Genomic DNA, 144,179 nt, shown 5'->3' with positions numbered 1-144,179 from the left:
CACACACACACACATTTTCAAAATGAATCAGGGATTGTCAGCATTCACCCATATTCAAAATTGTCACCCATTCACATCCTCTGTAAGGTATCCATTTAACTGCAAAGTGCATTTTTAAAAATTATGGTTAAGAGTATTTATATACTGCTTTTCAACAAATAGCAGTTCACAAAGGCAGTTTACACAGTTAACATAAATCAATAAATGGTTCTCTATCCCCAAAGGGCTCACAATCTAAAATCACAGTCATTTCAGATACTTGCTGTCTTCGTTCCGTTGCCTGTATCTTGAAAATATGCAAGGTTCCAACAAGTGGATCTGCTATGTAGCCTGTGTGCAGAAGCCTTTGAGGTGAAGGGGGAAAGCCGGCAACTGTCAACTTGGTGATGCATTGGGAATTGTGCCCCATAGGGTAGGCCACACATAGAAAACCCCGTACACCCCAAACTACGTACATTATGGGCACAACAGTGTACTTGAGGTCTTCTACTGTTCCTGTAGTCCTCTGGAAGAGGGACAGTGGGCTTGCTTGCCACCTCCACCATCCGTTTCATAAACAATGAAACAGTTCATTGGTAAGTTCACCGTGTACTTAAGAAACTTTCTATAAGGAGACCCTGATGGGATTTAAAAGAAAAATGTAATTGTCTTCATGTAACACTGTATTGTTCCTTAACCAAATAAGTGTTGGCACCCAGCAGAGATACCCTTACTGGAAACAAACACTGTATATATTTAAAAGCTGACCATGTTTGTTAATTTGAAGAGGAGGGGTGTTGCTCCCCAAAAGGGGGCTTGATTTTTTCCCGTCTTCATTAATTTCTGTATTTTTCCATTAGATTTTTGGCACTGCTGGTGGAAATAGCATTCTCCCTCCCCACCCCCAAATGATACCGACCCTCCTTTGAAAAGAATGAGTTTGTACATTCCCAAGGAAAAACCATGCATCCGTCTTGAAGACAAGGGGAAAAATTGTACCATTTTTCTGCCTCCCTTTGACGTTTTCCATATTACACTGTGATTTGTTTCTCTGCTTAAGAAAAAAAAGCCCCCGCCTCTGCAATTTTTTTTATTTTTTGCAAGAAAAGGCTTGCAGATTACAAGAAATGGTAAAAACAGACCTCTTCCTTAGCAACGCCTTTTTCAGGTGCAAATGGTATTTTGAGCTTTCCAAAGTATAAACCCAGACAGATGAGAAGGCAAAGGTGAGGAAGAAAAAAGTCCCAAGGCATTTTATTTCATTGAGATTGCCAGTCTACATTTTAGCAAGTTCTTTCATTCCGGAACTGAACCACAACAGAACTCTCAGGTTATCCTGATATTTCTCCTGTTAAGGCTGTGTTCACAAGAGACACCTAATATTCCCGAGTTTGCTTTAAATTGAATTTAAAAGATATTCCAATTTAGGTTTGAATTGAAAAACTAATATAGACTAGCATGTGCATTTAGAAATGGGCTATGTCAGAATGCCAGATGCAAGGGAGGGCACCAGGATGAGGTCTCTTGTTATCTGGTGTGCTCCCTGGGGCATTTGGTGGGCCGCTGTGAGATACAGGAAGCTGGACTAGATGGGCCTATGGCCTGATCCAGTGGGGCTGTTCTTATGACTAAAGGAGAATGTTTCTCAATATTATATGCTGCATTACATTTAAAAAGTGGCATCTTCCATAGTAAAAGGGTTCCCCCCTTTTTTCCTTTAAGTCCATGGTTATAATCCACCAGGCAGTTCTCCTTCAAGTCACTGCTTTTTTCAGCTCTCATTCATTTCAGTGGAGCTTGTGCGGGAGAACGTACTAGTTTGCATCCTTTATTGCTGTTAACTATTATGACTGAATTCAATTTAGGCTGATGCTACTTCATTTATGTCAGGCTTGCACATAGTGCTTGCTTTTGTTGGAAAAATGAGCAGAGCTCCCTGACCCAGATCTTACTGTCACTTGTGAATATGTTCTTCCCTCTGTTTGACTAGAATAGATGGAAAGAGTTTAGAAATGTTTTTAAAATGTAGTCTCTCTCTCTCTAGTTAACTCAGATTTCCTGTTTTGATTTCTTTTCTTTGGTCATGTTCTGTATTTTTGCAGTTCTAAAAAGGGACTATTATTTTAAGAAATGCCTTAAATACTGCAATAAGTAAATTCCATGGAATTTTCTAATATGAGTCTGAGGTTGCGTCTGAGATGATCACCTTTGACTAAATGCATCAAGCATTTATTTCAAAAACAGTTCTACCCTTAGAAAGTTGGCCTTCTGGCATTTGAAGTATGGCTGCCATGATTAAAATGAGTTGTGTATAGTTTAATAAGACATGAACATAAGACAACTTTGGGGAGGTAAATGGGTTCTTGTTTATGATATTTTTGCAGGCAAAGTGCTCATATAAAGTGGAATTATATATGTTGCTTGCTTTCTTATGGTTTTCTTTAAAAAAAATGCTTGGAGTCTGTAGAAGTGAGGTTGGTTCCTCGAAGTGTCAACTTGCTGAAAAATTTAATATTGTAAAATGCAATTTTGTTTGTTTTAAACTTCCTGACCTCTTTGAAGGCCAAAGTATCTTAAATCAGCACCTGAGGAAACATCTCAGAACCAATTGATGTGTAAGAGTTGTGTTAATGCAACGGAAGCTTAAGCTGAAATGATAGATTAATTTTTTTTTCCTAAATGCTTGCACTCTGCTCCATTTTTAGGTATTTATTTAAAAAAAAGATTGCATTTAAAAAGCACACCATATTTTAAGAATTTTAAATGGTTAAAAAATGAGTGGGTGTATTTTCTGGGGCAGAATTTCTGGGTGGGGCTTTCTTTCTTTCTTTCTTTCTTTCTTTCTTTCTTTCTTTCTTTCTTTCTTTCTTTCTTTCTTTCTTTCTTTCTTTCTTATGCCTGTTTTGATTGACAAGGCTGTTATGAGCTTGAATGGTTTCTCCCATTTTCTCTCTCTTCTTTAAGTTGCAATGTGGAATCAGAGCGTGCTTGGTAGCCTATTGACCTGGCATGGCTATACACTGACCCCTACTGCCTCCACAGTGACCCTTTGACCTCAAGAGCACTTGAGCTCAGCTTAGTGGGATTCAGATGTGCAAAGGAGGACTAGATGGAGCTTTGGAGAAGAGAGGAAGGAAAAAGGGAGTTTGCAGAGGGAGTGGGTGAGTAGAAACCACAAGAGGAGGGTGAGATTTTCATTAATAAAAATGTGTTTATTGTACAGAAAAAAACCCAGCAGGAGAGACTATTCAAACTTTTGTTTGGGGTCCTGCGATCAACTCTGCACAAATCAGTGAAAGACCACTGTGGAGAAGAAGGGTTCTGTGGACCATGAGAAAATGGATCAAGGCTCCAGAAGGTGCATCCAATGAATGAGCTGAAAGAACTGTACAGTGTTCAGCTCTGAACCTGCTGTTGCTCCGAATAAATTGCTCAGAACTCCTTAGAGGACAGACAACATTGTAAAATCAGTGATTTTCAACCCTTTTCATCTCATGGCGCACTGACTAGGTACGAAAATTTTAAGGGCACACCATCAGTTTTTGGACGATTGATGGCATACCACACTGCCGGTGGGGGCTCACATCCCCCATTGGCTCTACTAATGAATGACCCTCCCCCAAGCTCCCGTGCGGACCGAATGGACCTGTGAACCATTCACAGCACACCAATGTGCCATGGCACACTGGTTAAAAATAGCTGAATTAAATAGAACTCAGAAAGGGTAGAGGCTCCCCTACTACCCACCTGACTGGCCATCTCATTTAGGTTTAGAATAACCCGCTGTTTGTATGAGTCATAGCCATCATTTATTTAAAAAAAAATAAATCATAGTCTATTGTCTACAAAATCATAGTCTATGTCTGCCTGACCTCAAGATAGGATCACTCTGGTAAAAATGTAAAGAATATTACTGACATTTTCATCCTGCCCTTCCTAAAGAATGCAAGCTGGTATATGTTGTTCTCCCCCCCCCCCCCCGCACACACTTTTATCTTCTTAACAACCCTGTGAGGTAGGTTAAGTTGAGAGATGGTGACGGGCCAAAAGGGAACTTCATAGATGAAGCGGAATTTGAATCCTAAGCTAACACTCTAACCACTATACAATACTACCTGTAATAAAGCATGCACAGCAAAAATCAAAAGAGTAACTGACAAGGAACAACCCCTACCTGCCACTTAACAATGCAGCCTGGAGGCTTTTTCTGTAAGCAGATGTGTTCAGGAGGAAAGGCTGTTGTGTCTGTTCCTTGGAAAGCATTGAAATTCTTTACTACCAGCAAATCAACTCATGAATATGAACCTCAGTATTTGTATTTATTTTTTATATATTTGGGCATTTCTAAGCCACCTTTTCACCTTCCAAGAGAATCTCAAGGTGACTCGCATTCTGTTAAAAGCATAAAATATAATCAAAACATTATAAAATAATAAATGATTCATTAAAAACAACAGAGCCTGTTTACGTGGGAGTAACATATGTTTTTTAAATTTTATTTTGAGTATCTATAATCTACTATTCCATTTTTAAACATACTTGCTGTGGCCAGTGGTGTAGCTGGATCATTTGACGCCCATAAATTTTTGTCACCGCATACGACATAATTAAATTTTCAAGTGATATCATGGCTGGAAGTGACATCATCAAGCACATTAAAATAAATAATTATAAATAATTAAATTAAAGAAAAACAAATAATTAAATTAGAGCAAGGTAGCCCTGTTCCACAAAGTGAATTTTCTCCGTAGCCTGCCGTCAATAACACCCCCCCCACACACACAAAAAAATTACTGAGATTTTCAACCCTACCCAGTGCCCAGTTCAATTTAAGTTCTTATCTTTCAAGCATATCACTATCAGGGCCCACCTGGCTTTACAAGTCCAAAATAGAAAAAAATTCACCTTACTAGCTCAAGCCTCTGTTTTATTCTTTTTATGGGGGGGCCCTGCTTTCTGGAGTGTTTATGGAACTCCATGTTCATCCGATTGGGACCATTCTGGGGTCAACACATTCCCCTTTGACTGACCTGACCATGAGCCAAGGCATGTTTGCTTACTCACGAGTAAACGCTTAGTTTCACTTTCCATACGGCTCAACACATTTGTTAGCTTGGAGGGAGGAACTGCCTTCTCAGATGTTTTGGGGGGGCTGCGTTCATCAGATCAGGACCATTCTGGTGTTGTTGGCTTACTCTCTGCCTGCCCTTTCTGATGGACTAAGGCAAGTTTGCCTACTCGCGACTAAATGCGCAATATGGCTCTATTTCACTTTTCATAGGGCTCCATGCATTTTTGGTTTGCTGGCTTTTTGACCATAACTTTTGATAAGATAGAGATATTTCATTCCAGTTTTTTCCATTGCATTCTGCTGCAAATTCCACATCCAATGGTATATAGCATGATGGTATTATTCCTAACTACTGCGATTTTAGTGATTTTGGCCACTTGTGGTGTCACCCCCCAAGACTGGTACCTAGGGTGGACTGCCCCTTGCTAGGTGTGCCACTGGCTGTGACTAACAATACCGATTAAAGCACAGTTTAAAAGAATATACTTAAATCATTATAGCATGTTAGGTTAAACAACTGATGGAATTTTTAAAAAAAATCAGATAAAACAGCAATTTAAGCTGCCATTCCTATGTATACTTGCCTGGGAGTAAGTTCCGTTAAATGTAGTGGGGCTTACTTTTCCGTAGGCATGCCTAGGATTGTCCTGTAATATAATCCCTGGGTAAGAATTGCCATGCAGTCATTTCTGCTACTAAAATGCCTGGGCAAAACAAAAAGGTTTTGTTTACCTGATCACTGAAACCGAATCATGAAGATGTGAGGCAAGCCTTCCTGGAAGAGAGCATTAGGCAAATGGGGAGCCACCACCAAAAAAGTCCTTCCTCACCTCCAAAATGTGGACTGCATGTACACTGTTTAATTTTTCCCCTTAGACAAGCCTTGGAGGAAGCTATCAGCCTTCAAAAAAAATCTACACCACAAATGCGACTGTTTGGAAACCATCTAAAAATTATCAGTCGCTGATATCTCATGTGTAATTATAGCACCATAACACCTGTTTATAAAATTCATGTTGGGATTTCCACATCGCCAGAGCACAGCAAGATCTATGGTGCTGGATCTCTAGGTGATCTGTGGTAGATCAGCAAGGGTTTCTGACTCAGTTTTTTTTAACAATAGCAACAAGGAGAAGGCTTTTTGCCACCACCCCCCTCCCAAATTAAATGAAGAAATGAAGAAAAACCAGGAATGGATTTCTGTGAGAAAGGATTGTGAACTGGAGCCAGGCCTTGGTCTATCATCCCCCCCCCAAAGACTCTACTTTGCTCTGGTCCCTATTCTTGGGTCTTTTCAGTTCCAATAAAACACAGAGAAGTTCTCACAAACTTCTGCAAGTGCCCTGTAACACCGGGAGGTCTCCCCCACCAAGCAAAAGGGGAAAGACTCACCACTGGAATGTCAGTGCCTCATGTTGTGGAATCACCTCCTCTGGAGGATTCTTAAACGATTCAGTTTCCACAGCGCCAGCAGAAACTAGGATGGATAAAACAAGTACAATCAATTCGCGTTAACCGCTGGGGTTAGGTTCCTGGAAAACCCAGTGGGCATCAAATCAGCGAATACGGAATTATTGATCCTATGGGATCTGTAGACTTAGGGTAGCCAACCAGGTCAGAAATACCAGTAGTGGATAGCTTCAGAATGGTGCAGTTAGCCTCCACACGACCACAGATAGATTCCGGATGATTGTGGATAGCCCCCAAATTGTCGTGGATGCAGCAAATAGCTCCAAATGGTCACAGATAGCCTCAAAACGGCCGCTATAGATGCAGCAAATAGTGTCAGGGTGGCCGAGAACAGGCAGTGGATGTATGGCATGATGTGAGTTACACTCTTATTCTTGTGGATAAGTGAATCCGCAGGAACAGAGTGCATGGATAGTGATAGTTGATTGTAAGAATCTTGCCTTCGGGAGCTATAGTCAAAGTAGCAAACAGACACGCAAGGGAAGTTGAGGGGTAAAGAAGAGGTGCAAGAATCAGTTGGAGAAGCCTACAATTATGAGGCATTTTCCTTTCAGGCATTTTCCTCTACTAAACCCACAGAAGGAGCAAGAGAGAGTATAGGGTAAATGACAAGGAGAGACAAGAGAAGAAGGTCACAGTGGAAGAATGCATCTTGGGATTTATGGAGGACAAAGGTTCCCTAGGAGAATCAAAAGAAAGAAGAGAGCTGAGCAGGTAGTGCGTAGTGAAGTGGGCCTAAGCTGGGCAGCAGGACCAAAGTTTGCCTCTGCCATGCACTCATTTGGTGGCCTTAGGCAGGTCACTCAACTTCAGCTGCAAAATGGGGACAACAATTCTTGTGGAACTTACAGGATTGCTACAAGGACTACATCAAGAAAAGACACATGGCGTTTTCTATAACTGCTAAGGCTTCTTAAACCCATTTTTGTCCAGCCCACAGGTGTACATATTTGGTCCCTGTTGCATATATGCAATGTTGGGTGGAAATGGCTTAAGAAAGGGTATGGAGAGAGAGAGAGAGAGAGAGAGAGAGAGATGAGAGAGAGAGAGAGAGAGAGAGAGGCAAGAAGCTGAAGACATCTGAAATGACAGTAGAAGTTTGAGTAGACCATGGGAAGAAAAAGTGATTCGCTAGACAGAAAACGAAAAATGTAGCATGCTTGGGGTGGATGAAAATCACGGGAATCTTAAAGAGTTGGCTCACGCACACATGCCCACATCTGAATATGTGAATGGACTCCATGCAAAGCATTGTGTCAAAGGTTAGATTTGTAGCTTCTTTCTCAACCCTAGTTCTCTTTCCTCACATGTAAGTCCAACTGATTTCACGAGAGATTGTTCCCAAGCAGGCTTACTGAGCATTTCAACCTGCTTAACAGTTGCAGGGTGCTGGTGGGTCGGGGAGTGACTGAGTTCTTAATGCCTCTCTTGCTGCTTCCTCTACCCCAGGGGTGTCCAAAGTTTTTGGCAGGAGGGCCACATCGTCTCTCTGACACTGTGTCGGGGGCCAGGGAAGAAAAAGAATTAATTTGCATTTAAAATTTGAATAAATTTACATGAGTTTACATAAATGAATATATTAAAGATGAACTTATATGAATGAGTGAAGGTCTTGCAATAGCTCAAGACCTATGAAAGACCTTGCACAAAACAAGGCTGGCCTTTCCTTTGCTGCCACTACTGCATCGCAGACATAAAACAACAAGCAGTGGAGGGAGCCCTCATCGCACAGCTCACGCAAGAGGTCAAAAAGTCTCCCTCAAGCTGAGAGCAGTTGTGTCGGGCCAGTGTGGGCTCCAATAAATCTCCAAAGGTCAGAGGCTCATTGGAGACTTGGGGCTCCCTGAGGGCCGCATTGAGAGACCTGGAGGGCCGCAAGTGGCCCCAGGGCTGGGGTTTGGGCACCCCTGCCCTACACTGTAGGGCAGGGGTGCTCACACTTTTTTGGCTCGAGAGCTACTTTGAAACCCAGCAAGGCCCGGAGATCTACCAGAGTTTTTTTTACAATGTTCGTGCCATCATAACATATAACATTTATGTGTACAATGTATGTTGGTGTACCTTGAGCCCCACTGAGTATAACAGGACTTACTCCTGAGTACACATGCCTAGGATTAGGCTGTGAGGCTGCAATCCTAGCCACACTTACCTGGGAGTAAGCCCCATTGAGCACAATGGGCCTAACTCCCAGTGTTTCCTCCCAGAGGCACCTGAAGGGGGGGGGTCGGCACTCCGTGATCTACTCATTTTGCCTCGCGATCTACCGGTAGATCGCGATCCACCTATTGAGCACCCCTGCTGTAGGGTCTACCACAAGGATCATACATAAGATTGCATGTATCTTTCATGTCTGACCAGCAGAGGTCGCCGTCCCACCACAAAAATCTTTGCCTTTCTGACAAACTAGTTAATCCTTAAAAAAAAACAAAAAACCAAGCCTTTAACTTTCCCTTATGGATTTCACTCTTAGATGCATTTGTCACTGTTCCGTCACTAGGTGTTGCTGGTTCCTACCAAGCTGGTTGGTACCTATTACACAGGTGTGCAAAAACAAAACAACACAACCCCCCCCCCCCCACACACACACCCTCTTTTTAGTTGCCAAGGATGTCTGAATGAATTTAGGATATTTTTGGAATGCTGAATCCAAAAATGGCATCATTTTTGCCCAGTTGGTTCTTTTTTGGGGAGTACAGCATAGCTATCGTATATGCCCTGCACATGCCCGATCTTGTATGATCTTGGAAGCTAAGCAGGGTCAGGCCTGGTTAGTACTTGGATGGGAGACTGCTTAGGAATACCAGCTGCTGTAGGCTTACACCATAGTCTTTCGAGATTGAAGATTGCCAACCAATTCAAACAGCTTCCTTAAGGAAGCCAGCAGGGACAGGATCTCAGCACCCCTTACTTCATCCTTTAGCACTCTGCTCTGATTTTTGATACTTGTGTTTGAGCAGGAAATTAATGACCCCACTCCATCCTCCTCTCATGCACCTTCTCTCCAAGAAGACCATGTGAATAGATGATGGGGCAGCAGCTGGATAGGTAAAAGTCTGGAGAGCTGTTGAGCAGATATGCCTGCCAGTTTGCTGTCTCCCTAGCCAACCACTTAAATCAACCATTTCTGTCGACCACATGAATGGGCTACCCCTAAGTACAAATGCCACTCTGAGTTGCAGCTCTGCACAAATGCTCTAGGCAAGATATATAAGAAGACCAACAAAGTTAGAAATTCTAGAACGGTGGAGAAAAATAAGGAGAATATCACCACCTTAGATATTCAATATATGATCAAATTAGGAAAAGATCTGTTGCATCAGACACGTCAATTGGTCAACTGGATTTAAACAGCTACACTTGACCAAGATTATTAATAGCAACCACATTTAAAGTAGTAGTAACATTTATAAACCACTTCCCTTGTTCAAAGTGCTTCAAATACATTGTCTTGTCATAATCTTGGCAACAACCCTGTAAGGTAGGTCACTCTTGTTGTCCTCATATTCCAAGTAAGGGTGCTGGGACTGAGGCGGGAGGCTGGCCTATTGAGGGAGTTCACAGCTAAGACAAGATTCAAAGTGGGAGCTTCTGAGCTACTTCACCACTGCATTCACCCATCTTGTGCTGCAACAAAAGGTCTGCATTTATGTCTCATCATTGGCATCCTTCAGTCTCGGAAGACATGGTATTGCGCTCTGAATGGTGGTTCTGGAACAGAATGTCCTTTCCAGAGCGCGAAGCCTGGGTAAAGTAGATGTGGAGGATAGACTGTTTCCCATGCAGCAAATCCCCCCTCTCCACATCGCTGAAATGGTCCAATGGAAAGGCAGAAGCCAATACGGTTGGTTCCAGCGGCGTCTCAGGAGTTGCCAGAACGTGACTGTGTTCAGCCACGAACTGCCTCAGGGACTCTGGCTCCGGATTTTGCCTCGAGGTTGACTCCTGAAGCCTTTTCCATAACTGGATGTAGCCACAAGGCAGTGGAGGTTTGGGATCAGAGTTTTCCTTCTCTCAGATGAGCTGCCTTCCCAGGCTATCGAGTCCCATCTACCTGGTTGTTGTTTAGTCACCTCTTACGACAAGTACAGCCAAACCGAGGGCCTATTCTTATCCCCCAGCCCCCAGGGAAGAGACTTGCGTGTGAATTGGATTAAAGTGAGGGAGAGGTGCGCATAGACAGCCTCACTCTCTCTTCCCAGATTCCATCTTGCTCCAATGGCAGGACAAAAGTCGAGACGGTTGGAAATGGGCTGGTCGCAGTGGTTGACTGGGGCATTTTTCGTGTCTTGCTGTGCTCTTAGTGTACCATGTCTCTTGCAGAAACCGCCTTCATGACGGTTGGTCCTATTCTAGTAGGTCTCATCCGCTCAATCCGCCGGAGTCTGTTTTCACATGCTCGAGATAGACAAGTCCCAATCTCGCCAAAGGTCAATGACCCGATGGCTACCCTCAACCTGGTTCGGCCAACCTGTCGAAGCTGTTGCCCGGGGTGTGGCCGCTGCGCATGCTACAGCTATTGGGAGCCACAGGTGAGCTGAGTGACAGGTGGGGACCAAAGGTGGACGAGCTGCCCTAAAAGGACACGACATGCCCCTACACCAGAGGTACTACCCCTCCCCATACACCCCATACACCCATTTATGTCTGGTTAATTGTAAAGAAGGTAGGTAGAGTAAAGGTAGAATTTTAGCAATTTTAATGTCTGATGTGACTTTCCGAGTGTTGTTCTTTATACTAGGGTTTTTTTGGTTTTCTAGAGCAGTGGTTCCAAAACTTTAGGAGCCCGTGGACCACTGAGGCAAAAATTGGAATTGTTGTGGACCATGTGCAACCCCCTGCACACAAAAATTGCAATTAGATTTAGTAGTCTGTGGAGAAGCACGCGATGAGACACTGGAAGTGCTGGCTGCGGCTGTGGGCGGTCCATTCTCTGCCCTCTCTGGTGGTCCTTGGGGAAGTGTCTTGCCAAACAATCGTTTCCCCACAGACTACCAGAGAGGGCAGAGAATGGACTACCCACAGCTGCAGCTGACACTTCAGTGCCAGCTGCTGGCTATCCATTCTCCTTCTCTGGTGGTCCATGGTGGACCACCCCCTCAGTGAAAAGCTGGAGGTGATAGAAGACCATCATCTTTTTTTCTGAGACCTTGCGGACCACTTCTCAGGTTCTTGCAGACAATCTGTGGTCCATGGACCACAGGTTGGGAACCACTGTTCTAGAGGTTATGTATGGGTTGTGCCCAATGAAAGTTCGTCATGACTGCATCCCATTGACGTTAATGGAGCTGAAGTTAGTTGTGACTAAGTCCCATTCATTTCAGTGTGACTTAGTCATGATTAAACTTTCTTTGGGTACAACCCTGCATGGCTTGTGGATTTCTGTTTCCTTGGTGATCAAATAAATTATGATGATCACATAAATACATTGGGGGAGGATTGATTTGATTGTGACTGTGAAATTTTAATGTTTGAAAATCCAGTACCATTTTCATCTCTCTCTCTCTCTCTCTCTCTCTCTCTCTCTCTCTCTCTCTCTGTGTGTGTGTGTGTGTGTGTGTGTGTGAGAGAGAGAGAGAGAGAGAGAGAACAAGACTAGAGTTGGAGGACATTAAGGGCCCAAAACCACCTTGGCTGAAACCAAAGTAATAACCACTCATGAAAGTGTTGTTTTTGATTTGTCTTAAGACTCAGAGAGATGCCCACCCCCCACCCCTGCCACTCCTAGGCATTTTCAGGGACTTTCCCCTTCTATATTGCAGCTGCTTGCCCTGTTTGAGATGAATAATGAGAGCACGCTGGAAACTCAAGACTCTTCGGGGAGACAGAAAAACCGATTAGTCAGAAATTAGTCACGCACTCAACAAGTTGAAGCTTTAATGTCCTTGAACCACTGGATTTCTGGTGAGTCATGTGCTGCTGAAGGGAGCAGTGAGTAGGAGGGCCACCGTCTTCTCTCAGGGTTCCTCTGTCTTTGACAGAGATGGTGCACTTGCAATAGATGCAATCAGGAAATCTTTGGAGCATCTGAAAAACCCTGCTGGGTCAAACCACATCTGGTCCAGGATCCAGTTACCCACAATCACCAACCACATGCACCCTGGGTCCATAAGTGGGCCACAAAAGCACATGTCCCCCCATCACTGCTTTCTGTGAAATGCTATTCAGTGTGCCCCACTACCTCTGAACACGGCACTGTATACATTCATGCTGGCAAACAGCCAAAGATGGGCTTATCCTCCACAAATTTATCTAATCCCACCTAGGCAACTCGCTGGCATACCTACGCGTATCGCCATCACACCACAGTTTATTTATAATTATGCACTGTGTAAGAAGCCCTTCCTTTGACCTGAATCGCCCCAGCCAATCAGCTTAATGGAATCATCCCATATCTGCTTTCTCTGCACTTTGCCTAATTTCATAAACCTCTATCATGTCTCCCCTTCCCCACTTACTCATCTGTTTTCGCTCAACTAGAAGGCCCCAAAGAACCTTACCTTACAGGGAAGGTGCATCAATCCTTTTATAATTATGATTGCCCTTTTCTGCCCCAGATAAGTGATGAACAATTTTAATAAAATCAGAAGACGTTCATGGGACACTGCTTTCTTTCCATCCATTGCTTACTTTAGTCAACTGCAACAACTGTCCCCTTATTTCCACTCTCTGCTTCACCTTCTTTATCCAGTTTCTGATCCATAAGGAGACCAATCCTCTCGCCTCATCGATGCCAGGCTTACTCATCCTTGGGTGACCAGCTGCCAATCTTTTGGAACTCCAAGCATACACCACCACTATCATCTGAATGTGTCACAGACTAATGAGGTAGAACTTCCTTTTGCTGAAGCCTGGATTGGCCCATCCACAAGGCCAAGAAACAGTCACCTCAGGCAGCAGACCGGCAGCCCAGGGATGCCCCATCTCTGTCCATTCTATTGCTTTTGCTCCTCTTTCTACTCCCTGGATTGGAAAAGGAAGAGGGGGATGGAGAGGAAGAGGAAATGTGGAAAGGAGGAGAGTGGCGAACACTGGAGCTAGAACATTGGAGAGTGGGAGAAGCAGAGGCTGATACATCATTGGATAAGGGGGGCAGCATTTGACATACTTGATCTGACATCACTAGGTCTTGGATGCCCCAGTAGAAGCCATGCAAATTCTTCCTCAGCCAGGCTTGTTCTTCACATGCTTAATACCTCCATCTTAAATCGTGCTTTCTGCCACTATTGATTAATTTGGGAAGACATTTAATTTCTTTCCATCTACATAAGAACATAAGAACAGCCCCACTGGATCAGGCCATGGGCCCATCTAGTCCAGCTTCCTGTATCTCACAGCGGCCCACCAAATGCCCCAGGGAGCACACCAGATAAGAAGAGACCTCATCCTGGTGCCCTCCCTTGCACCTGGCATTCTGACATAACCCATTTCTAAAATCAGGAGGTTGCGCATACACATCATGGCTTGTACCCCATAATGGATTTTTCCTCCAGAAACTTGTCCAATCCCCTTTTAAAGGCGTCTAGGCTAGACGCCAGCACCACATCCTGTGGCAAGGAGTTCCACAGACCGACCACATGCTGAGTAAAGAAATATTTTCTTTTGTCTGTCCTAACCCGCCCAACACTCAATTTTAGTGGATGTCCCCTGGTTCTGGTATTATGTGAGAGTGTAAAGAGCATGTCCCTATCCACTCTGTCCATCCCCTGCATAATTTTGTATGTCTCAATCATGTCCCCCCTCAAGCGTCTCTTTTCTAGGCTGAAGAGGCCCAAACACTGTAGCCTTTCCTCATAAGGAAGGTGCCCCAGCCCAGTAATCATCTTAGTCGCTCTCTTTTGCACCTTTTCCATTTCCACTACGTCTTTTTTGAGATGCGGCGACCAGAACTGGACACAATACTCCAGGTGTGGCCTTACCATTGATTTGTACAACGGCATTATAATACTAGCCGTTTTGTTCTCAATACCCTTCCTAATGATCCCAAGCATAGAATTGGCCTTCTTCACTGCCGCCGCACATTGGGTCGACACTTTCATCGACCTGTCCACCACCACCCCAAGATCTCTCTCCTAATCTGTCACAGACAGCTCAGAACCCATCAGCCTATATCTAAAGTTTTGATTTTTTGCCCCAATGTGCATGACTTTACACTTACTGACACTGAAGCGCATCTGCCATTTTGCTGCCCATTCTGCCAGTCTGGAGAGATCCTTCTGGAGCTCCTCACAATCACTTCTGGTCTTCACCACTCGGAAAAGTTTGGTGTCGTCTGCAAACTTAGCCACTTCACTGCTCAACCCTGTCTCCAGGTCATTTATGAAGAGGTTGAAAAGCACCGGTCCCAGGACAGATCCTTGGGGCACACCGCTTTTCACCTATCTCCATTGTGAAAATTGCCCTTGACACCCACTCTCTGCTTCCTGGCCTCCAACCAGTTCTCAATCCACGAGAGGACCTGTCCTCTAATTCCCTGACTGTGGAGTTTTTTCAGTAGTCTTTGGTGAGGGACCGTGTTAAACGCCTTCTGAAAGTCCAGATATATAATGTCCACGGGTTCTCCCACATCCACATGCCTGTCGACCTTTTCAAAGAATTCTATAAGGTTCGTGAGGCAAGACTTACCCTTACAGAAGCCATGCTGACTCTCCCTCAGCAAGGCCTGTTCGTCTATGTGTTTTGAGATCCTATCTTTGATGAGGCATTCCACCATCTTACCCGGTATGGATGTTAGGCTGACCGGCCTATAGTTTCCCGGGTCCCCCCTCTTTCCCTTTTTAAAAATAGGCGTGACATTTGCTATCCTCCAATCTTCTGGCACCATGGCCGTTTTGAGGGACAAGTTGCATACCTTAGTCAAGAGGTCTGCAATTTCATTCTTCAATTCCTTAATAACTCTTGGGTGGATGCCATCAGGGCCCGTTGACTTATTGATCTTTAATTTATCATTGAGGTCTGAAACCTCTTTTAACCTCTATCTGACTTAACTCCTCGGTCAGGAGGGGCCGTTCGGGCAGCGGTATCTGCCCGAGGTCTTCTGCCATGAAGACAGATGCAAAGAACTCATTTAATTTCTCTGCCATCTCTAAGTCTCCTTTTATCTCCCCTTTCCCTCCCTCACCATCCAGAGGGCCAACCGCTTCTCTGGCGGGTTTTCTGCTTCTAACATATTTGAAGAAGCTTTTATTATTCCCCTTAATGTTGCTGGCCATGCGTTCCTCATAGTCTCGCTTGGCTTCCAGTATCACCTTCTTACATTTCTTTTGCCACAGTTTATGTTCCTTTTTATTCTCCTCATTAGGGCAAGACTTCCATTTACGGAAGGAAGCTTCCTTGCCCTTCACAGCCTCTCTAACTTGGCTGGTTAGCCATGCGGGCACCCTCCTGGATTTAGTGGAACCCTTCTTTCTTTGCGGTATACACCTCTGCTGGGCCTCTATTACTGTTGTTTTAAGCAGCCTCCATGCACTCCTTTGGTTCATTCCTTTGGTGCTGTCCCCACCCAAAATGGTTCAGGTAACCTGTCCAATATCTTCCACGGCAAAGACTAATCTAAATCATTTATTTTGTGTCTCTGTGGTTTCCCAGTCCTCCTTTAGTCATCCTTGCATCCGTTCTTTGTCGGGTGGTCAAAATGCCTCCCTGCCTGTCTTCCTGCTTCTAATCCAATGCAAAGGAACGTGTGCTGTTTGTCCTTGTATTTCTAACAATACGCTCCTCTCCTTTTTCCCCACTTGCCCTTTTGTCCGCTTACATTAGTTCTGCCCAAGTTTGCGTTCCCTTTTGTTCTCATTCCGGCTAGACAGCCACTTTTTAAAAGAAGCTTTCTGGTTTTTTTTATTGCTTCCTTGACTGCTTGCAAACCTTGCTGGCCTACGCTTGGACGTCTTTGTGCTTTTCCTAGTCTGAGATGTACATTCTGTCCAAGTTGCTATAACATCCAAGCATCCTGGAGAGTTTTGACCCTCTTGACTCTTCCTGTCAACATCCCTTGGACTAATCCCCTCATTTTTAGGAGGTCTTCTCTTTTGAAATCAAATGCAAACCAAAGAGGAACATTGACATATGTGTTGAATCTTGTATAACTAGTTTCCAACCATATGTTCCTCTTTCACCAGGTGTCTGGCTTCACTCACAGTTATGTCTCGGGTCACCTCCTCTCTAGCTGGGTCTGTCACCAACTGTTCCAAGGCACAGTCACTTCTATCTAGCTATGTTATCTCTTTGCATTGACCCAAAGATGCTTTGACCCAATAAGTGTGAGGATAGTTGCTATCACTCATTATTAGAACACCTTTGGGTGCCTCCAAAATTTCTTCCTCCATCTTGAGATCACTCCCAGAGTTTTGGTTGGGGGGGTAGGATGACAATTGCATATCTTCCGTGCTAAACTGCTTCTAGGACTTGGTGTTTCCAGCTGTTGTTGGAGAAGTTTATTATTCTTATCTAGGAATTTCTACTGGACTCAATGTCTTTGTGGACATTCCTAGCAATAGCCCCCTCTTTCTTGTTCTTTCCATTGAGTATCTCTGGGAATAACTGTACCCCACGGATTCTCTCTGTTCCACCAGGTTTCTGATATGCCTACCATATCTATATTCTCATTTAGCACCAAATACTTCAGCTGCCCCATCTTAGCTTGCAGGCTTCTGGCATTAATATAGAACACCTTTATATTGCATTCCTCTCCTTTGTGTGTGTGGTTTAACTTATGGCAGGTCAGTTTCTCGAAACAGATGCCATGTCTTTTTATATGCTTATTGCCAAGTTCTACGCTAACCCCAGTTAGATGGCCTGAATCCTGTACACGAGTACCTTCTAGGAGTGTCCCAAGCTGGATGATCTCCAATTCTTGTTGACTTTCCCCTGTTTAAAGGTTAACCTGCAACCTAATGAAACTGTACATCCAAAGCACAGAATCTGTGAAGCTGCTGCCATACTTAGTCAGAACCTTGATCCCATTATCTCAGTGCTGTTTCTCACTGACTGGCAGCAACTCCCTTGGATTTCAGGCAAGGGTCTTTCCCAACCCAGCTGGAAGATGTCATGAATTGAACCGGGGTCCTAGCTACAATCAAAGCATCTGCAGAACAACAGTGCCTTCCCAAATTAATCAGTAGTGGTGTGTTTCCACTGCTGTTCAAGTGGACTGTCTTTTGGCTTATACCAAAGCACTGTTCCTAATCAAGGCAAACCTTTCCCCCAGGCTCATCCATGCATTGAGATGCCACAGTTTTGCCTCCATTAGAATAGGTAGCTGAGAATGCGACCTTGGAGAGCTTTAGCTTCAACACCCTGCCTAGTAACTAGTTCCCATTATTGTGACAAGTGGAAGAATAGCATTCATTTATATGACAGAAATTTTACAGTGTATATAAAGGGACTATGGGAGGGGGGGGTGTAGGGGTATGTAGGAGTCTGAATCACACTAGCTTGTGGTCAGCAGGCACTACTTCTGTCCCAACAGTCCTGCTTACTGAAATTCATTGCCCCATAGAGCAGTGGACCCTTTTAGGATTTAACTCAAGGATCTCAGTGTTTGTTGCACTGGAGGAAATGTACCCCAAGAGACAGAGCAAGGAAGAGAGAGGAATAATAGTGTGGGGGGGGGGCATGATCAGGAGTGGAACTGGAGGGCTTGGGGGGGGGCTCTGCCCCATCATGACTGTGCTCCTTTTTGCAGCCTCCCTACCCCAAGGCGGTTCTTTAAAACAAAAAGGAGCAAACACACTTAGCCATGTTATGAATTTAGGGCAGTATTTCTCAAACGGTGGGTCGGGACCCACTAGGTGGGTTGTGAGCCCATTTCAGGTGGATCCCCATTCGTACCAATGTGTATTTTATTTTTTAATATATTAGACAACGCTACCATAGTATGTGACTACATTTGGGGAAATGTTACAGGCTAGTACGGTACAGTACAGTACAGTACAGTACAGACATTGAGTACAGTATATGCTTTTAACAAATGATCATCAATGGGAGTTACTCCCAGGTAAGTGTGCCTTTGGGATGTTTGTGAAATTTTTATTTTTAAACATTGTAAACTTTTAATTTTCTTGATTGATTGATTGATTATTTGATTTGTCATAATGGGGTGTTAAAAATTTTTCCTGCTTGATGATGTCACTTCCATCTATGACATTACTTCCAAGTTAATGACATCACTTCTGGTGGGTCCCAGCAGACTATCATTCTAAATGTGGGTCCCAGTGCTAAAACGTTTGAGAACCACTGATTTAGGTTAATGCGTAAGATGGAGCTTGCTTACAAAAATGGGGCACCTGATGTGAACCAGGGTTGATAAGGCCTCCGGGACAATGTTGCCAACAGAGATCTCTTTGGGGGCACATGTACCATGTACATCAAGAGTCCCTGCGACATAGGGTCTTCCCAGTGCATGCATACAGATGGGGCTTTGGGAGATGAACACTTAATGGCAACCCTTATAATCACTTTGCTGAGAGGTCTCTTTGCTAATACTTTGCTTTTCTTCAGTAAGCAGCTCACAACGGAGCCACAGCTTTGCCACATCCGCTCTTCAGCCCCTCTCCCCCCCCTCACAAACCACACATCAGCACAGGATGTTCTTTCTGAGAGTTATAATCTCTGAACACAAACGCATGTGTGTACAGACACAAGTGAATGCACACAGAAACCCTCAGCCACCAACCTCTTCCTGTTGCAGGGTGCTGAGGTCTCACAGGAGCTGAGTAGGTTCTAGGAAATTGCAAAGAAGGCTGGTTTTCACTTTTCTCCCTGGCTTGCGTCAGCAACATTCTCACCTTAGACTCACAGTTCCTATACATCGAACCCACCTGCCCAACTCCATCTAAACTTTATTCATTCCGTTTTTACCCACCCTTCCTCTAAGGATCTCGAAGTGGCCATAACAATGGTCTCCCCCTCTACTTTTATCCTCACAGGAACCCTGTAGGCTGAGAGATAGTGATAGACCCAAAGTTATGCTATCAGCTTCATAGAATTCATAGAAGGTGGGAATTTGAACCTGGGTCTTGAGTTCACTGCTCTGCCCACTGCCCACTATAGGCTCTTGATCTTTCTATCCACATCTGTAAACTAAAAAGATGAAATTTCCCTCCCACCCACCCACCCACCCATTATTGTATCTTCTAACACACACAGCCACGCACACAAGTGACTGCATGAACATGCACAGATGGCATGCATAGGAGTGTGCTGTAAGTCCCCTACATACATACTGGTTCCATTCTGGAGTTCTGTACAGAAGTTGAAACATATGTAGCTTGAGACATCTGGCTCTGGCTGGCCCAGCACTATCATGCCTGCATGAAAGCAGCACTAAAGAACATCTGTACTCAGAGAGCCAGTGTAGCTGTTTTGGACCCAAACGAGATGACCCACCCCAACACACACGATGACTGGAGTGCTTGTTTAGGTCTGCAAGCTTTGCAGGCTAATTGATGTGACTCATCAGCTTTAATGGGTGAGTCATGCATTTGCCTCTTGATTAACTGGCAGGCCTGACAGGAAGAGGGCCTGGTGAGCCTTGAGGTTCTCCAAAGTCTTGCTTTTATGCCCAGAAACTGCTATGTCCTCTTATCTTTGGCCAGATAGGATGGAAAATAAATTACATTTAATTCAAACTATATTCACACTCAAATGTATGCAATGCAGCCCTAGTTACAATTTTCTGAAGAAAAGCAGCTTTACGGGAGGGGATTTTGAACTGAAAAGTGGGAGGTGGGGGGGGCAGAAATGCTGCTTAATCCTTTCCCTACCAGTTGATTTTCCACTTCAGGTCTACCATTCATGCTGGTTTCCTTTTATGGAGTCCAAGTCTGAAGCACACTGACTTGGGGTCAGCAGGCACTACTATGTCTGCAGGGGGGAGAGCAGCTTGGGTGGTGATTTTGTAGGAATTTGGCAACTGAGGCTGTCGCAGCCTAACCTACCTTGCAGGGCTGTTTGCCCTGAGCTCCTTGGAGAACAGGAGGTACACACATTTTAAAATTAGAAAAATAAATAAAATCCATGCATTTGTGTGTAGCACGTAGTTTGCTGCACTAGTAGTTACAGTAGTTCATTTCGCAGAGTAAAGCAACTTCAGCTTTCCTTCCAGCAACAGCAATTTCATCCAGTTTAAACTGAGCAGGGTTCCACTGAAAAGCAACCATGGCTTAAAAAGAATAAGTTCAAGGCCCATCAGTACTGTCTATAATCCTGTCTACAGATATACTAGCAAGGAAGGCCAACTAAAGACAGCAGAACACTCTTCTCAGTAAAAATGCACAGCAGGATTCCATTGAGGAAAGACTTTCAGCATGATCTTGCATGCATTGACTCATAAGAACATAAGAACATAAGAACAGCCCCACTGGATCAGGCCATAGGCCCATCTAGTCCAGCTTCCTGTATCTCACAGCGGCCCACCAAATGCCCCAGGGAGCACACCAGATAACAAGAGACCTCATCCTGGTGCCCTCCCTTGCATCTGGGAAGCAAGTGCACTCAGAAGCAAGTGATGCTAAATTCAGCTGCAATAAATCTCACTGACAGCACAACATATGTGCTTAATCCAGAATAGTCTCACTGTGTCCAGTGAGGCTCACTCTCAGGTAAGCGTTTATAGAATTGCAACCAAGTTTAGTTGGTTTCTAAACAAACATGCATAGGGTTGTGTTAAGAAACTTTTAAGTAATCTACTGTGTGCTAAAAAAAAAAATCAAGAAAACTCAGCATGCTTTCACATCCTGTGTCCTTTGATGCATGTGGTAGAATTCTAGCTGCTTTTAAATCAAGCTGAGGTTTAAAGGAAATCTCTGTGTGTTTTTTTAAATTGCAAAATCTATGTGGCGTAAATTACTTTGGGCTTGTCCAGAGTACGTATTCCATTCACATTGGTCTAGCTGGTGGGGTTTCCCTGTCAACCTGCATGAACAGAGAATGGACTCTGGAAAAATACATCCTTTTCCCCCACCCACACACTTTACAAAAGAAAATAGCACCTGCATGCGTCAATTGACATTATTAACACCACACGTAGTTTGACTCTTCTAAAAAGCACCCAGCGTTCTCCAGGACTCAGTATGAAAATCTGTAATTTAGAAGATCCATCTGGTACAAAATGTAACATCCCAATGTCACACCAGTCTCTATTATGTCTGTAGGTTTCCTATTGTTTTTACCTTATAGCATTGTTACTCTTACCATGAGGGCTAGAAACCTGTTTTGCTTTAAAAAGAAATGAAATGGAAAAAAAAAACCTTAGGTTCTGACAGTGAATGTCAACTCAGAAGCTCCCATTGAGTTAAATGGGGCTTACTCCCATGAAAGTGCATGTCGGTTGCTCATTCTGCACTTAATAATAAATGCTCAAAGTGCTGGACCCAAGGTTCTACACTGCCTATGACTGAATGTCGTCTCCACCCATCTCTAACCGCATGGTAGATTTTTGCGCACCTGCTGTAGCAGGTCCGCATGTGGAAACCTGTTTTTGCATTCAAAGCATTCACCAGATCAGGTCACCAATGACTATGAATCCTGGTACAAGACTCTCTGCTAAGCTAGCTTTGTCTTGGTCTTATTTCCCATTGTCGCGAGTTTTTAAATTGTGTTCTGTGAATTTCAATTGTTTTAATTGTGATTTTATAGTATCTGATGTGGTTTGCACTAGGATTTTAAATGAGAAGCACAATATAAACGAGGATTTAAATTAAAACAAGATTTTACTTTCTCTGATCCAAAGTGACATTGGTCAGCATACATGTCCCATCTAATGTTTGGCACCAGTCTGATGTCAGGTCAGGCATGGGAGATTTGTTCTGACTTCTTATTAGAGCTGAATTTAAAACCACAAAGATACAGAATGCATCTAGGCCTGTTCAGATGCTGTAAGTGGTGATGCAGACTTTAATTTTCTGAGAATCAATGGTGTAGCTAATGAAAGTATAGCCCAGTGCTAAGGGCAAAATAATGCCCCAGAAGTGACATAGCTAAGGCATTTGTTACCTGGGATCAAAGAAGATTTTGTTGCCCCCCCCCCCCATGACAAAATTTAAGTAAAAATATAAAAAGTTTTCTGGTTAATTGACTGTAACTTTTGATAGAATACAGATATTCCAGCGTGGTTTGTTTCATTGCATTTAGCATTAAATTACCTTTCCACTGATGTATAACATGGTGGTATTATTCATACATACCAAGGTTTTCACAATTTTGGCCGCCAGTGTCAGACTCAGCTTGATGCCCCCTAAAGCTTATTGCCTGGTGCAATTGCTACTCCCTGCACCACCTCAGCTATGTCACTGCTGAGAATCTCAGCTATTCACTCAGCCTCTTTCTTTCTTTCTTTCTTTCTTTCTTTCTTTCTTTCTTTCTTTCTTTCTTTCTTTCTTTCTTTCTTTCTTTCTTTCTTTCTTTCTTTCTTTCTTTCTTTCTTTCTTAAGCAAGTTTCTGTTCCCTAGGGCAGTAACAGTATACTTGAACATTTTGGAAATGGAATCTCAAAAGTTGCTGAATTTTTTAAAATTCATTTTGCTGCATAAATGGCTTTGTGAACTTTTTGTGGTTTAAAAAAGTGGTATATAAATAGTCTTTCTATAAATAGAAATTGATCTAAAATATTTTATATAAATAAAAATAAAATCATGATAAGAGTATGGTTTCTGGAGGTCGGATATAGGACTACAGTGACCCTGGCCCTCTCCCCATGATGAGCAAAAACAGGATAAATGATGTAAAATAACCATCATAGCAGAACAAATTACACACAATGAAGGAAACAATGTACATGTGCTGACTGCAAAACCCACGATTTATTAGTGCACAATTGGGAACAGCAATGCAGACCTGTAGTATTATTTTGGCGCGCAGGACATACAGTCCCAAACGTACCCACAGGCCTCTGCTTCTACCAATACACTTTTCTCCTGCTGCCATTGCCTTGGTTTCTCCTGCTTCCCACCACATACTTTCTCCTCTTTGCTCACCACAGGGGTGAGTTATGTAAATTGGAACTTAATCCTTTGAAAGCAAGCTTGCAGTTCAAGTCCAAGTGTCATTCCAGGCAGCCAAGAAGAAAGCAGATCTCCTGAATCCTGTGGCTCTTCCCTTTTGTCCAGTGGTGGGATGCAACTTTCACATACAACATTTGAACTGATTTATATATATATAAAGGAGAGAGAAATTATCGCCGAACACACATGTGCAGCTTTTGAAACTTTGACACAGACTGCCGATGATAAAATTTAAGTCTCCCCCCCTCCCTAAAAGCTATGGGCCAAGGCCGAGTGAATTTCTAGCTATGTGATGAGCATATTGTTTGCCCCTGCAACTTTCAAAGGAACGCAGTAAAAAGGAGACAGAGTCCCAGCAGGCCATTTTTGCCTTCTAGTCCCTTGATGTAACGCTTGAACAGGTGCAACATAAAAGATCCTGAAGTGGTGTGATTATTGGGCCGTTTGGCAAGGAGTTCTGCTCTGATGTGAAAACAGAGGCAGTCTTAAAAAGACAAAAGTGCGGGGCCGGGAAGGAAGGCCAATAGCCTGCAATATGAAGGACTTTCGCAGCTCACCTAATCTCAAGGAGGATGCTATGGCTGAAACTTAGCAACAGTGGGAATGCCCTGAGCTTCTATTGCCACATATCAAGAATAAAATAAGGGGACATTTGCCTGCAGATTCTGTTGTTCTTCTGGCAAATTAAATGGTTCACACATTTAGATTTGTCACTTGCTGCAACACTATTTTAATGTGTGAAGGGGCCATCACCGACATTGCACTGCAGATATAAATTTTACGGCCCAGTTCTATAGGGGCCTTGCACTACCAGAATTAGTGTTTCAGCAGTGCAAGGTCCTTTATGGCTGTCGGAAAACATGACATACCATTCAGTATGGCCGGGCCACCACTGCCACCAGTGGTGGCCTGGAAAGGAGACTTTGCGCCAGTAAGTCCATGGGGGGTTGGAGGGAGGTGGGGAATAGGTGGAATAGGAAGGGGGCAGTATCGGTGCTAGCAGCTGCCAATATCCTGTCCCCCTTAGTGGCCTCGGTTCGCCTTCCCGAGTCCTCTTGGACTTTTGCCAGCTAAATAGCTGGTGCAGCTAAATTGCTGGTCCAAGCAGACCTATGCAGGCAGCAGAGGCTTCCCCCCAAGCAAGGAAACAAATGTTCCCTTACCTGGAGGTGACTTCTGGGGCTGCTCCCCCCCATCCTGAAGGATGCAGCACGCACTCCAGTAGCGCAGCTGCATCAATGCACACGTGTGTGTAAAAGGATTGGGTCGTCAGTTGCTGAAATTTCAGATCAGCCCAAACATAATACCTTTCTATACAGACCTTTCCAGCTACTTGTCCTTAGTGCGCACAACTCCATCACTTACATAGGCTTGCTGTAGGCTTAAGGACAACACTTACTGTAGGCTTGAGGACAGGCGGCTGACTGCGTGAACTGACTCCACTGAAAAGCATTGTGTTTGCGGGGAGGTGAAGTGTTCTATCTGTAGTGTTATATTTGTGGGAGCCCATTCACACATGCACGAGTGATTTCCCCCTCTCGGGTGTATAGTAATCCACAACACAGAAATCAAGGATGTACTGTATGTTCATAGGTGAGCCAGCCTGTAGACACCCTCTTTGGTGGATGACCACCCTGATGCAGTGCTCTATTGCTGCTCTGATGCTTACCTGCATTGACTGCTTGGATCAGAACAGCACTGTGACAGCAAGTGGAGTGAGCAGGCGGATATACCTGTATTCCTCCACTGAGATAGGTGGGTGGGGCTGTGGTCAGGAGGATTTCATGAACACCCCACTCACACCATTAGCAAACCTCTTGGTGTCACCTCTGAGAAGCCTTCATTGCTTCTTTTCCTTCTCCCACTCCCTGAACTGGAAAAGGAAGAAGAAAGTAGAAGAGGAAGTGTGAAGGAGAGGAGAGTGGTGGGCTAGAGACTCTCTAACCCAGCACTCTCCTCTCCTCCATACTTCCTCTTCTACTTTCTTCTTCCTTTTCCAGTTCAGGGAGTGGAAGGAACAGAATTTTGAACATTACCAGGAGAGGAGAGGCTGCTTCAGGCACCAAGAAGTCTTGGGCTGGCCCAGTAAGCAACAGCCTGCATGATCAGATTCATGTAGTTGGCTGGAGAATGTGATAGCTGGGTATTCATGGTATTGGTTGGCAACCTTCAGTCTCGAAAGACTATGGTATAAGCCTACAGCACCTGATATTCCCAGGCGGTCTCCCATCCAAGTACTAACCAGGCCTGACTCTGCTTAGCTTCTGAGATCAGACGAGATCAGGCATATGCAGGGTAACAGATAAGAGGAAAATCAGGCTTAGAAGGGAAAGAACTGAATATCCCAAAAGGAATCCTAATTAATGGATTGCTGAAATTGGCAGTCCAACAGCCGAAGGATAGATAGGTACTTTTTCTGCAGCCAAAGCCGCTCATCCTTGTCCAAACCTTGAACAAATGTCTTTTCAGTTGCGATTTTCTCTCTCTCTCTCTCTCTCACACACACACACACAAATGCATACCCACCTTAACTTCCTCTTTGAAAACCATCTGTTTGAATGCAGTCACCTGAGGAGAGAAGTGGAGTGTTAGGGGATATCTAAACAGACTTCCCCCAATTCAGTCCACTTGTCGCCTTACCTATTCCATTGGCCCTGTCTAACCCACCAAGTAGATGAGTTCAGCCCCAATCCAGCTACATGTATTGCATGCTACTTTGCCTGTTCGAATGAAAATTCAATGCAATAGTGTAAGTATTAGCAGCACAAATCACATGCTTTGGCTGGGGGGGGGGGGAAGGATGGGTGGATATGAGATGAGTGCAATTTGTCACCACCACCATCACGATTCCAGCAGGTGATTGGATCCTATTTATTTATTTATTTGTATCCAATCCAGTTCATTGAACCAATTGCTCCCAGTTAGGGCCTAAGGCCCACCACGCTAGGGTAAAAATAAAAAAAATAAAATTAATATTTTTACTAAATCATTTCAGAGACACTAAAACAAGTGATTTGGTAACTATTTACTATTGAAAGGTAATCTATACATTGTGTTTGTTTACTTGTAGGCTTACATGTATGCAATTTTATATTAAAATGTGCTTAGATCCATTTGGTCCATTAACTCACACGCACTTTTTAAGCACACATTTTGATTGCTTTCCATTCTATCCTAGAGACATAAAGTCTATAATAAATTTTATTTCTAACACCCTAAAGACCTTGGCTGTGAATCTGGGGTCCCGCAAAAAGTGTTTCCAATTGGGCCCGCAGTTCCTAAGGCCGGCCCTGATCCAACCCTTTCCCCAAGGAACTCAAGGCAGCATATATAGTTCTGCTTCCCTTTTGTCCTCACAGTAAGCCTGTTAAGGTAAGTGAAAGTGACTGATCCAAAGTCACCCAGGGAGTTTCTTTCTGGCAGGGTGCAGATTTAAATATGGGTCTTCCCCAGTCCAATTTCAGGTGAGTTGTGTAACACCTAACTTGGCTGCCACTGAAAATACCAAGCAGAAAATACAGGGTACAAAAATGCTAGCCAGGGTGGACTCCCAGTGGGAGAGAAGCATGGTGTTTTGCTCTGAGCAGGTGGGATGATGGGACACTGGAAATGTGGGAGGGCTTTGTGGTTGGAGAAGCAGTCGTGTTCTGCTTTGACTTCCGAGCTGAAATGTCTGAATTCTGAGCTATGCAAATTAACAACACGAGCGCACTGTGTAATGTGACCTTTGGGTGATTGTGGCTTCAGTTTGAAGCCTAAATGTTGATGTCATTTCCAGCCATGACATCACTTCCAGGTTAAGGACATCACTTCCAGTGGGTCCTGACAAATTGTCATTCTAAAAAGTGAGTCCTGGTGCTAAAAAGTTTGAGAACCACTGCTCTCACCTATATCAGGGTATTGCTTCATATTCTCCTCCAGGAATAGGATTCCAGAGATGTTATGAATTAGACTGTGTGTCATTCTGTGTATAAAGCAAGGGGCTCTACCTCTCCTTGTTAAGGGTGATGGAATGAGAACAGCCCATAGGGAACCCACTGACCCATGGAATTAATTGTGGCATTTGCTATCACCAGACGTGGTGATGGCCATTGGCTTAGATGGCTTTAAAAGGTGATTCCAGAAATGTTTGGAAGAATAGAGTATGAATGGAGATTGGCCATGACAGCCTATTGAAGATTCCATGCTCAGCAGGTGAATCTCAATTGCTGGGATGGGGGGGGGGAACACCAGGGGCAATGGTGGCTCCAGAAATAATATTGGTGGGGCAGAGAAGGTGCATTTCTGAGGATGAGCTTTGTCCCATTGGTTTGATTTCTGAAAGGGGAAAAAAATACTACATTTCATGTTACTGTAATGTTCCCATCCCAAACTATTCCTAAAAATACAGCTGTGCTGTATCAGGCCCTTGGTCCATTGGCTCAGTATTGTCAACACTGACCGGTAGTAGCTCTCCAGGGTTTCTGGATTTTCCTCATTTAGGCATTGATTTGATTGATTGATTGATCATAAAGAATACTTTTGAGTACCGGTAAATGAAAAATGCCTTTCCTTCAAGTACCCACAGGGGTCCAGCAAAGGAGGCTAATTGGGAAGTGAGCTACTCGTGGGGGCACTTGCCCCCGCTCTGCCCCCCTATCCAAAGGAGTGTTGTGGCCTTTATGTCCTGCTTGAGGGCATCCTGGAGGATCTGAAGATCTGATTAATGGGATGCTTGGACTTGGAAGACCTGGTCTTGATTCAGCAGGGCTTCTCTTAGGGGGGAACAAAACAGTGATTTAGGAAGTGGGTGGCTGGGGCTGCAGGGAGGAAGCCACCCCGAGATGTTTTTTCAAGAAGAAAAACTTATTTCTTTTAAACTAATTTTAAAATTGTGTGCGTATGTGTGGCCATTATTATTATTCATTTCATCCCATGACTATGACTGAAAATAATTGTGGGGGTGTGTGCCAAAAATTTATGGGCCCCAAGGTGCCAAATGACCTTGGTACGTCAATGCTCAGGAGAAATGAGTGGTGAGTCACATGAATTTGTGCGAAGGAGGTGCCCTTTACATCTTCCAGCCTCCGGCACCCAAATGTCTTGGCCCTGCCCCAAAGACACTTTCAAACAGGAACCCAAAATGACAGCAGGGTAATTCATGCCTTGATGAGCACCCACCAGGACGACCTTTGTGGTTCCTAAGAAATTCCTCTATGGAAATGTTGAGTCTCTCTTTTTTTTGGGGCAAGACAAACACGTTTCAGGATCTCTTTCAGTTCACACGCTCTGCTGGCCGCGTTATTCCCCCCACTGGCCAAAGGGTGGCGCTGGCGGAAGCCTCATCTGTCAAAGCAGGCATGTTACAGATAATAGGATTTAAGGGGGGGGGAGTGGATGGGTGGGAGATATTCATTCCTCTTTCTTTTAGGTCCTTTGCTTGATCGCTCCATATTGAAGAACAACAACAACAACAACAACAAAATGTGGGGAGGCCAGATCTGTTACCCTGGATGAAGAGGGCAGAAGAGAGAGAGGAAAACAAGACCCCCCCCGCCTCCCACAACCCATAACCTTAAATAATTTGGGGGGGGGGGAAGCAGGGGGTAAAAAAAACACACCCTCCCTCCCAAGTGAGGCAGCTGTTGTTGGAGCGCAGACTTTAGAAGCGCATGGATGGAGCCATGATTGCTGGGATTGTGGGCTGAGTGTGCAGCCAGGGCGACGTTGTGTGTGTGGGGGGGGACTGGAAGCTTGAGCTCCGCGCCAGCAGAAGCAGCACCACCAGCGATGCCTCCTCCGATCTCCCTCTGGAGAGAAACAATGTGGCGCTTGAGTGCCTGGGGGAAGCTGCAGAGCCCTCTGCTTTTCTCCCCATCCTAAGGGGGGGGGTTGGTTGGAGGGGGAGGAAAAAGGCGGATCGAGATTCAACCCACGAAGGAGAAGAGGGCGCGAAGTGGATGCGTCTCTCCGGGAGCCACCACAACAACCCAGCACCACAGGAGGCGAGTGGAGGGTCCTCAACCAAGAAGAAACTTATGGAAGAATGAAGGAGATGGTGGGTGGCTGCTGCGTATGTTCTGATGAGCGGGGCTGGGCGGAGAACCCCCTGGTGTACTGTGATGGGCATGGCTGTAACGTGGCCGTGCATCAAGGTAAGGAGAACCCCCCCCCTCGCCCACCCACCCTCTTCCCACCATCCCCTCCCCTCCAGCCAAGCTCTTGCCTGCATCCCAACTCTTGGGGCTGGGCCAGGAGAGAGACGTGGGCATTTGAATGGGGGGGGGGGTAGAGGAAGGTTGCAACAGGACACATTCCTCCCTCTCCTCTTATCCCCCCCCCTCTTCATCACCCTTTGCAAGCTTTTTTGGGGAGGGGGGGCACCTAAAAATAATAATATAAAATAATACAACATAAAGATCTGGTTTCTTAGGGAGGAACAAGAGTGGGAAGAGAGAAGGGGGAAATATGTTGTGAGGATGAGGATGGTGGTGGTGAGGAGGAGGAGGAGGAGGAGGGTTGCATTGTGAAGGATTCCAATTCCTATTGTTCTGGATAACGGTATTCTTGAAGGGGCCTTTCTTGGGGAGGGGGTTGCAGGTTTGCATAGGGTTTTAGGAAGGGGGGGCATCTGGTGGTTGCCTTTAGCTCAGTTTGTACATTGGGAGATAGGGGTTTGTTGTAATGTTGTGTGTGTGTGTGTGTGTGTGTGTTTATGGCTTTGTTTTGTATGCGTCTTGCACTGCACTGGCCTAGGGAAGGGCTGGGGGTGACATCTAGACAGCAGCCCAGACAGGAGGGGGGCGGTGGTGGAGGGCGAGGGGGGGTCCGCTTGTTGTGGCTTTTATTATGATCATCGTCATTTGACGTAGCTCCAGAGAGTGGTATGGCAGTGACCTCTGACTGTCTCCCTCAGCTTCCTTCCGGATTAGCTGGGATGCTATTATTAGCTCTCATATTTTTTTTTTTCTCCCTGGTTTGGGGGGGGGTGGGGTGGGCTGCAGCCTGGAGGTAAACTAAGGGAGAAGAATTGGTAGAGTGCTAATGTGGGACACTCATCACTTCATGTGCAAAAGGGCACCTTTGGGCAAGGAAATAGAGCTGAAGCCTGAATGAGCCCTTAGGCTCTCTCTCTCTCTCTGTGGTTACCTTAGTAGATCATTAACAGTGGAAACAGAAGGACAAGGAGGAGTCAGTCACCTGAGATGTACCCTGCCTCACATATCTAGGGTTATTAATGTAATGTTAACCCTTTCCAGCAGGGCTTGGGTGCCAACATGAGAACTGCCAGCTCTCAAGCACGCCTGGTTGCTAGATCCCATGTGCTACCCTCTCCGCTTCTACTTGCCACTAGTCTGAGATGTTCTGGTTATTTTGTGGTGGGGAAGGGGAAGGCACTCTTTGTCTATGCTCAATGACACTCTCTTCTTTGCACATGAAAACCTACTGGCTTGGACAGCTGCTTGAGGTTTGCGGTCGTCTTGTGTCACTAGTTTGCTATGTTTTGAATTTTATCTCAGCGTGTTCCATATGATGTGGGTATAGGTGGCTTTTAGTGCTGACCGCTATGGATAGCGGGATATTGAAATCTATGTGTTTACCTAGACTGTCAGCCCAATCCTGTGCATGTATACTCAGAAGTAAATCCCATTAGAGTCAATGGCACCTACTCCCATGAAAGTGTGGATAGGATTGGGCTGTGCATCTCTATTGATTATTATTAATAATAATAGTAATAATCTAGGAACTACTTTTCAACCAAAAATAAAAGTTCACAAGGTGTTTCAAATAGCAAAAGACAGAGAAAAAAAAAAGTAACTCTCTGTTGCAAAGAGTCTCCCAGTTGGAAAAAAAAGACACAAGGGAAACACCAGCGAACAGCCACTAGAGAAGATGCCATGCTGCTGAATAGGGACTGTTGCGCTCCCCTTGTTAGATATAAACACCACAGTTGTGCTTCCCTGCACAGTTAGCAAGGATTATATTCATATATAACTCCCAAAGAGGCATTTTTTTGTTAACATTTATCCTGCCCAAACTTACAGATTTGAAATTGCAATTTTACATATTCCCAGGCTGAACCTTGACATTGCAAATTGGTTTCACAGCTCAGTCTTATCTGAAGTGGAGTCCCATACATGGCCTTTGATGCATCCTGAATCGCCAGTGCATTGGAAAAAAAAAATTATGTGGGTATAGGCAAATGAGGGGAAAAAATCATTTTGCAAAGGGGAAACAAAAAAAAAACCATTGAAGGAGTTGGTGGTGGGGCAGAAGAATCCACACCTCCAATAGGTGAACCCCATGCCACTAGTCTCCTTTTCCTCAAAGAAGCTATATATCAATCCCTTTGCTTGGAGGCTCAACCAGCAAGATCCCTGTACGAAGGCTATTTGATCATTTATACAATGCTAGAAGTAATTTCCTATGTGCTGTATAACACCTAAATTTGACGTGCAGTAGCATCCATCCATGGTAATGGTTAAGCAATACATCTCTGTGCATGGAGGAGTCAGAAAGCTGACTTGAGCACTTCCATGGGCATTTTTGTCAGTGGCACCACAATAGGGTGGGACAAGAGACGAAAGGTCGCACTCACTGAAAGGGATGCTGTGCTTGGCAATGTGAGAGGCATTGCCTGGAACAGAACTGGCCAACTGCTGGGCTGTGGGGCTTGATTTGGCATTGAAAGCAATGTTGTCTGGCTCCTGGTGACTCTACCAAGTTGTGACCAAAGTTTGGTGAAAACTCTCTGAAGTGTCTCTATTAAGGACAAAGGGACCCTCTCCACTGCCCCATTATGCTTAAGTTGCAAGAAACTGCAATGATCAAGGTTGTTGTATCTCTCATTGGATTTTGCTTAGGAAGCCCCAGCCATATCTAGGGGTGTGTGTGTTTGTTCCACAGCTGTGTGAAATCTATCTCATTGCTAGAGGGTGGCAACTTTATGATAGAGCCTGATCATCCATGAGGAAGTCACCCTATGTGACAAAATACACTTCAGGTTCCCAGAACGGAGTCATCCAAAAGAGTACAGCAGGTGGTCTTCTGTTTGGCTGTCTGGAGCCTGCTTGTGAGCAGGAATGTTCAGTGTGGTGGAGCCAGAAAATAGCGAGAAAGAATGGGAGCATGTGAAGCTGCTCAGCCCCAAACATCCCTGCTATCTGTCATACTGAGGGACTCTTGGCAAACTGTAGCTAAGATTTTGGAACCTGTCATTTATTTACTGCCAGTGGTGTGCCAGGCAGTGATGCCATTTAGGAAGGACAGTGTGTGCATGTATGTAAACACACACACATGTGTTGCCTTTCTATAGACTACCTGTGATTACTCCTGAGTGCCAAGGTAGACATGATTGGGGGGTGGTAAATATGTTTGCTGATTCATAAAATCTTGCTTTTAACACCAAGAGAGGGGAGCAAGGGAGGGAAGCTGATCCTGTACTAGGCTATTTGCATCCTGGACAATTGTGTCAAATGCGTCCTGGTCATTGGCGTCACTGGACATTTGCATCTTTTTTTTTTTTGCATCTGGTTATTTGCATCCCACTATAACTGGACAACAAACAAACTGTAACTGAGCAACAAACCCCATGTTATATATCCTAAGCCTCTTATCCCAGCCTAACTCCCATCCTACCCTTGCATTTAAAAAAATAAAAAAACTGCATCTAATATATACATATATTGGGACTCAAATGTTTAGGACTCAAAAAGAGCGGATGCAAATGTCCAAGACTGGAATGCATTTCACCAGGACATTTCCTGGTTGTCCAGTTGTCCAGAAAGCAATGGTCCTCTCACTAGCTGAACCCTCTCCTGCCTTACTCCCCCTGCATCCCACTGTCTCTGGTACTTCCGTCTCCCTGCCCCACCCAGTTTACTTCTGATTACTGATCTAGAGTGGGAGAAAAGGGCTTGATGGAGTATCGGGAGGTAAGCCGGGGGACAAAGGTTCACCTCTCCTCAAGCATACACACTTTTTGGGTGTAAAAATAAGGCTTAATGTATACATGCTTTATATATGAATGGAGCTAACATGAGATCAGCAGTTGTGGCTGCCCCTGTGGTGTCTAGCACAGTGTCTAGATGCTCTCCCAAAGCATTTATACAGAAGTGGAACTTATAATAAGGACTTTTCCAGTCAACATGTACATACACCTTTCTTGCAGCCCCTAAAAACCCGAACCTATATCCAGTCAGCTTCACTGGGTGACCCTGATTTATGGTAATGAGAGAAAGAAAGAGCAATAAAATGATACGCATTGCAGCTAGGATATAAGTTATAACCTTTGGATAGTAACCTTTGGGCATCTCAAGAAGTCTTCCTTGTGATACTTGTGGCAACTTTTGGCATCTCCAGTTCCCTGCTTTTAGTGCTAAACTGGAAGCACTCCTTAGAAAGTGATGGGTGCCCATTTTTTCCCAAGAGTATCCCTGTGACATCAGAAAGCTCCACTGCACCCTCCGTTTGCCCAAACTGCCCTGCTGGCAAGCAGGAAGCTGAGGTGGATATTATGGATAAAATGAGGCAAATATTTAGAGATAGAGCATAAATTTTAGGGAGAAAGCAAAATGTTGGTTCTGTCTGTTCACCCCAAATGAGTGCAGTATTCCAATCTTCAGCACGTTTTGGGTGATACACTGATGTGTATAACTCCTTTTTTTTTTAAGTCCTTTGGATAATTGTCAAGTCACAGGGGAAAGGCTAAAAATGAAACATGCTGGTTGGTACTTTCCAGAACTAATCCATAGCAACAGTTCCTCTCTTTAAAAATAAAATTCATCTGATTGTCTTTCCCTTGTGAACCAGGGTACTTAAACGAAAAAAGAAGAACATGTGCAGAAAATAACCAAGACACATGAACAGGAGAGGAACAAAGGGTTAAGGACAGGGAATGATTAAGGGGAGTCATGTAGAAATGGAGGGAGTGTCATGGGAAAACAAGGAACTGTCTCTCTTGGCGCTAAGACATTATCTACTGTTATATAGTGATTGTGCTGGGGAAACAAACATGAGTGTAATCTAACATTTTTAAAGGAGTATCCCTTTCCTCGCTTGCCACAACTGTTATCATTTTCCTGCCCCTCGCTGAGTATGATCTTTTACCCAAATGTCCCAAACTAGGGTATCTAATCATCCCCAATTTCAATACGCACAGGTGTCCTGTTCTTCAGAGTAAGCGTTGTGGTTTTTCACATACCTAGAGGTCTTTCTTGTTTTCTTTCTCAGAAATACTACAATCAAGCTTTCGAGGTTTTGCTCGCTTTGCTGACAGACATTAAAATTGTCCCCCTTACCTTACCCCCCCCGTATTTTCTTTTTTTTTTTGTCTTGCACAAGGTGGTCAGGGACCTGTCTATTTTGTAAATGCCAGATTTGTTTTCTGAGTGCAGAGATAAGCATCTTGATTTCCACTTAACAAGTCTCTAGTCCACAAGACTGAGAAAATACATTAGAAACTGATATTGCTTGGTGAAATTTCAGAAGCTGATTTGTGGCACTGAGAAGGAATTTCACTGGGAAAGTCCTTAAAGAGGCATTTCCATGGGATGGTTAGAGTTGTTCAAAGTCAGAAGCCAGCTCCTTCCTCCCCTCCTCCACCGTACTTATTAGTAGAGGAAATTAGTGCTGTGTCTGCACACAGTGGCTGGGCAAACTTTTAGGGATTTTTGAAGACTTGGTGAAATCCATGCATTCATTGGTCCCGCCCCAAGGCAGATGATTAATTCACAAATGTTCCTTAAATAATCTGCCTTGGAACCAATACATGCATAAGCTAAGACTGCAATCTTATCCACACTTACCTGGGAGTAAGTCCCATTGAACTCCACTTACTTTTGAGTAGACATGCATAGGATTGCACTGCAGATTCCCTCAGAAGAAGATTTTGATGTGCTGAAATAAGTATAAAACCATGTATAATTTAATTAGCTGGTGGAGTATAAAATTTAAGGCGCTGAGCTGTGAATTCAGTTGTTTCTGGCTCAAATAGTTCAGAAAAAGTCCTTTTGTTTGTCATTGCCAGTCAAACTTTTGCTGGCAGTGGAAGCCTCCTGGATGGAGATATAGAGCTGGATATCATTTGTACACTGGTGGCATTGGTGGATGAAGGAAGCCTCCTGGATGGAGATATAGAGCTGGATATCATCTGCACACTGGTGGCACCCAATCCCAAGCTCCCAGATAAGTCTCCCAGCAATTTCATGTAGGCGTTCAGCAGCACTGGGGCCCAAATTGAATGCTGTGGGACACCGAAAGTCAGAGATCATAGTGTTAAGCAGGAATCCCCCAGAATCACCATCTGCAGTCCACCTTAGGAACGACCTGAACCACTGTACACTTTGCACCCAAGCCCCCAACCTGGCAGGTACTCCAGGAAGATTCCACTGTTGATGGTATAGGAGGCCATTGAGGGGTGCAGTAGAACCAACAGGGATGCACTTCCCCTCCTAATTTCCAGTGTAAGTCATTCACTAGGGCAACCAAGGCTGTCTCTATACCAGATCTTGGCCAGAATCCAAACTGAAAAGGATCTAGATCAGAAATCAGTCTCTGATGTCCTGGTACTTTTCTGTACATTTCGATAGCTTTCCTAAAATTTAGGGTTAGAGACTGACCAGTTATTAATGCAAAGTGAGGACCAAGGAGGGCTTCTTCAGGAGAGGGTAGACTACTGCCTTTGAAGACATGATGGAACCACACTCTCCCAAAGAAATGCATTAATCGTCCTTCCTGTCCACTCAGCCAGTCCCTCTTGGGGAGCTTTTATAAGCCAAGACGACCAGGGTCAAGCATGCTTGCTGTCGGCCAAACACTCCCAAGAATCCTATCCACATCCTGAAGATATACCAAATGAAAGGAATCCATAATAGCCGGATAATGAGATGCAGAGGGTGTGTCCTCTGACGCTGACAATGTGAAGTTAGGCAGCCCAATCCCTAAGTTGCCCGGCACCCAGATGAGCAGCAGCACCAAAATGATACCCTATGCATTGCATCCACATAGGATGCATAGGATACCATTGCATCCTATGGGTGCCGTGGTAGCTGCTGGGGTCTCCTCAGGGAAGGGGACATTCATTCCCTTTTCCTGGGTAAGGGCACGGGCCCTGCAATGGGTCTCCTCCAGTCTGTGCCAGCTGAAGAGCTCCAAGTTGGGCTTTTCAGCCTGACGCAGAGCATTGGAACAGGACTATCAGGATTCAGAAATCTTTGTTGGCAGGCCTTTTGCATAGGCTCCCCCAGCACGGCAGAAGGACTAACTTCACTAGTGAGTCCTAGTGAACCCAAAGCGTATTATAGTAATGATTTGTCTATGACAGAGGACAGACATTGTACCAGATTCAGAGGGCTTCCTGAGGAATTTGTTGGGGGTAGATTTTGAGATGCCCATGATTGCCATGGTGACCATGAATTTCTGAGGCTGTAATCCTATGTACACTTCCCATTGGCTGCAGCAGGACTTACTTCTGAGTAAAAAGCATAGGACTGGGCTATGAGTCACTTGCTGAGCAGTTGCCTCAATGTGGACATTGAAATCCCCTAGCACCAAAAGTCTGGGAGAAGTCTAATGTCTCACTGGCTGTCTCACTTAGGCAGGGAGTGAAGTGTATGATACACCAACAATCCTGCCTTGCCCTTTCAGCATCAGGAGCAAGCGCTCCAATCCCGAAAATGGCAACAGGAGACCTGGACAGGGGAATGTTAGCCTGACACACTACCTCAATTCCACCCTCCCACCCCCTTGAACCGAGACTATTACAGCACCTGGAAACCTGGTGGACAAAGCTGAGTGAGATCAAGTCCTGCCACCTTGCCCAACCAGATCTCTGTTATACAAGCCAGATCAGCCCCTTCACCCAGAATTAATTCCTGGAGTAAGCTGGTTTTACTGTTCAGCGTGGCATTTGGCAGCAGCTCTGGCAGGGGCCCCCAGATTAGAGGAAGGACTCCAAACAGGAATATCCTCAGATGTGTACTTTCTCCTGTAATGGCCTGTTCTGTCCCCACTGCCATACCTCCCAAGGCCCATCACCTTCTTTATGGTGGCACCAGGAATCTCTCCTTCTCCTTCCATTCCAGATAAACCCATTCTTCTATAGCAGCGATAACTTAAAAAAGAATAAACGCAATATAAAAATAACCAAGAACTGCCCAAATCAAAAGCTGACTTGAGTGAAAGCCATGCAGAAGTGTGGGGGAATAAGTTTCCCCCACTCTAAGCAACCACCAGTCCCAGAAAGCAGCCTATTCCACTCTGGTATACGTTGTGCTCCAGATTTCCTATTAGTAATCTTCCAGAATTAAAATAGCCTGGAAACCCATCCACCCCACAACAAATGTGCTCTTAATTTGCAGCCCAGCTGATAAACAACAATCCCTGTATATTAACCAGCTAGAGTTTTATTGATGACTGTACTTATGAAATTGATTGAGTAGGCTTAATTTGCTGCCATTGTCCCTGTTTTCCAGAGTCAGCACCCATTTTCTGATACTTAGCCCATCCCTATTTTTACCTTTGGATAGTCCCAGGTTAAAAAATGACTCGCTTGAATTGCTAGGGGTGTTGGTTGTTCTTCAGGGAACTTCATCTCCATCCCCAGGAACTCTTGAAATTGTACCTCTGGGTGGGGGAGGACATCTCTTGCCTTTAGTCTACATGCATGTAAACTGATGCATATGAACACTAAAGCCACAATCCTATCTATGCTGACCTGGGAGTAAGCCCTATTGACTATGATGAGACTTACTTCTAAGTAGACATGCATAGGCTTGTCCTCTGAGTCCCCATCAAGTGCCCAGCCTGCCTTTCACATGCTGCCTTTCACATTATCGTATATGCAATTAGATTTTTCTAGTCCAGTATATCTTAAAAGGACAAATCCCCCTCTTTGCTTTTAAGTTGGTACTGGACAGGCTATGGCACAATGAAAAGAGAGTAGAGCAGAGCCTTCAGCTCTGTCTCGAGATGGTGGTGGGAGGCCTTGGGCAGTGATCTGCGGTCTGAAAATAGGAATGTTGTAAGCACGTCCCTATTTTCAGTGGCGAGATGCTGGAGAGCGTGTTTTCAGTGTTGCTCTTTAACTACAGCAACCGTGAAGTCAGAAGGAGTCAAATGCTCATCCACTGGCAATGTTTCATCTTGTGAAAGGGTCTGCTCCGGAGCCATGGCAAAGGGAGAGTTCCACTGATGTAGTCAAGAGTGCCCTTCGTATTGCTACTCCTCACATTTGATTTATTTATGTATTACACTTATACACTGCTCTTCCTTGAGGAGTTCAGAATAGCTTGCATATGGCTCCCAGATGGTCTTCCTCCAGAAGGGCAGAACCTGCTTAGCTTCATCAGCAACCCTTGTGCGTTCGTGCAAAAGCCCAGTGCTGTGCAATTAGTAGCCTACACTGGGGCAAAGGCCATTGGATGTGATCCTGTGTGCTTTTTGCCCTGAGCAGCACATGGTTGGAACGCATCGTTCGATGGCTATTTCTGTCCTGATTTCAATTAGAGGCTGCCCTGCAATTTCCAAGCTGTCTCTTCATTTTTTTTTTTTTATGCTGCCTGTCTGCTATACGGGACAAAAATGGATCCACATCAAAGCGCCCAGCTTAAGAGGTGTGCGGGGCATTGCGCAGGTGTCCAAAACGCAGAGAAGAGTTCTGTGCAGCTTGGAAGGCTGCCAACCAAAACACTTACCCTGTTTGCTTTGTAAACTGGGACGGAGAGGAAGCAGAATACATTACTACTCCCGGTTAAGGTGGCCTTTCAAAAAGATGGTCAGGTTTGCCTGATGAGACTGTGGTGTTTCTGCACTGGTTTTATCCCGTCTTTCTTCTGTCCTGGAACCCAATGCAGCCTCCCATCTGGGCACTGAACAGAACTAGAACCGCTAGTCTCAGCATGGTTGTTCTAGCACAGCGATTTTCAACATTTTGCATCTCACGGCACATTGAGAAGGCACTAATATTGTCAAAGCTCATAATCAGTCTTTCAACAATCGACAAGGTACATCACACTGCTGACCAGGGGTTCACATCCCCCAGTGGCCCTATTATGACCCTCCTCCAAGCTCCCGTGACATACCTGCAGACCATTTGAAGCTCGCCAATGTGTTGAAAAGACACCAGTAGTTGAAAATCACTGTTCTGGCTTCAGTCCATGTCCAGGAACACTGCAAAAAAAAAAAAAATTATTATTGTTTTAGATAGCATCTCTTTGCTATCTGATGTTAGATTGCATTAGAATGAAACACCTTCTCTTTAAACCCCGGCAACGGGCTGTAGGTTGTGGGAGCCTGAATAATGAGCTGCTCAATTCTCTGGCTTAGTAACCAGAACAACACAGTTGCTCCTACCTTGGTCTCTGTGGGCAGGTGGGTGACACCTGCAAAAGGGAAATGTCACCTGCCTCCTTGAACTGTGTTGGGATGCTCTGCTCATGCATCCCCTGGGCTGAAAAGGACCAACGTTCTTTCTCACGAGAAGCTACCTGCTGCACAGTTGATGCAAGCGAAAGCAATGTGTTTCTGGGGTGGGCTACTGAAGTCTCATCTTCCTAGAAGTGGCAATGCTGCTTAAGCTGGAGTGCCCTTAGAACCTCCTTTGTGCCAAGTCAGGCCTCCAAGGTTTCAGACCAGTGATCTTCCTCGCCTCACTTGGGGATGATGGGGATTGAACCTGGTACCTTTCGTGTGCAAAACCTGCTCTGCCGCTGAGTTGTGGTCAGACTTTTGAAGGTACAGTCCCCCTGTTGTTCCTCCTCCTGCAACAGAACACTTTCTCTAGAACAACAACTCCAGCCAACTGACCTTCAAGTTCTTTTGGGAGGGTGGGAGCCAGACGGCATACAGGGACAAGTGTGTTTTATAGAACCCATGTAGCCATTCCTCAGGAGCACTGAGGTCTCAGGCCAACTTGCTAATTAAACTTTGAGTGACTGTTCTCATAAACAATGGAGTTCTGTGCCAGTCGTGGATACCAGCTGCCAAAGGTACAAACTGCCTTTCTTAAAAAGAAATAAAAGAGTGACTCTTTGACAGCTTTGTTATAATTATGAGAAGGAATACAGAAAGTAACTACACTGGAAGTTGTCATAATAAGCTGAAGTTTTGCTCTCCCCTCTACAGTTTAATCCTGAATATATCCAATACCAGGTCTTTAATTCCTTCCCTTTTGCCTGTGCTACTAAAGTATGAAAGGATGCCCCTGAAAGTCAGGACCCAACTCTGGGTGACTAAGGGTGCAATCTTAAGTGCACCTTGGGCTGGTGCAAGTCCCTTGCAAGGGTCTGGGGTGGGTGGGGAGGAGGCAGGGAGGAGTGGGAGGGAGGCGTTCCAGGATGGGGACAGGGTGGTCCTGGGCGGTCGAGCGGGGAATGGGAGGCAGGGCTGGGACCCAGCAGATATGCCGGATCCTAGCCCTTGTTCCTAAGGTGGCAAGCCACTCCTGAGGTGGCACAAGTCTGAGGAGACCCACTGGAGCTGCGGTGGCTTACCTGGAGGTAAGGGGAAGAGTTTCCCCTTACCTCCGACTGAGCCACTTTGGGCCCCATCTTACGCTGGATACAACGTAGGCCTCCTGGCCTGCCTGTTCCAGTGTAAGAAAGGATTGCGCTGCACAGCTAGTAATAAAAAAGATAGGGCAATAGAGCATTTGCAGAGTGCATTCTCTTGTAACCATATTCAGCTCCTGTCCAGCTTCTTTGCTCTGCCTATTGGTGATTGTTATTTGCTGCTTTATTGTAGCAACTGTTACCCTGTACATGCCCGATCTCGTCTGATCTCGGAAGCTAAGCAGGGCCAGGCTTGGTTAGTACTTGGATGGGAGACTGCCTGGGAATACCTGGTGCTGTAGGCTTATACCATAGTCTTTCGAGACTGAAGGTTGCCAACCATTGCTTATTGCTTTGGTTAGCTGCCTGGAGGCTTGGACAAGAAGGCAGGATATGCATTCTGAAAATAAACAGTAAATGAAGATTAAGCTTCAGATTAGAAAGCATGCTTCTCAGGTAGGCTTGAACCTGGTATCACCCCCCACCCCGCATTAGAATTGAAGGGTGCACACCTCCCCAAGAGTTTAGTTTTTGGCAAGCATGGTTTTAAATGGTAATATAAAGGCTTGGGGACAGGGGTTATTTAAAAAAAATTTAAGCCATCATTTCAATTTTTTTTTAATTGCTCACATTTTTCTTGCTCTGCCTCTGTACATAACTTCCTACTGCTTCTTTGAACATAGCATATTTTATTCTCTTCTCTAGCCTGCTTTTTTCTTTCATCTCTTTCTTTCAACAAGAAGGAATATTAATGTAATGTAATTTGCAATTGACTGGATTATTAGTTCGTCTCTCTCCGCCCCCTATCCCCGCCGCTACAGAGGGATCTAAGACTGGCTGGTTTGCCAGAGCTTTTATATAGTTTTTCTTTTCCATACTCTCCTTGGCTCTTTTGGAGAGGAGACCTGCCCTCTCAGTTTCATTGGATCAGCACATTTTGCTCCTGTTAAGTCATGGGCTGTAGAAGCAGGAAGGAAACCTTGATTTGCATCTGGTCTGGGTTGTTACAGGCTGCAGTCCAATGACATCAGGCCTGCCAAAGTTTTGCAGATCCCAAAGAGAGAGACCATTTTATGTTCCTTTTGCAGACATTGAAGTCCCCCCCCCCTTTTCCCCACAAGTCAACTTGTAGTAAAAGTAAAGATAGGAAAACTAGGATGTGTACCTAAGGAGCATAAGATTTGCTCGCTGAATCAGACCAAAAGTCCATTCAGGCTGCAATCTTATCCATACTTACATGGGAGTAAACCCCATTGAACTGAGTTGGGCTTACTTCTAAGTAGACATGGTAGTATTGTACTGCTAGTCCAATATTCTGGCTTCAGTAGTGACCAGTCAGATGTTTTTGGGAAGCTCACAAATACAGCATGAAGGTGAAGGCATTTCCCTGTTGCTTTGTTCTTAACGTTTGATCTCAGAGGTATACTGCTACTGAACCTGGAGGTTCCATTTCACTATCTGAGAAACAGCAGTAGCATAGGAGGCCATATCTACCTTCCAGATCCACTGGGAGCATCTGTTACAGAAGACCCACCAAAATAAACAGGAGCTACTATGCCCTTGAACAGCTCCTGTTCATGTCACTGAAGCATGTGCTAGAGAAGTTCCTGATACACGGTGGCCCATGTTGCTTAGTGGTGATGATGGGGTGTCATGTGGTTTGTCCTGACAGCCCCCCAATGCCTTCAAGCAGCGGTGTTTGGTCACAAGCTTCAAAACTAAGTACTAAATTGAAATATTATTGTACCTAGTTGCTTCTAACCTAGTCCTGGATCCTTCCGGTTCAGCATGAATAGTATAGAAAACAATTAAGATCAGATTTAGAAACTCTCCCGGAACCAGAGCAGCCAGACTTTTATCCTACGTGGGGCTCCTGCATTGTCAAGTGGGCCTGTAAAGAAATGAATGGAAGATCAGTGATTTCCTCATGGCCAGCAGAAATGCCGGTAAACACGTCCACCCAAGTTCAAGTGTCTGTGGATATTTTAATATCCATGAAATATGAGCACCAGAAATTTACAGTAAGAACAGGTATTTACTTATTCTTAAATAAATATGTTCCTTAAGCCATTTCTGTCCAATGTTGCATGAATGTAACAGAGACAAAATGTGTACATCTGTGGGCTGGGCAAAAATGGGTTAAGTTACTCCTTAACCCCTTTTGAGCACCTTGCCATGCTTACAGTTACAGTATAGTATTTAAATGGGATGTTTTTTTTCCCTCCAGGAACATTAAAGTATAGCAAGGCTGATAGTGATCATGGAAAACCCATTCTGAAGGGGGGATCTTGAGTGGGCAAAGCTGTGCAGGTCAGATGAGTGGAGTTTGGAAGAAAACCAGCCACCTCTGATCCTTTTCTTTACTTCTTCTCAAAAGGGATCACATTTTTCAAATGGGAACTGTTAGATCACATAATTAAAAGCTTGTGTGTGTGTGTGTGTGTGTGTGTGTGTGTGTGTGTGTGTTTTGAAAAATTCTTAGGTGAAGGGGAGTGAGTGCTCTAAGTAGGGTGTTGCACCCACTGTCACCCCATTAGCTATAACTGGAGCAGTTGCTGAGCTCAAATCCAATCTCTTGCAAACTCTGCTTAAGAACCATCAAGCTGAACTATCTGCTTAAGATGAAGGTATTTTAACTGAAGTACAGACCAGATGCAATGTTGGCATTGCATTGCTCTGGAAACCTCTGTGAAGGCAGAATATAATATATGCAGGGGTTTATATTTCACACCTGGGAAGGGGAGAGACTTGCAACAGTGCTCCCACCCAGACCAGGAGAGTTGGCAGCTTTGCAGAATGACAGGCCTGTGCAACATGGTACCCATCAAGCCAAAGGCTACATATTGTGTGGCTTGACATGTTCCTCTCTTTTACAGCATCAGGCAGGCAGTAGCAAAATCCGGAAGTTTCTTGAGGTGACTCATTGTACACCGTTTGTTGTCTGCACTGAGATTGGTGGATTGCAAGTTGCAGACGCTACTGTAGTATGTAGTACTATGATGGAAGTCCAGCTTAACCTCTAAGAGCATGATTAGTGGGGAATTATATTCCAATGTCCAGCCCAGTTTTTTCACTGGAATAAGAGGTCTGACACACATATGTAGAAATACATACCCCCACCCAGCTTCACTAACTGCATTTTGCATTGCCTTCCCACAGCGTGCTATGGAATCGTTCAGGTTCCCACCGGACCGTGGTTCTGTCGAAAATGTGAATCCCAAGAAAGAGCCGCCAGGGTGGTAAGTATGAGCTGAAACCAGGTCCTGAGAATTATCCCACTCTTTCATGTTATCAGTCGTGCTTTTATTTTATTTTATTGAGTGTGAGTTATAAGGGTTAAATATTTATGCAACTAATCTGATTTTTAGAGTTATCATGGTTTGATTTTGTGTAAGTTTGGGCTCTGCTTGATTCTTTAGTTGGCTAATGGCCCAGGTCTATCCAGGATCGGGCTGTCAAGGTGAGGAATTTACGACCATAGAACAGTGGGTCTCACATATTTAGCACCGGGACGCACTTTTTAGAATGAGAATCTGTCAGGACCCACTGGAAGTGATGACATGACCGGAAGTGACATCATCAAGCAGGAAAATGTTTCACAATCCTAGGCTGCAATCCTACCCTCACTTACCCAGGAATATGTCCCATTTACTATCACCGGCAAAAGGACACACCTATATACTCGTCTATAGGTTGAAAAATTTATGCCTGAAAGGAGCCTGAGATCCTGGGTCGACTTATACCCGGATCAATGCAGTGAGTGGGGTAGGGTCCTCTGGGAGCTTTTGGAAAGCTTATGGAAGCTCAGTCTGGTGAAGGGGGGGCATGGAAATGGGCTGAGAAGTAGGAAGCAGGTGGAGAAAAAGGAGAATTTTGACCAGTAATTACGGTATTCAGAGGCAGCCATTTCAGCCTCTTCTCCAGACAGAAAGAGAAGTTAAGGCGCTTCTGGGGCTGCTGCTATGGAAGTGTAGCATATACTCCCACAAAGCCTCCCCACAATTCCCAGAAGCCCCTTTGTCTTCCTTCCAGTTTGGAGAAGGCAAATGCCTCCTTTTCTTTTGCTGCTGCCTCAGAACACTCCTGGCAAGTCATTTGCAAAGAATTTACCCCCGCCCCGCCCCCCAGTTTAGGGATCTGGTTTTTAAGACCACAGGATGTGGTCCTCATTTCCCTCTGAAACAAGGTCCCAGGCTGCAATGCACCAGTACTTAAGAATAACACTATGGAAAGCAGTGGGTCTGCTTCTGAGTAAAGAGGGTTGCAACTGTGTGCAGCTCAGATCTTGTTGCTTGTCTCCCTGCTGTGAACTGAACTGCACACTCCCAATTACATGTTTTATGTTGCATGTTCTATGTAGAGCCTCTGGCTTAACACACCAAGGTACCTTAAAGAAAGATTTGCTTAATGGTTCTACTGGTATGTTGTTTACAGGCACTTACTCTGATACTGTTTACACAAATGTTGTGAAGACTAGAGTTTTAAAAGTTAATATCAAAAATGCATTTTATGATTTTTTTATTGTATTTTTAATAAATTAGAAGCTGTACAGTCTTTAGGTAACAATTAGTGGTAGATTATTTTTCAGGATCTGGTTTCAGGTAAAATCAGAGAAAACTATAGTCAGACACCCCCCCTAAGTTTAACCCCCAACTTATCCAAGTGTCATAGGAAATTCTACGATTTGGGGCTCAAAACCTGCCCTCTGTGATTTATAGGTGAGTATCTGCGGTGCGTATCTCAACTTATAGGCGAGTATCTGTGGTGCATGGAAGTTTGTTAAAAGTACAGGTCTGTAACGTTTCCCCAAATGTAGTCACATCCCATGGTAGCATCAAGTCTAACACATTAAAAAATGAGACATTGAAATGAATGGGGACCCACCTGAAATTTGCTCACGACCCACAGTTTGAGAAACACTGCCATAGAAGAGTCTTCCACTGTCATAAAATGGCTGCTGACAGAGTGCACAGCGCTCCATTGAAAGCCATTTTGGGAGTGCTGCAACAAGAGGCGGCAATGCGGGAGCAAAAATGGGTGGGAAGAGAGGAAGGAGGGGAGGTGGCAGGAGGTGGTGGTCCGACTTCAATGGTGCATGCTGGATCCTATCCCTTCTTTTTTGCAGTCTCCCCACTCTTTTCTTCCCCTTGGGTTTGTGCCAGCTACAGAGCTGATGCAGGCCTGAGGAGACCCATTGAGGAGCAGGAGGCTTACTGAGGAAATAATTCCCCTTTTCCCTCCAAAACTTCCTGATCCACCCCCTGCAATTCGGTGAGCTTGTTTTTGGTGCCACTGCAGTGGTGGGGGAGGGAGAATAGGCTTCGGCTCTAAGCCTTACACTTTAAAAAAAAAATTTTTTTTAAGGAAGCAATTTGATCCCCTTTTCATTTTGAATGTGTAATATTTTCTTCGCAGAATTATTGATACTTGTTATCGTGCATTTTTTTCCTGTATGAAGCACTGTTTATGGCTCATGTTATAAGTGTCTGCTTGAATCATGTCTATATGTTTTTCTCCTCTGTGGGGAGTAGCAGCTTGGGGAGAGATTTGCATGGGGGAATGGACACAGGGCAAAGGGTCGAACTGGCTCTCCCCTTGCACCAGAGACCTGATTGAGATCTCCTGGGTACTTTTTGGACAGGGAAAACACAGGAGCGCTGAATGGGGTTGCACTCCCTCTGAAGGAGCAGGTCCGCAGCTTGGGGGTCCACCTGGACTCGCAGCTGCTCCTGGATTCCCAGGTGGCGGCTGTGGCAAGGGGGGCCTTCGCTCAGCTTCGGCTGGTGCACCAGCTGCGGCCGTACTTGGATCGTGCAGACCTGGCCACGGTGATCCATGCCTCGGTGACATCGAGATTAGATTACTGTAACGCGCTCTATGTGGGGCTGCCCTTGAAGATGGTTCGGAAACTGCAACTAGTGCAGAATGCGGCGGCCCGCGTGGTTACTGGAGGTAGGCGGTTCGACCCTGTCAGTCCGCTTCTCCAGCGGCTGCACTGGCTGCCCATTCGTTTCCGGGCCCAATTCAAGGTGCTGGTATTGACCTTTAAAGCCCTATACTGCTCTGGACCAGGGTATCTTAGAGATCGCCTGCTCCCATACAATCCGGCTCGCCCTCTCAGGTCATCAGAGAAGGCCTTTTTACAAGTGCTGCCGCCTAGGGAGGTACTTGGGGCGGCTGCAAGAAATAGGGCCTTCTCAGTAGTGGCACCAACGCTATGGAACTCCCTTCCCCTTGACTTAAGAATGGCTCCCTCTCTTGAGACCTTTCGGCAAGGCCTTAAGACCCTTCTGTTTAAACAGGCCTTCTGAGTTCTTGGCCTTTTAACATCTTTTTAACATCTTTTAATATTTTTTACAGGCCTGATTCTTTTATGACTTGCTGCTGCTCTATGCTCTTTTTACCTATTTTTACTCTGACTGCTGTTTTTAGTATGTGTTAATATGTTTTTATTTGTTTTTAAATTGTTTTTAATATGTTGTAAGCCGCCTTGAGTCCCTTCGGGGAGAAAGGCAGGGTAGAAATAAAGTTATTGTTATTATTATTATTATTATTGGGTTGCATCCAGAACATAGTGACTGCAGAAGCTATGAAAGCTTCTTGATGGAAACCACCTTCCCCACCTCTCCTCCCTGTTGAAGGCCCTGACCCCCCTCCTATGAAAAAGTGCATCAGCATGATATGAGGCATGGGGACGATTCGGCAGAAAGGGTAAAACTGCGAAGCTGAAAGGTGTGGACCGTGTCCAATTTCTTCTGGTCACTTGGCGGTTCTCTCCCTCCATCCCTGAATGACACATTCCTCTGGTTCCTCAAAGTCCAATGTTGCCCCTCGACTCAGAAGAGTAAGGTTTCTGATGCAGCCCGCAAATCACAGAGCGCGCACTCCTCCCGCTGCCCAATTTTCTTCTTAGGAAGGAGAGATTAGCTCCGTCTGGTGTGTCGCATGACTAAGTAGCGTGACTGAACCATCACCCCCCCCACTGCACATCATTGAAGAAACTTTGCTGGCGAAGAGTTAAATGAGAAGTTGCCCTAGAGGCAGTCTGTTTTGGGGGAGCAGGTTGTGCGGTGTTGGCAAAGCTTGTGCCCGAGTGGCAACATGGCCACCTGAATGGCTGTTTCTCCAGTTGTGGAAGCTGCCTCATTCCACTAACCCAGGAGTGTCCAAACATTTTGGCAGGAGGGCCACATCATCTCTCTGACACTGTGTCAGGGGCTGGGAAAAAAGAATTAATTTACATTTAAAATTTGAATAAATTTACATAAATGAATTTATTAGAGATGGAACTTATATGAATGAATGAAGGTCTTGCAGTAGTTCAAGGCATATAAAAGGCCTTGCACAAAGCAAGGCCAGCCTTTCCTTCACTGACACTGCTGCATCATAGACGTTAAACAGCAAGTAGTGGAGGGAGCCCTTATCCTACAGCTCAGGCGAGAGGTTGAACAGGCGTCTACATGCTGAGAGCAATTGCGTTGGGCCAGCATGGGCTCCAGAAAGTCTCTGGAGGGCCAGAGGCTGATTGGAGACTGGGGTCTCCCCATGGGCCTGATTGGGAGCCCCCGAGGGCCACAAGTGGCCCCCAGGCTGGGGTTTGGGCACCCTTGCATGAACCCAAGGGCTATCTTGCACTTTTTCAGTCTCTGGGAGTTTTTGTTCATTGTGTTCAGTTTATCTCCTAGCAAAAAGATCTTGTGTTCCATTCTGTGAGAATGTGGGTCTGTCTAGGTTAGAAAGGAAGTGTTTCATAGCATCCTCGCAATGTTGGTCCGACTGACGTCGATTTTTGCAGAACGCTGCCAATCTGGTGTGTGGTTGTCTTGGCTGTTTTTTTGCATGCTCTTCATTGCTTTGAACTTGGGGAGAAGGTTTTTTTCTTCGCTTTTCAAACTTTGCCAAGACCTCCATTGACTTCTTATCAAATTCACAGCACTTCTGTTTCAGACAATTGCAAAACTGAGAGCTCTTTCTGATGGAGGGTGTGCCCAGATGTAAATTTGGGCAGGGAGCCCACTGGGGAAATTGCACTCCATGTTTTGTTCAGATGTGAACATGTTCAGTTGTGTTCAGATTTTTGGTCAGATGTGAACATGTTTTGTTCAGATGTGCGAGTGTCTCTCACAGATCACGGGAAATTGATTCTGTGCATTTGCAGCAGAAGCTGGCTGTGTGCTGTGCCGATTGGCTGCAAACCAGGGACGTCAATCATCCCTCTTCCTGCTCTGCTTCTCAAAGCTGTTTTTCAACATTTTCACAATGAGTCTCATTGGGGGCAAAAAGAAAAGGGGGGAGGGGCATGAATGTCCTTTAATTGAATAAATGGACATGAAGTGTGTTAAAAATAAGATAAAGCTGGATAGCACAGTAGGAAGGGAGAGATGGTACTGAATCAGTGTTTGATTTGTGAGCCAGACAAATATTGACAAAGGCAGAGGGAAGCCAGGCTTGATCTATGGGAGAAATACACAGAGTGAATCCTGATTTGCAAGTTCAGTTGTACACGCCCTTATATACACCTTTATAATCTGTCACATAACAAACACTAATCAGTAATTCATCAATAAACCCTCTGAAATTAATCTTCTAGTTTTTGTATTTGGGTTATAAGCTGTCATTCTTATAAGAACATGAGAACAGCCCCGCTGGATCAGGCCATAGGCCCATCTAGTGCAGCTTCCTGTATCTCACAGCAGCCCACTAGGAAGCACACAAGACAGCAAAAGACCAGCATCCTGGTGCCCTCCTAGAGTCTTCTAGGAGTCTTTCATTTGGTTTGACTGCAGAACAAAATCATTACCGCCTTTCCAGCATTCCAGGTCTTTGTCCATGTTTACTTCCATAATATTTTTTTTCCTGTTGCTCTGAGTGGTGCAAAGAGCAGGATAGCCCTTCCAGAACTGGAGCACCTTTTTAAGATGAAGACAGATGTAACATTTTACATGTAATGGAGAGGTTTTGAAAGCACTTTTGCTGCCTTGGAAACAAGTTTATATATTCTGGAACAAGCTCTGCGAAAGATGGTTCTGCAAGTTCTACACACTGGGGAAAAGCCCAGTGTAGTGGGTGTCTATTGGCTAGTGCCTGTGGGACTACCAACATACATACCACCCCCTGCAACTGGTTTTAAAATGTCCTGGGCTTAATTTAATCCAGTGCTTGGCCCCAGAACTCAAGTGTCTAGGTAAAACTTCTGCAGCTGGTTGTCAAATGTTTTTGGGTTTATTTAAAAGTGCACATACATTACAACAAAGCTTTCCAGAAGCACAGAAGAAGGAGCAAGGCTGAGAGCTGATCCACAGAGATTTTCAAGGCATGTAGCTTTTTAAAGGTTCAATCCTATCCAACCTTCCAGCCCTGATGCAGCCATGCCCAACAGAGCGTGTGCTACATCCTGTGGTGGGAGGAGGGCAGTCACTAAGGCCTCCTCAAGGTAAGGGAACATTTGTTTCTTTACCTGGGGGCTGCATTGGCACTGGAATATTGGACAGGACTGGGCCCTGAAGCAATTTGGCTGAAGCATCTGAGGTGACCACTGTTAAAAGTGTTATGATACTTGTAGCCTGATCCAGTGCATGTTTAGTTAGAAGTTGGCCCTAATGCCTTCAATGAGACTTACTCCCAAGTGAGTGTTCTTTGCGTCAGAATATAAAATACATCTGTCTCTTACCAGTTGTAAAAAACAAAATGGCGTACATAGGTTGAATCCTTTCCTGATCATTGATCCTTTCCTGATCATTGCTGCTGGGTACTTCCTAGAGAAAAGCACCAGATTTAAACACACATGCTATTCACACATGCTATTCACACAGAGGTGAAGGCATTCTGTACTCAAGTGCTGGTGCTCAAGTGAAGATTCATAAGTGATTGTCAAACTTCTTTGGAGGTGAGGGTGTTGGCAATGTCAGCTGATCATATGAAAAATGCTGTTTTCACAATGGTCTGAGCACATTTTACTATATGGGGTGGAAATGGAGAGGTGCAGAGCAGTCACCCAGGCAGTGCTAGGCCCACTGCAACCTTAATTCATCCCCACAGAATCTCAAAGCTGCAACAGCTTCATGCTCCATGAACCTCCAAGCACAAGCTGATCATAAGCCCAATCCTAACCAACTTCCCAGAGCTGATGCAGCCATGCTAAAAGGGTGCGTGCTGTATTCTATGGTGGTGGGGCAGTCATGGAGGCCTCCTCAGAGTAAGGGAACTTTTATTCCCAAACCTTGGGGCTGCATTGCAGCCGCATTGGTCTGGGAAAGTTGGCCGTATATCGGCACAAATGAATCTGTGTCCACAACTTTCTTTGCTTACGCATTGACAATAGTTTCTGGGGCCAAGCTCTAGTGAAAACTAAGCACAGAGTTCAATTTGTGCCAAGGCTCAGTCCCACCACTCATTTTCCCGGCCAGAGCTGAGAGCTGTGTAATAAACAGAGGCAGCAGTAATACAGGCCTCTGAGCATGTGCTGAATGCTCAACCCCCATAACCACGGCTGGACCCCAAATTTCTGAGATTAAAATATCTCTGAAATAAAATATGCGCCGGGCTCCTCCTTTTAGGAATGGTGCCGTGCTCATTCTCATTCTCCGTTGCTTTCTCAAAGCCCCTCAGGGATTCTGCGCTCCATTAGATGGAGGAAATGCTAAAGCCCCCTTTGCTTTGTAAAGGAATTGTCTGGCGAGCCCTTTGAGACGGACTGGCTGGAGGGCAACTTGTGGGAATGGCACGGGGAGGGAGGGGAGAGAAATCATGTGAAGGCTTTAACAGTCATGTTAGAGCGAGAGCATGAAAGTCTTCCAGGGGTTGGGTGGGTGGGCTGGTAGAGCTGTTTAACCCTTCCTGTAATGATCAGAGGCTTGCTAATAGTGTGATGGGAGAGCCACTTTGATCCAGGGGGGAAGGAGGGACCTTTTCAAGTGCTAATTTCCTGATGTAAAAGCCACCTGCCACCCCTACCCCCCCATCCCTGCTCCTTTGCTTCTTCTGTCTCTTGGAGTTACAAGCTCATCCTTGCCGAGCTTGGCCTGAATACCTAATCCTCAAGAGGCAGCCCACCAAACCAAGCCTCCGACACCTGCCTCTTTCCCAAACATTGCTGTCGCCCCTTTTTCTGTTACATACAGTAGCTGGCGGTGATCCCAGTGTACCGTAGCAGATTTTTTGGTGATACACATGGGCGGTTTTCATAAGGGCACATTGCAAACGTTAGGGGACAGTGGCCAAAAAAGGGGTGAGTTGGCCTGCCCCACAATTCAGATTGAATGGGTTCATGGAACCAGGACAGTGTAGCGTTTTGGGAGTTCGATGTAGACCCGCAAGATCCACATTCAAATCCCCACCTAGCCATGAAGCTTCCTGAGTGACTTTGGGCCTGTCACTGCCTCTCAGACTGACCCACCTCACAGGGTTGTTGTGAGGACAAAAGGAGGGGAGGAGCCGCGTGCACCACCCTGAGCTGCTCCTTGGAGGAAGGGCGGTATAAAAATGTGGAAGATAAATAGAATTTCTGATCCTCTCCAAGAACTACCCTTTTAGCTAGAAGCCCAACTATCTGCAGCAGCAAGGAGGTATCTGGTTTGAGGGGCAAGAGGGCAACTCTTGAAGGGAAAGGAGTTCAGTGAAAAGCTGCAGCAGAGGCTGCTCAGCAACTAACCCTGCAGGGAGCTTCAGCCTCCACAGTGCATAGTACAGGTGCAGAGTGCCATGTTCTTGGAGATGCAGGGCTTCTCTGTTGATGTTCCTGCTATTACTAATTTATATAGAATGCCTAGATTCTGTAGCTGCCATACTGTGAGTATTTTCCTTAAGCTGCCTGTGTTTTTCATCCTATATCCCCCCCCCAAAGCTTGTAGTAGCTGGTCTCAAATACAAGTGCAATGTGGGTTCTAACCGTGACTCTTTCTCTTGGATTTGCAGAGGTGTGAGCTCTGCCCCCATAAAGATGGAGCGCTGAAGCGGACAGATAATGGAGGTGAGCAGAACTGGAAAAGCAGCCCCATTTGGCAGTCCAGTCAGGCAAGACCTGCACCTCTACGTTTGGGGTGCTTCTGAGGGCCACCTTAGATACCGAGAATCCATGTGCTTCTCCGCTTGCTTTTCTTAGAAAACAAAGCAACGTGGAAGGTCTTCTGAAATGGAACGAAACCACAGCATTGGCAGAGTGGGGGAGGGCAATAGTGGGCTTTAGCACCCTGCCCCCTTCTGCAGTTTTGATCCAAATCACAACCTCCCCTGCGTAATATTTTTATTAGGGGCAAAAGCTTCCATAGCAGATAAAGTGGTACGCCTGTATCTGGACTGTACCATTTCAGTCTGCAGGTGTGTGGGATTACTCATAACAGAACATTCCTCTGCATGATTAATTTTCATGTACACAAAAAATGCGCATAGAAAATGAAATTGTAACTTTAGTCCTCAACGTTTTATTTTCTATGCGCATTTTCTATAGACTTCACCTTGATAGGTGAAGGGCCCAACTCCTTAAAGTACTGGCCCTGGCCATGAAAATAATAGCACAACCCTATCCATGTTTGCTCAGAAGTGCATTCAGTGGGGCTTATTTCAAAGTAAGCATGTACAGGATTGCAGCCTAAAACCAGTTCCTGGCCAGATGACCCAAGACATCAGGCAGCAGTGCCCACTGGCCATAAACATACAAAAAAGGTAGACTGAGACTGAGAAAGGACGACTAAAAACTGGAAGTGTTCAATCTCCTGCTGCGAAATGAGTCATCTTTCCCTTGCAGAAGCTTTTGACTATTAAGGCAGTATGGGCAGTTGGTAATGGGTGCATTCTGGGTTGGGAAACAGGGTTAGAGGACACTAAGCTTGAGAGAATGAGAGGCACAAGACTAGTCTGTTTTCAGTGAGGTAGTAAACTTTGGTCTGTGCTGTGCCTAAAGTCCCTCCACACAGAAACTTAGGAACGTTTTTCCTAGTGGAGGAGCATTCAGTTATGTGAGCCCCCATCCGCAATCCGAAATATACATGTTGATTGCCTCAGGGAGACCTAGATTACAAAAAGGCATGGTCTGACAGGCATGTGTTGCGACTGCGTTCCTAATACTAAGCAAGTCCAGGTCTGGTCAGTGCCTGGATGGGTGACCTCCTGGGAATCCCACATATGCTGCCTTGAATTCCAGCATGGAAGAAAGGGGGGACATTAGTGGAATTTTAAAAAATCTTGCAATCCTGAAGCTAATTATTATTTGTTGACTGGCTTTCAACTTCTCTGTAACTTTATGATTATTGCTTTGTCCGTCACACAGGCTGGGCTCATGTTGTCTGTGCTCTGTACATCCCTGAGGTGCAGTTCGCAAATGTCCTCACCATGGAGCCAATTGTCCTTCAGTACGTGCCCCATGAGCGGTTCAACAAGGTAAAGGAGACCCTGGTACCGTTTGGATTATTGCCATGGCTTCTCTCCTCATTTTCCTGAACTCTCACAGTGGATGCTTTATTCATGTACTTAAATAAGAAGAGCCCTGCTGGATCAGGCCAAAGGCCCATCTAGTCCAGCTTTCTGCATCTCACTGTAGCCCACAGATGCCTCAGGGAGCACACAAAGCAACAAGATACCTGTATCCTGTTGCCTCTCCCTTGCACCTGGCATTCTGAGGTAGCCTACTTGTAAAACCAGGAGATTGCACATACCAATCATGGCCTATGATGGACTTTCCCTCCACAAAACTGTCCAATCTCCTTTTAAAGGTATCTAGGACAGGTGCCATCACCACAGCCTGTGGCAAGAAGTTTCACAGATGAATTACATGCTGGGTAAAGAAATATTTTACAAGCCAATGTCACATACACAAAATTGCCAGGTGCATGTTTTTGTGTTTGCACAAGGGGACTGTCACTGGGCATCACGTATCTAGTACACAAGTTGTGCCTTTTTGTTGCAGACTTGCTATATCTGTGAAGAGCAAGGCCGGGAGAGCAAAGCAGCCTCTGGAGCCTGTATGACTTGCAACCGGCATGGCTGTCGGCAAGCTTTCCATGTCACCTGGTGAGCCCGTAATGCTGTTGCAGTTGTTTCTCTCACAGTCATTTCTTTCCCTCTCCCTCTTTCCAAGTGCACTGCTTTTATGAATTTGGATTCAACACTGTGAGATAAGGCCTGCAACTATTACCCTGCACATGCCCGATCTCATCTGATCTTGGAAGCTTAGCAGGGTCAGGCCTGGTTAGTACTTGGATGGGAGACCGCCTGGAAATACCAGGTGCTGTAGGCTTATACCATACTCTTTCGAGACTGAAGGTTGCCAACCAACCAAGGCCTGCACATTTGAGAGAGTTTTCATGAGGAGCTTCTTAGACTGTACAGTAAATCTTCAATTTAACAGACTCATGGGGAAAGGGGTGTCCATTAATGCCAATAGAGTTGTTTGTTTCTGGTGACTAAGATAGGATTACAGCCTAATGCTACAATCCTATTCGCACTTGCCTGGGAGCAAACCCCATTGATTATAATTGGGATTTACTTCTGAGTAGACATGCCTAGGATTGGGCTCTGTCTCAATGAACACAATGAGCTTACTTCTAAGGTAAATAATAGCATTTTCAAACACTTCTACCAATAGTCAATTACAGGTGGACCTTCTTTTTCCGTGAATTTGGAACCCATGGATTTTACTCAGTGCTGGTTCCAAACCAGTGCTGGAGGGCTTCACCTGACCTCCCAGATGTCACCTGGAGTGCATTCTGTTCACGTCCAAGAGGCTTTCTGAGGCCTGGGGAGGCCACACGCTGCCTCTCTGGAACACAGAAACCCCCAGAGGTGTCGGAAAGGCACTTCCGGTTTTCCGAGTAAACACCTAGTACAGTTTCGTCACCACGATCATTTTAGCCTCTGACTTTAGTCTTTCCTCATTAGACAGGGGTTCCAACCTGCTTAATATTTTTGGTTGCCTTTTCAGTATTCCTTCCAGCTATGTGACATCCTTTTTTGAGGTTGGGTAACTAGAAATATACATAACTATTCCAAAGGTGGGCAGGAGCACCTCAAGCTGTTTTGCTTCATTAGGTGAACTAAAATGTTGCCCATCCCCATCTTTGCATAAGCTGAGCAGCATGTTTAGTGACTGAGAGTTTGTTGCAAAACAAATTTCTCGTTTTCATATATGTCCCTCTTTACTTTGTCCCCCTGCACATGCCCAATCTCGTCTGATCTTGGAAGCTTAGCAGGGTCAGGCCTGGTTAGTACTTGGATGGGAGACCACCTTGGAATACCGGGTGCTGTAGGCTTATACCATAGTCTTTCGAGACTGAAGCTTGCCAACCCACCCACTTTACAACAGCTGTCCTGGGCAGCTGGTCAGATGTTTTTTGGTGGTGTTCTCTGGAATAGTGAGTCACCCCATGAGCTGTTGAGCTGTTTTGTGCATCCCCTTCAAAAGCACAGGAAGTGGCTCTTCCCCTCAAAATATTTGCATCACTGGGACAGGCACCCTAGGAATGTTGACACTCCCAATGGTTTCCTGTTTTGCCTCTATGGTTGAGCCAGCCCCAAACGTGCTGTACCATATATATTTGCATTACGACATTGGCCATTTCTTTTCAGTCCCTTTACTGGTAGTTCCTAACATGGAATTCGCCAATGCTGAAACTGGATATTCAGAAAAGTCTAATTTGCAGTGACAGGAGGGTGCAATTTTGAGAAGAGAAGCTGTGAACAGAGGAAGAATGCTGAGCCCTCCTTGGTGCACCACTTCTCCCTTTCCCCATTTGCTTTTCTTACTGAGGCTAACATATATCTGGGGACTCCACCTGGGAAAAAGCAGCTGGGAAAGGGGAGTAGTAAGAAGTGGAAGGAAAAGTTAAACATCCCTTTGTTGCCTATAGCCTCTTTTCTACAAATTATATTTCTCCCTTTGCTGCTTTTTAGATGTTTGGGAGAGAAGCAGGTTTCCAGGCTAGGGTCTACTGCTGAATAGCTAGCTTGGCCTTAGCAGTCTGCATGCTCGCCTTTATGAGTCATCTCAGTTAGCTGTTGGTTTGGTAAGTGCTACAGGACTGATAGATCTGCCATCATCATGTTGAACAGGGATTTGGTATACGTGATTTCTGTGATTATGTTAGTTTTGTCATTCTGAAAAGCTCACAGAAGGGCAGGTTTAGGAAAAGACTTCAGTGCGTGCTGGGCAGAGATTAACATGGTTGTTTATAGTCCCTGTTAGCCTCTTAACGTCTTTGAGGTCCAGAGTTCTGCTCATGTTCAACTTCTTTCCATATTTCAGTGCACAGATGGCCGGGCTCTTGTGCGAAGAGGAAGTCTTAGAAGTGGACAATGTGAAATACTGTGGCTACTGCAAGTACCATTTCAATAAAATGGTGAGTCACTGTTATCTTGTTATCATTGCATTTATTTTTTAAAGTTTTGGTCCCTCCCTTCCGCCCCCGCAAAAGCCAGATGGGCAGCCTGCAACATTAAAACAATGAATCAGTTTAAAACAATTGCAACTTATAACAATTTAAAACAGCACAGCGGTGAAACACAAACACAATGAACGCTAAAAACAGGAGCAGCAAATTATAAAACAAAAGCCAGCTAGAAGAGATAGGTCCCCACGAATCCTTTAAAGACACAAATGCCTGGACCATTCAGGCCTCCTGGGACAAGGAATTCCACAGTTTGAGCACAGCTGTTGAAAAAGCCTCACTCCCATTAGTTGAGCCTCACTAAAGGGTGAGACATGGAGCAAGATCATTAGAAGATGGCCCAAGTGTGCCAGGAGGTGCTTGGAGGACAGGTGCACAGTTCAGGTGCTAAGATATAACAAAAAAAGGTGTTTGAACTTTATATCAAGGTCAACATAGGAGAGTGACCATACCATGATAAACCACACACTCTACTTGTAAAAGGTTCCAGTTTTAAACCCTGAAATCTCCAGCTGGAAAGAGGTAGGTCAGGAAGAGGCAGTGTTGATCAGAGTAGACTGTGGGCCCAATCCTTTCCAATTTTCCAGTGCCAGTGCAACTGTGCCAATGGGGCATGCACTGCATCTTGTGGTGGGGCAACAGTCACAGAGGCTTCCTTAAGGTATGGGAATATGTGTTACCTTACCTTGGGGTTGCATTGTGTCTGCACAGGTGCTGAAAAATTGAATAGGATTGGGCCCTGTATGGGCTGTTCCTGGACCTCCTGCAGATTCCAAATTCTGTGGAAAATTAAATCCGCAGGGGCAGGCATCCTGGCAACCAGAAATGCCTCTTCAAACCAGCCAGCTGCTGAGGTGCGGGGAGGCTTAGGCATGACCTCCCCTTGCCTCAAAAGACCTCCTGGATACTTCAGAAAGGCACTTCCAGTTTGCCGAAAAACCAGAAGCGCCTTTCCAAAGCATTTGAGAGACCTTCAGAGGTGCAGGGAGGTCTGGTGCAACCTCCCCATTCCTCAGAATACCTCCTGGACGTGAATGGAAGGCACAAACGGGAGGTCCTTGAGGCCCAGATGCAGTCTTGGCACCTGCATTGAGTGAAATTTTGATAAAGAGGGTCCACTGTATTTATTTTGGAACTGTGTATCCCTTCTTCTCATTTTGGAACACCTAAGGCAGTTAATAAGTAAAGCAGTTTCAAACAAATTGGGAAAATACAAACACATAAGGCTATTAACATCAGCAGTAATAGGATACATGGGCATAATAAATTCAAACCACAGTCAGGTCAAAGCCCTCCCCCCCCCCCCAAGAAAAATGTTTTTTTGCTGATATCAGTACAGTGTCAGAGGGGGTGAAGGTGGAACTCCTGGGACAGGAATTTCCCATATAGAAAATGGGTTCTGAGCTGTCTGTGGCAGATCAGGAGAGAGATCTTGGGGTGCTGGTGGACAGCTTGATGAAAGTGCCAAGCCAATTTGCGGCGGTGGTGAAGAAGGTCAATTCTATGCTAGGGATAATAATTTAAAAAGGGATTGAGGATAAAATAGCCAATATTGTAATGCCATTGTACAAATTGATGGTAAGGCCATATCTGGAGTATTGTGTCCGGTTCTGGTCACCGCATCTCAAAAAGGACATAGTGGAATTAGAAAAGGTGCAGAAGATAACAACCACAATGCTTACTGGGTTGGGGCACTTCTCTTATGAGGGAAGGCTACAGTGTTTGGGGCTCTTTGATCTATTCTAGAAAAAAGGTGCCTGAGGGGGAGACATGATTGAGACATACTAAATTTTAGTGGATGTCCCCTGGTTGTGTTGTGTGAGAGGGAAAAGAACATCCCTCTAGCCCCTGCATTATCCATCCCCTGCGTAATTTTGTGTCAGGAGAATTAAAACAGACAAAAGAAAATATTTCTTGACCCAGCATGTAATTAGTCTGTGGAATGCCTTGCCATAGGAGGTGGTGATGGCATCTGGCCCAGATGCCTTTAAAAGGAGATTGGACAGAGAAAAGTCCATCACAGCTGACAAACTGTGATGGGTATGTGCAGCCTCTTGGTTTTAGGAGTAGGCTACCTCAGAATGCAAGGCGCACAGGGGTAGCACCAGGATGATCTTGTTGTCTTGTGTGCTTCCTGAAACTTCTGGTAGGCCACTGTGAGATACAGGAAGCTGGACTAGATGGACCTTTGGCTTGATCCAGTGGAGCTATTCTTATGGAGTCCAGAGCCTGGGTGCTGCAACAGAGAAAGTCTTTTCATGTTTACTTGCCAGCTGCAGGTCTGATGGAGGTGGACTGAGCAAGAAAGTAAATTCACCTGACATAAATGAACAGCCAGGATCATATCTAGATGGACCAATGATTTGACTCAGTCAAAGTGTTGTGTGTTTGGCTGATCACTAACAAAATAGCAACAAAAGTACAGAAGGCCTCTTTTCACAGGTCAAGTGTAACATGACAGATGAATCAAGCTGCAGAGCCAACATGAGACATAGCCAGTGGCATCCGGGGGAAGGCTACAGCTACTGTAATATTCTTATCTTACTACTGACAACAGCTGGCTTTGATTGACCTATAACATTATAAAACCCTAAAGTGCTTGAACTTGAATAGACTGTAGGCAGACAATATTTTAAAAAGAGTTCGGATGTGGCTTGAGACAGGTTTCACTTCCAGGGGCTCAACCTACCCTTTTGTCCCACTGTTGCCTCTGATCAGACAGGTTCTGCAGGGTTTTGAAGCGATGTGAACATCCTACAACACTTGTTTCACCTCTGGCAAAGTGGTACAGTACCATCTTCACCTCTCTCTGACAGTTTGTTCTAACCATAGTTGAAGAACGAGTAACTGGCATTCAATATCAGTTTCATATTCTGGCTTGCTCCTGAACTATGGTCAAGACCAGCCAAAGGCCTCCGAGTGCCTGAGCAGCGCACCAAATGCCCCTTTACCTAGTGATGTGCCACACTCTGCTCCTTGGACTCCCTGGATTGGATAAGGAAGAAGGGGGTGGAGTGTACCCAATGCTTTAGTTCACCACTTTCCATCGCACTTCCACTCAATCCCTTTTCCTTGTATCATCCAGGGAGGGAGGGGTGGTAAGTAGGCAGATGGAGGCAAGTGCTCCCCTCAACCCCCTCAGCTGGATGGGCCAGCCCTATGGTTAGAAGAAGTCAAGATTTGCCATGTTCAAATAACAAGTCAGGGTCTCTTCTGACTCCCATCCCTTCTTCAGCTAAGGCCTGAAACTAGTACAGTATTCAGAGTCGAAGCTCACTCCTAGAACTTCTACGATAATAATAAGAGGACACCTCTGAGCATGTGCAGAGGGACTTTTCCCCTCCCTGCTCATTATCCACAATTCTCAGGATGCTGTTTTCTTCACCCAGGACCAAAAACGGTGTTTGTGTGGTTTTTCTATAACATTGTGCTATACGCACACATCTATTGCAATGGCTATCAAACATTGGCACAGGTCTATTCTGTGGGGCACATAACACCTGGAAGTGGGGCATAACATTCTAAGGAGAGATGGGGCTGTGAGGAAGATAGAACCCTCCTACTCTCACCAATGAAGCCATATGGTTGGGTTGAGTGCCCTCTAGGAAAGATTTTCATTGAGTCCTCATTGGATTTGTGGAAGTGACTGCTCCCCCATTCGCCCCTCACCATATCCTGATTTGTTATGAGCTGAAGATTTGTTCTAATGATCCTTCCCCATATATGGATTTTAAGAAGGCAGCTATATCTATTCTAGTGCCACCATTGGATTTGTTATTATTTATGTACTCTTTTACCATTTTAGTCAGTGGGATTAGTGCTACAGTTCCCAAACTCTCTGGGAGTTTGGGAGCTGCAGTAAGTCTTTGAGGGGAGAAGGGAATGCAGCGACAGGATTCCCAGGTTTGTGCCACTGCCAGGGGTGATATGGGCTTTGTTTTACTTACTGAAAGCAACGGCAGCCTCCCAGGTGTGTGGGGAGCCCTGAGGAAGCCTCCGCAGGGCTCCCCAAGCCTCAGAAAATGTAAAAACAAAAATCACAAGCCACTTCCGTTTTTCGATCACAGAACCAGAAGTGGGTCACAGTAATTATTTTTATATTTTCTGAGGCTTGGGAAGCCCTGTGAGGCTTCTGCAGGGCTCCCCGCACCCCAGGGAGGCTGCTACTGCTTCCAGTAAGTAAAACAAAGCCCCTGTTTCCCCTGGTAGCAGCGTGATCCTGGGGATCACATTGCTGCATTCCCCCCTCCCTGCCCCTTAAAGGGACAAAGACAGAGCTCCTCAAGCTGGGGCATCATGCCACCCCAGTTTGAGAACCTCTGGATTAGTGTGTATTCCACACCCACTGCCCCCGATCCACAGATCTTTGCATGTGCAGCCAGTTTCACGCAGATGACTACATGCAAGAATCTTTGCCCTCTTTGCAGTGCTAGTTTCGTGCTGGGTTGCAGGAGAGGCCAAGAAGGCAGGATGCCTTTGGAAGTGGTGGTGGGGGGATTAAGGTAAAAAACACTGGTGAAAGGGACATGCTACAGATGACAGAGAACAACCTTTGCAATGCTTTGGTCATTTAGTATATCCCGAGAAAGGATGTACTATACCTTCCAAGGATCGTACAAAAATTCACTGCATTCCTATGACCCTTTGGAAGGAATCAGTGCATTTCAATAGCCATTTTCTATTGTACATTTAAATATTCTCTTCAGAAACCCTGGGATGGTGTGTCTCCTTTAGTAGTGCTTCCTAGGCAGACAGCAGTTTCACCTGTGAACAATACCCTCACCTCTACACCAGTGAAGGCTATTTGGAAGTCAGACCTGCTTATCGCTGCTGCCACCTTGAATGACTAATAACTCCAGCCCCCTCCCCAAGTCAAACTGGAGGCCTCCACCCCCTGACTTAATGTTATTCATGGTCTTCTACTTTGTTCATCACCTGAAACAAAGTTTGACCATTCCTAACCAGAGGAATTTCCCTTTTTTTAATAGTAGGAGCACAGTTGTATTCTGATTTTTTTTCTCTTTTTTTTGGACACAGAATTAATAAATGTTTATATAGTAGTTAGCAAATTTGCTTTTGCAATCCCTTATCTTGTTTGTCTTCATGACGGTCCAGTGAGGTAGTAAGCAAGAGGCACTCCCAGGGTACTGCCACGGGAGCCTGGGTTCTGCCTCTGAAGGGCAGGTTTTCACGTCAGGGTGATGAAATTTAAGAAGTGAAAACAAAGATGAGAGTAGATCTGAGCTTGTGCAGTGGGCATTGCTTTCATCGCAGACGTTGGGATTCAGATAAGGGCATCCAGGTCAGCCAGTTCACACACGCTTAGGTTTGAACCCTGACGGAAGTGCGCAGTGGTGAAGCTTCTATTCCTACCAGGGCCAGTCCAAGATAGTTTGGTGCCCTGGGCAGAAAACCCAGATGGAACCCACCGATTAACATGATTAACAAGCCACCGGGAAGTTCTCCTGCACATGCTCCATTGAAATTAGCAGGAGCTGGGAATGAGTTCTGCTGTGCAGTTTCCATTCTCTCAGGAGAAAGACAGTGGATCACATCCCAAAGGCTGGGACTGTCTGTCTCTCTCTCTGCCACCCCAAGTATGAGGAAGTCACCTCATTTTGACTCCCAAAAGCCTTGCTCTGATATCTAGTTGGAAGTGAGGATCAAACTAGACACTATGAAGATTTGTGATCAGGGTCTTCCCCCCTCCCTGTAGTGAGCCCTTGAAATGCATGGTAGCTGATTTTAAGATTAGGAGGATGGCACCTGAAGAGATACTCTTTCCTCTTTTGCCAGTATAAATTCTGCCACCCTTTGAAGACACTATTTGTAGCACAATCCTATATGTATCTACTTAAAAGTAAGGCCCATTAAATTCAATGTGTCTTATTCCATGGGAAGCGTGTACAGCATTGCGGCCATAGTCTCTTGCATGATGAACAAGGAGGTAGAAATAGCTTCTGTACCTTCCTCTTTTCCCCCCTAATAGCAGCAGTGTGTGTGTGTGTGTGTGTGTGTGTGTGTGTGTGTGTGTGTGTGTGTGTGTGTGTGTGTATGCCTTGAGTAAAAGGTTAAATAGTCTCCCTTAGTGCACCACTTCCCCGAAGTTCAAAGCAGCTGTCTGTAGCTGCTAATTCCTTCTCTTTTTCATGCAGGAAGTCCTAATTGTAGTTCTCCTACATCCAGTGGTGTTACTAGGGGTCATGGCACCCGGTATGGGAGGCCAGCACATCACCTCTATGATGGACCTACTCCCATGCAGTGGACAGAGCAACACCGCAGGTGGTGGAAATGGTGATGTACCATCACCCCAACCTGCTCGTCCATTGGCTATAACCTTTGATAGCATGGAGATATTTCAACACGGTCTGTTTCATTGCATTCCGCATGAAATTACACATCGATTGATATATAACATGATGGTATTATTCAAAAATACCAAGATTTTAAAAAATTTGGGTGAGTAGTGGTGTCACACACACACCCGTGCATGTCACCCAGTGTGGCCTGTGCTTCCCACAGCTCCCCTAGCAACACCACTGTCTTCATCATCTCAAGCCAGTGTAGCAAGGCTTTTGAGCTCTTTGAGGCTTTTGAGTTGAATCAGCTCCCCAAACCCCGTATTCAGTCCAGATCTCCTATTCAGGACTGGGGGGGGGGGGTGTGTTAAAATGTTTGTGTCCCTGGGTGCAATATGCCTTAACTATGCCACTGCTGAGCTCTGCCACTGAAAACATTCCAGTGGCTTCAAGAGACCCAGAGATGGGTCTTGCTTGGCAAGAGAACACAGGTGGAGACATCTGAGATGAGGGAGTGTTTCTAAATTTGCTCCAGTCTGTGGTCTAGCCTGACATTCTTTGTATCGCCATAGTTGTAAAGTCAGAATCCTACAGAGGAAACGGTTTTTTCTATCTGCTTTATTTATTTTCTTTCATTCCTTTCCCGTCTCTCCATCCTCCTTCTGTTACCTTCCCCGATTGCCCTCAGAAGACGTCACGCCATTCCGGAGGTGGTTCTTTCATTGCGGGGAGGAGGAGCCGGTCAGTGTCACCTGCCCAAGAAAAGCACGTGTCTCACCATGAGAAACCAAAGAAGGTAAAAAAAATAGATTGATATGGTGTTGGGGGCCATCATTGCTGTTGAGTTATATAACTCTTCTTTCAGTGTTTAGCCTTTCTGACCCCAAAGCAGATCCAATCGTATAGCGGGGCATAACCAGCACCAGTGTGTCTTCTGCACTGGTACACAGAGAAATGAGTACTGGAGACAGAATTTAGCACCCTGACGAGATTTGTTTCTCGCTACAACAGATGGGGTCTAGACATAATAAAAAAATGAAAGAATTTTTTTTTTAAAGGAATGTTGAGTAATGCTACACAAGCAGTAGCTATGTTGAATGGTGACGGCATATCATCTCATCCCCTTGGAAAGGGCGAAGCAGCCCACTGGGTAGGAATGCAGCCCGCCCCAGCCTCCCCCCTCATGGCACCAGCCCCCTCCCTTGCTGCCGCTCCCAAGAATGGGGTGTTTCCTTTCAGACATGTTGGCATCCTTCAGTCTCGGAAGACTATGGTATCGCGCTCTGAATGGTGGCTCTGGAACAGTGTCCTCTCCAGTACGCGAAGCCTGGGTAAAGTAGGTATGGAGGATAGGCTGTTACCCATGCAGCAAATCCCCCCTCTCCACGTCGCTGAAATGGTCCAATGGAAAGGCAGAGGCCAATACGGTTGGTTCCAGCGGCGTCGCAGGAGTTGCCAGAACGTGACTGTGTTCAGCCATGAACTGCCTCAGGGACTCCGGCTCCGGATTTTGCCTCGAGGTTGACTCCTGAAGCCTTTTCCTTAACTGGATGTAGCCACAAGGCAGTGGAGGTTTGGGATCAGAGTTTTCTTTCTCTCAGATGAGCTGCCTTCCCAGGCTGACGAGCCCCATCTACCCGGTGGGTAGATCTCCTTTCAGAAGGCTGTGTGTATGTATCAGCACTGGGTTAAACAATGGTATAGAAGAGTGCTGGCAAAACCGATAGGGGCCCTCCCTTTCTCTGTACCAAGTGCCAGTTTCACTGAGCTTCTCCTGGCTGCAAAACGGCCCCTTTTCTCTCCTTGGACATACGCCAGACCCACAGGTGATGGGGTAGCCTACTGGTAGCCCAACCCTACCCACACTTTCCTGGGAGTAAGCCCCATTGACTTTAATGAGAATTACTTCCGAGTAGACATGCCTAGGATTGGGCTGTGATGGGTCAGTGTACTGGTCAGCAGGTGCTCCACCAGTACACTGCATCGGTGCCTGTGGTGGGGGATAGTATTGGGCAGTTTCTAAAGATAATGCTTAAGCCTTCCCCTTTCTTAGCCATGGTTGAAGATAAACCAACCAGCAAACCCTGTTGGCACTTGGACCACAACACCTGCTGTACAGAAAGAAACATGCAGGAATATACAATGGGCCCCATTCAGTGCCGGTGCCAGGTTGCTAGGGGCCCTGGAACAAAGCCTTGCACTGGGCTCCCCTTGGCACCCCCGTTGTCTCCCTTGTGGCTCATTGGGCTCTGCCACTGTCACAGGTGCCAAAGGGGTCAGGTTGCTCTAGTCAGGTGGGCTCTTTATGGACTTGGGCCCTTGGCCAATGCCTAGTCTTCTCAACCTCTGATGCCGCCCCTCTTTCCACCATAATAGCTTACAGTTCGTCATACACACAGCCTTGTCCTTCAGCTAGAGTTAAGTGCTCAGTTTGAACAAACCTTGGAATATGTCTTTAGAGCAAGAACTGAAACACGAGAGGTAATCATATCAGAAAAGAGCATGTGCAGACATCCCCCTCTGCTGGATCTGGGTTTCAAATGGAAGATTTCCAGGAGGATTTTTTTTTTTTAAATTGGCCTTTCTTGAACCCTAGCATCACACATTTGAGAAATCAACCTGTGGCTGCTGGAATAAAAGCTGAACCAACAACAGTGCCAATTTCAATAGGGCTGGTAGGATATTTCCGTTCCTGTCAAACGTCACAATCCATTTGAGGAGTCCTTTCTAGGTGCCCTAGAACCCAGAGTTCCCCAGAATTCCACTGGGTTCACAACACTAAGAGGTCCTGGTCTGAGTGCAGCCCTTCTTTCCTGCATCTGTGCTGGCTGCTGGCAGTCAGACTATCCAATTTCTTAGTACTGTATACACAGCGGGCTTGGAATACAACCTCGGGTGAGTTGGCTCTGGTATACTCCTAAAAGTAGCTGCTGCCAAGGAAAGCAGTGGAAACAGGAAAAGAGAGGGAGATTGGCAAAAGGTAAATGGTGGTAATGGAACAAAGTATTTTTACATGATGTGGGCCAAAAGGACAGGGGGGAGAGGAAACACAAATGATTGGTGGGTGATTTGCAGAGCAGCTGACACAAGGCAAGCTAGGAAAGAAGATTTCTATATTTATCCAGACTTGGATGAGTAGGAGAGTGGGGAAGAGATGTGAGGTTCTTTGTTTCATTTCAGTGCATTTACTTATGGCAATCTTGGTCCACCAAGGCTCCAGTCCTGTCCGCGCTTTCCTGGGAGTAAACCCCCATTGAACACAGTGGAGCTAGATGCCTAGAACTGTGTTGCAAATGGATGGTTGAGGAAGCTGTTGGTGGAGAGTGATCTAGCTGGGTAGCCTAGGATCTATAATAATAACAATAGCAAAATTGCAAGTTGCAAAACGTACTTGTGGGCATGGGGACTAGCTCCTGCCTCTATCCCTAAAGTAGCCTGAAAAATCCCTGTTTTAGTGTGTGTGCTTTAATCAAAACTCCAAGGATTCTCCTAGCACAAGTGTAGTGCATATGTAACCTAGACCCAGACCAAGACTCCCCCTCCAGCCTCAACCTAATTGAAGACCCTATTGTGGGGAGCAGGGGGTGATGTCTGGAGATGACCCTAAACAGATTATCAGTACTCTGCTCCCCCAAAGCTGCTATAAGCACGGATAAGTGATAAACTGGTAATAGCCTGGAGTGGGCTTTTTGCCTCTCACCCATTCCCTATCACCACTGATAATGTAAGCAAGGCTCCTTTGGTGTCCATGCCTGGAGGTGGAAGCAGGGCCAGCCCAATACCATGTGATCCCTGAGGCAGCATGCCAAATGCTGGTCCCCTTTACTCAATGATATGCTAGATTCTGCTCCTATCATTCTTCCATGTTCTATCTCAGCACTTTCTAATCCTCCACATTTCCTCTTCCTCTCTGCCCCTCTTCCTTTCCCCAGTCGAGGGAGTGGAAGGAGGAGCCGTGCAGGCAAATAGGCAGACAGAGGTGTGTGCCTCCCCACCAATCTGCTGCCTGAGGCAACCTCTTCAGTAGGCCTCATGGATGGGCCAGGTACGGGTGAAAGGCACACAGATACTGCCAGAAACTGTGCAACTGGGGGAGTTCCTGGTCCAATAGGCTCTCAGCAGCAGTACCCACTGAGTCTCCAGGCATTACCTCTATGGAGACAACTCATCCTCTTGCCACTGGATGCAGACCTTCCATACTCCTGCAAAAGACAACCATGACTTGTCCCACCTATTCCTGCCTTCGTTGTCTTCTCTCCCCCACTTGCTGTGGTGAGCAGGACTCTGAATGTGCTGCACAGCAGACAGGGGAAGAGGGGACAGACAGCAGGACCAGGAAAAGAGCAGCTGAAGGAGCCACAATGACCTTGTCTTCTGCATCAGCATGAATGGTATATGCCTGGTGAGCAGGGGGAACCATAGCACTGCCACTGCTGTCAGCCTGCTAGGCCAGATTGGCTGATGTCAGGGGTAATGAATGGTCCTTCTGCAAGGCACCTCTTTGGATGAACTTGCCACAGCTATTTCCACACAGGAACATTTTTTTCCCCCGTGTTATCTTAAGGCAAATTATAATGTTGTTTCTATCACCTTCTCCTATGCTGGGAAACACAATGCTTGTCTGCTAAACTGCATAAAGAAGAGCACATCAAATGACCAAGAGTTGCCTGGGATAGTGTTTTGTTTTTTAATATGTAACATCTGCCACTTCTTTATTTCCTTCCCTTTACAATGTGTCCATGACCTGGGAGGACAGCTGATTGCTATTGTGATCAAACTGCTTCCTCCAAATATTCAGGCAGCAGCTCTCACTCTGGAGGCATTTGCAGAGCTGAGCCAGGCACCCCTGGAATGTCTGAGTGATCATTGCATCCTAGACAACAGTGTCCCAGTTCAATGCGTCCCATTGTATTGGACATTTGCATCCTGGACATTCATGTTCAGATAGATAGATAACATGGGGCTTGTTGCCTAGTTATAGTTTGTTGTTCTGTTACAGTGGGATGCAGATAACCAAACTAGATGTGAATGTCCAGGGATGCCAGCGACCAGGATGCATTTGACCAGGACACAATTTGTCCAGGAGGTTAATACCCTAGTACCAAATGTTGGCTCCCCAGGGAGTTACGTTACCTAGTTTGCCTCTATGCTTGAGTACAGCCCTGCTTCCATACGTCCGCTTGGCCTGGAGAGGTGGCCAACTGCTTGATCTTGTGGCAGTGACTGCCATGGAAGTGGTTCGCTGAGGAGTCTGTGGGCAGAAGCGAGAAGGTCAGGGATTGGTGTACAAATAAGGAGGCCAGGTGCAAAAGAGCTGGCATCAATTTGGTGTCGAAGGCAGAAAATCTAAATTGCATCCCGCTCCCCTCCCATGGAGGTCAAACCCTTATATGAAATAATTGACAATTTGTTGCCTATTTATGGTACCCCAAGCCTGCCATCTTACTCTGCCCTATTGTTGAATTGACCCTAGAAACGTCACAAGACAGGTCCTTTGTGCCTTTAAGAATGATCAGAGGGCCAAACTGGAAGTGAAATGAGAGATCTATCAGCTAGATTCTAGAACTTGTGGAGGGGTCTTTAGCCCTGTCTCCCTGCACCATTTTCCTGATTTAAATCACGCACACCCAAGTTCCTGTTCCCTAGTCTCTTATATCACATTTAGTTTGGCCTAATATGAGGAAAATGCAGCAGGTGCAGGTTTTCTCATGTTTGCTATGCAAATCATATCTGTCAAAATTCCCTCTGGACTTCTACACACAAGTCTTAACAGTATGGGAGCCCCAGCATCTGATGCATCTGTTCATCCTAAAAAAGAAAGGAGTGTATCCTGTACCCCTCTGCCCCAACTTCTCCACCCACTGGAACATATCATGGATCTCCCCCAAATTTCTTCCTCACATATCATAGTTTGCATAATACAGATGATTCTCTGCTTCTTCTCCTGTTTTTGTTTTGTTTTTCTCCTCTTGCCTTTAAATGCGGAGGTTACTCAATCCGGTGCATGTGAGAGCAAAGGACTAGATTTAGAAAAAATGTGGGAGCAGCAGAACGGGAAGATGAGATTGCATGCTGCTGCTGCTGAAACAGTGACTGGTGGCACATATGCTACCACAAAGGGTCAATGTGCATGCTCCATCTCTCCATAACCTAGATGCTGTGGGATGCGTAGCATTAAAGTGGGTCAGGTTCACAAATAGGATTGAAATGTGAGTTAGCTGCCAGTTGAAAGCGCTTTGTATTATTCGTGCATGTTTAAAAAAAAAAGAAAATGTTGAACTCACACTGGAATAATCTTATAATACTTAATTCTAGTGCACAAATCCTAGAAAATAGTGTAACAGCTGAGGCTACAAGGGGAAGTGGAAAACCAGCAGTAGACTTCTCAGTCCTCTCCCCTCGTGCCTGCCACTGGTGTGGCATAGTGGCACCCAGAGGCTGAAGGGCAAATCAGGACATCCCTGGTTTAGATCTTACCACTGTCATGAGATATAGGAACTAGATGGCCCTTGGCCAGCAAAGCTCTTATGTTCTTACTTCAGAGTTATTATAAGGACATTGTCAAGATAACACATGTGCAGTATTATGAACACTTGAAAGTGCTATGACGACGACGACGACGACGATGCAAATGTTCTGCTTCTCATTATGTGTCATCCTCCCCTCCCCATTGTTTTTCTTCATTATCTGTCCCTTTTTCCTGGTGGGGGTGAAAACAACTTTAGAGGCAATGCTCATCAAATGCAGTAGTGCAATGGGAAAGGGTTAAGAAGCACCTCTTCCCATGTGCTGATCTTCCACTGCAAACTGCAGTTTTAACAGGGGTGGCATTAGGGTTCCCCCCCCAAAAAAAATAATCACCTAACTACATGTAACCTAGCTTCTTCCTGTCATTTCAGCCGCCACCCAGTGTAAAAATTCTACCCTCCCCTTGAATAGAACCTTATGCAAATTTGCCTGCTTGATGCTTACTGAACCCTATGCCCATAATGTAGAAACAGGCAGAAGATTTATAGTAATAATACTAATATAGTAATAAGTCACTAGAACTGGCTGCATCAGACCAAGGTCCAGCATTCTGTTTATGAAGTAGTCGCTCAACTGCATCTGTTCACATATAGGGATACAGGGAAAGACTTTCTGCTGTTTTGCTCCCAGCACCTGATATCCAGAGTTATACTGACACTGTATATGAACGTTCCATTTAGTTATCATAGCTAATATCTGTTAACAGGTGTAAATAAGAGGGCACAGTAGGCCTTATGTCATAGTTAAATAATATAGTTAAATATTATGTCATAGCTAAATAATATAGTTAAATAATAATATAGTTAAAGAACATAGTTAAATAATATAACCTGGGTCTTGTAGTCCTTTCCTGCAAATGGAACTTTTTTTACTGATCGTGATTAACATGTTTGACACCTTTCCTTCCTCTCTAAAAAAGGGTGGATGGATCAAGTCCGCGTTCTACCTTGAAATGTAGAATTATGACCTGAATGTGTATACCCAGTCTCATTCTGTTCCAGGGCAATACTGCATTGCTGAACAGATACATAGCTCAAGGGAGCATATGCTGGCATGGAAAGCTAGAGGTTGATGGTTCAAATCCCTATAAGGCAAGAAAAAAATACATTTTTTTAAAAAATGCAAGTTGAAGAGTTGAAGCAAAGCTCATTTGCTTAGTCAACGACCAATTTGATTTTGCCTCTTCAAGGCTTTTATGTCATTTGGTGGCAACAGCAGTGTTTCAATTGTTGAAACCAGCTTCTGTCAGTAAGGCAACACTGAAGCTTTCAAGTCACCTTAACTAGGGGAAGTTGAAAGAAGAAAGAGTGCTGTCTGTAACTTGAAAGCGCCCACAGAAGTCAGGCCAATTTTTTTAAGGGTTTTTTTTTTTGTCTTGTTCTCTCTTTGCATTTCTTGTTTGCCAAGATCAACACTGCAACATCAGAGCCGCCAACATGTTACAGAGGTGGTGCTGTGGTTTCCTTACTGTACACTGAGCACACGGCAGGAAGAGGCTTATTCTTTTGAGATTACACCCTAGTTCTCACAGAGGGGGAAAACCTGTGCTTGGGCTATTTTATTTGAACCTGCAACACACATGGATGAATAACAGAAAAAAGCCCTGGCACAGAAAACTAGCATATTGAGGAAAAGGGCTTGGGACTAGCCTTCTCCCTGATATGCTGATCTTCAGTGTGCATGGATTTTTATTTTTTTATTTTAGGTATGGAGGAGCATTCAGTCATGTGAGACTTCACAGTGTGCTGCTTCATTTAGAACTAAGTGAAGATCACACCCCTTACCCAGTATTTTGTTTTCTCCCACCCAAAGCAGTAGAAAGTCAGCATGGCATAGTGCACTGCTTCCCAACCCATGGTCCAGGGGATCACAGGTGGTTTGCAAGACCTTAAGAAGTGGTCTCCAAGGTCTCAGGGAAAAAAATTGCTTTTGATCACTTCCAGTGTCTCTCTGAGCAAGCAGTCCCCTATGGACCACCAGAGAGGGTAGAGAACGGAACTCCTGCAGCTAGCAGCAAAAGCAGCAAACCACAAATCTTCTCTATCGATAATAAATCTCTAATAAATATTTTGTAATTAAAGACAGTATTATCCACGGGTTTGGTGTCCGTGGATTTCTTCAACTGCGGGCAGTGGCGTCACTAGGGTTCGCGTCACCCGGTGCGGGATGCCAGCGCGTCACCCCCCATGCAGTGGGCGGGGCAACACTCCAGGTGGTGGGCATGGTGATGTACCATCACTCCGCCTCCACTGGTCCTTTGGCTGTACCTTTTGATAGAACAAAGATAGAACACATTCTGCATGAAATTACGCATTGATTGATATTTAACATGACGGTATTATTCTTCCAAATTATGATTTTAGTGATTTTGGTCACTCGTGGCGTCACCCCCCCCCCCAGGGTGTCAACTTACTGACACCGTATTGCAGCAGTTCTCAAACTTTTAGCACTGGGACCCACTTTTTAGAATGACAATTTGTCCAAGTTCCACCAGAAGTGATGTCATGGTGGAAGTGACATCAGCAGGCAAATTAAAATAAATAAGTATAAATAATTAAAGTAAAACAAATAAATAAATAAGCAGAAGCCATCCCTGTTCGACCAAGTGAATTTCCTCTGTAGCCTGCCTGCAATAACACCCCCCTCCAAAACCAGTAAGGTTTTCAGCCCTACCAAGTGCCCAGTTCAATTTAAGAACTTCTGTTTAAATCAGATCACTGTCAGGATCCACCTGGCTTTGCAAGTCTCAAAAAGGTTCATCTTATCAGCTGAAGCCTCTGTTTTGATCCTTTTTAGTGGGGGGGGGGGGGAGACTGCCTTCTGGAGCACTTGTTTAGCTGCAGATGCATAGGATCAGGACCATTCTTGTAGCCTTGCACTCTCCTTTACCTGATCTTCCACACCAGCCAAAGCACGTTTGCTTACTCGCGAGTAAGTGCGACCGTGAGGCTTAGTTTTGCTTTCCATATGGCTCAATATATTCATCTGCTTGGAAGGAGGGACTTCCTTCTCAGGTGTTTTTGGGGGCTCCATTCATTGGATCAGGACCATTCTGGTTTCGTTGGATTCCTCTCAGCCTGCCCTTTTCGATGGACTAAGGCAAGTTCGCCTACACACAAGTAAATGCACGATATGGCTCACTTTAACTTTCCATAGGGCTCCATGCATTTTTTTGTTCTCCTGTTTTTTGGCCATACCTTTTGATAGAAAGGAGATATTTCACTCTGGTTTTTTGCATTGCATTTTGCTCGAAATTCCACATCCAACGGTATATAATATGATGGGGTTACTCCTAACCACCATGATTTTAGCGTGTCACACCCCCCAGTGTGCGTCACCCTGTGCAGCCCGCACCCCCCTAGTGATGCCACTGTCTGCGGGTCTCCAAACCCTTGATGTGGGCCAACCAGAAGCCTCTGGAAGTGAGGGGAGCTGTTGTCCTCTTGCCTCTGGAAGCTCTTCTGAAGCCCACAGAGCCTGTGCGTGTCTGTACACAGCCTCTGCGGGCTTCAGAAGAGGCTCTGGACTGACTGGAGCTCCTGTGGAGTTTGGAAGGGTGAAAACTGCAGGTTTCGAATACTCGCAGCTAACCTTATCCGCGGAAGTTCTGGGAATGGAACCCCCGTGGATAATGAGGGCTGCCTGTATTACAAATTTAAATGTATTTTTTGTGTGCAAGGGTGGGGGATTGCAGGTGGTTCACGACAATTCCAATTTTTGCCTCAGTGGTCCGCAATCTCCTAGAGGTTGGGAATCACTGGTATAGTGGTTCAAAGTAGTGGATGGGCAGCCCAATCCTAAAGACAACGCCGCCAGCAGGTGCAGCAGTGCCAAAGTGGCTACCATGGCCCCACAGCAGCTACTGGAGGTCTTCTTAGGGGAAGGGAACTTTCGTAATGGGGCTTCTCAAGTCTGTGCTGGCTATTTTGCCAGTGCAGAGTTGAGACACTTTGGCTGCAATCCTAACTACACTTTCTTGAGAGTAAGCCCCATTGAACAAAATAGGACTTACTTCTGAGTAGACCTGGTTAGGATTGTACCCTCTGTGTTGTGCCTTCCAGTCCAACACAGAATTCAGGATCCAGTATACAGGAGCAGAGCTCCACCAGTCCCACCCCCTTCCACCCTGGTTCCTCCCTTTGCCCTATTCCACCCACTCCCCACCTCTCCCCACCCAGTACTGCTTACCAAAAGCCAGCGCTGCTAGAGTGCCAGCAGGCCTCTGAGTGATCTTACAGCATTTTTGCAACACCCAACTGGCTCTTACTGCATGTTTGCAACACCATTATGCCAGCTGGCCCTTACGGCATGTTTGCAACACCCAGCGCCAGCAGTACACTTGTTCAGTCTCGAAAGACTATGGTATAAGCCTACAGCACCTGGTATTCCCAGGCGGTCTCCCATCCAAGTACTAACCAGGCCTGATCCTGCTTAGCTTCCAAGATCAGACGAGATTGGGCATGTGCAGGGTAACAGTTGCTGTTGCTGGTACACTTGTACTGCTGGCACTAAAGAACTCACAATTGAGTTCTTAGACTGGATCCGATAGGGCCAGCCTTAGGAGCTGCGGGGCCCAATTGGAAGCATTTTTTGCAGGGTCTCAGGATCACAGCCAAGTTATGTAGAATCTTAGAGATATAAATTTATTATAGACTTTATTTAGACTGGTATCTCTGTGGTAGGGGGAGAGAGAGAGAGAGAGAGACAGAAAGAGAATCTGCACATGCTCAGAGACACTGTAATTCTTCTCATTACAGAGTCCTGGCATTGAACTGTGGCTGAAATTGTGCTGTGTGACCTGCACATGGCACAGCAGTGTTCAGACAGACCCTGTTACATTCCACAGGGAGGCTCTGCTCTAGTAAAGCCCTTGGATGTGCTGGGTTCCTCTGCAGTGAAAGGCAGGCTGCTGGGCCTGGCTTTTTGCAGGCTTATCTCCTTCCCCGCCTGCTTTTTCTGCAGTGCCCAGGCAGTTGTGGCAAAGGATAGGAGGGAGGTGGGTGAGCTGGGGAGGATCTTGTGGGCAAGGCCCTCTCTGGCATGTGGAGGGATCCTATTTCATTCGCCCTGACGTGGGAGATCTACAAGTTAGAGTGTGCAACGTGGGCACCGCCTTCCCCTGCTTGCAAGCTGAGAGCTCCCCTCTCCCCATTCCTTTTTCTCCTCCTCCTCCTCCCCTCCTTTTTTTTCCCCCTTGTTGCCATTAACTGTCTGCTGTGCCTTCTGAAATGCCCCCCACCCTCCCCAGCTGCTTGAAGCGCTCAGCCTTGGGTGGAAAAAAGGCTTTCTTCCTGGTGGTGAACTTTGGGCAAAAGAGATGAACTTGGCAACCCCAGTGCGATTTGCAAAACCAGGCATACCCAGGGAGCTCTCTCTGCAAAGGAGTCTGGAGTGCCGGGAAGGTAGGGGTGGCCTTTTATTTTGAGGAACTAATCATTTCTGTGCCCCCTACTCCTCCCTTACCAAGGACTGTGTGTCCCTAACTCTGTAAGAAGATCAAACTTTAGTCAAGCAGGCAGGACATGTTAACAGTTTTCTTTTCCTGGAGTTAAAACAAACAAACTGTGAGCAAAGGGAGGGTGGGCACTGAGGAGCCAAAAGGGAGAAGGGGTGGGAGATCAGTTGGCATTCCAGAGTTAATGAGTATATTTTCAGTTGGATTCCAAGATACTCCCATTGGCACCCCAGGATGCACGGACAGAGCTGTTATTTTCACCCCTAACCAAGAAATTGCAATACAAGTCGTCTTGTTCTGTATACAATATTGCCCATTCTGCATGCTTTTTTTTTTTTAATGCAACCTACTATTTAATTTAGGCTTAGCTATAGGTGGCAGGAAAGGAGGTTTGGGGTAAGCAGGAGATCTATGAGCAATTTTACAATGGATGCTTTAAAAATAAAACCCCATGTTCCCACGATGATGTCACTGAACATCCCCTCAGGTTCCATGTTCACACACTATTAGTTTTCACCTTCTTAATTATATCAACCACTACGTTCCAGTCTCTCAAGGGCCAAACCCCTGGGGTGGGGGAGAACGTAAAATAGCTCCTTACGTGACATGACAACCAACTTTCAGGCAGGAACACCTTCAACACAGCATCTGTTCACAAGAAAAGGAAAACCACAGTTGTGTCTGTGCTGGAGTTTGTATTTTTGTTTAATCCCAGTTTTTGTTTTTGTTTTTTAAAAAGAGGTAAATGAACAGGGACAAGCAGAAAAAATTTTGTTGAAAATTGAAGCTGCTTATAAAGTTGATGGAAGTTAATCTATGAATTGCAAGTATGCCAAATAAATAGAGCACCATTTATTTATATTAATATTGCAGAAGCAAGCTGAAACTGCAGTACTCTGCACAGTTACTATGGAGTGAGCTCTGTTGGACTCAGTAAGACTTACTTCTGAGTCAATGTGCACTGTATGAGGCTGCTTTTGTATAATTTGGGAATACTGAAACTAGGCTGAGTGTCTCTTTTTTTTGGTAGTATTATAGTTTGAGAGGGTGGCATTGTTTGTTTTCTTTTCAATTTTTCTTGGACTGATTGTTGATTTATGTGAAATTCTCCATGTTCTTTCACTTTCACATGAAAATACGTGAAAGTTGATCTGGTATTTCTTTGCTCATGTCGAATTTGTCAATTGCTCACATGTCAAATTGCTCATGTATGGAAAATAAATGTTTTAAATTAAGTTTTTAAAAAATCAAATTCTGTCTCAGAAGGAAATACAGTACTGTGATTCAGAAAATGGTGCAAAATAATAATTATTTATATGTGCTTGATTCCTGTACTGCTATTCATGAGGAACAGCAAAGAGCTATGATAATCCCTTGTCACTGAGACCCTGGTCAGCCGCTTTTCTGGTTCTTGGCAACAAATTTCACCAACATTGACCCAATACTTTTCCAAGACAGTCTCTGAAGCCCCGAATAAGGCTATGTGGAACCTATGTACAGTATAAAAAAAAATTCTGCAATCTAAATTCTGTGCCAAGAAAAGGTAATTTCTGCAACCTGTATGAATTATGGAGAATGAGCTAGAAACTTGCTTGAAAATAATAAAATAAAAGGTTTCTTAATTTTCTTATGTCACTTGTGAATATTCATTTATTTATTTTAAAGACTTATATCCCGCCTTTCCTATGCCAAAGCAGATGCCCAAAGAGACTAGGGCATACAAGTGTAAAAATGATAGCGTTACCTGCTTTCTATAGCTTAAATACTCAAATCCAGCAAATACATAAGAACAATGCTAGCAGTCAGATGAGCATAAATAGATCTATCCACTTACTTTTATATAGATAGTTCACTTTTTGTCATCTCCCCCATGCATTCAGGGAACATACGGGGGGAAATGGGACTACGCGCTGGTTACACCTCCAGTGTCAGGATGTGCACTGGCCATGATTTTTGAGGTCCACATGTTGGATATTCGTGTGAAGGGGTTGTATGTATCCACAGCTTCTCCTTACCGTCAGGAATCCTGGTCATCATAAAGTTCCCATATGAATGGTTGAACCCTACACACAAACACCCTCTTTACATTAATAACAAGTGGATGTCAGGGCACATGACCTGCATGTATCATTGTGTTATTCCTGTCATGCATCGTCCTGTTTTTCCCGTTATGCATTCCTGAATATGTGAGGGAAAAGCAAGTGAATGACGCCGAAAGGGTATTGGCATCTACGTTCATTTTAAAAATCAATGTGCACACTTTTTCACAAATACCGTGCATATACTGTACGCATACACAAATACTGTACTGTATCTTGTTCAGTACGTGTGTTGAACATAAATGTGTGAATAACTAACAGCCCAGTCCTGAGTTGCTCTGCACGTGAGGCTGCAGCAGCGTCGAAAATGGCTGCCACCGTATCCTGGGAGAAGGGGACTTTTGTCCCCTTCCTCCGGTAAAGCAAGTAGCCCCGCAATGGGTCTACTCGATTCTTCGTCGACCCAAAGGTTGGTGTAGAATCAAAAGCCTCCATATCCGGCAGCCAGCTGGACACAGAGGTTCTGGATCTGGTGGAGCGAGTCAAAACAGAGATTCATTGGAATCGCATGCACAGAAATGCTCTTCCTCATCCCAGCACACTAGAAATGAGAGATCAGAATCAAAACTGCAAGATTTTACTGGCAAATTTCTCCACTTGAGGCCCAACCCTATGGGCTGCAGCACCGGTGCTAACAACATTGGGTGTTGAGCCCAGAGCCAGTTGGTGCTGGAACTTAGTGCCCAAAGATGGTGGAGCTCCCACAGCGAGTATGGCCAGCGGCCGGCATCAGGGCTTTTGGGGGGAGGGTAGGAAGGGGGAAGAGCTGGGAGCGGAAAGGGCAGGGGGAGGGGAGGAATGGATTTGGGAGAGGGGTAGAGATAGCTGCTGTATCCTAACCCCCTCCCAGGCTGGGAAACCTGACCTGGGTCTCCTCTCAATAGTGAGTGCGGATCTGAGGAATTCCATTGGGGCCACCTGTGTGTTACACAGTGTAAGGGAACATTTGTTCCCTTATCCTGAGGAGACCTGGTGCTGCCTTCCTGGCCCCATAGGATACAGTGGTTGCCTTTTTGGCACCGCTGTAGCTCTGGAGCCTAGGGAAGCATAGGCTCCCTAGGCCCTGCTAAAAAAATGGGCCTAGGCTGCCCATTGCTTTAATATATCCCATGTCTTCTAAGGGCCAAACGAAATGTGACATTTAATCCGTCACCATCTCTTTGCTGTTGCAGCCTTAGAAGGACTGTGTGCTTTCTGAACTTCTGCAGACGGCATTGCACAAAGGTGGAATTTTAGTATCAGATGTGGATCATGACACACTAAGAATTTTGGTTTATCTAAAGCAGAGGTCTCTAAACTTTTAGGCCAGAGGGCCACATCAAATATCTAGCATGATGTTGGAGGGCTGGAAAAATAAATAAATGTTAAATATAAAATTTAAATACATACATTAGGAAACCTCAGAAGGCTTTCAGATGGCCCAAAAAGTCATTTCTGGTTTTTCAGGAAAACCAGGAAGTGATATTTTTAGGCCTTCTGAGGGGAGGTGCATGCCCTCCCCAGCCCTCAGAACACCCTCCAGGCATAAGTGGAGCACAGCCCTGGTCACATTCAGTTGAACGAACCAGAGGCTTGCTGTGGGCCCGATAAGAGGTTTGTCACAGGCTGCATCAGGCCCCCGGGCCGGGGTCTGGAAACCCCTGATCTATAGAAAGGAAAGCAAATTTTTAGTTCTTGAGATAATAAAGATAAGTTTGGAAACGTGTGAACAATGTTTGGGTGAGCAGGATTTCCAGTGGGTCAAGGGATTGAGTAGCTACTTGGTCCTCCCCTGAGACAGAATAAGTCATGAGCAAAATAAGCAGATGTGCATAATGTGTAATGCTTTTATTCGGGTTGCAGGATCCTGCTTTTTTGGGCACAGAAACACCTAGAAAATTGGGTCTTGGAATGTAGAGCTTAGAGGCAAAATCCAGGAGACATCTGATGAAACTAGCCCAACACAGGAAGGAATTCCTTGTGGAAGAGGATACAGGAAGAGTCTTACATTGCTTGCATGCTGTAAATGTACCTCTAGCTCATCTTATCTGAAACTGATATGGATTGGGAGTCTCCTGCCAGTCTTATGCATGCCAGATGTTGCTTGCAGCTGGAGAAGGGGAACCCCAGGCAGATGCCTTGGGAGGGAAGGTTAAACTGCTTTGGATAGTGGAGAAAGGAAATGGTTCCTTGTACATAGAATCCTCTTGATCGTCATCCATTCACTTGATGCTTTCTTCTTAGTTTCTTTTCTCACCTGCTGCTGGAAGAGTGAAAACATTTGTCTCTTGTGTTTTTCCTCTTACAGAGTCGAAAGGACAAGGAGAGGCCTAAACAGAAGCACAAGAAACGTTCAGAATCACCCACGAGTCTTACACTGTCCTGCGCCCCCATTATAACTGAGAAGGTAATGAAATGCTTGCAGAGTGTTCAGGTGGAAGGAGATGTTGTATCTCTTTCAGGGTTAGTCAGGGCCTGGGCGGCCAGCCTTCAGCCAACTGGACCAATGGGCCCTGCACCTATGCCAGGGTAATCTAGTCTGGTATGTAATTTTATATTAAAGTGTGGTTTGATGCATTTGGTCCATTAACTCGCACGCACTTTTTAAATGCGCATTCAGATTGCTTTCCATTCTACCGTCGTATTGTATTGACACCTTCAGTCTCGAAAGACTATGGTATCGCGCTCTGAAAGGTGGTTCTGGCACTGCGTCTAGTGTGGCTGAAAAGGCCAATCTGGGAGTGACAATCCCTTCCACACTGGGAGCAAGTGCAGTCCGTCCCTGGTCTGTCTCCCTGGCTATGGGCCTTCCTTCTTTGCCTCTTTGCCTCAGACTGCTGGCCAAGTGTCTCTTCAAACTGGGAAAGGCCATGCTGCACAGCCTGCCTCCAAGCGGGCCGCTCAGAGGCCAGGGTTTCCCACTTGTTGAGGTCCATCCCTAAGGCCTTCAGATCCTTCTTGCAGATGTCCTTGTATCGCAGCTGTGGTCTACCTGTAGGGCGCTTTCCTTGCACGAGTTCTCCATAGAGGAGATCCTTTGGACCATTCTACCATAGAGATATAAAGTCTATAATAACTTTTATTTATGTCTCTTAGGGCACAATCCCATCTTGCATTGGAACAGGCAAGCCAGGAGGCTTGTGATAGGGCTCCACAGTGAGCTCCACAGCGGCTCAGCCGAAGGTAAGGGGAAACTCTTCCCCTTACCCCCAAGTAAGCCACTGCAGCCCCTATGGGCTTCCTTGGACTTGCACCACCTCCTGAGGTGGCAGAAGTCCAAGGAGAGCCGCTCCGTGATGCTCGGGAACGGGGGTTGCGATCTGGCATAACAGCAGGATTCCAGCCCCACCTCCTGCTCCCCACCTGCCCGCTCCCGGAGCTGCCCTGCGCCCACCCTCCCCCCACCCCGGAACACCTCACTCTTGCCTCCTCCCTGCCTCCTCTCCTTCCACTCCAGAGCCTTGCGTCGCCTGAGCTCCACCAATGCAAGGCTTGCCCCACAAGTTGCCATGGAGGCTGGATTCAGTCTCTGTGTGCCAGCGCACCTCTGTGTGCCAGCGCACCTCTGTGTGCCAGCGCACCTCTGTGCGCTGCCTCGGGTTGCTCTAGAGGAGGTGCAAATGTGCTTTATGGCATATTTGCAACCCTCCTAGGCTGGCACAAGGGACTTGCGCTAGCCTACTTAGGATTGCACTGTAAGATTCTACAGACCATGGCTGTGAACCTGGAGCCCTGCAAACAAGATTTCCAGCTGGGTTCCTAAGGCCAGCCCTGACTGTGTGTGTTTTTCACATTTTGTACAAGCACTATGATACCTGTAGAATTCAGCCACCTGCACATCTCCAGATTGTTTCTTCCTTTTAAAAACAGCAGTTTTCCACCCCACATGGCTGTGAAATAAGTTGAAAAAAATCTGGTAAACTTTCAAAAGCTAGAAGGGGGACTGAGCAGAATTTCAGGAGTCGGCTATCTCAATGGAGCGCTCTATAGCTAATTGAAGCGCAATGTACTATGCAAAATAAACAACTATATTTAATGTTCTTAGGCTGCAAACCTATTTACACTTCCCTGGGAGTAAGTCCAATTTAATTTAATGGTGCTTACTTCTAAGGAGACCTGCATAGGATTGAACTCTCAATTTCTCAGCCTGCAGAATTCCCTTTCTCTGGATTCATAGATTGGATTACCTGAGTGCAAAATGAGAATTTTTACACATAGTCCATTTTATTCCCTTGAGAGTGGAAGAAATTGGTCGTGCAAAGGAGAGAAGAAGAAAAGCCTTCCTCCACCCCACCCGCTCCAATTTGTTTCAGTTCCTTCCTAATTGTTCACATTTCCCCACCCTCCTTTCACTCCCCCACCACTGGTGGGCTCTGAGCCTTGGGAATTCCATATTGCAGCTGTCTGCTACTGACGACATAATCGTAAAGCTAAACCCTCGAGTGATTTCAGATGCGTGTCCCAGCTCGTTCTTGGAGCACATGCTTCAATTCAAGCCTCCTGTAACATTAATAACATAATACCAGAGCTTTGCTCTCTCTCTCTCTCCCCCCTTGTAGCCCAGTTGTAAACCAGGTGAGACAAGCAGGCTCTTTTTTCCAGGGCCAAATCTCAGATTACTCATTCACTGCAAGGCTCGCCCATTAGAGTAAGTTGGGAAGTGCAAAGTCTGCAGGAGGACGTCTATTTCCATTTCTTTTTTTTTCAAGCCTCAGGCAGCAGATTTTTACAGACAATACATCTACTTGCTTGAATTTCAGGCAGTTGTGTTTGTGCTGTCGTTCCTTCACTGGCGGCAATTGTTTGCTTCAGTAAAAGAAGGCACCCAGAAGGGTTTTTTGAGTCACGGTGCAATACCATAATGGAGTTTTCCGTTTTAGAGGAGATGAGACAATAGTTTTTGAGAGAGCTGAAAGTGATTTGGGAGGGACACTGCTTTCCATAGTACACACAAACGCGCACACATTTCTTTTGTCCCGCTGTCTTCTCTAATGAACAGGTTTTGCAGGTTTTTGAAAAACTGCAGAAGCACCTGTTCACCAAAAGTGAAAGTGGAATGAATATATGCACCATGAGCAATGATCCCTCTTTCATGCCACCTTCAGTGCTCTAAAAATCTGTTTTCTGTCTCCAGCCTGTTTGATTCAATCACACATACGTTGCATTACATCATGGGTGTATTAGTTTTACAGCACAACCCTATGCGTGACTATTCAGAAATAAGTCCCACTGTGTTGAATGAGTCTAATCCTGAGCTTCCCAGCACCCAGGGTTGCAGCTGTGCCAAAATGGCTGCCACTGCATCCAGCTGGGATGGGAAGCAGTGCCAGAGCTACATGGGGTAAGGGAGCTTACACCCCCTTACCTTGTGTAATGGCCAGGTGGCCCCGATGGGTCTCCTTGGATCTGCGCCCGCTGTTGAGCAGGAGCAGACTCAAGGAGACCCATGTCGGGTCTTCCAGAGGGACATCAGGTTATGGTGGCAGGGCCTGGCACCATCTCCACTCCACTCCCGCCACCCTTCCCCCCCGCCTTCCCCTGCCCGAGAATGCATCCCCCCTGTCCAGTCTTACCTCTCCAGCGCCCAGCCCTCGCCTGGAGTTCTGGACAGTGGTCCTCTGTCTGCTGGCCATTGCTGACTCAGCACGGGTTTGCACTTAGCCTGCTCCGGTACTGAACCAGCAGAGACTGTCGCAGACATGCTTTATAGTGCACACTGGTGCTGGGCCAGCACATGTTGCATAGAATCAGGTCCTTATTCCTATGCAAGTGTTTATAGAATTGTAGCCTTAACTGCTTTTATCATTTTCTTACCTTCGTGTTTCATTCTAGGATACACTTGTTATTACCGGACTTCATAAAACTGGAGATGGCTTTGGTTCAGAAGGGTTAGAAGAGTGGTTCCCAAACTGGGTGCTTAGGTGCTCCAGGGTGCCACCGTGCAGTGGCAGGGATACTGTGTGGCATCTTCTTCCTGGCTCACTGAGCCAAGATCACACAAAATCTCAAAATTTTGGCACCGCCAAAATGTTATTTTGGGAGTAACATGGCACCGCCATGACTGAATGAAGGGAACTGCGGGGTTAAAATGTCACAAAAATGCAATTCCCACGCTGCCTGCTGATTGTTCAATTCCAAGGACTTGCCACTTCCCAAGCCATGGTGGGCTAGATCTTGCCAGCGCATGGAGCTATGCATTTTACAGCATGGCTTGTGGTTTCAGTGATTTGAGGCATCAGCTGGCTGGAAAATCTCACTGAAGGCAAAGAGAGCAGGATAGTCCCCAAATTACCAGCAGTATCTTGAATTCTGGTTTTCATTGATGGTTCATCCCAGGCTTTAACTATATAACTACAAGGCTTAAGAGTGTACAAAACAACGGCTGGAATACTGTATGCAGGACCATGGTAGAGCTTACTTTCACTTCACATCATTGGTTTAACTGTCTTACCTCAAAACCCCCTCTGTTACTCTGGTCTGAATAATTCTTGGGGTAACTGCTTTCTGCCCTGATATCCTATCTAGTTTAATTAAACTAGATTATTGTAATTGGATTTAGCCCTGTCTTAATGTGGATTTATAGTCTTGTATGTTGGCTTAGTTTGATTCTGTGGCCTGACAGTTTATCCAGAAGAGGACTAGTTCCCTAGCTCATCTTTCCCCTCCATCTTAAAGGAGATCTGTTTCATGGAAATGAGTGAAAATGTTCAGTACACATCCGTAATTGAAATTAAGTGAAAACCAATCAATGTTGGGCGAGGGGCTCATCTTCTGTTAATTCAATCCATAGTAGACCCACAATCACCTTGTGGTTCCCAAGTAGATGAAGCGCTGATATTTGAGAAACAGGATGAGTCATGGATAATCTATGGATAGCGTTTAGTGCTCACTTATTTGTGGAAGTTGGTGGGCAGAGTTCACAAGGTCTTGTGGTAATCAGAACCTGTTGGCAGGGCAAACCACTGACTTTTGTAATGTGTGAACAGCACTATAAGCCAAGTGCTTAGAAGCCTTGTGGTATACGTTAAGGATGGCAGCTGGCATCCAAGCAGCTCAGTCTGGCCTTCTGGCATTGGCCATCTTGTTTCTAGCTCAGTTCCCAGTCCCAGCATCCCTTGCTCATTATGAACCATAGCATTCCTTCCCCCCCCCCACAAAGGTAAAGGACTCTCTAGCCCCCTCCTCCACAGAACAAGCAGGAAGAGAGGCAAACCAAAATGCAGACAAGTGAAGTCATGGTGCCCTTCTTCCATGATGCCCTGTCTGCAGCGGTGCCAGGCTGCAGAAGGATGAGACAGCCACTAGCTGCCCTGTGATCTTGCGCAAGTTTTGCATGAGATCTCATGAGAATTGCAAGAGATCACACAGGAATTGTACAAGGTCTTGTGTGATTTTGGGTTTTGAAAGGAATTGGGCTGTAAGTTAAGTCAACCTAGGGCCCAATCCTATGCAGTTTTCCAGGGCCGGTGTAGTGGTGTCAATGGGGCATGTGCTACATCCTTTGGTGGGGAGGCAGTCACTGAGGCCTCCTCAAGGTATGGGAACGTTTGGTCCCTTACCTCAGGGCTGCATTGCGGCTGCACCGGTGCTAGAAATTTGGATAGGATTGGGCCCTAGTCTCCAATCCAAATTTTGAACACACAAGTTCTTTAAAATCCAGCTATGGGGCAGGGGGGAAGCAGACCTGGAGCGATTGGGATGAAACTGAAGTGAAAAGAAGGAAGACAACATTGGAGGAAGGGGGGGGGGAAGAGAAGGCAAAGTGGAAAGAAGCAATGCTGGGGAAGTGGAACTGAGAAGAGGGGAATGGGGAGGAGAGAAAAACATGAAAAAAGAGAGACAGAGAGCAACATTCTGTCCACCTGCCCACTTGCTTTGGAAAGCGAACACTTGTGCACCAGCAAGAGAATAAGAGGCTTCTCCTTCAGTTGCTTCTCTGTAGTTTGTTTGGGAGGAGATGGACAATGACAAGCCTCCACAGCAAGGCCCACCCAGCTGCTGCTGCTGCCCTGTGTTGCTGCTGCCACTGCTACTCAGCTGTGATTTGAGCATGTGCAGAGTTCCCAGTTGTCATGAGTAGGAAGCTGTGGCTGCAGCTGGGTCAGGGCAGTTTCCTTGTTCTGCTAGCATGACGGGGCCAGGAAGAGCAGCGTAAATATGCTGTCCCACAAAATCTGCCACTATGCACAAATGTCTCAACTTGCCCTGGTCAGACCCCAGAATGTATATGTCCGAATGATCTTGGCTTCTGGCCTCCCAAGTGCATAGAAGAACTGACACTAGAGCTGAGGAACAGGAAACAGTGTCTAAAAGGCATTTGATACTTTTAGATAATTAATGTAGTATCCTCCTATGGCTGATTGATCCGCTTACTTCAGTGATGTTGTTTTATTGCCTTTAATTTTGATAAGCTACTTTGAACTGTTCTAGGAAATAGAAAGGCTGGACATAAATGCCGATTTTTTTAGCACTTTGAAAGAGAGATGTAACTCATCTCATGCCCACATCATGTAAACAGGTTTGGCATGATTAACCATGCCTACACCATGGCTTCCTCATGAGGAAGCTGCTTGAACCATTCACTAATGAGGCTATACTATGTCTCCAAAACTAGACATGATAGGGCAAAATGGGTGCCATTTTTGGAATCGGCACGCCAAATTCATATCAAACCACCATAAAGTTTCAGAAAAACTTTTCTGACCCTCAATTTTGTAGGCCTGTGTAATTCTAGGGACAGAAAGGCAGGGATTGGCAAGTCCAGCACAGCTTGACTCAAGTCACAAGTCTCCACCCCCCCGCAACTCGACTCGAAAACAAGTCCTAACAGGCAGACTTTCCGAGTTGCCCAGAATATTTTGTTCCACTCCCCCACCCCCCAGTCCCTGCTGCTGGTACTGCTGCTCACATGTGCAAAACCTGGCTTCCAGATCGATGCAAGTGGTTTTTCAGGCAAGATGAAGGCAGCGCAATCCGTAGCTGTTTTTGGGTGACTCGAATCACCCAGACCCATTGTGGCTCCCGAGTCAAGAGCCCTGGAAAGAAGGAAGGGATGCAACAGAATAGCAAGTTCTAGATTTATGATAGAAAGATGTTAGAAGAATGAAAAAAATATATATTCTTTGGAGAGGAAAGAAAGAAGAGTAGAAAGATTAGCTAAAGAATGTTGTTGTTGGCATCCTTCAGTCTCGAAAGACTATGGTGTCACGCTCTGAATGGTGGTTCTGGAACAGTGTCCTCTCCAGTGCACGAAGCCTGGGTAAAGTAGGTATGGAGGATAGGCTGTTACCCATGCAGCAAATCCCCCCTCTCCACGTCGCTGAAATGGTCCAATGGAAAGGCAGAGGCCAATACGGTTGGTTCCAGCGGCGTCTCAGGAGTTGCCAGAACATGACTGTGTTCAGCCATGAACTGCCTCAGGGACTCCGGCTCCGGATTTTGCCTCGAGGTGGACTCCTGAAACCTTTTCCACAACTGGATGTAGCCAGAAGGCAGTGGAGGTTTGGGATCAGAGTTTTCCTTCTCTCAGATGAGCTGCCTTCCCAGGCTAACGAGTCCCATCTACCCGGTGACTGTTTAGTCGCCTCTTACGACAAGTACAGCCAAACTGAGGGCCTATTCTTATCCCCAGCCCCCAGGGGTAGTAAAGAATGTGAACACTTAAATACCCAACATTTAAAGTTACTACGTTGATAAACAGAACCATTGCAGAGCAGAAGTGCAGATTGTGCTTCTGGCTGTTATGATTAGCAGCTACCCAAAATACTTATAGAAATTATCTAAGAAATTATCGAAGTCCTCAAAACTATTTAGGCTATACCTCTCAGCATCCAGTAGCAATGAGTTCTATAGAGGAAATATAAACTGCTGTAAATGTTGACGATCAGGATCTTGATTTTTAGTATTTGGAGAGTGTCTGACTCTCCCTATTCCCATTCTCTCTCTCTCTCTCTCTCTCTCTCTCTCTCTCTTTCTCTCTCTCCATGCTCCTCATGATCTTATAAATCTCGATTGTGGAGTCAGCTGCAAATCTCCACGAGGTATTTTCCATACCCGCACCACCACTATGGCTCCAAGTAGTCTGGAGGGGGTTAAAATTGCCCATTAAGAAAATTATGCAGAAGCATAAGACAATCTGTTGGGGGGCCCAGAGCTGGAATAGCAAACAGCAAGATATCTCCACAGGTCAGGACAAAGGTGAGACCGCAAAGATGTGTGAGAGGCCCAGGGGTAGAATGTCAAGGGTGGGTGGGGGGTGTTTGAGACAGGTCAGGATTATATGGAATTAGTGAAATTACTCCCTGGGGCCTCTCTCAGGTATTCACAATGTGTTTGAAAATGGTGTACAGCCCATACAACAGTATTTCGCCAGTCTAAAGATTTGTTGTAGGTACTCATAATTTAAAAGAAGTACATGTGTGTATGTGTTATGTACAAACTAGGTTATTTTAATTGTGTTTAGTCCTATTTCTACAGTGCCATCAATATAGCTGGTGCTTTATGGCACAACATGGGAAAAAATAACAGGTCCCTGCCCCAGAAGTGTACAATCTACAATTGTGATTTTTTTTGGGGGGGGGGGGGGAGAAAACAGAGAGAAAGAAGGAAGGGAGGAGAAAAGCAAAAGCACTTACATCTTACTTAGTAGACTTACAGCACAATCCTGTTTTTACTCAGAAGTAAATCTTATTGTGTTCAGTGGAATTAGCTCTCAGGAAAGTGTCTGCAAAACTCAGGAAAGTTTTGATTCAGGGTGAGGACTGAAGGGTTTTATTATAAATAATTATTTCTACAATAATTATTTATAATAAATATGAATTTATGCCAACAGTCTGAGGCTAAGAGGCAAAGAAGGAAGGCCCATAGCCAGGGAGACAGGCCAGGGACAGACTGCACTTGCTCCCAGTGTGGAAGGGATTGTCACTCCCGAATCGGCCTTTTCAGCCACACTAGACGCTGTTCCAGAACCACCTTTCAGAGCGCGATACCATAGTCTTTCGAGACTGAAGGTTGCCAACTATAAAAGTCATATTTATAATAAATATGAATTTATAATGACTATGATATTATAAATATGAATTCTTGTAATTATTTTTATTACTTAGTGTTTCTACCTCTCTGTATCCCTTAGGCATAGTATGGATAACAAACAAATTAAACTAAAAAAAAAAAAGAAAAATACCAATGAAAGCAATGTTTTCATTTCAATCAAGGATTTTTAAGCTTGAAATGTCAAATTCTTCTTTGTGGTCTCTGTGCATTTGCACTGATGTGAACCTCACAGAGCAGCTCTCAGAAATGTCTAGAGCAGTGGTTCTCAAACTGGTGGGTCGTGACCCACCAGCTTGTGTAAAGTTTCCCCTGTTCCTTTAAGGGGCAAGAGAAGGGAGATGCAGCAACTTGATCCCCAGAATTGTGTCACTAAGGGTGGCAAAGAGGGGGCGCTTTTACTCACAGATGGGCAGCATGAGGTTCAGAAGGTGCGGAGAGGCTTGCGCAGCCCTTTTCAGGGCTCCCTGATTCTTAGAATGCTCAAATGGAGCAATTGAAAAGCACTTCTGGTTTCCAGAAGGTTATCTGTGACCTGTGGTCACCTGGCCATCTGTGAGTAAAAGCACCCCCCCCCTTTGTTGCCCTTAACAATGTGATCCTGGGGATTGCGTCACTGCCCTTCGCCCCTCCCCCGCAAAGACTTGCTTAGGGAGTAACTGCCCAATCATAAGGGGCAGCCCAATCCTGAGCTGCCTGGGGAGCCCCCGCTCGGCGGCACCACGAGGGCTGCCGCCGAATCCAGCACCTCCCGCGCTACCGCGGGAGGCACCTCGGGAGTAGGGGACATTCATCCCCTTCCCCTGGGTAAGGGAGGCAGCCCCGCAATGGGGCTCTGATTGTGTCTGGAGGGTGTTTTGAGGGCCAGAGAGGTTGACTAAATGAGCCCGTTTATTATCTAAGTTCCATCTCTAATTTATTTATTTAAATTTTATATTTAAATCTTTTTTCCGGCCCTCCACACCGCGCCAGATATTTGATGTGGCCCTCTGACCAAAAAGTTTGGAGACCCCTGGTCTAGAGCAGTGTTTCTCAAAGTGAGCTGCTAGGAGTCCAGGGGGTCCATGAGCACACTGTAAGTGGCTGCCTTTTAAGAGTGTAAAGGGCTCCCAAGACCAAAAAGATCTAGAGCTATATCCTTAAAAGGCACAGGCACCTGCCCTGCCCTGCCCTGCTCATAGGTCTGGTGCACATGGCTCCATTGGGTATGGCCAGCAGGTTCCCACTTAGTTCCCTCTAACTTTTGCTAGATAAGTAAAATTAAAAATACTAGCAGGCAGAAGGAGGGTGGGTTACGTGAATTCACAGATGACCACTCAAAGAACTTCAGTTACGGGTAGCAACCTGTTCTTCTTTGTGGGCTCTGTGCATTCTCACTAATGGGACATTAGCAAGCTTGCTTAGCGGGGGGAGGGTGCTGTGTTCGTACTGGAAAAGACCCTGAAGGATGGTGCATTCAAATGAGCCATTGGCAGCACAACGTTTCAGGTGACTATTCCAGTTCATGGTGCACATTCCTGATCTCGTCTGATCTTGGAAGCTAAGCAAGGTCTAAGCTAAGCCTGGTTAGTACTTGGATGGGAGACCGCCTGGGAATACCGGGTGCTGTAGGCTTATACCTCGAGGCAAAATCCGGAGCCGGAGTCCCTGAGGCAGTTCATGGCTGAACACAGTCCTGTTCTGGCAACTCCTGCGACGCCGCTGGAACCAACCGTATTGGCCTCTGCCTTTCCGTTGGACCATTTCAGCGACGTGGAGAGGGGGGATTTGCTGCATGGGTAACAGCCTATCCTCCATACCTACTTTACCCAGGCTTCGCGCTCTGGAGAGGACACTGTTCCAGAACCACCATTCAGAGCGTGACACCATAGTCTTCCGAGACTGAAGGATGCCAACAAGGCTTATACCATAGTCTTTCAAGACTGAAGGTTGCCAACCATTTTTGATAAGAACAGCAACCACTTTTCAAAGTCTTATGGACAAGAACTTCACCAAATTTGAAGCCTTTATGGATGCCTTTATTGAAGCTACCGAAGAATAGCATCCCAAACTTGTGGAAAAGAGACTCCACCAAACTTGGGTCTCTCATAACCCCATTGAATGCCAGGTTGAGGATATACCTCTTCAGTATTTGGTGTTTTCATCGTGGCCTTTGGATGTGAACAATAATGTTTGTATCAGTGTTTGGTCTTGGAAGAATTCGGCCTGTCCAGTATGGGACAAAGTACAGGCCCTTTAGGTTTGTCTCTGGCCTAACCACATGTAAGAAAGAAATTCAACTATTATGGGGACTTGTGGGATGCTTCCTGAGAAACTTTGCTTTCATAAGTATTCTGTTGTATTATTGGATGGGGGAAATCAAACTACGAAAGATTAGATGGACAGATTAAGATGGACAGAAGTGAGTGAGTGAGTTTTCAAGGTCTGTGGCCTTTCTTTATAACATGACTGTGGCCGCAATCCGAACCAACTTTCCAGCACTGACATAAGGACAATGCAACTCTGAGGTAAGGGAACAGACTTTGTCTTAACTTGAGGTGGCCTCAGTAACTGCCCCCCAACTGCAGGATGCAGCACACACCCCACTGGCACAACTATGCCAGTGCTGAAATGTTGGTTAGGATTGCGCCCTGTGTCGCACATGTCAGACTTTAACAAACCGTTTGCCATACAAGCTGATGCCTCTAGTGTACGCTTGGGGATTGTCATGTCTCAACAATAATAATGGACACTCCCTAATACTACACCTGAGAGGTAACCTTTCTCTCTAGAAAGAAAGTGCCTATTCAGTCATTGAGAAGAAAGCCCTTTGGGTTATCGGGGGCCCCCAGCATTTCCCATGAATCTCTGAAGTTACACATCATCAGTTGTGCTTCCCCACAGTGGCTTTAGCATATGAAGAACTCAAATGCACACCTTACAAGGTGGTACTCAGCTTTCCAGTATTTTTCCTTTCAAGCGGTCCTGGTGGTTGGGTAACATGCCTTTCTCAAGTCCATTAGCCTCCATTTCCTCTCATTCCCTGCAAAGGATAATGGGGTGGCCATTTTTGAGATAGCATGTTTGGAGGTGGACTTGCAGGAGTGACTGTAGTTGCCTCTTCAAAGCTGAGTGTAGAACTCTTCCCTCCCCCTCCTACCACCCCTCATTCCCCTCCTCTCCAGTGTTCTCCTGGCTCATAGTAGTGCAATTAGATGCTGTCTTTCATCACCCATGGAGTCACTTGGTTCCTGAAGCTGTCTGGAGCTTACATGCTGAGGAGATTATTCTCAAGGTCTCAGTGAAATTTAAAACCTGGCTGCTTAGCGTAGCTTGTAGACAATTAACCCACTGTTTCCTCCACAAAAAGAAAGAAAATCAGAACTTGGTGGTGTGTGGGGAGTGGGGTGAAATGAAAGGGTTTTCACTTGAGACGAGAGCCAAGGCATTTGGGTGCATAAGCAGAAAAATGGCTACCCACCCTCTAGGAGAGTAATGAATGCGGGGCACAGTCCATCAGGACATTCTGCACAAGTCCCATTCAGTTGAATGGAATCTGTGTAAGCGTATCTGAGTTTATTTCAATGGGGCTTGTATAGGGAGAACGTTCTGATAGATTGTGTTTCATTTGAAGCAGTGGGAGGAGGGCCTTCAGCACAAAAATAGCTTGGTTTGGCCCTCTTTATTTGGGCTAGGGAGGTACATAATTTTCCTGGAAAGCAAAGCACCCTGTCTGTGCTTATTAGTGATTACGGGCAAAATATGCAACACCCCACTATTTTGTTCTCAGGTTTTGGCAACATTTTCTGTGTTCAAACAGGAGCCAGTTGGACCATTCTTGGCATGGGTGGTGTGGCGGGTTTGTGAAAACTTGGCATGGGTGCTATAGATTGTGCTTCAGTGCACGTTTGAGAGCGTAGATTGTCACATCCCTGGCCAAACCCACATCTTGAAAATTTGCCAGGATGCTGCAGTTTGCGATCTCATGACATGCGGAGGTTTTCAGAAGAACAGCCCGCCTCCCCTCAGGAACTAGTGTAGATGTAGGATGCTTCTGGGCTCTTTCATCAGCCCATAAAAAATAAATGAGAGAAGTGTTCTCTCTTCAGGATCCAGGCAAGTCTGAATTCAAATGGGTCAGTGTTTTTTTTTTCTGTATCCAAGCTGGAGATTTGTACCCAGTACTGCAAAAAAGCAAGGACAAATGCATAGTAGCCTTTGCTTACAACCCAGTGCCAGTAATGCCGGTCATCTCTTTTTGGTTGTCTGGGAAAGGAGTGCTGGTAACAGAGTTGCTACGGCAGCAGAGTCAGTATTCTCTGCCAATATGCAAATACAGAAGGAGGAAGCCTTTTTAAAAAATAATCCAAGTTTTACTTCTGTAATAAGCCAATCTGGTAGAAGGAAGCAATGAGAGATTTCCTTGCTTGCTTTTTGTAGACTTGTTTCTGTCCTCCTTCATGAATTTCTTATCGTATCTCAAAAAATGAATGGAGTAGAGCTGGAAATGGTATAGACAAGATTGAAGCATCTGGGGCTTTTTAAAAGCTGGTTCTTTAAAAAGCACAATCAAGGAAGGCCCAGGGGCTGGCCCATCCATAAGGCCAGTTAAAGCGGTTGCCTCAGGGAGTAAATTGGGAAGGTGCATTCACCTCTGTCTGCTCATTCAACTCCACTTTCCTCCTCCCACTCCTGGATGGGAAAAGGAAGAGGGGAATGGCATGGAAGAGGAAGTGTGAAGGAGAGGAGAGGGGTAGATCCACCACCTTTCTCTCCTTCTGCTGTGTTCCTTTCTTCCTTTTCAAAGTCAGAGAATGGGAGGTGCAGAGGCTGACACATCACCAGGTAAGGGGAGTAATCTGCATTTGGAACACTGTCATAGATGTCAGTAGGTCTTGGGCCAACCCTGGGAGAAACACTATAGCAGTTTGAAAGATTATGGATAATATGGAGTAGGTGAATACAGAAAAAAATGTTCTCCCCTTCTTATAATGTTAGAACTCGGGCTTCTCTGATGATGCTCAGAACAGTGACAGGTTCCACACTGGAGGTTCTGTCTACAGTGGCTGGTTCCAAACATTGTAAAGAAGATGCACAATGTTTAGCTAATGTATGGAACTCACTATCACATGTGAAGACGATGGCCACGCGCTTTAAAAGATGGCTGAACAAACTCATGGAAGGGAGATCTGTCAGTGGCTATTAGCTGAATGGAACTTCTCAAATATTCCTGAAGTGAACTCAGAATGTTTGAAGACAGGATGCTGCAGAATAGTCTTTAGAGGTGTTACCCAGTTAGCAGTGTTCTCTCTTACCTTCACCCCCAAGCACATGCAGCACTGCCGTGGCTGCGTTGAGACAGCTCCAGAGCACTCAGCAATGACACTGCCGTCTTTGCTGAGCTACAGACCACCGAGAAGGAAGCTGTGCAGCCACATGGCTTAGAGAGAACACCGCCAGTTAGTCTTTTTATTCCCTTTTTTTTATGTCAGGGGTGCCCAAACCCCAGCCTCGGGGCCACTTGCGGCTCTTTAGAACTCCCAATGTGGCCTTCAGGGAGACCCCAGTCTCCAATGAGCCTCTGGCCCTGTGGAGACTTGTTGGAGCCCGCACTGGCCCGATGAAATTGCTCTCAGCGTGAGGGCGAATGTTTGACCTTTCATGTGAGCTGTGGGATGAGGGCTCCCTCCACTGCTTGCTGTTTCATGTCTATGATGCAGTAGCGGCAGCAAAGGAAAGTCCAGCCTTGCTTTGTGCAAGGCCTTTTATAGGCCTCGAGCTATTGCAAGACCTTCATTCATTCATGTAAGTTCATCTTTAATATATTCATTTATGTAAACTTATGTAAATGTATTCAAATTTTAAATGTAAATTACTTCTTTTTTCCCCCCGGCCCCCGTCACAATGTCAGAGAGATTATGTGGCCCTCCTGCCAAAAACTTTGGACACCCCTGTTTTATGTGAAGGCAGAGGCATAACTAGAAGCAAATGCATCCTGCTTGAGCAGCAAATACTACTTTATGACCACAGTCACCTCCCAAGACTGCCTGACTTGGGGAAAAACAAGTGTTGAGCAAAACAAGAGAAGGTCCACCCAATCCTAGCTGTCCTCACCAACTCCATGGCTGAACTATATCAAGGAGGCAAGATAATGAGCCAAGGGACCTCCTGAACTAGCTGCCTCACGCTAAGCCCAGTAAAAGGCAAAGGCAGTACCCATCAGGTGGCCACTAACTAACAAAGAAAGGTCCCTTTGTGAGTTCACTCCACTACAGATCCCTTAGGATGCCTTTGGTGAAAAATCTATAAAAACCTGGGTCCCTAGACCTTCATTGTTGCTTGTTTCTTACTCTCATCTTGTTTTGTTGTCGGTTTATGGTACGTTCAACCTGCTGGTGCTGCCTGAAGCCACCCCTCTTCCATCTGCAGTCCAAGGACTATTGTGCCATTCGGTACCCAGGACTAGCAATCCCCGTTGCCCCTTTTGCTTTCCACCTTTTCTATCTCCTTGAGTACAACCAAAGTTGTGCCGTCTCAAGTCTTTGTGAACTGCCTGTCAATGTGCCCCTTTGGGAAAGCAGCACTGGCTCTCTTGCCCTGCTTCCCTCCTCAACTAAGGCTGCTGCTTCATAGCCTGCTTTCAGCCTTTGTACCTGGCTTCAATCAGGAGATTTGCCCGGTCTTGGCACACTTGCCTCCCCGGCTCTTGCAAGGCCACGCACTCAGCTCATCAGATACAGAAACAGTAAACTTCATCATTGTTCCAACTCCCTGCTATCTTTCTTTGACTGTTTTGTACACAGTCAAATTGTCAACAAAGTCAGCATTTGTGATTTTCATTGTCGGTTTATGGTATGTTCAACCTGCTGGTGCTGGCCCAATGGATCTACTCAGACTCGAACCAGCTGTATAGCTGGTGCAAGTCCAAGTGCTCCATGAAGGTAAATCAGGGCCAGGAAGGGTGATAGGGTTTGGCAGACGCCTGTGCCACGAAACCCATCCCCTTCTCTGCCCAATCTACCCTCCTCTCTGCTCCATCACCTTCCCATTCTGCCCACTACCCCATTCCACCCCTTCCCTGACAACCTCCTGCCCCCTGTGTGGTCTTACTTGCAGTGGAAGGCACCCCTCTCCATTGCTGTGTGGGCTCAGATGCTCACCGCTTCCAGCAGTAGCCAGGCCACACTCTCCAGTATGTCACGCTTACGACAGCCAGAAAATGCATTACGCCACCAGAATGCATGTTCTGGCAGTGTAACTGAAGAACAGGATTGGGTCATTAGTTTTCTTTGGTTCCTCCTTCCTTAGTGTTATTAAAAATCCTCCCAATAAATCTGCATTTGTTACACCTTTCACCCTTGCCTCCCTCGTCCTTCCGTGCCAAAATATGTAGCTGTGCCACTAGCCACTGAACAGGATCTCAACACATGAATTGGTTTTCCCCCTGTGCGTGTGTTATGTGGGTTTAAAAAGCAGGGACTTTTTAGCATTGAGGAACATTAAAAAATGTCCACACTTGCAGCTTGCAGTGGAGCAGTGCATTTCATCCCTCACCTCGTTCTGTTGCATTTATTGACCAGACCTACATTTGTAGCCTTCCATCCGGTTCTGGATGCTGCTTGGATATCCCTGCCCCCAGCCCCAGCTGCAAACTTTCTTATTACTTATTGACAGGCTTTCAGTGCAGTGCCACAGATGGAGACCCTCCAACATCTGGCCTTCCAAATCCAGCTCCCTCCCCCTCTCCCCTCTCATTTGTCTCCCTTGGTTAGCGTTCCCTTCCCAGTCTTCATAATCCAGGTCAGGAGGCTGCGATAGAGGATGAAGTATTTTAATTGGATGCTGTCAGGCTATAGGCGGAGTTCCCACTGGGTTTCCCAGTGTCACTAGAGATTCTGGCTGACCTAAATCCATCTGGATATAAAACAAGTCTGAGAAAGAGATTTAAGAAGGGCTTAATTTCCAAAATGAGAGGTGCTCACAGTTCAAGCGTGCCTGGAAGTCATTCTTCCCTGACTGACATGAAAGCTCTGCCCTGATCTCAAATATGCACAGGCAAGTTGACCTTCTAGCAGCTGTGGGTGAGAGAACTCACCACATATGATCAGAAGTACTCTAATCTGCTATTGTTTCATATAGTTTAGAACGCTGGCCTCATACTGAAAACAATTCTGGAACTGTTCTCTTGCTCTGATTAAGATTCCTTTTCCCTCTTCCATTGGCACGTAAAAGAACATAGGACCTTTTTGGATTAGACCATGAATAATTCTAGTTCAGGTTTTGGTTTCCTGCAGTGTCCAGGCAGATGCCTCTGGGAAGCTCATGAGCAGCGCATGATAGAGACAGACTTCTTCTGTTGTGTGCCCCCAGCATGTGAGAATCAGGAATCCTGCTTTAGAACATGGAGATTATTATAACTAATAATTTACATGATTATAACTAATAGGTTATAGACTATAGGGCCCAATCCTGTGGTTGCCCTGCGCTTCCAGAACTCATGTTCCAGAAACACAGGATGTCGTGAAAACCAGTCCACTGCCATGTGCTGCCGGGCTGCTGTTGCAACTGGACAGTAGCACAGTGTGTGTAGCAGCAGCCCTATGGCCTCTGTCAGTGCCAGCAAAGTGGCAGCAGAGGCATGTTGTGGGTGGGTGGGGGGAAGGCAGGGGAGATTCAGGGGCAGGGACAGGGGAGGTTATGGGGAGCGAGGGAGGGCTGGTTGCTAGCAGCAGTGACTCACAAGGATCCTCTTTTCGTACCCTCTCCACCCATTTTCTCTCCTTGGACCTATGCTAACAAAATGTCTGGAGTAGGTCCAAGGAGACCCATAGGCAATCAGGCATCCTACAAGGGGATAAGTAAAAAAAAACTTTTTTTTAGTTATCCCCTTCTGGCTGCCGAATCTCTCTCTCTCTCTCTCTCTCACACACACACACACACACACACACACACACACACACACACACCCATAGTATGTACCATACTGTTGGGACAGCTGCATACTATAATGTAGCAGTGGATAGAACTGGACAATTCTTCTATAAATTGGTCTACTAATCTCATGTATGTCTCTGGATGTCTCTGTTATCCTTTGCTTTACATGCTCTCATCTGTGGCCAGCTGCCTTTAGAGCTTTCCCAATCAGTTGCTGTTCAGGTTGTGTGCATTTGCAAATCTGTTGAAAAATGTCTTTGCAAGACCTCCTCACACAAGTGCTGCCTTATTTTTATTATTACCCATTTGCTTGCAATGGCCTTGTTTAAGGTTCACAGTGCTTTCCCAGCAAGCCTTGCTCCTTGTGCAACTCCCATACCAATGTACCATACTCTTCAGCTGTAGCACCTCTCTGCAGCCTCATCTCAACCACACCAAAGGTTCATCTAGCCAATACGGCCTGTTTTGATTGGCTGTTTCTCTCCAAGGTCTCCAAGGACAGAGCCTTGCTATTTAAGACCCTTTTAATTAAAGATGCTGTGGGAGGTGATTGAACTAGGAACCTAATGAATAAGAATCTTGCCCCCATCTGAAACTCTGAAAATCCAATTTGAGCTATTTCTAACTTGTTTTAAGGATGGTGGTGTTATGTTTCTTTCTGTCCACTGGTTTTATTGGAAACCACTTTCCATTATCACATGACATGCACCTCAAGCCCACTGTGTTCAGTGGGGCTTATTCTCAGGGAAGCATGCAAGGCACTGCAGTCTATGGGTGGTACAAAACTATTCTAATGGGAATGCTTGTCATTAAAACTGGCTGGGGGAGAATCTGGAGGTCAAGTATATTGAAGGGGACACAGGCAGGGAAGACGGTGGCAGTGTGTCACTAGAAGCAGTGTAGAGGTCCACTAGAGACAACTCTTGAGGCAGGCGACAACACCTGGCTCTGTGCCACATCCTAGTGAACTTGGCGGCTCCACTGTATTCTACGGGAGGAAGTCAGCAGGATGCCTTTGGAAACACCGGTAACTCCATGGATAGGAAGCAAGGCCTGTTCCCACTCCATTGGGTCCCCGGGAGCCGTAGAAATAAATTGTCTCAACAAGTATGGACATCCACCCTGGAGGGTGGAATTTGCTGCTCAAGTCGGCACCGAATTCCTTTACATTTTGCTTGTTTGTTTGTTCCAACAAGTATAGGCACCCCTGGAAGTCATTCCTAACAAGCTGCCGCTCCTCTCTCAGTGGCTTTTTTGTGTATGTGTCTGTGGGCTGTGTCATTGCATCTGCATCTCTTTTGTCCTGTTTAGATGAAGAGAGCTTTCCTCAGGGTTTGATTGTTTATTGTTCTTTTCCCCTCCTCCTTCTATCTGTAGCACTGGTCTAATCCGAGGCAGGATTCTGCCGCCAGTGATTTTCTCTGCTCTCCCCCCACCCCACCCCAGGCTTCCTTGCTTCCCCCAGCCTCACCCATTCCTTGTAGCTATTCATCCCACAAGCCAGAGCACAGGAGGTTTGCTTCTGCTGTGCAGTGTAGCGCTCGTCTCCCAAATACAAGTGGCTGAAGTGTTGGGTGGAGGCTGCAGATCAGGTATACTTTCCAGGTGGCCCTTTGTGGTTCTCTGTCTGTCTGTCTGTCTGTCTGTCTGTCTCTCTCTCTCTCTCTCTCTATATATATATATATCTCTGTATGTGTGTGTTTGCCTAAGCTTTCATGGATTGTTTGTTTGCTATTGACTATTACTGACAGGGGGACTTGGAGGTAGGAACCAGCTTAAGTGGGGAGAAAGAGGTGATGCCCAGAGGGGCACTGGTCCCAGGTTCAGTCTTAGCCAGCTCTAGGTAGGGCTGCGAATAAGATCCCCATCTGAAACACTAGAGAGCTACTGCCTGGTCGATAGTACTGAGCTAAATGGGCCAATGGTTTATTCAAAAGTCAGCTTCCTATTGTCAAAATGTTGAAAATGAAGAGATAATGCTGATATGCCAGGGCTTCTGGTATATCAGCCCTCCCCCCCCCACTGCAGTTTGTTTATTATAGATGTGGCCAAACTTGCTTAATGTGGGACCACATACGGTAAATATCAGATGTTTGAGAGCAACAAGAGAAATATTTGAAAGCCACAATATTTAAGAAGCATTTAAATTCTCAAATATATTTACTCAACGTGAACATGAAACGTATGTTTTAATCCAGTGGGCTGTCAGTATGTGGCCGACAAATAATTATAAAGATTGAAAATTTCTTATTTACATTTTATATTAATTGCCAGAAAAAAAGGGGCTCATTTCTGAGCACATTTCTGAGAGCTGCACATGATATGTCAAAGAGCCATATGTTGCTTGCGAGCTGTGGTTTGGCCACCCCTAGTTTATTACATTGAAATCCTGCCTTCATGGAAGCCAAGGGGGCTTGCATGGGATTCTTGGATGGTCACTCATCCAGGCACTGACCGGATATAGAGTTGTTTGGCATCAGGAAGGTCACTGTGAGTTGTGTAACCTTCAAGCAGTGCCCTGGAATCCATTCTTCCAACTGCCTAGCTATTTGTCCATTGCCCCACTGGCCTGAGGCTGGCTGCTGTGTATGGCTGATGGATGTCACATCCCCCCCCCCTTTTTAATTTCAGTAGTGATGTAGGTGAATGCAGCAGCCACTGTCCTGGAAGACAGTCTGTGAATAAAGGCAAGAAGCAAGCCAGAGCAGGTGGAGAAGGAGGCAGGCCTGAGTGAGAAGTTTCTCCTTTGCAGACAGGAGAACACAAAGGATTATATGGGGCTCCCACTCCCAGCAAATCAGTGCCGGGAGCCTTAAGGGTGTGTAGCCCTTATGGCAGTAGGAAAAGCGTTCCAGGTTCTAAGATTTTTTGTGCAAGGTGAATAGCTGAGATGTCTATATCTAAAGTCAACTCCGTCTCTAGTCCCAGAGGAGCAGGATGGAGGAGAAGGAGGCACCGTCAGAGAACAGTGGCAACAAGTTTGTTTCGTACATTGGTTGCCATTGTTTGAAGTCAAATTGGAAAGTCTGAACTTCTTGTCAGTAATCCTTTGGAACATCTGGCTCCCTCTACTGAACCGCTTGCTTTTTGAAATTTTTAATGAATTTTCCACTCGAGATTAATTTTCTGAGTCCGGTTTTTGCCCCGCATTAATACATAATTATTCACTCTGTCACCTACTGGCCCAGTAGAATAAAAAGGAGGCCTTTGATGTGGTGAATGGGATTTCCTCCCCTCCCTTTCTCCACTCACCTGTGATATTTTGCATGTTGGGAGTGAGCTCCAAAATATATGAGCAAGGAGGGGAGTTGATTGACGGAAGGAAATTCTTTGGGCTTCTCTTTTGAAGGTAAAATTAGTGAGGTCAGTATACTGCCTGAAACCCCTCTGAGACAGAGGGTTCTTTCTGTTTTTGCTACCCCTTTGAAAACACTTCCCTTTAAGCACATAGAGTAGTCCAGCTGCTCTTATATTGCTTCCTCCTATTGCTTGGTATGTGTGCAAACTCAACTGAATTGTCACAGATACCCGAGTTAGCAAATCAGCAGGGCATAACAATCAGTGCCCCAGGAATAGCATGCCCAGAAAAGGCATGGATTTCTCACCTTGGATTTTTGCCCATCTCTCTTCTATGTACTTCTGGCAATCCGGAATACATTTTAGGCTACCAGCTGTGGTACAGTGTTGTCTTGATTGAACATAGCATGGGGAGTAAAGGGAATTTTTATCCGGGTATCAGTCTATTTGCATTGCATGCTGCAGCTTTTGAGGAGAGGGTTTACGGCCCAATCCTAAACCAGCTCCTGCCTGTGGATTTGGCACTCTTCACCCAGCATGTTAATTAGTCTATGGAACTCCTTGCCACAGGAAGTGGTGATGACATCTCACCAAGATGCCTTTGAGAGGGGATTGAACAAATTTCTGGAGGAGAAGTCCATCATGGGTTACAAGACATGATAAGTATGCACAAGCTCCTGATTTTAGAAGCAGGCTACCTCAGAATGCCAGATGCAGGGGAATGCACCAGGACGCAGGTTGTGTCTTGGTGTCTTGTGTGTTCCCTGAAGCATTTGGTGGGCCATTTTGAGATACAGGAAGCTAGACTAGATGGACCTTTGATCTGATCCAGCAGGCTCTTCTTTTATTCTTATGTACGGTTGCAAATGTGCCGTAAAGGACATTGTGACTGTGCGCAGGCCAGTGCTGTTGGTGGAGAGGCTTCCACTGACAGGCCTCTGCCGGCATTGGAGGAGTGCCTGCTGGTGCCTGGGTGGTGGGGAGGTGGGGGGAGGGCAGAACAGGGGCAGGGAGGGGTGTAACTGGGCAGGGGAGGGTAGACTGGGGACAGTTCAGACCCAGGAGGGAGGCAGGGATGGCAGCAGAAACTGCCACCACATCCTATACCACCTCCCGTGCCTCAGAGTGCTACACTGAGCTGGTGCAGATCCAAGTAAATCCATAGGGGCTGCTGGTTCCCAATACAGGGTAAGGAAACCAATGTTCCCTTATCCCGAGAACATCTCTGGTTTCCTCCCTGGCCCCATGGGATATAAAGCAACAGCCATTTCAGCACTGCTGAAGGCCACTTAGGACTGGGCTGTTATTCTCTTCAGCTAATGCTCATCTCAGAGTCGTTGCCTATCCTATTCACAACCACACCCCATTATAGGTAATTGCTGTTATTCTTTGTAGAAGCACCAAGTTTCTAGTCCTCATTTTTAGAGTTCTGCATTTTTTTTTGCCCACCCCGTCAAGTTCTAATGCTGAGTCATGACTCTCAACATTAACTTTAAAATTCTAGTCCTTTCCAATCACTTTGCCCTGACTGTGAATCTTTTAGGACATGGAGTGGGTGTGCAGATCTGCCAGTGATTCACCCAAATAATTCAGCTTCTTAGGCATTCTGTCTTGGCTAACGGCTTCTGTAACTGAAGAATGCAGATCAGTGGCGTCACTAGGGTTCATGTCACCTGGTGCGGGAGGCCAGCGCGTCACCCCCCTGCAGTGGGTGGGGCAACACTCTAGGTGGTGGGCGTGGTGATCTACCATCGCCCCGCCCCCACTGGTTTTTTGGCTGTACCTTTTGATAGAATAAAGATATTTCAACGTAGTTCATTTCATCTCATTCTGCATGAAATTACACATTGATTGATATATAACATGATGGTATTATTCCTCCAAACTCTGATTTTAATGATTTTGGTCACTAGTGGTGTCACCTCCCCCCCCCCAGGGTGTCAACTTACTAACATCTTATTGGAGCAGTTCTCAAACTTTTAGCACTGGGACCCACTTCTTAGAATGACAATCTGTCCAGGACCCATCATAAAGCAAATTAAAATAAATAAATATAAATAAATTAAAGTAAAATCAATAAATAAGGGAAAGCCAACCCTGTTCCACCAAGTGAATTTTCTCTGTAGCCTGCCTGCAATAACACCCCCCCCCCCAAAAGAATCAGTAAGATTTTCACCCCTACCCTGTACCCAGTTCAATTTAAGTTCTTATATTTCAAGCATATCACTATCAGGACCCACCTGGCTTTGCAAGTCTGAGAGCCCAATCCTATGCCTGTCTACTCAAAAGTAAGTTCCATTATAGTCAGTGGGGCTTACTTCCAGGAAAGTGTGGATAGGATTGCAGCCTAAAACAGAAAAAAAATTTCACCTTACCCTGTCAAGCCTGTTTCATTCTTTTTATGGGGGGGCTGCCTTCTGGAGCATTTGCTGAGCTCCAGTTGCATCAAATCAGGACCATTCTGGTGGCTCACATTTCCCTTTGCCTGACCTGCCCAGGTGCCAAGGCATGTTTGCTTACTCGCGTGTAAACGTGACCGTGTGGCTTAGTTTTGCTTTCCATAGGGCTCAATACATTCTCCAGCTTGGAGGGAGGGACCTCCTTCTTGGGTGTTTTTTTGGGGCTACATTCATTGGATCAGGACCATTCTGGTGTTGTTAGATTCCTCTCAGCCTGCCCTTCCAGATGGACTAAGGCATGTTCACATACTCGCGAGTAAATGTGTGATACCCCTTGGTTTCGCTGTCCATTGGGCTCCATACATTTTTTGTTTTCCGGTGTTTTGCCAATAACATTTGATAGAAAGGAGAAATTTCACCCCCGTTTTTTGCATTGCATTCTGCTCAAAATTCCGCATCCAACAGTATATAACATGATGGTATTACTCCTAACCACCACAATTTTGTGCATCACCCTCCCAGTGCACGTCACCCCCCTCTTGTGCATCACCCCCCGCCCGCACTCCCGCACCCCCCTAGTGATGCCACTGATGCAGATTAACAATTTACCAGGGGCCTGACAGGTGACATGCTGTAAAGTTCCAAATAACCAATGAAAAAAAGCAGAAGATATCAACCAATCAGGATCCAGGTAGGACAAAGGGAACTTTTGAATCTCTTATTCTGATGGGGCAGATATCTCTTTATTGGCAAAGAGGTCTACAGGATTTCAAGATTTGAGGCTGAATGGTTCTTGACCGTATTGTGGTCTACAAAATGGCAAAGAACCTGCACATAAATGCTGTGATATGTTCAAGATTATTTTGACACTCTTTCTGTCTCCTTATGTCCCTTGTTCATTTCAGCAGAGTTCCACCAACCATCATGAGAGCAGTAAAGAAACCTCGGAGGTCATCAGGTCAGAAGTGAAAGGCAAGAAGTCTTCAAGCCATGGCGCAAGCCATAAAACCAAGAAGTCAGGAAGTGGCAAAAGCTCAACGGGCTTCAGCTCATCCTCTTCCAGTGGGGCATTCCCACCTACAGGTGAAGAATGGGAAGGAACTGGGAATGTTGCTAGGGTCAGAGTGATGGTGGAACATACTAGGACAATGGATTAATGCCACCACCTCTTTAGAAACTAATTCTGGATTTTTTTTGGTTTTGATCAGTTTGTAGCCCTGAGATCTATAGAGAAAAATGCTGAATTCAGCCTTTAGGACCCTATTAAAAAAGTGTTTTATTTTTCCTTGTTCATCTTGTATAGCTATTCCTGTCACCTTACTTCTATTGCTTCACAAAATCTGTTTCCTGAAGCAGGACTGAATTTCAGACTGAGCTTCTGTTTTGTTTTTAACCAAAAGTGTTTAGTTCTTCGGCTGTTGGCATCCTTCAGTCTTGGAAGACTATGGTGTCACGCCCTGAATGGTGGCTCTGGAACAGAGTGTCCTCTCCAGTGCACGAAGCCTGGGTAAAGTAGGTATGGAGGATAGGCTGTTACCCATGCAGCAAATCCCCCCTCTCCACGTCGCTGAAGTGGTCCAATGGAAAGGCAGAGGCCAATACGGTTGGTTCCAGCAGCGTCTCAGGAGTTGCCAGAACGTGACTGTGTTCAGCCATGAACTGCCTTAGGGACTCTGGCTCCAGATTTTGCCTCGAGGTTGACTCCTGAAGCCTTTTCCCTAACTGGATGTAGCCACAAGGCAGTGGAGGTTTGGGATCAGAGTTTTCTTTCTCTCAGATGAGCTGCCTTCCCAGGCTGACGAGTCCCATCTACCCAGTGGCTGTTTAGTCGCCTCTTACGACAAGTACAGCCAAACTGAGGGCCTATTCTTATCCCCAGCCCCCAGGGGACTCTTCGGCTGTAAAGGGCTAAAAACTATGTAAAGGGCTGAAAACTAAAATCCCTTCAGCTGTAAAAGCAGGCTTCAAAGTAATGGTGAACGTGGAATCTGTGGATTCAGCCCCCTTGGTTTTAGTTATCCATGTTTCCACCTCACAATGCATTCTGGGGTGAAGTTGGGTGAAGGGAGGAGCCTCGCGTGATCAGGAATAGGCTGCGGGCAGCTCAGAAGACTGCCTTCGGACCTCAAAATGCAGCGGTTTTGCTGCACAAAGGTAGGCGTAGCTGCCTACCCTACCTTTTTAAAGGGTGTCCCCAGTATCTGTGGATGCCTAGTATCCACGCAGGAGGGTCCAGAACAAAACCCCCACGGATACGGGAGTATGCCTGTGTAAAGACAATGCCAATTGAAATTTCGGAAGTAGGGGGTGAGTGGTGCTCACCAGTGGTCAGTAAAAGGGTTTCATGCCTCACATGACCCCTTGCCAGGGTTTCATGCCTCCCTTGCCCCACGACCAGCAGAATCAGAATAAGATTATATACAAAGTGAGTCAATATATGCTACTATGCATAATGTATATAGTTCATATCCTTCAACTTTCCCTTTTGTACTTCGTTTGATGCATTCTTTATTTTAGCACAGAAAATGAATAGCCCTGCAGTAGGGGACGTTTGTATTGGTGCTTCTCTATTATACTTCATGTGTGTATATGTTTTACTTTACTCCTCAATGTTGCTCTTCTGATCTTTGCACAGAAAATGGTTGGCAACCTTCAGTCTCGAAAGACTATGGTATAAGCCTACAGCACCCGGTATTCCCAGGTGGTCTCCCATCCAAGTACTAACCAGGCCTGACCCTGCTTAGCTTCCGAGATCAGACGAGATCATAGCATAGTGATTAAGAGCACAAACTGTATGCCAGGAAGTCCTTCATTTGGAACTGCTGTGAACTTACTTTGGTGGCTTTAGGCAAGCTAGTATGCTGTCAGAGTCAACCCCTCTCATGCCAAATGCTGCCCCCTTGCTTGATATATATACTGACAGATTATAAACCACAGGCAAGAGAGCTGCAGTTCTCATAGCACAACATCAGGTGCATTATACATTTTATTTATCTGTCGAGTTTATACACCAGCCTATTACCCTTTATTAAGTAATAACCAGGATGGTTCCCAGTCCAGTCTATCAGTCATCCTGAATCAGCGACAGCTATGGCTCTGGGGCCTTGAATCATGCCTGCACTAGGTTTCAGGATTTCCCTTGATCTCCTTTTAGGTACCTCATGCAGCTCATTGCCCTTCTCCCAGGACTTTGTGACCTTCCCAAAGCTGGAGCAGCAACAGCAGCAGTCGGAGGAAGAAAAATACCGCAAGCCTGTCTCTTCCTCATCTTCCTCCGCCCATTGCTCCCCACTGTACGAAGGGCCAAAAGGAGATGTCTTTGAGCAGAAGGTGGTCTTCTCAGGCTTTGGCTCCATCATGCGCTTCTCCACCTCAGCTGTCAGCCAGCCGAGGGGTCGTGAATCTTCTCCCGTGGACTACAAGGCCTCAAACTCTGTAAGTGCTCCCCCTGGTGGGAGCGGTGGCAGCAGCAGCACTGGTAGCCACAAGCGAATGCCATCCCTGAGCGTGGAGGAGGGGGAGATCTTGAAGGAAAAAAAGCACAAGACCAGTAAGAAAAGCAAGCATGGGCCAGGGAGGCCGAAAGGGAGCAAGAACAAGGAAGTCCCCGGTGCCCAACTTGTCGGCTCTACGGCTACCTCCTCTTCACCCTTCTCTGGGGGGTCCCTGGTCAGCTCTAGCATCGGTGGGTCCTCACGAACCTTCAGCCATGCCACAACACTTCCAAGTCTCAGTATGGAATCCCCACTTCTGGGATCAGGTATGTACGCTGACTGCAACCACAGTGGGAAGCCAGCTTCACAACTACTGATATAATCATTCACCCCAACAAGTTGAATGCTCAGCCAGTGTTCAGTCTTGGATTCAGTCTTGATCCTGCCCTCTTGCATCAAATGCACTAACTTTTTGTTAAGAGGCAAATATGCCTTATTTATATTCATCTTTCACCTTCTCTCCCAGTTAAAAAAATAAAAATAAAACCCCTCTGAGGATTGGTGACAGAAAGATTGCAAGCCAATAGGTGCCCATCACTACCATATTACAGTAAGGGTGCAATCCTAACTGCGCCCACGGCTGGTGCAAGTCTCTTGCACTGACCTGGAGAGTCACAAACGTGTCGTAAAGCACATTTGTGCCTCCTTAAGAGTAAGCCGGCATAGGGATGTGTGTCAGCATGCAGAAGCTGCATCCAGCCTCCGCCACGCCAACGGAAGATAAGTTTGCACCGGCCACGCTCGGCGTGAGTGCCTGGGGAAGGGTGGGAGTAGGCGTTCCGGAGTGGGGGAAGGGCAGGTGGTGGGTGGACCTGTGGGCGGGCAGCAGGAGAGCGGTGGTGTCAGGACCTGGCAGAAATGCCGGATCCTAGCCCCATTTCTGCAGAGTGGCTCCAGGCTGCTCGGTTCTGCTCAGATCTGTGCCAGCTCTTTAGGTAGTGCAGACCCGAGTAGACCCATTGGGGCTGCTGCAGCTCTACCCAGGGTAAGGGGAATTATTTCCCCTGGCCTTGGGCCAAGTCACAACCAACACCAAACTTGAGCTGGATACAGTGCAGGTCGGCCAGCCTGCATATTCCAGCACAAGTTAGGATTGCACTGTAAGTGTCAGTGCAGAGATAGGTTTTTCTGCAGTTCAACTTGAAGCCATGCTCAAAATGTCCAGAACCACTTGTGTGTATTTTTGGAGGGGGGGTTGCTCCAACAATGGAAAATTATGCAACTTGTCCCTCAAAACGGCCACGGTGCCAGAAGATTGGAGGATAGCAAATGTCACGCCTATTTTTAAAAAGGGAAAGAGGGGGGACCCGGGAAACTATAGGCCGGTCAGCCTAACATCCATACCGGGTAAGATGGTGGAATGCTTCATCAAAGATAGGATCTCAAAACACATAGATGAACAGGCCTTGCTGAGGGAGAGTCAGCATGGCTTCTGAAAGGGTAAGTCTTGCCTCACGAACCTTATAGAATTCTTTGGAAAGGTCAACAGGCATGTGGATGTGGGAGAACCCGTGGACGTTATATATCTGGACTTTCAGAAGGCGTTTGACACGGTCCCTCACCAAAGGGTACTGAAAAAACTCCACAGTCAGGGAATTAGAGGACAGGTCCTCTCATGGATTGAGAACTGGTTGGAAGCCAGGAAGCAGAGAGTGGGTGTCAATGGGCAATTTTCACAATGGAGAGAGGTGAAAAGCGGTGTGACCCAAGGATCTGTCCTGGGACCGGTGCTTTTCAACCTCTTCATAAATGACCTGGAGACAGGGTTGAGCAGTGAAGTGGCTAAGTTTGCAGACGACACCAAACTTTTCCAAGTGGTGAAGACCAGAAGTGATTGTGAGGAGCTCCAGAAGGATCTCTCCAGACTGGCAGAATGGGCAGCAAAATGGCAGATGCGCTTCAATGTCAGTAAGTGTAAAGTCATGCACATTGGGGCAAAAAATCAAAACTTTAGATATAGGCTGATGGGTTCTGAGCTGTCTGTGACAGATCAGGAGAGAGATCTTGGGGTGGTGGTGGACAGGTCGATGAAAGTGTCGACCCAATGTGCGGCGGCAGTGAAGAAGGCCAATTCTATGCTTGGGATCATTAGGAAGGGTATTGAGAACAAAACGGCTAGTATTATAATGCCGTTGTACAAATCGATGGTAAGGCCACACCTGGAGTATTGTGTCCAGTTCTGGTCGCCGCATCTCAAAAAAGACATAGTGGAAATGGAAAAGGTGCAAAAGAGAGCGACTAAGTTGATTACGGGGCTGGGGCACCTTCCTTGAGCCAGCACAGGCCCCCTGAGCACAGGCCCCCTGAGGAAAGGCTACGGCGTTTGGGCCTCTTCTGCCTAGAAAAGAGACGCCTGAGGGGGGACATGACTGAGACATACAAAATTATGCAGGGGATGGACAGAGTGGATAGGGAGATGCTCTTTACACTCTCACATAATACCAGAACCAGGGGACATCCACTAAAATTGAGTGTTGGGCGGGTTAGGACAGACAAAAGAAAATATTTCTTTACTCAGCGTGTGGTCGGTCTGTGGCACTCCTTGCCACAGGATGTGGTGCTGGCGTCTAGCCTAGATGCCTTTAAAATGGGATTGGACAGGTTTCTGCAGGAAAAATCCATTATGGGGTACAAGCCATGATGTGTATGCTCAACCTCCTGATTTTAGAAATGGGTTATGTCTGAATGCCAGATGCAAGGGAGGGCACCAGGATGAGGTCTCTTCTTATCTGGTGTGCTCCCTGGGGCATTTGGTGGGCCGCTGTGAGATACAGGAAGCTGGACTAGATGGGCCTATGGCCTGATCCAGTGGGGCTGTTCTTATGTTCTTATGTTCTTATGCATGTTTTTAGGTCAGCAAATGTGATTCCAGACTATGTCCATCACTCCTTAATTTTATGTCTGCCCCAAGTCTTCGCTGAGCCCAGTCCTCAGTGACGGTGACACTCAGCTTGAAAGCATATTGGTACTACCTGGTGAACATCTTGAGCTACTTCTGGTGTTACATCTTTTAACTTTGTATCATGGTGTAGAAATATTTCCACTGTGAATCCACAAGTTGGCAGACCTCAGCAAATATTGATTTCCTAAGTGCTGACCAAGACTTCCTGCAGTTAGGAGGATGAACCTTTGGAGCTCTGTGTAGTTTCTTGCCAATCAGCCTAGTAAATATACTTATTTTGTACTACTAGGGGAAATGCATGCCAAATGATGGGGAAATATATAGTAAAATGGTTTAAAGATAGTTGTGCCCTGATAGAATGAGAAAAGTATTTTTGCCTTTGTTTCAGACCTTGGAGAATGTGTTCCTTCTTCCTAACGTCCTGCGGTGTCACTCAGGGTGCAGTCCTAACCTACGCTTGGACAGGCAGGCCACAGTGCTGCATCCAGTGCAGGTTAGGTACAGGCTGCAGGTCCACTCAGGGTAAGGGGATATTTTTCCCCTTACCCCGTGTTGAGCTGCAGATCACGCCAACTATTTAGCTCGTGCAGATCCAAGCAGGCCGTGTAGGGCTTCAAGGCCCAGGAGTGGGGGTTAGGATTCAGTGCATGCTGCCACAGACAATCCCTTCTGCCTCCAGGGTCCATTCCTCCTCCTGTTTCACCCTTCCTCTACCCATAAACCTCCCCTTCCTGCCTCCATTCCTCCCTCCCATCGCCCTCTCCCACCCCCTGTGCCGGCCTGCCACAGCTGGTACAAATTTACCCTGTCTGGGGCTCAATCCAGCCTTTGCAAACCACAGCCCAGCACGTTGGCACGAACATGCTTTCCCAGCTCAGGGGGCCTGTGCTGGCTCAAGTCTTGATTACTCTGCCTGTTGTATTTTCAGACAATAGCTGTGCTGGTTGTTGCTCATTTCTGTACACCCATATTCATTCTTGACCATCTGCTTCCAGGGAATTTATCTGTAATAGCCCCTTCCTTAGTGTGAAATGAGTTGGTTGCTAGGCATGCAAATAGGTTTGAGATGAGTGAGAGATTGTAATATTGGCTGCTGATGTTACTATCTGTCTCAAGAAGGAGTAATGTTATTCCCCTATACTAGTGTTTCTCAAGGTGGGTCGCGAGCCCATTTCAGGTGGGTCGTTGCTGCCCCACTGCTGGCCCCGCCCACAGGCACTCATGCTCTGATTCCTAGCGGCAGGGCTGGGAGTGCCTGATGAAATGAGTGAGGGCGAGCCATCGAGATTGCCCTGGCTGTGAGAGCCAGGAATGAGCGGGTGGCTGGGGGAGGGAGGGTCTGGGCAACTGGCACCAAGCCTGAAATGGGGCCAGGCTGCTGGCTGGAGATGGCTCACCGGTGGGACTCCTGGACACAGCAAGAACAAGCTCCACAACCAGGACCAGCCTGCTAGAGGCAGCCAGCCTTAAATGAGGCTGGGCTGCCAGCTGGAGAGGGAGCCAACCCAGCCTGAAGGAGGGTGGGCCATCATGATTGCCCTGGCTCTCAGGAGTGAGAGGATGGCCGGGCCAGGCTGCTGGCCAGAAAAGGCTCGCTGATGGGGCTCCTGGACCAGCCCTCAAGAAGCAGCCAACCCCCGCACATGGTGCTCAGAAGGGGAAAGGGCATGCCAGAGCCAGGATGTAAGCCTGGGACCCTGGATAAGCTGTCCCAACCACCGAGAACTGAGTGGATCTGGGAGGGTGACCAGCCTGGCATGATGCCATTTCAGGGTAGGAGGAAGGCTGGGAGCCTGGGGCCAGCGGCAAGGGAAGAAAAAGTGAGAGAGGGGGACCAAAAATAAAATAAAGGCGCTGAATGTGCTTGCGTTAATGTCACTTCCAGGTTAATGACATCACTTCTAGTGGGTCCTGCACAGATTTCATTGTAAAAACTAGGTCCTGGTGCAAAAAGTTTTAGAACCTCTGCCCTATGCAATTCTTAGGAGGAAAGAGCACTGAGGTAGGGGAATTCTCTCTTGGGTGAAATGCTGCAGGTTTCCCGAATACACCAGTGGTTCTCACACTTTTTGCACTGGGACCCACTTTTTAGAATGAAAATCTGTCAGGATCCACCGGAAGTGATGTCATGACCAGAGGTGACATCATCAAGCAGGGAAAATTTTTGACAATCCTAGGCTGCAATTCTACCCACACTTACCCAGGAGTAATTTACTGTCATTGTTAAAAGCATATACAGAGTAACCTGTTAAAAGTACAGATCTGTAACATTTCCCCAAATGCAGTCCCATACCATGAGAGCATCAAGTTTCATAGATTAAAAATAAAATATTGAAATGAATGGGGACCCACCTGAAATTGGTTCACGGCCCACCTAGTGGGTCCCGACCCATAGTTTGAGAAACATTGCAATACACAACCTGCCCCTTTCTCTCTCAGCTCTCATACGGTGCCTGTTCACTCCAACAAAGTGTTTCAGGAGGAGAAGATTGACAGTCTACATTTGCAGAGATGGGGAACAGTATTAAGCAGAAGATGGGTAAATAGATGCAAGGGTGCATAGTCTTCACAGTCTGGTCCGTAATTTTACTGAGTCCGATGTTTAGCATCTCAGCCCAAAAACCATAACGGGAAGTCTAATAGCATACAACAGAACAGAAGTAGGTGAGGTTTGTGAATTCTGCACAAGACTGAATTTCAGGTGATTAAACTCAAGTTGGCCTCATGCATTGAAGCAGAAGCTAGATCTGGTTTATGGTCAATGATGTTTATTGAAAAATGGTTTTTATTCATCATAACCTAAGAAAGTTAGTCATGACAAGTCCTGTTAAAATTAACAGGGCTTCAGTTAATCACAACTAACTCATTTTGTAGATTTCAATTGTGTTCAGTCATGATTCACCTTCTTAGTATACAACCTGATTTTCACCCATAAGTTGCCCCCCATTGTATAATTTTTAATGGAATCTGAGATTCCGAGGAACCTGAATTCCGCTCCCAGTATCCCATTCTGCAGAACGTAAGTGTGCAGACAGCCCTTATTATAGGCTGTGTGTGGATGAGGGCTAAATTATGTCACTGTTGTCCTTGTGGCAAAATGATGTTTTCCAAGCAATTTCGCTGTGGCAAAGCGGTCTTCCAAACATCCCAGCATGTGGTGAAGATCACAGCATGCGCATCTTGGTTGCGAGTAGCAATTCCACTACGCGTTGGACAGCATCAAGGGGAGAAAAACTCAGTGTAGTAGTGTGATGAACTTGTCTTTAAAAAACAAAAACCCAGAACCCTGGTTGCTAGGGAGCAGCCTAGGCAGAAAGGGTTAAGGGGAAGGAAGCAGTTACCGCAGGCTTGTTTGCAGATGCTGCTTTTCAGGTCATAGGAGACAGATAGGGAGGAAGGGCAGCGTGGGAGTGTGTGGGTGGGGGTGTAGTTCAGCTTCGTTTTCGTTTCCTGGTGACAGCGCATTTTACCCATATCACTTGGGGCAGGGGAGGGGCCTGGGAAGAAAGACAGCGAATTCAGGATGTAATTATTTTTTTCAGGGAGGAGCTGTGACAAACCGCACGCCTCCCATAATCACAACCTCAAGCCATGTTTTCTTTTTCATTTTCCTGCCTGTATTGTGTTCAGAGAGAGAGAGAGAAATGATTCCGCAGTCCTGGCCCTTCCTGGGGGAGATTTTTCACACATTGTGAAGGCATGAGAATGTAGGAGCTACAGCCAATTCTCCAACTGATTCTCCAATGAATGAACATATCTGATAGTCATCCTTGCAAACGTGTGTTTTACCCTGAAGATGTTTTGAAGTGTATACCTACAAATACGTAAATGTGTAAAAAGGCCCCCTTAGAGTGCCAGGATCACTTGAGTGAAAGTGAAATACTAGCATTCAGTTGCCCAATTCCTTTATTTCCTTATCTTCCTCCTTCTTGTGACTCCTGCTGTCCTTGCAGTGTAGGCAAGGGCCATCTGTGTGAATGGAAGGGCTGTACATCAGCAAAGGGCTATTTTCTCATCTGTATGCACAGTGTAGAAAAGTAGGTGCAAAGGAGACTTAGGGCCAAATCCTATCCAATTTTCTAGCACCAGTGCAGCCATGCCAATGGGGCACGCGCTGCATCCTGCATTTCTTCCTTTTCCTCAAAGTTGCATTGCGGCTGCACCCGCACTGGAAAGTTGGATAGGATTGGGCTCTTAGCGGCAGGAAACTACTTCAGGGGTGGGGTGACATCACAGAGGGCCGACCAATCAGGAATGTGCAGGGCTGGCTCCTGCTTCTAGCTTTCAGAACTGTTTTGGTCCGATATAGAATTAAAAATACTTTAAAATGTTGCCTTCACCTTGAGAATCACAATGTGGTCTGTGTGTTGGAGGAGGGACTTGTATAGCTTGTCATCAGTTATGTCATGGGTACTGTCTTTAGGAATTATCCAAATCCCATCAGCCCTGCTAGCTAGCAAAAGAAGAACATCTTCTCAGGACCAATACGAGGTCTGAGAGAATACAGTATCTGGATTGCACATAACAAACAAACCACAGAAGCTTATTTATTGACCTATAAACTAGAAAAATTTTGGGCCTCAGTTAGTCCATTTATAAAATGGGAATAATAAAAGCATACCAGGAAGGCTGAGCGTAGACAAGTAATCTGAGTAAACAGTGAGCAGGCGAAACATGGGTGTTCTTAGTGTCTGGCTGCCTCACAAGTTCTGCTTTGGTTTCTTCATACAGGGATCTATACAAGTAACAAGGACCCCATTTCTCATGGGGGTGGGGTACTCCGGACAGTGTGCAGCACTCCACTCTCCTCCAGCCTTTTGGCTCATCAAGGCACTTCATCACTCCCGCAGCTCACCCGCTCTCCATTTGCAAGCACTATCCCAGCATCCTCTTCTTCTTCCACCACCCAGGTAAGGACTTCAGAGTAACATCAGTGCCGTAACTAATAACTTCTACATCTGAGTCATGCTCCCAGTTCTTCCCCCATTCCCACCTGGGATCCCACATCACAAACATTCAAAAGAACCACAATATATGTAGAAGTTGAAGAACCTAAAGGTAATACAGTATAACAGAAAATGCCCTTGTATAATGCCCTTGTATAACCCCCAGATTGACCTCTGTAAGATGTGATTTGTAAAATATGGAGTGAATGAGTTAGAGCAGAGTTTCTTAATTGGGGATATCCATATCCCCCTTGGGGATATGGGAACCAAATGATAGGGGCATGGGACTTGATCTCTGAAGAGTTTAAAAAGAAAAAATTGTTAGGTTAGATCAGTGATTTCCAATCTTTTTCATCTCACGGCACACTGACAAGGCACTAAAATGGTCAAGGGACACCACCAGGTTTTTGACAATTGACAAGGCACACCATGCTGCCAGTGGGGGCTCACATCTCCCATTGGCCCTTTTAATGAATGACCTTCCCCCAAATTCCTGTGGCACACTTGAGGACCACTCGTGGCACACCAGTGTGCCACGGCACAGTGGTTGAAAATGGCTGGGTTAGATTATTAACTATCACCATAATCAATATGAATTGAAGCATTCTGTTTCTAGCTAGCCACCTGTAAACCAAGGTATTGACAACTTTTGAAATCATATTGGTACCTGGTGATGATGATGATTTTGACTGTCTGGTAGTGGTTCCCAAACTGTGAGCCATCCTCTGGGGAGCCATGAAAAGCAGTCACCGGAGGGAGCCATAGAATCCCAGCAAAAAAAACCACCCTCAATAATGTATAGGATTGTAGCCTTAATGGGGAGCCACAGCCAATGGCCCAGTAGGTCCAGGGGTCAAAGTTTGGGAACCACTGGGGTATGGGGACATAATCGGCATACCATTGGGGGCCTGTAATTGTGAAAAGATTAAAAACCCCTGCTTTAGAGGGAGAAAGCTGCTACTTCAAGTTTTCAGTGTTCCGAGAGATTGCTCTTGATGCTTGCTGCTGTACTCAGGATCTGTGATACCAAAAACTGATAGGCAATAGCAATATTCAGAGACTGAATTTTACTGGGTTAGGCTGCCTTATAAACATCTAGAGTGCCATTTAGCCTGGCCTGGGGTCCTCATGGTGAAGGGAGGTGCTAACTTTGAAATGTAGCCAGGATATTTTCAGCTGTCATTAATGGAGAGATGAAAACCTCTGCTATCTCCTATTTGAAAAAAAGATAAGATGTTATTATTCTTTGGTGATTATGGAGCAGTGTCCCAGAAAACCTTCTTGTGATATGCGCCTGGTTGGAGCTGAAGTTCTGCTCATTCCCCATTAGTCTGTGGAACTCCTTGCCATAAGACGTGATGGCATATGGCCTAGATGTCTGTGAAAGGGGATTGGACAGATATCTGGAGGAAAAGTCCATCACAGGTTACAAGCCGTGATGGGTATGTCAGCATTCTGGTTTTTCAAACAGAAGGCCGGGTGCAAGGGATTGAGACCAGGATGCAGGTCTCTTGTTGTATTGGGTGCTCTCTGGTGGGCCACTGTGAGATACAGGAAGCTGGACTAGATGGGCCTTTGGCCTAATCCAGCAGGACTCTTCTTATGTTCCTTTGTTCATTAATCTGGTCCCTGGCTTTTATTATGAGCTAGCTTTTTTCTTTGTTTTGTTTGTGTGTGTTTTCCTTAATGAAGAGCAGCTTTCCTGCAGAAAGTAAATAAGTTTGTTTTTAAAAGAAAAGGTAGCCAATTATCCTTTTAGAAAAATGACAATCATGTATTGTAGAGTCTCTCTAAGTTGAGGGCCTTAATGCAATGCAGCTGCTTCTTGCCCCCTCCCCCCAACAGATTTTCCATCTACTGCTAATCTACGATCTGTCAGGAAGTTTGGAAATGATACCTCTTAAAATAAGTTGACCCGTTTCTTTTTCCCTTCTTCCTTCATCTTTTTACCCTTTTGCAGGTTTTCTCATTGGCGGGGCCTACATTCAGTCTCCCTTCCTCACACATATTTGGAAGTCCCCTCACCTCTAGCCTGTCAATCAATCCCCTGCTGAACCAATCGGAAAGCAATCGGACAGGTAAATGAGTCAGAAAATTACGGGACTGTTGATATCATTAGAAGTGTCCCTCAGTGAGTCAAGGCCATCATTTCTCCCTTCCCTATATTGATAAATCTCCAAATCTTTACTGTTGCTGAGGTTTCCATGTGTGAGAGTGTGAGCAAGTTAGGAAAAAACACCTCAAAGTTGCAGGGGTGTGTGTGTGTGTGTGTGTGTGTGTGTGTGTGTGTGTGTTTATATAACAAAATTATGCTGTTTTCAGTAATCATGTATTCTCATTTAGTGTCTCACTGTAGCTACCTGAGTACTGTAACCTAGCATCAGAAACATGGCCTGGAGTTCTTGGGAAATTGAATACAGGGCCATGCGCATGTGCAACGAAGGGGAGACGTGTTACAAACTTGACAGTGGGCAGCAGCTATGCTAGGCTGCCATCTGGTGGCACATGAACACAACAATGTTTCTTGAGACAGGAAATTAATTTTAAGGGTGCACAGAATCCTTTTGGTTTTTCCCAAGAAGTTTCAAGTAGTAGCTTTCATTCTCAGCCAGCAGAGGGTGTGGAGAATATAATGTAGAATCTTAACTGTATAAATATTGAGTTTAGGAAACTTTTGGAATTGTGCTTTGAGAAGATCCATGCTAGACATTATAAGATCTAGGTGGGACCCAGTTCACTTCTGCAAAACAGTTAATATGGCAAGTTCCATAAAGATCTTGCAAACACAGACATGACACTGACAGGCCCATTTGCTTAAATACGGGACTGTTCCATTCCCAGTTACACAGAAAGCAGAGCCCAGTCTTTTGAGCCAAAGAAATTCAGTAGAGGTGTTTAACCCTTTCCTTGCCTACAGTGAACTTCCCCACAGTCTGTCTCCCCAGGAAATTTTCTTTTGAGTCAATCAGTGAACCTGGAAGTGAACTTGTCTGGGAGAAAAGGATGGGCAGGGAGTGTTCCTAGGAGGGTTAGCATCAGGAACTGAGAGGATTCAGGTCCCCCGCACCTGCATGCACTTCACTCCAAAAGTCCTCACCCCTGCTTTATGTATAATTGTGCCAAAGCCAAGTTTTAAAAAAACGAGTCTTATCACGTCTAGTTTGGCCCCCAGATCTATTGCTAAAACTAGGGTTTGAGGCAGGGGTTTGTTTTGGTCCGCAAATGGTTGGCAACCTTCAGTCTCGAAAGGCTATGGTATAAGTCTACAGCACCCAGTATTCCCAGGTGGTCTCCCATCCAAGTACTAACCAGGCCTGACCCTGCTTAGCTTCCAAGATCAGTCCGCAAACTATTGTTTAAAACCGATCATTTATCTTTCCTCTTCCAGAACCAGATTTAGAAGATTGCAATTTTGCCTGTCGAGGTGCATCACCTCAAGAGAGTCTTTCTTCCATGTAAGTTTCTTTTCCTGAAAGAGTGGAGGGGTGTCAGTGTGTGAAATAATGCACTAATGCATTATTACGGATAGGATGAACTATATAGCAGGGAAAGGAAGGCAAAATCACAAGTGCAAGGCAGATTTTGTATCAAGCTGGTTTCCCACATTTTGCAAATACAAAACAAATGTGGAGAGAGCTGTTGTTCTGCACTCAGTGAATCCAAATGGAACTTACAGCTGTAAGATGAAATAGCTCAGTTACTCTGGAGTCCATTAGAGGAGTCTGAATTCTACCAGAATTCTATTTTTTTTTTTTTTTAATTCATGGGTTAAGTAGTTTCCCCTGAGCACTGATTTTTGAAACACATTGGGAATCTTAGGAAACCAGCTTTGTTAATAAGCCTGTCTGGTGCACATTTGATCTGCTTTTTGGGATGAGATACAGCCATATTCCATCCTCTTTGAATGCACAGGATGAAACAGAAATGGTGTCTGCCGTCTGTTTCCCAGACAAACGTGGAATTGTGAGAAGCTTGTAGACAGCCATTTCTATTTCATCTGTTCTTGGAACCAAACTAGGCATGTGTCAGACTGGGAAATAAGGTTTCCCCAAGCATCTAAAATTGGCAGGGGGGTTGAAACTCAAGGAAGTGGGGGGTAGTTGAGGAGATGCTAAATTGCCACTTCTCCCTTGCATTCCTCTCCCCCAGGCATTTTTCTTCCATCATGGCAAGCACACATTTTGGAATCTTAGCTTGGGAAAAGTGCCTGGGGGAAAAGAGTGCAGGGGAAGGTTTAACTGCGCCTCCCTCCCATTTCATCCCTCCAAACTGCACACACTGCTCACAGCTTTTTTTTTTTTTAGATGTTTGGTACGGGTTCTGTCCCAGGTTTGCCACAAGTTTGGCCCTGGCAAGAGGTATAATTTTATGTGCCTGTAGTCCATTTTCCTTGAATTCTTTGATGTGGCCGATATGCCCCCCTTTTTCCTGTTATACACATTCCACCCAATTTGGCGACAGCTCCCCCCCCCCTTCACATAGCCCACTCTGCTCGTGTGGGCTTTATGAAGGGCAGGGGGAAGCTGTTGCCGAATTGTTTACCTTTGGCTTGCAAACTTATTATAATTAGATTGAATAAATGTCTCTAGCCAGGAACGTCTGTATTCTGCATTTCCACAAGCTCGGAATTTGGGACTGGGTGCAGCACTCAGTACCTATAGAATCATAATTTTCAGTTGAAAAGAAAGAGCGTGTTTCTAGCCCTCAAGGCTGGGAGAAAAGATTAAAATATGAAACACTGGGTGAAATCTCAAAAGCAGACTATGGGGCTCCCCCTTTGGTTAGCAATAGCAGAATAATTTATGCAAACTAAGCAAACATAAGCAAACTCTTCCTCATGCATTCAGTTTTCGGAACTGAGCTTTACATGTCTCACAACTAACTAACATGGAGTTCTGAGCTTGAGATAGGGGCAATGTATAGCTTTCTATGGACGAGTGAGGGGTGCAGATTCTAATTCCCACTTCCGATGCCTCTTTTTTCTCCTCCTTGGTCTCTCAACAGGTCCCCCATCAGCAGCCTTCCCACCCTCTTTGACCAGACAGTCTCAACCAGCAGTGGACAGCTGGAAAATGTTCCCCAGGCCACACCAAACATCGAGCAACTCTTAGAGAAACAGGGCAATGGGGAGGCCGGCGTCAACAGTGAGTCACAGGAGAGTGCAGAAGCCCTCTCCTCAGAGGTGGAGGAAAGCCTCAGGTGTTGGCCTCATGGATGGACCACCCCTGGGTTGTTTTTTTTGTTTTTTGTTTATTGCATACTGCCTCATATAGGGTCAAATCATTTGTCCATCTAAATCTGTACGGTTGACACTGACCCACAGTAGCCCTCCAGGGTTTCAGATGGGAGTAATTCCTAGCCCTGCCTGGAGAGGCCAGGGCGTGAACTTGGGATCTTCAGCAAGCAAAGCATGCACCCAACCACTGGCCTCTACCCCCATCCCTATCTTAAAAGAGAATTTCTAGTTCCAAACTACTTGTTCAAGTGAAAGTTTGAAGATTAGGGCTCCCATCCTTCTCAGATGTTGTCTGCCTATCAAAAGAAGAGAAGGATGTTGGAGAACCAATGTGCTGTAATGGTTAGCATAATGGATGTGAGTGGGGAGAACTAAGAACCTGACTGGATGACCTTGGGCCAGTTAACTATCTGTCAGCCTAACTTACCTGACAGAGTTGCGAGGAAAAATATGACATAATCCCATGTGTGCCATCCTGACCTTCTTTGGAGAAAGGGTGGAATGCAAATGGAAGAAATGTATTTATTTATCAAAAACATTTGCCTTTTCCACAAGGCCATGGTAGGTTTTACACAAATAAAAACAGATGTAAGAACAGCAGGAGCAGTAAAGAGGAGAATTCTGGGATAGATTCCACAGAATGTGTTCCTTCCATGTATGCTCTAACTGAGTCACTGCTCTCCTCCCCCGCCCCTCCCCCAATCTGCTCTGTCTCCCAACCCTTCTTCGCTTCTCTCCTCTCCCTGCCCCCCTTCCCACCTACATTTCTTGCAGTTGTAGAAATGCTCAAGGCACTCCATTCACTGCAGAAAGAGAATCAGCGTCTCCAGGAGCAGATCATGACTTTGGCAGCTAAGAAGGAGCGCCTGCAGCTCCTGAATGTCCAGCTTTCTGTCCCATTTCCAGTGGTGACTACCAGCAATGGTCCCTCAGGGCAGGCCCAGTACATCCTGGCCCCCAATGGTAAGACAATTGACAAATTCCTGAGTTGCAGCCAGGACTCTGGAAACCTTTCACTAGAGGCGCCTCTGAAAGCCTGTGTGATGTACTGGTTAGAGTAGCAGTCTAGTACCTGGGAGACTTGGGTTCAAACGTCCACTCAGCAGTGTCACTTACTTGGTGACCTTGGGCTGGTCATTATCTCTGAGACTAGCCCCTCTTCACAAGGTTGCAGTGAGGACAAAAAGGGAGGATCGTCATGCACACGGTTTTGGGTAAGAGGAAAATGAATTAAATGAATATAGGGCTTACCTCAGGGCGGTGTCAGGGAGGTTTCAAGAACCAAGTCAAAACATTTTTATGCATGAGGGTTCTTAATGCTCTTAATGGAGCATTTGTGGTCTTGATTCAAGCCGCCATAAACCTTTTTGCTTTTACCAACTTTTGTTGTTTACTGTGGTTATTTATGTAGAACGTTCACATGTATTTCATGAGTACGTTGCTGCTTTTAATGGTACCATTACATTATTTATCCTTTCGTTAATCTTCCTTTCCTGTTATGAGCCGTTTTGTAGATGAGAGAAGTGGGAAAGTCTCATTTGGATTTTTTTTTTTAATTTAAAACGGGTGCCCAAACCCCGGCCCGGGGGCCACTTGCGGCCCTTGAGGTCTCTTAATGTGGCCCTCAGGGAGCCCCTAGTCTCCAATGAGCCTCTGGCCCTCCGGAGATTTGTTGAAGTCCGCACTGGCTCAACGCAACTTCTCTCAGCGTGACGGCGACTGTTTGACCTCTCATGTGAGCTGTGGGATGAGGGCTCCCTCCACTGCTTGCTCTTTCACATCTGTGATGCAGCAGCGGCAGCAAAGGAAAGGCCAGCCTTGCTTTATGCAAGGCCTTTTATAGGCATTGAGCTATTGCAAGACCTTCATTCGTTCATAAAAGTTCATCTTTAATATATTCATTTATGTAAACTTATGTAAATTTATTCAAATTTTAAATGTAAATTAATTCTTTTTTTCCCTGTCCCCCGACACAGTGTCAGAGAGCTGATGTGGCCCTCCCGCCAAAAACTTTGCACACCCCTGATTTAAAACATCAATGAAATGAAAAAATAAAAAGAGAGATTCTGAGACTTGGTCTTTCCAGAGAGTCATTTTGCCTGGCCCAGATGCTCTTAGTCCCGAATTCAGATATGGGGGCAGTTCAATCAGGAGAATATGGTAGCAAAAGCTCTGCCATTCTCTGATTCACGTCTTCCCTTCTAGCGTGCAGCAGTGACTCGCTGAGTGCCTGCAAGAGCCCCCCTTGCAAGAACAGCTTTGGCATTGAGAATTCGCTTTCCACTTCCTCTGAGGTATGGAGTGTCTGAGTCTCTTCTTTGTACTCTCGTGTCTACCGGAGGCAACTCGCTCATGAAGCAAGATAAAGTGGTCCTTTCAGGCAGTGGATTTTGGGTGCCATTGAGGATAATAGGACATCAGACATACTGCACAAGCACCACTAGGAACTGTTTAGGAGCTGCACAGCAGATATTCTCTGTAGGTTGTGCCCCCTGTTAATTAGTTGGAAGGCCAGTTCCCATTTGCATTTTCAGCCTCAGGCACCGAAAGCTCATGGGCCAGCCCTAACACCAACAGCCTAGTCTTGGCTAACAAGTGTCTTTATATTTCTGCACAGGCACTGTGTCATGCAGTGGCTGTTGTGTTGAAATGACAGTCAGAGGCTCAGTATGGCTGATGGGCCTGCGGGATGCACAATGAGGAACAGGGGTTTAAATGTTTCAGGGGTCGGAAGGATGCTGCTGCTCGGGTTAACTGAATGACAGCAGCCACCAAATTCCTGTCCACCCCTCTCTCTCATCTGGATACTTACAGGATCCTAGCAAATTCAGTTTGCTGTCCACAAGGATACATATACATTCCTGGCTTCCATTCATGGAGCGCAAAGCCAGGTTCCATGTTCGATTCTTCACATGAGAGCTGCTCACCTCTAGCTATTGAGAATTCTGAAGGATCCACTCCACAGGCAGGGAAAGCAGAGGGGATCACAATTAAACACATTGAGGAGGAAGAATCTCCAACCGGTTATCCACTGTCTGCTTATCTTTCACCTTAGTGAAATTATCCATAGGAATTGGAACAGGGAGGGTGTGGGAAGATTAGCCAGAAGAGGGATCAATGGAAATAAATCATACTACAGCTTCTTGGTTGTGGTGGGCCTGCGACTCACTAAAAATTGGGTCGCAACCCACCAGTGGGTTTTGAGAAATGCTCAAGATCCTGTCTAGATCCAAGATCCAATGCTCAAGATCCTGGTTAGCTTTCTTCACCTGCAAATGGCAGACTTCTCAAAGGGGACCAATACACTATTTTGCATGTAGACTCTAACAACACGGCCCAGCTCCAGTTCAAGTGTATGAACATGGAATTTAACCCCCACAGGTAGACTTCTCAGCCCTTGCTGGCCTTTATTGAGAAGCGCTCTTTGATTCAGTCAGCCCCATGTATCTGAATCCTTCAGCTCCTAGTTTTGAGGTAATTTGCTGTAGAATTTCAGCTGTCTAGTTAGAGTGTTAATTTCCTTGTCTGCTGAAGTTTTGCTTCTTGTGTCCCGTATTTCACGACACGTATGAAATATCCCTTTTTCAGGTTTTTTCCTAATAGTCACAATGACTTGGCCTGTGGGTGTACCATGTTTCAGGGACCCGGCTCCTGTGGAGCTACCCTAACAATTTGGATGCTGCCGTGAGTGAGCAAGTCAGTCTGTCAAGTTGGTCAATTCCAAGCATCTTGACATGCGGAGCAGCCTGTCTATAAATCAGACCAGTGGTCTGTGCAACCAAGTGCCGTCTGCTCTGACTTCTTGACAGCCGTCCACAAAAACAGTCACCATGGCAACCAAGAATCTCATTCTGATGGAGAGGATTTGTCTGGCCTTCTCTGGCCACAGTATTTTCTCCTGGTTGGTTGGTTTTTTTCATTTCCAATGGCTGGCTATAGCTAGACCAACCTCTACTGTCACTACTATGCTCTCCTCCATTCTCAATGGAGGTAGTGCTGCTGTATGTCCTTTCTTTAGTCTGCATTAGTTCTCTGGCTTTCAGTTATTTGCTCTACTCAGCTCTGTGCCTTCCCGCATCAGCTGCTGTCCCCTTTGTCCCTGCCTCCAGCCCCTTGTAGCTGGGCCCCTGTTTCCACAGATAGAGTGGCCAACCATCTACGACTAGGCCTGGAGTCTCCAGGAGTCCACATCAATCTCCAAGAGGCTACTGAAAGCAATCTTAGAGATTTAACAGGGCCTCCTTGGCTAAATGACATGACTAGAGGTGAGAGAAAATGGTGATAACGAAATAAAAATACATAACACCGCTTTCTGCACTTTTCATTTTTGTAAAAAACAAACAAACAAATAAAATCATTTTATTTTATTTTTATTATCTAATGGGAGGGTCCACATGAGTAATGACTGTGGCTTCATTTGCTGACACTATACGACCTACGTCACCAACCTAGTACACTTTTAAAGCGATTGTAATTATAATTATAATGGAAATTTTGAATGAAAGTAGTAAAAAATACATAACACCACTTTCTGCACTTCTGTCTTTGGAAAACACTGAAATCTGCAAAATAATAATAATAATAATAATAATAATAATAATAATAATAATAATAATAATAATAATAATAATAAAAACTGTTTTCTCCCACCTCTAGACATGACATGTGCTGGGGGAAGAACAATCTCTAAAATTTCAGTCAGAAGTCAGTCAGAGTTGGCAACCTTAACCCTGGGAAGAACATAAAGGAAAAACAAGAAAACAACAGATTTTGCACCTCCTCACTCTGTTTCTGCCTTGTCTCCTCAAAGACAAGGAAAAATGAGGAAAGTGGAGTGGGGCAGAGGAGATGACTGCTGTAGGAAACAAAGGTTGACACACAAATCTGTGGAAAAAGTGATTGTTTCCTACGAGCCTTTTTAGCCCTGATGTTAGAAACGGATTCCTCCTTGGCTGTGGTCTGACACAAATGAAGCCCCGACTCCAGGTGGATGCAAAGGATAAATAGTCTACCTGTTGCAGGAAAGTTGCTGAATTGAGTCTCCTTGTACAGTTCCTTAAAATGAAACAAAAAGTGCAGGATGTGCTTGGCTTGCTCTCAGCACACCCAACATTTCCTTATTTATTCAAGTCATTGGGGATGAGGCATCTGTGCCCGACATCGCTACTTGCTCCTCATCCTGAGAAGCAAAACAAGACTGGATAATGCAAAAGAGTTTTTAAAACTACAGAATACATGTTGCATACTCATAAAACTTATGTAATTTGCTCACTTTGTAAACTTTCCACAGATAGTAAAATTCTGTTTGGGTGCAGCAGCATTTTGGTTTTTCTAGTGCAGACCAGCGACAGCTGTAGATATGCTCCCCAATGTGCCATAATGATCCTTTCTCTTTCCCCTCTCCCACCAGGATCCTCACTCTGGTTGTCCGAGCAGAAGCAGTTCCTCACTCTCCTTCCACAGCACACCTCCTCCGCTGCCCTTACTGCAACAGAGCCCCGCCTCCCTTCCGCTAACTACTGGGTTGCAGCAACAACCACCAGTGAATGGTATGGCAAGGACAATGGGGACCGCCCACAGTGGTGGTGCCACAGCCAATCACAACCTGGTGGATGGTCTCCTTGGAAACCTGGCAGGAGGACAGCAGGTCCCCATCAATGGTATCCTAGGAGGTCTGAATGGAGCAATGACCACCCAGACGCAGAATCCCCTCTTGGCACAAACCAGTGGTCCCCCAAATCTGCAGCTGTCCACCAATCAAAGCAGGTAAGGCTCAGGCATGAGGAGAGAAGGGGAGGCAACAGGGAAGGAACAGAGAATTCAAAAAGTGGGCTTGAGACCCAGAGACGTTCTGTCTCCCCTCCGTTATATGATTTATTTCCTTTTAAATACAGTAATACATTTCCTTTATGGATCCTTCAGATAGAGCAGTGGTGCCCAAACCCCAGCCTGGGGGCCACTTGCGGCCCTTGGGAGCTCCCAATCTGGCCCACAGGGAGCCCCCAGTCTCTAATGAGCCTCTGGCCCTCCAGAGCCTTGCTGGAGCCCACGCTGGCCCGACGCAACTGCTCTCAGCGTGAGGGCAACTGCTTGACCTCTCACCTGAGTCGTGGGACAAGGGCTCCCTCCACTGCTTGCTGTTTCACGTCTGTGATGCAGCAGTGGCAGCAAAGGAAAGGCTGGCCTTGCTTTGTGCAAGGCCTTTTATAGGCCTTGAGCTACTGCAAGACCTTCATTCATTCATATAAGTTCCATCTCAAATATATTCATTTATGTAAATTTATTCAAATTTCAAATGCAAATTCTTTTTTTTCCTGACCCCTGACAAAGTGTCAGAGAGTTGATGTGGCCCTCCTCCCAAAATGTTTGGACAGCCCTGAGATAGAGCATTTCATGCTGTCTGATATTCAAACCCGTCCCCCCAGTTTTCAACTTCCCTGACAACTGCTGTTTCTGTTTGTGTATATGTGATGTGCTTGTTAGTGGCCCAATTCTGAGTTGCAAGTATGAGTAGCGTTGTTAGAAAACTTGCAGCACAAGCCAAAGCATGTCTACTCAGAAGTAAGCTCCATTGACTTTAATGGGACTTAGTGCGCAATCCTATCCAACTTTCCAGCACCAGTGCAGCCGAAATGCACCTCTGTGACAGCCTCCACACTGCAGGATGCAGCACATGTCCCATTGACACAGCTGCATCAGCCCTGAAAAGTTGGATAGGATTAGCCTCTTACTCCACTGTGTGCATAGGATTGCAGCCTCTGTAACATGGACCAAGTGACCACTAGGGGCAGCAGAGAATGATGAAAAGGGATCAGTGATGGAATACGATTGGGGACCAGTCCTACCAGGAGACAAGGAACTTGTGTGCTCTTTGGTATCTTCTGTTCATTTCAATGAAACTTGTGCAAGCTGGCTTCTCAGTGGACTGTGCCCATGTTGATTAGTAAGAGGTGCACTGCTTAAATTGTCTGCCTTATGGGCTCACCATTTCCAGTGAGAAGAAAACAGCCCTTTGAGGCTTCTCCACAACATCTTTCCTACAAAATAGAGAGCCCAATTCTATCCTCCCCTCCACTAGTGCAGCCATGTCAAAAAGGAGCATATTGGGTCCAGCAGAGAGGGCAGATCTGGAGGTTTTGGAGAGGAAAGGGGATTTAAGTCCCCTTACCCCTCCACGAGTTTCCTGCTCCACAATGCGTCTCCCAGATCTCATTAGCTGGAAGTTCAAGGAAGTCCTTGGAAGTCCAAGGAGAAAAAGGGGGGTAGGGAGGCTGCAAAAATAGGGGATAGGACCTGGCATGCACCATCACCACTGGATTCAGCCCCTCCCACAGTCTCCCCCCCCCATTCCAACTCTCTCCCTGCTCAGTTTCACCCCTCCCTGCTGTTTCACACACACACACCCTGCCACCTCCTCCACAGCCTTACCTGCTCCAGCATTCGCAGACAGGTCCCTCAATGGATGGGGAGTGCTGTTGCCTTTTGTGGCAACAATCCCCAAATAGCTGCTGATGGAACACTCCATGCTCCATTGGCAGCCAGTCTTCCGCTGTCGCAAAACCCTCCATAGCACAGCCTGATCCTGGGATTGGGTTTGGGATTGCATGGGATTGGGATGAAAAGTGGGTTTTTCTCTGTTTCTGTGACCTCCATCATGCCTTTGACGGGTTGTGCTCACCTCCCCTTCCTGCTCGCCTCCTCTTCCCATAGTATACCTGGCACAAGCCACCTGACAGAGCAGCAGCGGCAGCTCCTCAGCCAACATGAACTCCAGCTCCAGCAACTGCAGCAACTTCTGACATCACAGCCGCTCAGCACGGTATGTTCCTCCTGGTCAGTGTGGGTTGTTTACATGGTTAAATCTGAGGGACAAGCAAGGTGTAGCCGGTCATGGAATTCCCCAAAAAGAAAGGCAAGGCTTCTTCTAAGCCAGATAGCTGGGATGGAGGTGGGGTTGCTCTGCAAAAGTTTGGCCTTTTCTTCTAAGGCTTGATGGACCTGATGCTTCCTTGCTCATCAGCCCAAGCAAAATGCCACGAGACTGCTCTGGGTCAGTGGTGCAGCTAAGGGAGGGCCAGGGGGGTTCATTATCTCGGGTAACTTGCCTTGTCTTAGAGGCTTCCAAAGGACACTTCTGATTTTTGATGGAAACTGGAAGTGCCTTTCAGGGACCTCTAAAACACCCCCAAAAGGCTTGGTACCTAGGGCCTCAGAAGGTACCCATTACCCCACAGGCCTCAGAAGGCTTCCTGGAGGCCTACAAAAGGCACTTTTGCAAAAAAAAACAAAAAAAACCATGACATCTATTTATTTATTTTTCACATTTTTATGCCGCCCTTCCTCCAAAGAGCTCAGGGCGGTTTACACAGCTGCTCGTCCCCTCTTTCTTGTCCTCACAACAACCCTGTGAGGTAGGTGAGGCTGAGAGAAAGTGACTGGCCCAAGGTCACCCAGGAAGCTTTGTGGCTGAGGGGGGATTTGAACCTGGATCATCCAGGTCTAAGTCCACCTCCCAAACCACTACACCACCCTGGCTCTCAAAATGCCCTTTGGGGTCCTCTAAAATGTTGTATGGGAGGTTGTTAAAAATGGGGGGGGGAGTATTATGGGTGTTATTCATTTTTATGCCCCTGGATGACAAATGTCTTAGCTATGGCATTGCTCTGAGCATGCACCCAGCACCATGTTCACATTGCATATGAAGATGTCAAGCAACAATTCAAAGAGAAGCATGTTATGGTCTCTCTCCTACTACGTGCATGTGGTGTAGGGCCTGCTGCTCAGCTCTTTCTGTGACTTACTTTATGCTTTTGGTTCCCAGGAACAGCAGGCTTTGGTGTTCCAGATGATTCAGCAGATTCAGCAGAAAAGAGAACTCCAGAGGCTACAGATGACAGGTTCCTCCCAACTGCCTATGACCGGTCTCGTCCCGGCTACCTCCACATCTCTCCTTCACTCCAACAGCACTGCGCCATCCACGGCAAGCAACACCCTCCTTTCCTCCATCTCCCCTCAACAGCTCAATCCAGCCGGTTCCTTGATGGCTTCCCCGCCGCTCAGTACCCCTGGGAACAGCCTAATGTCCGCTGCAGCAGGGACAGCTATCCCACCTGTCCTCACTGCACAAACAAACCCTTTCCTCAGTCTGCAGGGTGACAGCTGCGGCCAGAAAGGAATGGTGAGTAACTTGTGAATGAGCTAAACCTGGGAATCACCTCTTGTTTTATTATTTACTCATTTAAAGTATTTCTAGCCCATCTTTCCAGTTAGGAACCCCTTAAAGCACTGCACAAGAATCAGTACAAAGCCTACTAAGGCTACTAAAGGTGCAATCCAAACACCCCCTTGGCCAGCACAAGTCGCTTGTGCTGGTCCAGGATTGTTGCAAACATGCCATAAGGCACATTTGTGCTGATGTGAGTTGGAGAAGCCGGCACAAGGGTGTGCACCGGCTTCCCCATGCCAGCACAGGCCCCAGGCCAAGTAATTTTGTGCTGGCCTTTCCAGGCCAGCGTGGGGGTTTGGGGAGGCATGGGGAGGGTGAGAAGGAGGTGGGGAGAAGGTGTTTCAGGACAGGGGGGAAAGTAGGCAGTCCCATGGGTAGGGGGCAAGACCAGGATCTGGCACTTATGCTGGATCCTAGCCCCGTTCCCGGACAGTCTGAGGCAGATCCAAGTAGACCAGTGTTATTCAAACTGTGCGGCGCGGCTCTTTAGGGAGGTGCCAGGAACTCAAAGGGGAGGCGCGGGATGTCCTCTTGCAGCGATACAGTCACACCCCTGGGCAGAATATGAGCCCGTCTTCTGCCCGTCTTCTGCGCTTTTTTTTTTAAAGCAGAAGAAACGGGAGTTGCTCAGCTAGGAGAGTGGCTGCCACCGCCCCGCCCTCTTCTCCCTCCACTCCGAGGCTGCCACCTTCTGTGTTTGCTGCATGTTGTTTGCTCAGCTTGCAGTCCTTAACCCTCGCTGATCCTTGTCTGGTTGGTTCCTAGTTCCCAGCCTGGGATCGCTTCTGGGGAGGGGGTTGAAAAGTGAAATCTCTCTTTTCAACCCCCTCCCCTCTTCCACTCCCCCCTTTCGATCTCCAAACCTTCCTGCTTTCCTCCCCCTCCCCAAATAAAACACTTCCCATTTTACCAGTCACTAGGGGTCTTAAAGTTGCTTCCATGCAGTTGGCAAAGGGGAGGGGGGAGAAAGAGAAGCAGGCACTTTCCTTGGCCAGGAGCAGAAAAAGGGTACTGTTTTTAAAGTGATTTATTAATCTTGTTTGACTGAAGAGGAGAGGCTGTATTTTTAAAGTGATGAATCTTGCTATTTGAAGGGAATACTTATCAGCCATTGATGAAGTGATTGCCAGCCCAGTCCTATCCACACTTTCCTGGGAGTAAGCCCCATTGACTCTAATGAGACTTACTTCTGAGTAGACATGCATAGGCTTGAGCTGTGCATCTCCTAGTATAGGAGACAAATCAGCTTCCTAACCAAACCCTTATCAGCTCTGATATATTTTCATGGTCTATTTTTGTTTTCCCCACCAGCTGCTGGAAAAATTTAATTTCATTAAATTAATAAAGGGTTCAATCCTATCCAAGGAGAATGGGAGAAATGACTAGTTGGATTGGGGTCCACAGGGGTGTGTGTGTGTGTAATGTTGGTCAGACTGGTTGTTCACAAAAGTTCATTTGATAAAACAATTCTATTCATATGCTTACAAAGTTAAAAAAATGAGTCTTCCTGGACCAGACAAAATCTACCTACTCCAGCATCCTGTCTCCAACAGTGATCAGCAGGTGATCATTTATAAAGCATGTATATTGCTGTGTATTAATAATATATTTTTAAGATCTGCATTTAATTAATGATATGATTAATACATATTTAATATTATATTATAATATAATATTATAATATTGTATTTAATATAGTTAATATTTCTGGCCACTCCCTGTTTAATTATGTCACTTCCAGCCGTCAGGAACATGATGGGGAGTCATGGCCAACAGCCACATGGGTCAAGGGAGCCACTGGCCGGAAAAGTTTGAGTACCACTGAAGTAGACCCATTGGGACCCCTGCAGCACAACATGGGCTAAAGGGAATTATTTCCTCTTGCCTCGGGCCAAACCACAGCCAGCCCAAAACTTGTGCTAGATACAGCCCAGGCCCACCAGCCTGCCTGTTCGAGCGCAGGTTAGGATTGCACTGCCCACCTACTAAGCCTACTAAGGCTATCTAGCTTTTGGCTGAGCTGCTGTGATGTCACAGAATGTTCACACAGATTCAGTGTCAGTCGTGGAATTGTGACAGGCTGCGTGGCTGCCACGCTGGAAGTGAAAGATCATTTTGGCTGAGGCTGCCAACACCTCATGCGTAGCCCCAGGAATCAAGTTAGGCCACATTCAGTTGGCAGAAAGAGGGGGAAACAGGTAGGATATATTTGGATGCGGAAAAACTGAAGTCTGGAAAGATTCATAATAGGAAGACTCTTCAGGCTTTGGCTATTCCTGAGCCAATTGCTTTAATTCCCTACCTGCTTTATTTTTTCCTTTCTTTCTTTTTCTTTTTTACTTTTACTGCTGTTCAATACACAACTGGTTTAGACAGTTCTGTACCTCTGTCCTTTTTTTTTCCCTTTAGGGCATGAATGAGAAGGGTGGTGCCCCCATCCAGGACAAAGGCTAACTTTGGGCATGCCAGGCTGCTCTCTTCCATAGGAAAACCATCTCTCCCTGAGCCACGGATCCCAAAAGGTGGAGTGACCGAGAAAGTCTTCCAGCCTTGGGCAGGGCAACGCCAACCAGAGGAGTGTCAGGAGTCCGCGTTCCTTGCTTCGGAGCCCCGTTGGTCTGGGCCCTTCCAAAGAAGGCAACTGGAGCAAACACACCTTCCCTCTCACTGGCTTTGTCGACTGTGCTGCACTTATTTCAAGAGAAGTTGCACTTCCGGGGGAAAAGAAGTCCCCACCCTGCCTCCCAAGGGTTGGCTGTGCTCATGACCCAGGCGGCAGCAACGATATCTTTGCAGAGCAGTGCATTTCCAAACCAGGTCTAAGAAATCCAACCAGCTGTTCAGAAGCAAGAGGGGGCATACACAGCAAAATGGGATGAGATGGAGCTTTGGAGGTCTCCATCATGTCAGTGGGCAAGAATGGGAGAAATACGAGCTGGAGCAATTCCACAATTCTGTACTGAGAGTTTCCCTCCCATGAGGTCAGCAGATGTACATGTGGATGTGGCTTCACTCCATCTTATTGGGATGGAGATCTGCTGGAGGAAAAAAATCAGTCTGAGTGTGGCTGACGTCACCTTTGTTTTCCCACATCTCCCACAGTTACCAGGAGGCTTTCTGTTAAAAATCAGCCTGGAGAAATCAGCCCCTTGCTAACCTTTGTGTTTGAATAAGACTCTTCTCTTTCTCACCTTCAGGAGCCTTTGCTGGCAGCCTATGGCTTGAGAAGGCCAGTGCTAATAGGTGTCTATACTTACCATCGAGGTGCTTTCCAGCTACCCAGGAGGGTGTTTTCCTTCTCTAGTGGGTCAGCCACTCAAAGCCATCACCAAAGAGACAGGATGGAGAGGTTGTCTAGGGGCAGGAGCACCCACACCAAAGCCACTGTGTTGGGACCGCTATTTGCCTCTGCGGTTGACTCTAGGTGGGATCAGATCCTAGCTGATGAGAACATTGGTCTTCCCATCACCGCAAGCCCTCTCCTATCTCCATTTTGTAGCCAGATGACTTGGCAAAGACACCAGATCCCTTCTCCCCTCAACCAATTTTTTTTTTAAGGATGCTGTGATGAGGGGACAGGAGGATCAAGGCCAGTTGTCTACAGGACCCCCCAGCCAGCCCTATCCACTGGATAAATCTAGAGCTCTGAAGGGGTGAGACTCCGGGTGACCGAAACACCAAGGGTCTTAAAAAGCGTTTCCTGCATCCACGGATATACAGTCATTTTAGGCACAGTCTGCGCCACCTCCTCCAATTTGCACTACTCTTGATCCATTGGTGGTGAGTGTGTGCCGATGACCCCAGAAGAAACCACTGCTGTTCACATTCACTTTTTTGTGTGTGTGCATTTTGTTTTTGTTTTTCTTCTTTTTTTGGAAAACGATTGAAAGAAAAATACTTGCCATGGGCTCGAGTGGACTTTAAAAAGAAGAAAAGAAACAGTTACTTTTCAGGATTTCTTTTGGTTTGTTTGTTTTATCCAGACTTATCCAGTGTTTTGCTCCAATGCAGTGTGTTGCAGGGGGTGGGGGTGGGAGATTACGTTTTTTTTGTTTGGTTTTTTGTTTAACAGAAAGCTACTGGAAACTGATGAGAATAGCGGCAAGTATTCCAAATTGAAACCAGGAAGTTCCCCTTATGGCAGCTTCAACGCAGATTAAGGAGCAGCTAGAAAACAGAACACTTGATGCTTGATGTACTCTTCATTTTTTTCTGCTGAGTGTTAAAAAAAAATGGACAGGCACCTCCAGAGCCAACACGATGCACTTATTGTTTATACAGAAAGTCTCACCTTTTAATTCATCCAGACCAGCACTTCTGCGGCATTCCAGTTCAATGTTGTCTTTCCCCCTTCTAGTGAATCTAATCATTAGTCCCTATCTGTGCGTTGCTGATTTTTTTTTTTTTTTAAAGACAAATCAGCAAGTACACAGAACAGTGTTTTGGAAGTAGTGGGGGCTAAATCCAGCCCCGTACTCCTCCTTGTAAACATGGACTGTGGCTATCTCTAGTTTTCTGATTGTTGTTAATGTGTACAAGTTCATAATAGGATTGGGCGGGGGGGAGGGGATTGCTTCTGCAGGTCCTGCAGAGTTCCTCATCTAATCAAGCACGCAGACCTGAGCTTCCTAGTTGGATTGGGACATATATGCTTCCCAACACTATGCAAGTTCCTGTCTCTTCCTGGAACTGCAGGCTTGATTGTCTGAAGCTTTTTTTTCCCCCTCCCCCTCCCCCTCTATTAATAAATGCTGAATTTGCACAATTGCACCCATGCACTTGCAAATAAGTGATAGGAAGAAAATAAAATTGTGTGGGAGGGATCCAAGATTGAATGGCAAAGTGGCTTCATTTAGCTTCAGCTAAAAGAAGGGGAGCGAATAGGCACACAGGTGAAAATGGCAACCAGGTGCAAAAAAGCAAATTCATTTTTAATTTTTTTTGTTTGTTTTAAGAAAATGGTTCTGAAAATGGAGGAAGAATAGGACAAGGCTTCTATCTAGACCAGGGGTGCCCAAATCCCAGCCCGGAGGCCACTTGCGGCCCTCGGGGACTCCCAGTGCGGCCCACGGGGAGCTCCCAGTCTCCAATGAGTCTATGGCCCTCTGGAGACTTCCTGGAGCCCCTGCTGGCCCAGCGCAACTGCTCTCAGGATGAGGATGACTGTTCCACCACTTGCATGAGCTGTGGGACGAGGGCTCCCTCTACTGTTTGCTGTTTCATGTGCTTGATGCAGCAGTGAAGGAAAGGCTGGCCATGCTTTGTGCAAGGACTTTTATAGGCCTTGAGCTATTGCAAGACCTTCACTCATTCATATAAGTTCCATCTCTAAAACATCCATTTATGTAAATGTATGTAAATTGATTCAAATTTGAAATGTAAATTAATTTTTTCCCCAGCCTCTCGCACAGTGTCAGAGAGATGATGGGGCCCTCCTGCCAAAACGTTTGGACTCCCCAGGTCTAGACCAGTGACAGAGAGGTTTGTACCTCTTTAATAAGAGCATAGCTATGAACTGTATTTTGAATCCTGCAGTGTAAAGCTAATGCATGGGCAGGCAAGTATTTGCAGAAAGAATTAACACTCATGGTGGGGGGGGGGAGTGAAATTGCATTAACCCTTGCACTGCCCACAAATCCCTCCTGCTGCTTGCTGCTTTTACTTGTGATTCCCCTCCCCCTGCAGAATTTGCCTGGGTGAGTTGGCAGCCATGGAAGCAACAGATTGGCAGGGAGTGCCCCCCTCCATCTGCCCTCTCACCCTATGGCTCTTCCTCCTTTGCCCAGTATTGGAAAAGGAAGAGGGGAATGGACAAAAGATGAAGTGTGGAGCAGAGAAGAGTGGTGAGTTAGAACATCACACCGACCACTCTCCTCCACACTCCCTCAACTGTTCCATCTCCCTCTTCCTTTCCCAATCTAGGGAGTAGGAGGAGTAGAAGCTGGCACATTGCAGGAAACGGAGGGAGGGAGCATTTGGCATATTGCCTCAGTCACTTGGAACCCGTATTCCCGAAATCGTGCCAGTTGGCTGGTCAGACACCAACCACTTTACTCACAAGCAGAGGTTGGGCTTGGGTAACGGAATACGCAGGCAGCATTGTGCCCTTATGTGCGTGGAGAGGAAATCCCACACTCACCCCATAGCACTTTCAAGGACTGTTTGTCAATATTCAACCTTACTCTCCACTTGCTGCCCCCTAGTGGTTCGAAGAAAACATTTTTCTCCTTGAAGCCTGCTTCCAGCCCTTTAGTGTCTCCAGTTGGCTGACACCAATGGGGAGGTTTCATACTGGGGCAAATAGCATGTGGGGGGGGGGGAGGTATCCATATTAGAACTGTGACAGGGCAAAGGGTTAAAGCTCCCTCCTTCCTGCCCTGCAGTCTGGATTTGGTCCTATTTTTAAAACAAGAAGCATGTCAATTCTCCCGAGAGGCTTAATGCCGTATGGAGTTTGTCCCGTCTTAAGAAACAATTCAGGCTTTCACAACTTGTGACCCACCAGGCTGAACACTACCTGCCAACCATACCTTGTGGCTTTTGAAATGCTTGCTTGGAAACAGGAGATTTATTGAGCCCCAGGTGGACTTCCCTGTTTGGCTGGTGGGTTATGCATGGTTTGGCTTGTGCAGTCCTGGCAGAAGATCAGCCTATCCTGAACAAACATCTGGATTGCATGACTGATCCAAGAGGGGCCAATCCGTGAATGGTCCTGGCCTTTGGGGACACCAGGAAAGACTACAGGGAGTTTTGGCCTGTGGGATTCTATGACGCTAGATCAGCCATTTTCAACCTCTTTCATCTCATCGGTTTTTTGACAGTTGACAAGGCACACCATGCTGCTGGTGGGGGGCTCACATCCCCCAGTGGTCCTACTAACAAATGGCCTTCCCCAAACCCCCATGGCACCCCTGTGAACCATTCGTGGCATACCAGTGTGCCGCGGCCCACTGGTTGAAAATTGCTGCCCTAGATATTCAGCTGTTTCGACAAGCAAGTGCCACATTTGTCTAAACAGGAGTTAGTGGAGGGATTTTTCTGGGGAAGACTTCATGTGCTCAAAGAGTGGGGCATAGGTGCTCTCCAGAGCATCTGCTCTCTCTGCATGTTTGGGGATATATGTGCACTGTGCTGATTAGCTGGAGACTTGTAAAGTTTCAAAGCCACCTTCCTACTTCCCCAACAGATCAGCATTCAATTTGTTGATAAGTATGTTTGCCCAAAGCATTGGAGGGGTGGGTGGGTCTAGGGAGTCAGACTCTCACTGCTGGAGGAAAAACACACCAAGCCTTTTTGAAGGTCCATCTGTGTGCACCTGTGATTAAACAAGTTTATTACTTATCTCACTTACCCTATTCAGGTTGCCCAGACAGCTTGTATCAAGGGAAGTTGTGCATGTCGGAATGTAGTTGTTCTGGTGAATTCTCTAGAAGATGCTCACTGGCTTCAGTAAGCATTTGCATCAGAGTAGATCTCAAGTTGTTTTCTTTAGAAACTCAGTAGAGAAAGATGGAGAAGTTCGAAATGAGGAGAGAGAAATAAAAAGGAAGCACTTATTTCTGGCATCGTCCAAAGGCACCCTCTCTCATTTTGAAGTGTCAGCTCTGTTCATCTCCATCCAGTCTCTGCTTCAGTTCTGTCTCACTATCTCCTAAGAGGCTGGTTTGTTTCAGACCTTACTTTATACTGACATGGGTCAATAAGGCCTGCATTAACTTTGCTTCTGAATAGTTAGCGTGGGGTTGGTCGGCAGCTAGCTTCCTTGGGCCAAGTCTTCCGAGGGCAGGTTTCACCCTAGTCCTCCTTTACCAAAGGCAGGAGGAAGGGGATCACATTGAGGATCCCACCCTGAGGAGCAGTAAGACTTGGCTTCTCGAAGTGACCCAGCCTCAGTCCTGCCATGAGGCAGTGGATTTTGAGTGCCATTAAAGTGGCAGAATGGGAGACAGACCTATCTCTTGGGGCAGAATCCACCAGAATATTCTCCTGTGCAAGCCACTTTGAAGCGGCCCAGTAGTTCCTTTGCACAGGAGACTATCCCAGTGGCTTGCTTGCTTTCCACTTCCTGTGGAAAACTTAAGTCTACCTAAGTCCAGTATTGTCTTTACTGACTGGCAGTGGCTTTTCAGGGTTTTTGCAGAGGGATCTTTCCCAGCCCTAACTGGGAATTGAATCTGGGGAGATGCCAGGGATCGAACCTCGGACCGGCTGCATGAATCAGGCCTACAGAATGCAACAGGCAAGGTATAACGTAAGCCCTGCAAGATCAGACCAAGATGTCATCAGCTTCCTGTTCTCAACAGTTGCTAGCCAAATATTTCCAGGCAACCCACAAGCAAGCTGTGACGGCAGTGGCCTTTATCCCCCAGTATCTGAAAGGTACACTTTCTGGGAACATGGTGGTTCTGTTTATTGTGGGTAGATAGACCTGCTGATAGACCTATGCTATCAAAATCATCTAAGCCAGCACAACCAGCAGCAGTGAGTTCTCTAGTTTAATTATATGTTCTGTGAAGAAGTACTATCTTGTTGGTCCTGAATTTGCTGTCGGTCAGTTTCAATGAGTGGCCCTGAGTGGAAATGTTGCAAAAGAAGGTGAGAAATCTGTATTCTCTCTCTGTTTTCCCTGTTAGGGATAACATATAGAGAATTGCATATGTTTTTCCTAACTAGGCAAATAGTAGGCAGGGGTGTGCACTTTAGATTGGGAAAACAGTGCAGGGGGAGGAGATTGAAACCCCCCCCCCCAGCACTACAGTCCTGATCCTATTCAACCTCTTTCCACCACCACCCCCAGCTTTTAAAGTCTACTAAAACAAGGAAGGTGTCTGCTCATGGATCTTCTCTACCTTGTCCAGTTTGGCCATGAGTTGCCTTCTTGGGGGGGGGAGTGGCGGGGGAGCACTTTAGCCTTTCCTCATAAGGAAGGTGCTCCAAACCCCTTGATCACTTAAGGTACTTCTCCATCTGATGCACCCTTCCAGCAAACCTAGATGTCAAAAACTGACTCAGTAGTGAAACTGACATGAAAGTTAACAGGCTTAAGATCCATGATACAAAAAAAAAAAAAAGTGATGTTTGAAGCATCCTGGAAAGGTGCTTTGGAAGAGCACTGTGGTCTCTCTCGGTAGGAAGAGAGCAAAAATAAAATTGGAAAAGGACAATTCCATGCTTTGGTTGCACTGGGGTATATTTCTTTACCCATCTTTTGATGCTAATGTCTCATTTAGTATATTGCCTGTGTCTTTAACACACACAACCCCTGTTGTTATTTTTAATTAAAGAGGAAAATATGTGTATATTTTTGGCAATTAAGGTAATGTAGCTAAGATATATTTTTTTCATGCTGCTTGACCGTTCTTTGTTATAATAAATGTTAATATCAAATACCTTTTAAAAAAACAGAAAAATAAAACCATGGGTGTTACCCCCCCCCCTCAAAAAAATTTAACTAAGCATAGAGTTAAATGGTATAATATGGGAATCGGTGGGTGATTCCCCCCCCCCCATTTTACTGCAAGCACTGGTTAAAAGGTATTGAGGTTTACCAACTATGCTGGAAGTGTTCAAGTTAGAAAATTTCAGTGTAGCTTGTTCTCACAAAGAAATGGGGAAATGAACTGGAAATAGGTGAGAATTTTCAGAGACTTTGTTTCAGCAAAGAAGACAAGGGCACACTGTTAAGCCACAGAAAGCAGGAGGGACTAAAGGCAGTTGGTTAAAAAAAAAAATCACCATGAAAACCAGTAATTAAAAATGTGATTCCAGCAGTGCAATTTTATTCTTGGTGCAAGACTTTTGTAGGTAAAAGGACAGCTTTAAGAATAAGATTTTTTTTAAAAGACAACAGGGAACTTTAGTTTTTAAACAGATATTTCTCTAATTCTGTGGTTTCTTAATTTTGTTCTGTCCCCACCCAGTTGGGTGAAACTGAAAAACAACCACCTTAAAGTCCAATTCACACAAACAATGGGTGAGTGTGTAAAATTGAGAATATGTCATTTTAAAATTTTACCACCTCCTTTGCTGCAGTCCTCTTTGGCTTCACCCACTTTCAGTGGTTTCCAGGTGATTGCAGTCTTTCTCAGGCAGCTTCCAGATCCACCATGCAAACCAGGAATCATTGCAAAGTTGGGTTTCACCTTTTACCCCCTTAACCCACTTCTGGTTTGGAAGGCTGCATATAATTGATTGTGGTTCATCACCATCAGGCAAATGGAAGCCGGAACAGATGTTTGAGACCCAGGGTTTGAGCCAGTTTAATCCAACAGTGTAAGGGCATTTGGAGGCAATAATGGCGTTTGAAATCTCCTACCCAAATCAAACCACCAGCGTTTCTCTCCCTCATTTGATTGACTGTGATGACAAGAAAGACACTGCCTAAATTTGCAAATCAGTTGTCACTTTGATTCATCCCTTTGATTCATTCTTGGTTTTTAATTAGCATCCTGTTTCAGATCATGTTGACTTCTGTCTCTTGGAACTTCAAACTAGGTGGAAGTTGGTGTTGACAACCATGCTTCAGACCAAGGCTTCGTTTTTGTAGTTGCAGCCAACCACGTTGTAGAAGTGAGTCACAAAATCAGGAATATGCAAATACCACATTTTGGAATGGGTGAAGGACAAGTAGCAGATTTGAAAACTGCAAGGGGACAAATTCCCTATCTGTAAAACATCCATGTTAAATGTTAATTTAAAAATGTGGAAATGGCAAGCAAACTATGAATATTTCTAGGAATATTTTGTGCAGCTCTACTGGAAAAGAATTGCAAGAGGCTAACTGCTATTACAACAAAAGAAGCAGAACAAAAATGTGTACGTTTTCTTCCTATTGTCTTTTGTTAATCTCTAGTTGGGTTTCTGGGAATGTATAGCATTTCTTTTAGATCATCTGAATGAACAGATATTTCTCATTTGGGAAAGCATGAGTGAAGCTGAAACTTCATGACATATTTTTCCTATGAGCAAATCCGCCACTGCAGCGAATAGCAGAGGGGAAAACTCAGACACCAAATTCTTGCTTATTTTCCTTTTCTTCCACCTCCTGTCAAAGTATGCTGCGGGATAAAATGTCCTTGTATCACTGCTGTATTTGTATAACCAGGCAGCTGTTTCAGCCTTGTTCTTTTAATTACAAAGTTTTCCAGATAAAAAATAAAACAGGGCAACATTTTGAAAAATATACACACTGTCATTTGTAGTTTTCTTTACATTTTTCTTAACTACAGCTTTAAGCATGGAGTGTGCGACTCAAAAATAATTAAAAATGAGTAAAATCGAATAATTTGGTCCAAAAAAATAATGTTCCCTAGGCACAATTTGGACATGCAGGAGCAGTGCTGGTCACCCAATCAAACTCTGGAGCATCAACACAATTGATTCGAAGAGGATGAGTGTGATCCTTGAAAAATGAGGTTCAGGGCAGAAAAACGATGACCCTGGGGTCATCGAAAAAAAACTCCAAACAAAAATTCCCCTAGGCACACCATGGACATGCAGGAGTAGTGCTGGTCACCCAAGGAAACTGGAGCATCAACGGAGTTGATTGGGAGAGGATGAGGGTGTTTGTGGAAAAATGAGGTTCAGGCCAGAAAACGATGACCCCGGGGTCATCGAAAAAAGAGGTCGGAAAAAAAGAATTTTCAGTAGGCACAATTTTGATATGCAGGAGCACTGCTGGTCGCCCAAGGAAACTCTGGAGCATGAATAGAGTTGGTTGGGAGAGGATGAGGTCGATCATTGAAAAATGAGGTTCAGGCCAGAAAAACGATGACCATCGAAAATGTAGGTCCAAAAAAATAATTGTCCCTAGACACAATTTCGACATGCAGGAGCAGTACTGCTCACCCAATGAAACTTTGGAGCATGAACAGGAAGCTCTGGAGAATCAACCCAAGGAAGCTCTGGAGAATCAACAGAGTTGTTTGGAAGAGGATGAGTGCGATCGTGAAAAAATCGGGTTAAGGCAAAAAAAAAAACAATGACCCCGGGGTCATCGAAAAATTAGGTCCCAAAATTTTTTTTTTCCTAAGCACACTTTGGACATGCAGGAGCTGTGCTGGTCACCCAAAGAAGCTCTGGAGCATCAAAAGAGTTGATTGGGAGAGGATGAGGGCGATCGTGGAAAAGTGGGGTTAAGGCCAGAAAAACGATGACCCTGGGGTCATCGAAAAATTAGGTCAAAAAAAATAATTTTTTCCTACGCACACTTTGGACATGCAGGAGCAGTGCTGGTCACCCAAGGAAGCTCTGGAGAATCAATAGAGTTGTTTGGAAGAGGATGAGTGAGATCGTGAAAAAATCGGGTTAAGCCAAAAAAAAAAACAATGACCCCGGGGTCATCAAAAAATCAGGTCCAAAAATTTTTTTTTCCTAGGCACACTTTGGACAGGCAGGAGCTGTGCTGGTCACCCAAGGAAGCTCTGGAGCATCAAAAGAGTTGATTAGGAGAGGATGAGGGCGATCGTGGAAAAATGGGGTTCAGGCCAGAAAAACCATGACACTGGGGTCATTGAAAAAATAGGTAAAAAAAACCAAAACCGTAGGCTCACTTTGGACAAGCAGGAGCAATGCTGGTCACCCAAGGAAGCTCTGGAGCATCAAAAGCGTTGTTTGGGCAAGGATGAGGGCGATCGTGGAAAAATGGGGTTCAGACCAGAAAAATGACGGTCCCAGGGTCATTGAAAAATTAGGTCCAAAATTTTTTTTTTCCCTAAGCACACTTTGGACATGCAGGAGCTGTGCTGGTCACCCAAGGAGGCTCTGGAGCATCAACAGAGTTGACTGGGAAAGGATAAGAGCGATTGTTGAAAAATGGGGTTAAGGCCAGAAAAACCATGACCCCCAGGGTCATCGAAAAAATAGGTCAAAAAAAAATTGAAGGCTCACTTTGGAGATGCAGGAGCAGTGATGCTCACCTAAGGAAGCTCTGGAGCATCAAAAGAATTGATTGGGAGAGGATGAGGGCGATCATGGAAAAATGAGGTTCAGACCAGAAAAACGATGACCCCAGGGTCATCGAAAACTTAGATCCAAAAAATTTTTTTTTTCCTAAGCGCACTTTGGACATGCAGGAGCAGTGCTGGTCACCCAAGGAAGCTCTGGAGCATCAAAAGAGTTGATTGGGAAAGGAAGAGGGCGATAGTGGAAAAATGGGGATAAAGCCAGAAAAATGATGACCATCGAAAAACGATGGTCATCGAAAAATTAGGTCAAAAAAAATAAATTTTTCCTACGCACACTTTGGACATGCAGGAGCAGTGCTGGTAACCCAAGCAAGCTCTGGAGAATCAAAAGAGTTGTTTGGAAGAGCATGAGTGCAATTGTGGAAATATCGCATTAAGGCAAAAAAAACAATGACCCCGGGGTCATCGAAAAATTAGGTCCCAAAAAATTTTTTTTTCTTAAGCACACTTTGGACTTGCAGGAGCTGTGCTGGTCACCCAAGGAAGCTCTTGAGCATCAGAAGAGTTGATTGAGAGAGGATGAGGGCGATCGTGGAAAAATGGGCTTCAGGCGAGAAAAACAATGACACCGGGGTCATCGAAAAATTAGGTCAAAAAAAATAAATTTTTCCTAGGCACACTTTGGACATGGAGGAGCAGTGCTGGTCACCCAAGGAAGCTCTGCAGCATCAACAGAGTTGACTGGGAAAGGATAAGGGCAATTGCTGTAAAATGGGGTTCAGGCCAGAAAAACCATGACCCCGGGGTCATCGAAAAAATAGGTGGAAAAAAAAAAATTCCGTAGGCTCACTTTGGATATGCAGGAGCAGTGCTGGTCACCCAAGGAAGCTCTGAAGAATCAGCAGAGTTGTTTGGAAGAGGATCAGTGCAATCGTGGAAAAACGTGGTTCAGACCAGAAAAACGATGACCCCGGGGTCATCGAAAAATTAGGTAAAAAAAAATAAATTTTTCCTAGGCACACTTTGGACATGCAGGAACAGTGCTGGTAACCCAAGGAAGCTCGGGAGAATCAACAGAGTTGATTGGGAGAGGATGAGGGTGATTGTGGAAAAATGGGGTTCAGACCAGAAAAACAATGACCCTGGGGTCATCGAAAAATTAGTTCCAAATAAACATTTTTTCCTAGGCACACTTTGGACATGCAGGAGCAGTGCTGGTAACCCAAGGAAGCTCTGAAGAATCAACAGAGTTGTTTGGAAGAGCATGAGTGCGATCGTGGAAAAATCGGGTTAACGCTAAAAAAAGATGACCCCGGGGTCATTGAAAATTAGGTCCAAAAATTTTTTTTTTCCCCTAAGGACCCTTTGGACAGGCAGGAGCTGTGCTGGTCACCCAAGGAAGCTCTGGAGCATCAAAAGAGTTGATTGGGAGAGGATGAGGGCGATCGTGGCAAAATGCGGTTCAGACCAGAAAAACCATGATCCCGGGGTCATCAAAAAATTAGGTCAAAAAAGAAATTTTTTTTCCTAGGCACACTTTGGACATGCAGGAGCAGTGCTGGTAACCCAAGGAAGCTCTGAAGAATCAACAGAGTTGTTTGGAAGAGCATGAGTGCGATCGTGGAAAAATCGGGTTAACGCTAAAAAAAGATGACCCCGGGGTCATTGAAAATTAGGTCCAAAATTTTTTTTTTCCCCTAAGGACCCTTTGGACAGGCAGGAGCTGTGCTGGTCACCCAAGGAAGCTCTGGAGCATCAAAAGAGTTGATTGGGAGAGGATGAGGGCGATCGTGGCAAAATGCGGTTCAGACCAGAAAAACCATGATCCCGGGGTCATCAAAAAATTAGGTCAAAAAAGAAATTTTTTTTCCTAGGCACACTTTGGACATGCAGGAGCAGTGCTGGTAACCCAAGGAAGCTCTGAAGAATCAACAGAGTTGTTTGGAAGAGCATGAGTGCGATCGTGGAAAAATCGGGTTAACGCTAAAAAAAGATGACCCCGGGGTCAAAGAAAAATTAGTTCCAAAAATT

At 45.8% G+C, this 144,179-nt stretch overlaps 1 protein-coding gene and 4 pseudogenes across 3 annotated transcripts; 3 read left to right on the top strand and 2 right to left on the bottom strand.

Moving 5' to 3' along the window:
* Positions 1-25,710: 25,710 nt before the first annotated feature.
* Positions 25,711-25,825, bottom strand: LOC136654507 (5S ribosomal RNA; annotated as a pseudogene).
* Positions 25,826-29,411: 3,586 nt separating this feature from the next.
* Positions 29,412-140,427, top strand: MLLT6 (MLLT6, PHD finger containing). 3 transcript variants are annotated; one of them, XM_066627167.1, is made up of 20 exons: positions 29,412-29,651; positions 44,205-44,284; positions 52,959-53,013; positions 54,310-54,419; positions 54,946-55,049; positions 57,280-57,373; positions 64,412-64,516; positions 80,090-80,188; positions 104,345-104,522; positions 106,594-107,199; positions 114,567-114,745; positions 116,742-116,859; positions 118,170-118,236; positions 119,786-119,925; positions 120,792-120,980; positions 122,223-122,311; positions 125,428-125,783; positions 127,728-127,836; positions 128,839-129,195; positions 131,653-140,427. In XM_066627167.1, exons 1-20 carry the CDS (start codon positions 29,543-29,545, stop codon positions 131,695-131,697), a joined length of 3,189 nt encoding a protein of 1,062 aa, XP_066483264.1. In that variant the 5' UTR covers positions 29,412-29,542; the 3' UTR covers positions 131,698-140,427. The 3 variants fall into 3 exon arrangements, with proteins under 3 accessions (XP_066483264.1, XP_066483265.1, XP_066483262.1); XM_066627168.1 differs by having other exon boundaries at positions 64,409-64,516; positions 104,348-104,522; XM_066627165.1 differs by having other exon boundaries at positions 64,409-64,516.
* On the top strand, positions 41,231-41,350 carry LOC136654903 (5S ribosomal RNA; annotated as a pseudogene).
* Positions 55,159-55,275, top strand: LOC136654693 (5S ribosomal RNA; annotated as a pseudogene).
* LOC136654783 (5S ribosomal RNA) lies at positions 74,616-74,735 on the bottom strand (annotated as a pseudogene).
* Positions 140,428-144,179: the final 3,752 nt, after the last annotated feature.

The sequence above is a fragment of the Tiliqua scincoides genome, chromosome 5 (assembly GCF_035046505.1).
Source record: "Tiliqua scincoides isolate rTilSci1 chromosome 5, rTilSci1.hap2, whole genome shotgun sequence".
Classification (NCBI taxonomy): Eukaryota; Metazoa; Chordata; class Lepidosauria; order Squamata; family Scincidae; genus Tiliqua; species Tiliqua scincoides.
Note: the sequence above shows the minus strand (reverse complement) of the source record. Positions and strands in the feature narration are given on the sequence as shown.

What these genes read in the sequence shown, in the direction of transcription:
- MLLT6 (XM_066627165.1), top strand. Translation starts at nt 29,543, where the DNA reads ATGAAGGAGATGGTGGGTGGCTGCTGCGTATGTTCTGATGAGCGGGGC. An exon ending in CCCATGAGCGGTTCAACAAG is followed by an intron (nt 54,420 to 54,945) that starts GTAAAGGAGACC and finishes TTTTTGTTGCAG; the next exon opens with ACTTGCTATATCTGTGAAGA. An exon ending in CTTCTTCTTCCACCACCCAG is followed by an intron (nt 114,746 to 116,741) that starts GTAAGGACTTCA and finishes ACCCTTTTGCAG; the next exon opens with GTTTTCTCATTGGCGGGGCC.